The sequence below is a fragment of the Taudactylus pleione genome, unplaced genomic scaffold, assembly GCF_031769625.1.
Source record: "Taudactylus pleione unplaced genomic scaffold, aTauple2 ptg000837l, whole genome shotgun sequence".
NCBI classification, from domain to species: Eukaryota; Metazoa; Chordata; class Amphibia; order Anura; family Myobatrachidae; genus Taudactylus; species Taudactylus pleione.
In genome coordinates, this window is record NW_028285239.1 from 292,943 (window position 1) to 437,121 (window position 144,179).

Below are 144,179 nucleotides of genomic sequence, written 5' to 3' on the forward strand. Positions count from 1 at the left end.
GATGGTCAAGACCATCGCGGCCATCAAACTGCACGCTCGTATAGGCTGTGGGTGGTGACCCACAGCTATACGAGCGTCCAGGAGGACGCTCCATAATTATGGAGGGCGGCCCTCATTCAGAGCGTACGGCTCTGAATGAGGGCCTTAATTTGTACATGTAATCGAGAATGCGTGATATGTTATACTATGGAAACCAGAAGCCTAGATGCCAATAGCTAAATGAGACTGAAAGAACTTAGTAATGAAAAATTAGCTCCCAATGTGTATAACTAGGAAGGGTCCATGTTACATAAGACCGACGCGTTTCGAGAGGTACATGCCATGGAGCCTCAGGGCCTGATTCAGATCCGTTCGCTAGGCTGCGTTCGCACGTATCCAGCCGATGTTTGCAATGTGCGCATGGGTATAAGATGCAGTGCGTGTACGCGAACTAGTCCATGTGATCGGGAAGCTTCTTAACGCTGTTTCAGAGACATACATAATTAAGAGCTTCTTAACGCTGTTTCAGAGACATACATAATTAAGACGCAGCACCATTGTACATGTGACATGGCTGAATTACACACTCAAGCACTCGCAGTGCTTGAGGTAGGGTAAGGTCAGCCACAAGTGCTGCGTATGGATCCGATGTTACTGATTGTTGCATACACATCCTGGAGATGACGTGTATCACTAAGGGAAAGTGGGCGTCTTATGTCAGGCTGGTGGGCGTCCAGATACACACCGTAAAAATGCACGCCAAAACATAGTGGGCGTGCTAATGACTTGCCTTCCGATCGCGGGATTAGCATACTTTGGCTGCGTGCGAACACATCTAGCGAGCGGGTCTGAATCAGGCCCTTAGTGTCATGGCTATTCAGGTTCACTGTCTGGATACCCTCTGTGTGGGTACCTAGCCATAAATAAGACATGTACAGTCACATTCAGGTACCATGTAGACAGTGGCATCCAGGGGCGTATCTATACTGTAATGGGTGCAGGGTGTGCGGGGCCCACACCTCACACTCTGCATCCATAGTATACTTACCTTTCCGGAGTGGGGGGCCGGCGCTGTCAAAACTGCTAGAAAATGGCCGCCGCGGACATTTTTCCATCATTTGCGCATGCGCAGTACAGGTAAAATGGCGCCCATGGCCATTTACCCGGTGACTTGTGCATGCGCTACAGACACCGGGCACACTCTAGTGCCCAGAGTCTATAAGGGTGGCGCTGGCAAGTGGCCACGCACAGCTCAGTGCGCTGTCGGCCACCGGAGGGAGAGGAGGGGGCCCGTGTTGGAGACTGCACACGGGCCCCCTCCTCTGCAGTGACAGGAGGGGAATGGAGGTAACAGGATGCCACAGACTGAGCAATATTGATTGGAAGGAGTAGGGCCCACCAGAAATACAGAATGTACCGGACACACTGACACAGGAAGATTACAGCATGAAATGCACCCCTATATAAAATAAAGGGCCTGATTCAGAGCCGGACGCAATTAGCGCTCGCTCATCCTGAAAATAGGGGTGGCTATTCAAATGAACCGTTCGCTGTTTGCGGTCTGTTCACGCCTCTAGGTCTGAACGAGCGTACAAAACTTGCGGTCGTTTTTTGGGAAACTACGCCCCCTGGCCGCTCGCATCCTATGTCATGTCCGCTATTTATTAGATTAATCGAGTACATCGAACAGGGTATGAACTGCTCGCTATTCTTGTGGTTGGATTTTGCTAACACAATTTTGCGAGCAGTTCTGGCTTAAAAATAACCCAGTGACGTGGTCAATGACGCTGCTGTTTTAATTATGCACACCCATAAAACGCCCGTTTTGACCTTTAAGCACGCCTGCGATCGGATCTCCACTCCCCGTTTTCAAGCACCTTCCCCTGTTACCACCCACATACGCCTCGTTCTGTCACTCAAATTGTCAGGCATTCGCTATTTTGTGAGCACATGAATTTCGACCGCACTGACCGGTTCGCGCATGCGTATAACGATCCGTACGCATGCGCAGTTGGCCAAACATCGCTCGGAGCGAATGAGAGGCCGCTTACGAGCGGCTCTGAATCAGGCCCTATGTGTGCAATCGCAATTCCATCGCAGCCTAACATAAGGACGCCCAGATCCCCTTACACACATCCGTAATACTTAGCAGAATAGCGAAACCATCGGCAACATCGAGTATCATCGGATCCTCACTCAGAATTACATCAGACCTGACCTTGCTTAGAAATTGCTAACTTCATTGCACGCAGTGAAAGCCCAAGCTGCGTATGCCATCGCAATAGCTTATATATGCACGCCCATGGAACGCCATTCAAGCGCACTAACACGCCTTTGTTTCACTGACCACCAAACCCCAAGCGGTCACTTCCTGTCAATCACTCTGTGATGGGAACGCAACATTCGTCCGACTGCGTGCGCAATCGCAGATGCGATCGGTAATGAATCAGACCCTAAGTCATGCTTGCCGACATTTCGCTCCCTCCTTCCGGGAGGGAGCTGTCGGGCTTACAGGGCTGGGGGCGTGACGCGGCCAAAGGGGGCGGGGCCCGGCACATGACGCGGCATTGGGGGCTGAGCATGGGGGCGTTATAGCACGATCGCGTCATTGTGGCTCCGCCCCCTCTTCACAATGCCGTGATTAATGGCATTGTGCAGCCGGGGGCGGAGCCACGATGACGCGATTCAGCGTAAATTGCGTCACCGGCCCCCCTGCTGCCGGGGTTTGTATTTAAAAGTGCGGGGGGTGCGGGCACATCGCCGGGGGCCGGGAGGATTGCCTGCCTTCCCGGGAGGTCGGGAGTGGCACCCGATTTTCGGGAGGCTCCCGACCAAATCGGGAAGGTAGGCAAGTATGCCCTAATTGCATGTAAATACACTAATTATTTTGCTCCCGACGTCCAGATTGTTGCTTACCTTCAATTCTCAGCTCGGTGGGTCCAATAATACACAAGAGAAACTATTGAATTCTGTCACTCAAATTAGCAGGCATTCGCTAATTTGCGAGCACATGAATTTCGGCCGCACTGACTGGTTCGCGCATGCATATAACGATCCATACGCATGCGCAGTAGGGCAAACATCGCTCGGAGCGAACGAGCTACCGCTTACGAGTGGCTCTGAATCAGGCCCAAAGTTCATTATACGTATTGGTCTTCATTAGAGTTTTCCAAAACATGAATAAAGCTATTTTCTCTCCAAAGCAGATATTAGCACATCTCTAGCTCACAAAGGGTGAAGTTAAAGTTTAGATGATGAAAAAGTTAAATGCTTACAAGGAACTCATTGTGCTCAATGTAGGATTTGTAATGCCCTAAAATTGTCAGTTACGTCTCAGCTTGCTGACTGATGTTCTAGCTCCTGCTCCTGCCCTGTCCTGTCCCCATTGTGAAGTCAGGTAGCGACCAAGCGAGCAGGAGTAATAATGTCAGACAAGACTGCGATTACATAGCGTCTGGGTGTCACTGCCATCATCATTTGTTATAATGTGCTAAATAAAAACAGAATATTACAGAGGCTAATCGCAAAATGAATTACGTAAAATCATTTCTGCTAGTAACATGAAGATATAAATAGCATCTCCCAATTCAACATCTCTTAGTCTGCAGATTAAAGTCCCAGGTAGAGGGCACACACTGGGCCTGATTCAGACCCGGTCGCAAGCGCAGTGCGCTCGCAAGCGGGCCGATGTTTAGGCACTGCGCATGCACCGCCTCCGGCGTGCGCGAGCCCAGCCGAGCGACTGAAGTTTAGTCGCTACTGGGCTCGCAACAAGACGGGGCGGCTGTCGATGGTGAGTGACAGCTCGGCCCGTTTTGTGGGCGGGGAGGGGGGGGTGGCTGGACAAACGCAGGCGTTCCCTTAGGAAGGCCTGGCGTTTGTAGGGAGGTCTTACTGACATCACTCGTGAAGTCAGTAGTGGAGTTCCTGCTCTATTAGAGGAGGTGGTCCACTCGGCCTTGCGGCAGCCTAGACCCTACCGTAGGGTCTCATCGCTAGGTCGATGGTCGCGACTATCGCAATGGTCTCCTGGCCACTTGCACAAGCCGTGGGTGGTCTCCCACAGCTTTGCGAGCGGCCAGAGAACAAAAAAGCCCACAGTCCCAGCGTGCGGGCAGCGGCAGCGAGCGGCTCTGAATCAGGCCCACAGTGCGTTAGTTGACCATGAAATGCATGCATTAACATTTATCCGTGTATAGTATACTAGTAAAAGGACCTGGCATCTGCCAGGTCTCGTCGTCTGAGCCGTCCCCACTCGCCGCCGCTCCGCCCCCTCCAGGCCCGTTATACAGATACAAAAGAGGGGCTCAAGTGCTGCGCACAACTTATATCTTCTTAGGACTAGGAGGGCTAGGGATATACTAAATGTATTGTAGTGGATGTAGCAGAGAGCTCTACCTGAACAATCTAATAAACATATACAATGTGTGAGAAGTGATGCTGAACACAATGAATATAGATATAATAATTTACTTGAAAAATACATGCAGTAAAGTACAACAATGTATGTATATGTAAAAATACAATATGGTAAGTACAAAAACCACTGTGTACCCTGCTGTACACCTTGCGGTAGTCCGTGCAAACTCAATATGAGAGATCGCCCGTTGATCTATTGATACAGTACAATAGAAGGGGTTAAGTCATGTGTCAACCTGATGCCTGTATTACACCTCTAATTCGTGTGGATGTATATAATGTCTAAGAACTCAGAAAATGAGATAAAGGGGCGTCCCACTATTCTCATTAAGAGATACCTCAATGGAGTGTTCAAGCGTCCTGGTTGTTGATGGTGTACGTTGCCCGGGGTGATGCTGCGATGGTCCAGTGGTGGCTGGCTTTGACTGGCAACGGGGATCGCTCTGCACTGCGGTGCTCTGGACTACGCATACACGGACACTATCCCTGTTCCCAGAGTTAGGTCCGTGCACGTGTCTGAGTATACCAGCAGGTAGTGAGAGGGAGTGAGTGAACAGCAGTCCTAGCTCTGGGGAGCCGGGGCCCACGTACACTCCTCTCAAACAGAGGATACTTACCCGGATGTGCTCTCAGCTCTCTGCCTCGTTGATCTTCCTGCCGGCTGCGTGGGTGCGTTGGCGCGCTTGTTGGGGTTGCCAAGCAACGGCGTCCTCGCGATGAGGTGTTTAGTACACAGGTGGATACAGGTCTCGTGGCACTCAATGTGAAGGGATAGGTTCTGGATAAGTTCTGAATATTCTGTCTCCAACGCGTTTCGACCTGTTGGTCTTCCTCTGGGAGTATAGTATAGCACTGATATGTCACTGTTGGGTCTTTTATACAGTCCCGCTCCCTGTGATTGGCAGGTCTGGTGATGTCATCGTCTTACTTGATAGGTCTGTCGTCGTCATGGTGATTGTAACCATGGAGGTGTATACCACAGACAAACTCTGCTTTGTCCTAACTACATGAAGGGCATAGTGTACAACCATAACTAAATGTGAGAAACTTCTAAAATGATTATATTGGCTACCTTAATGTTTAATGGACATAGGGATCCCTGTTATAGATCGATGATATATAAAAAAAATTTAATTACATGATGCATATTATATGATAATTAATTGGTAATAAATTAATAATTGCATGATACATATTACATGATAGTAATAAAGTAATTCTGGTCAGATCCAGGAACTATTTGAATCTGTATAGCTATTGTTGGTGCAACTTTTAAAGGCTCATTGTGAAGAGCTATTGGCTAGGTCTCATCTGTATTCCTGGTAATTGATAACTGGGAAGGTGTTTCTTAGTGTCAGTTTCTCTCCTGTTTGTTGATATGGTAGTCAAAATCTCCCCCCTCCAATTAGGTTTCACGGTTTGGATTGCCATAAAACTCAGATCTTTGGGGTTGCTATTGTGATAATCACAGAAGTGTTTGGATAGGTTGTAGCTATCCAATTTCTTTCTAATATTTCTGATATGTTCCGCAATCCTCATTTTCAAAGGTCTCGTAGTTCTCCCCACATATTGTTTTTGGCAAGTACATTGTAGTAGATATATTACATTATTGTGGTTACATGTAAGTGTTTCTCTTATCTTGTATGTTTCCCCTGTAATACATGATCTAAATGTGATATTGGGTTTCGTGCTGGTAGTCCCAGTACCAGTGCAACTGGAACATGAATTGCAGTGGAAAAAACCTTTGGATAATAAACTCAATGTTGTTTGTTGTAGTGAATTGGGAGGAATATGATTTTTTACCAATTTAGACTTGATGTCTGGTGCTTTCCTATATATAATGCACAGAGTGATCCGCGCTCCAGGTCTTAGAGGGTATGTTTATAGGGATGTGTGGGGGAGGGGGAATGGGGAGCAGGGTGGGGGGAAAGGGGGGGTAGGCGGGTGGGCTGGGGCAGAAAGTGGGGTATGGTGGTGCTGCACGTGGAACAGGAGTACCAGATCCTGTTTGTTACAAGCTGGACGAGGGGGGGGTACACATGCGCTCCTAAGTGTGAATTTATGCTGGGAGGGGAAAAAAAAATTATATATTGGTTGGGTGGGGGGTGGGGGGTGGGAAGGAACGGGGGGGGAGGGAAAAGAGGGGTGGGGAAGCGAAATATGGGGGGTATGTAGTAACAAGGGTAGGCGTGTATAGGTGTGTGCCTTCAGTGTAGGTGGTGTTGGTGTGTAATGAAGAGCCAGACACTCGATATTGAATCCAACCTGTTTATTGGTGAGACACAGTGCTCCCCAGGTGGTTCCGTGAATGGGGTTGGGGTTGAGTGGCGGGTTAAGTGGTTTCCTGGTCAGGGAGTCGGTGGGCCCTTTTAGGGGGCTCCTTTCCGTGTGGCCTTTACTTCTGCACATCCCCTTTGCTGGACCTATGGTCTCAGTCTTGGAGGACCAGGATATTGATGATGACAATGAAACGTCCCGTATAGTGACAGTAGCGGCGTCCCACACTGATCTTGTAGTTACCTACTGGTAGGTTGCAGTTTCTGGTCCGTGCACAGTTGTCGTGTACTCCGGTTGGTCCGGTGGTTGCTGGCACCCTGCGAGCCCGCAGGGTGCACCGGACAGGCGCCCGTCTTGCTCCGAGACGGGGGATGATGCGGTGGTCCGCGTATATAACTCTCTATCACCTTGCCGTGGGGTTGATGATGGGCTACAAGGTGGGGTAGTGCAGTAGTCTGTGTGGGGATGTGTTGCCTCCAATGCTTTTCGGCCTTATGTCTTCTTCAAGGAGTTACTGATAGGTAGACTGAGAGCGTGTTATATAGGTGGAGGGTGGGTGTGTGGGCGTGGCCTGTGGGTTGGTTAGCCTATCGTAGCAGAGGTGTTTAACAGGTGTGGGCTGCATAGGGTAGGATGGGGCAGTGTGGGTGACTGACACTCATAATGGCTAATCAGTGGTGGTATTCGTTTTAACATGCGGGCGGGTGGTGTGTGTGTTTGTGCGCGCGTTCTGCTCCACGCGGTGATGGCCGGGCTGTAGGGCGGTGAGCGTTGCCGTGGGAGCGTCGGGTTGCCCTCTGACGTCACCTCCCACGTGCGCGTCACTGTCATGTGGTCCGGGTTATCCGGGGGTGTGGCAAGCCATGTGAAGCATAGACGCAGGCATCCCCCTACGTCGAGCGTCACATGGTGTCCATTAGCCTACAAGGGAGGGGATTCCCGGTGGCAGCGTCCTGGTCTCCATTTCGCTTCCCCACCCCCCTTTTCCCTCCCCCCCGTTCCTTCCCACCCCCCACCCAACCAATATATACATTTTTTTCCCCTCCCAGCACAAATTCACACTTAGGAGCGCACGTGCACCCCCCCTCGTCCAGCTTTCCTATATATCACTATTGGTTTGGTAGGTAGAGAATTGACCAGGGTGTCATCTTCCTGTAGTAGCTGCCAGTGTCTTCTCAAAATTTTTTCTAATTGTTTGCTTTGTTTGGAGTACTGTGTAATGAAAGCTACTTTGTCATTCATATTTGATTTAACCTCTTTGGTTACCAATATATCTTCTCTGTGGCAGGTGTGTACTGCTTTCAGTGATTGTTTAACCAATGCTGATGCATAGTTTTTCTCCATGAATTGTTTTGATAGTTCATCACTTTGTTTGAGGAAATCTATTGGTCTAGAACAATTCCTTTTGAGCCTTAGAAATTGTCCTTTAGGTATAGCTTTCAACCAATTGGGATGGTGCCAACTGGTCGAAAGGATAAAACTATTCACGTCTACTAATTTCTTGTGTGTATTGGTGTGTATTTGACCCTCATGTATGAATATATTTAAATCTAGAAACACAACATGGGTTCTACTGTAATTGGCTGTGAAGATTATATTATTTGGGTTATTATTGATGTGTTTGAGAAATGTTTTCAAGGTGTTTTCTTCCCCTTTCCATATAAAGAATACATCGTCTATGTATCTTCTCTAGAGCACGAGATTTGCCCCAACCTCTTCAGAGTTCCAGATGATATGCTCCTCCCACCAACTCATGAAGAGGTTGGCATAACTTGGGGCAAATCTCGTGCCCATTGCTGTGCCAATTGTCTGTAAGAAGTATTCATTATTATACCAAACATAATTATGTTTTAGGATGAATTATATACTATGTAGGATGAACTCAATCTGTTGTTGTGTCAGGTCAGGATCTTTGTCTAGGATGAAAACGGATACTCTCAATGCCCTGCTCATGATTAATGATAGAGTATAGTGAAGTTACATCTGTGGTAACTAACCAGTAATCCTTGTTCCATTGTACCTCTTGTAGAAGATTCAGAATTTGTGTGGTATCTCGTAAATATGCTTTTTGTTTTTGAACATATGGTTGCAGAATGTGGTCTAAATGCTCTGACAGATTGGCAGTGAGCGATCCTATCCCAGATATGATGGGTCTGCCTGGGGGTTTTATTGGGTCTTTATGGATCTTGGGTAAATAGTAAAAAACCGGAATGATCGGGTGGTTTGTTTCTATGAATTTATGTTCTGATTTTCTAAGAATTCCCTTCCTATAGCCTAGCTGTATGTGTTGGTCTAATTTTCTTTTGAATGATACTGTAGGGTTATGGTTCAGTTTCATATATGTGGTGGTGTCCCCTAATAGTCTGATGGCTTCAGTGTGATAGTCTTCTTTGTTAAGAATGACTATTCCTCCCCCCCTGTCGGCTGGTTTGATAATGATCGAGTTAGTCCTTTGTAAATTTTGTAGCGTGTCACGTTCCTTTCTGGAGAGATTGTTTAATTTGTTTTTGCATGTCTCTATTCTCTCAATATCTCTTTCTACCATATGCGTAAAAGTCTCTATTTGTGATCCTTTCAGATGACTTGGGTAAAAGTTGGATTGTGGTTTTAAGTTCGTATGTCTGAATGCATCTGTATTCGATCCTAATGTGTTCCTAATTTCTACTGGGGTAGTGGACATAAAGTGTTTTGACTACCATATCAACAAACATGAATTGGAATGGATGTACAAGTTGCAAACATTCCATCCTAAAGGTCTCAACAGAGATAATGAAATTAAATCCATTATCTGCAAAAAATGAAACCAGTACCGTATGTAGGTTAGTCAGTGTAGTAAAACTATATCACAATCGGATTGTGGCAAACCAACGATCCCATCAGCAGAGAAACTGAAACTAAGAAACACCTTCCCAGTTATCAATTACCAGGAATACAGATGAGATCTAGCCAATAGCTCTTCACAATGAGCCTTTAAAAGTTGCACCAACAATAGTTATACAGATTCAAATAGTTCCTGGATCTGACCAGAATTACTTTATTACTATCATGTAATATGTATCATGCAATTATTAATTTATTACCAATTAATTATCATATAATATGCATCATGTAATTAAAAATGTTTTATATATCATCGATCTATAACAGGGATCCCTATGTCCATTAAACATTAAGGTAGTCAATATAATCATTTTAGAAGTTTCTCACATTTAGCTAAGGTTGTACACTATGCCCTTCATGTAGTTAGGACAAAGCAGAGTTTGTCTGTGGTATACACCTCCATGGTTACAATCACCATGACGACGACAGACCTATCAAGTAAGACGATGACATCACCAGACCTGCCAATCACAGGGAGCGGGACTGTATAAAAGACCCAACAGTGACATATCAGTGCTATACTATACTCCCAGAGGAAGACCAACAGGTCGAAACGCGTTGGAGACAGAATATTCAGAACTTATCCAGAACCTATCCCTTCACATTGAGTGCCACGAGACCTGTATCCACCTGTGTACTAAACACCTCATCGCGAGGATGCCATTGCTTGGCAACCCCAACAAGCGCAGCAATGCACCCACGCAGCCGGCAGGAAGATCAACGAGGCAGAGAGCTGAGAGGACATCCAGGTAAGTATCCTCTGTTTGAGAGGAGTGTACGTGGCCCCCGGCTCCCCAGAGCTAGGACCGCTGTTCACTCACTCCCTCTCACTACCTGCTGGTATACTCAGACACGCGCATGGACGTAACTCTGGGAACAGGGATAGTGTCCGTGTATGCGTAGTCCAGAGCACCGCAGTGCAGAGCGATCCCCATTGCTAGCCAAAGCCAGCCACCACTGGACCATCGCAGCATCACCCCGGGCAACGTACACCATCAACAACCAGGACGCTTGAACACTCCATTGAGGTATCTCTTAATGAGAATAGTGGGACGCCCCTTTATCTCATTTTCTGAGTTCTTAGACATTATATACATCCACACGAATTAGAGGTGTAATACAGGCATCAGGTTGACACATGACTTAACCCCTTCTATTGTACTGTATCAATAGATCAACGGGCGATCTCTCATATTGAGTTTGCACGGACTACCGCAAGGTGTACAGCAGGGTACACAGTGGTTTTTGTACTTACCATATTGTATTTTTACATATACATACATTGTTGTACTTTACTGCATGTATTTTTCAAGTAAATTATTATATCTATATTCATTGTGTTCAGCATCACTTCTCACACATTGTATATGTTTATTAGATTGTTCAGGTAGAGCTCTCTGCTACATCCACTACAATACATTTAGTATATCCCTAGCCCTCCTAGTCCTAAGAAGATATAAGTTGTGCGCAGCACTTGAACCCCTCTTTTGAACCTTTAAACGGATGATGTCAGACATCCATTAGTGCAGCAGCACACAAATTTATTGTACCATTCACACTGAGTGCGCAGGTCCACTGCAAAACCGTTATACAGATACCCCCTCTTCGTCTCCAGTCCTCTTCTGCCCCATCACTGGGGCACATGCACATGTCACACTTAAAATGCGCTGCGTGCACAGTGGAGGTTGGGGCACGTGCTATCGTTGTTATTAGTCGCAATTAGATCCTAATGCAAACATGATTGAGGCAATCTATCTTAAAATCTCCTCCAAACTCCCCTCCACCACGCCTCCCTCCTCTTCCTCCTGACACATCTCTTTATGCTCCTTCTGCCCCCCCTACAGGCAATACAGCCCACACCCTCATGTCATCCTCTCCACCCCTCTACCTGCCACCTGGACCCCATCACGTCTCCCTCACGCCACTGCCTGCTTCCACCTTGCTCACCTCTTCAACCAATCACTCTTCCCTGGCATCTTCCCCTCGTCCTTCACCTTGACACATACTCACCCTCTAGTTACTTTCCCATTTCTTTTCTCCCCTTGTCATCCAAATGACTTAAGTGTCTCCTCTCCAACCGTCTCACCTGCTACCTCTCCAGCAACAATATCTTTCATCCTCTCCAATCTGGCTTCTGCTCCCTCTACTTCACTGAAACTGCCCAAGAGCCACTTCACCCTGCTCATGCTCCTGGGCCTATCAGCGGCCTACGAAACTGTGATTCACCCTCTCCTATGCTGAACCATTCTCTCCATTGTCCGCTCTGGCACTGTCCAGTCCTTGCCAAGTGCTCCTTCACTGTCTATGCCTCCGGTTTCACTTCCCCCATCCTGTGGGCGTCTGGCATCCCTGGTCCCCTGCTCTTCTCTCTGTACACCTTTTACCTTGGTGAACTTATCAGTTCCTACGGCCTCCAATATCACCTCTAAGCTGACAACACTCAACTCTACATCTCCCCTACTGACTTCTCCCCTTCCCTTCCTTTTTTGGGTGTCCAGATGCCTCTCTGCCATATCCTCCATGGATGTCCATGTGCTTTCTCAAGCTCTACATGACCAAAACAGAACTAATTGTCTTCCATCCATCCAGAGTCTTTTCCCCTCACCGATCTCTCTATCACTGTCAATAAAACTACTACAATATCTCCTCTGTTCCACAACTCCGCTGCCTGGGAGTAATTTTTGACTCTTTTCTCTCCTTTGCCCCCACATTCAATCTCATGCCCAATCCTGATGGTTCCAGCAACATCGCTCACATTAGACCTTTCCTCTCCTAGGATGTCACCAAGACTATCACCCACTCACTGATCATTTCTCGTCTCGACTAATGCATCTTTATCCTTACTGGGCTCCCTCATTCCCGTGCCTCTCCTAACTGTACTTAGCAATGCTATCTACCTCTCCCGCCGCTCCATATCCACCCCCTCATCTGCCAAGCCTTGCACTGGCTCCCACTCCCCTAGAGAACCTTCTTCAAACTCCTCACCCTCATGTACAAGGCCCTCTCCAGCTCCACTGCTCCTTACATCTCCAACCTCATCCCCTAACACCCTCCCTCCTGCCCTTTCCGATTGGCCAGTGACCATCTCCTCTTTTATACCCTGGTTACAAAAATACCCGCCCACCACATGACTGTGTCACCGCAGGGTTCTTTATGCTGGCTTACTCCCCCTACACTAGCTCACTCCTCTTGTCACCTGTTTGTCTTCTCCTTTACCTTATATTGTAAGCTCCGAAGATCAGGTCCTTGCTCCGTCCTATGCTCACAGCCTGCTTCTCTTGCACATCACCTGCAGCCTAATCCACTTCCATGGCCCTGTACCCCCGTACTTCACTCGCTCGTGGCCTTTACAACTCTCTCAGCAGCTCTAAACCTGTTGGTTCAGCCAAATCCAAGAGCGTTCAAGCTAATGGGTACAGGTTTCAGCCTACGCTAAATACTCCCCCTGCATCCATTGTATGGTGTACTGAGAATAATGGTTTTACTTGTTACCTGTTTACTGTTACGTACTATTTAATGTTCTTACTGTTTTACCCCGTACCATTCTTATTGTCTGTCCTATCTGTGGCGCCCTATAAATAAAGTATAATAATAATGACCTATTCTTTATCAGGAATACATACGATTTACCGGCGGTCATAAGACTGACAGCGGCATCCTGATATTCAGAATCCAGACAGGGGCCGGTAAGTAGCCTAACCCTCCCCCTCTCCCCCCCTTATCCCCTCCCCCCGACCCTCCATCGGTGGTGCCTAAAGCTAACCTCTCCCCTCCCGCACCCTAAACCTAACCCTCCCTGGCCGGTGCCTACACCTAACCCCCCTTCCCGCACCCTAAACCTAACCCTCCCCGGGTGGTACCCATCCCTAACCTCCACCGGTAGTGCCTAACTCTAAGCCCCCCTCCCCGCAGCCTAACACTAACCCTCCTCCATGTGGTGCCTAAGCCTAACCTCCCCCCCCCAGTGGTTCCCCCCAGGGAGGTACGCAAACCTAACCCCCCCCCATCCCTTGCCTAGCCCTAACTCTGACCCGCATACTTACCATCGGGGTGCCGACGTCGGTATCTTGATCTTTTTGGGATGGTGGCATTGGCATTCTGACGGGAGTCAGGATTTCGGTTTCGGTATACTGATGTCCGGCATCCTGACTGCATCCCCTTTATCAGGGAACAATTTTATAATAATAGATGAGAAATGTTTTATCCAGCATGCACTATCCGTCTCTTCTTTAATTAAAGCATGACGATATTAGTGAAACACTTTTGCAGGTTACGTAAATTAACCTGAACTTGTCTGATTAAAAACTGTCAGTTTAATAATAATCATCAGTTATTATATGACGCCTCTAAACTCCATGTGACGTTATGACGCACAAAACAAAAATATATTTTTTTCTTTCGATTTTTGATTTAATTTGTGCATTTAAGTATTTCAAAGTGAGGTATTTTTTTTCCTCGCCCATTGGCAAGGTAATGTTTATATGTATATTTCCAGTTCTCTACAACATATTTAGCATTTTGAAGCCTTTTTTTTACCTTTACTTAATAACACCCTTAACTCCTGTTTTCTATTTTGTACCATCAGAGGCCACGAGCGAAGTACTGACAGCTTGTTGCAATTAGTGTCGCCTCCTGTAAATTTGATTTACAGTATGTAAATTTATTCTTATGTCAGATAGCCCAATTTTTTTTTTACTTTTAGAGACCAAAGCTTCATTGATGCATAATCAGCTTTCCAATACATAGTGCAGGCTCCAGAGACATGAAACCAGAGAAGACACAATTAGGTGTAAAAACTAGGGGTGAGCGGGTTCGGATTTCTGAAATCCGAACCCCCCCGAGCCCCCCCGATCCGAGGCCGATCCGAGTCAGGCTCGACTTTTCCCGCCTAACTCGGATCTGAAATCGAGGCAAAACGTCATCATCCCGCCTTCCGGGTCTCGCGGGTTTTGGATCCTATATAAGGTACCCGCGTCGGCGCCATTTTCTCACTCGGCAGTGGACAGTGAAGAGGGAGGGTGGGAGTTAGGGCTGGCTGGGCTGTGTAGTGTAGTGTAGTGCAGAGTAGTGTTGTGCTGTGCTGCGCTGTGCTGCTGTTGTCCATATGGGCTGTGTCCACTACTTCAAAGTCCATAGGGCCTGGCTGTGTTGTGCTGTGCTGCTGTTAATAGGGGCTGTGTCCACTACTTCAAAGTCCATAGGGGCTGGCTGGACTGTGTTGTGCAGTCAGTTCTCCATAGGGGCTGTGTCCACTCCAAAGTCCTGTGCAGTGTCCCAGTCCTAAAGGGGTGCTGTAGTGTTGTCCAGGGGGTGCTCTGTCCATCAGGGGTGCTCCCCCCAAGTGCTAAAAAAATAATATTTTTTCTGTGTTTGTGAATTGTGTGCGCAGTAGCCACACGTGCATCAACAAAGTAGTGCCAAGCGTGCGCCTGTGTCATAAGTAAAGGGCCGGCTGGCTTGACCGTTAAAGGGTGCTGTAACCCCCAAAGTAAACTACAAACCAACTAACAAAATATTTTTTCTGTGTTTGTGAATTGCGTGCGCAGTAGCCGCACGTGCATCAACAAAGTAGTGCCAAGCGTGCGCCTGTGTCATAAGTAAAGGGCTGTGTCCACTACTTCAAAGTCCATAGGGGCTGGCTGGACTGTGTTGTGCAGTCAGTTCTCCATAGGGGCTGTGTCCACTCCAAAGTCCTGTGCAGTGTCCCAGTCCTAAAGGGGTGCTGTAGTGTTGTCCAGGGGGTGCTCTGTCCATCAGGGGTGCCCCCCCAAGTGCTAAAAAAATAATATTTTTTCTGTGTTGGTGAATTGTGTGCGCAGTAGCCGCACGTGCATCAACAAAGTAGTGCCAAGCGTGCGCCTGTGTCATAAGTAAAGGGCCGGCTGGCTTGACCGTTAAAGGGTTCTGTAACCCCCAAAGTACACTCCAAACCAAAACAAAATATATTTTCTGTGTTTGTGAATTGTGTGCGCAGTAGCCGCACGTGCATCAACAAAGTAGTGCCAAGCGTGCGCCTGTGTCATAAGTAAAGGGCCGGCTGGCTTGACCGTTAAAGGGTGCTGTAACCCCCAAAGTACACTCCAGTCCAAACCAAAAAAAAAATTATTTTCTGTGTTTGTGAATTGTGTGCGCAGTAGCCGCACGTGCATCAACAAAGTAGTGCCAAGCGTGCGCCTTTGTCATAAGTAAAGGGCCGGCTGGCTTGACCGTTAAAGGGTTCTGTAACCCCCAAAGTACACTCCAAACCAAAAAAATATATATTTTCTGTGTTTGTGACTTGTGTGCACTGTGGCTGCACGTGCATCAACAAAGGAGCAGCGCCAAGCGTGCGCTTGTGTCCCATAAGTAAAGAGCCGGCTGGCTCATTTCTTAAAGGGTGGTGTAACCCACAAAGTGCACTACTCTCCAGCAAAAATAAAAAAATATTTTCTGTGTTTGTGTACGCTTTAGCCGCACGTATATATCAATATAACATAAATGGAGGACTAAACTTTCTCCGATAAAAATAAAATAGGGAAAGATCAAGAACCACTTCCTCCTAGTGCTGTTGCTGCTGCTGGGAGTTGTTCATCATCCCAGTGCTGTAACCCCCAAAGTACACTACAAACCAACTAACAACTAAAGAGCCGGCTGGCTCATTTCTTAAAGGGTGGTGTAACCCACAAAGTGCACTACTCTCCAGCAAAAATAAAAAAATATTTTCTGTGTTTGTGTGCGCCTTAGCCGCACGTATATATCAAATCGATATAACATAAATGGAGGACCAAACTTTCTCCGATAAAAATAAAATAGAGAAAGATCAAGAACCACTTCCTCCTAGTGCTGAAGCTGCTCCCACTAGTCATGACATAGACGATAACATGCCATCAACGTCGTCTGCCAAGGCCGATGCCCAATGTCATAGTAGAAGCCACATACAATCCCAAATGACAAAGTTCAGGAAAATGACCTTAAAAAAAACATTAAAATCATCTGAAGAGAAACGTAAACTTGCCAATATGCCATTTATGACACGGAGTGGCAAGGAACGGCTAAGGTCTTTCCCTATGACTAGTGTGTGTCATACTAGTATGACTAGTATGTTCATGACTAGTGGTTCAGCTTCACATGACGATGGAAGCCCTCCTCCCGCTAAAAAAATTAAAACGAGTTAAGCTGGCAAAAGCACAGCAAAGAACTGTGCGTTCTAAGAAGATATCACAAATCCCCAAGGAGAGTCCAAGTGTGGTGGCGGTTGCGATGCCTGACCTTCCCAGCACTGGACGGGAAGAGGTGGCTCTTTCCACCATTTGCACGCCCCCTGCAAGTGCTGAAAGGAGCACCCACTGTCCACTTGCTGATATGCAAATTGAAGATGTCACTGTTGAAGTACAACAGGATGAGGATACTGGTGTAGCTGGTGCTGAGGAGGAAGTTGGCCGGGAGGATTCTGATGGTGATGTGGTTTGTTTAAATCAGGCTCCGGGGGAGACAGTTGTTGTCCGTGGGATGAAAAAGCCCATCACGGTCATGCCTGGGCAGAAGACCAAACATTCCACCTCTTTGGTCTGGCAATATTTCTATCCAAATCCGGACAACAACTGTCTTGCCATATGTACCATATGTAAAGGTGGAATAAGTAGGGGTAGGGACGTTAACCACCTTGGAACATCCTCCCTTATACGGCACCTGCAGCGCGTTCATAATAAGTTACTGTCAAGTTCAGAAACTTTGGCTAAGACCGTAAGCAGTCCAGGGACACCTAAATCCCGTTGTCCTGTTGAATCAAAGCGCCTGCAAACCACACCGTCAACTCCCTCATCGTCAATTTCCTCCTTAGTCAGGATCGGAAGTAGTCCTGCAGGCCATGTCACTGGCATGACTGACTCTCCTATCCGGGATTCCTCCGGAGGATCCTGCATTGCTACGCCTCCTGCTGCCGCTGCTGCTGTTGCTGCTGCTGGGAGTCGTTCATCATCCCAGAGAGGAAGTAGGAACACCACTACTTTTACTAAACAATTGACCCTCCAACAGTCCTTTAAGTACGACAGCAGTCATCCTGAAGCAAAACGTATAACTGAGGCCTTGACTGCTATGTTGGTGTTAGACGTGCGTCCGGTATCCGCCATTAGTGCAGTGGGATTTAGACAATTGATGGAGGTAGTGTATCCCCGGTTCCAAATCCCATCTAGATTCCACTTCACTAGGCAGGCGATACCGAGACTGTACAGAAATGTCAACAAAAGTGTCCTCAGTGTCCTGAAAAATGCCGTTGTACCCAATGTCCACTTAACCACGGACATGTGGACAAGTGGAACAGGGCAGACTAAGGACTATATGACTGTGACAGCCCACTGGGTAGATGTATCACCTTACGCAGCAACAGCAGCAGCGTCACCAGTAGCAGCATCTCAGAAACGCCAGCTCGTTACAAGGCAGGCTACGCTGTGTATCACCGGTTTCAGTAAGAGGCACACCACCGACAACCTCTTAGAGAAACTGAGGGAAATCATCGCCCAGTGGCTTACCCCACTTAGACTCTCCTGGGGATTTGTGATATCTGACAACGCCACCAATATTGTGCGGGCATTACATCTGGGCAAATTCCAGCACGTCCCATGTTTTGCTCACACAATAAACTTGGTGGTGCTGAATTTTCTGAAAAGCGACAGGGACGTGCAGGAGACGCTTTGGGTTGCCCGAAAAATTTCTGGCCACTTTCGCCATTCAGCGACTGCGTGCCGAAGACTGGAGCGCCAGCAAACACTCTTGAACCTGCCCCGCCATCATCTGCAGCAAGAGGTTGTGACGCGGTGGAACTCAACCCTCTATATGCTTCAGAGGATGGAGGAGCAGCAAAAGGCCATTCAAGCCTATACATCCACCTATGACATAGGCAAAGGAGGGGGTATCCACCTGACTCAAGCACAGTGGAGAATGATTTCCGTATTGTGCAAGGTTCTCCAGCCCTTCGAACTTGCCACACGTGAAGTCAGTTCAGACACTGCCAGCTTGAGTCAGGTCATTCCCCTCATCAGGCTTTTGCAGAAGCAGCTGGAGAAAGTGAAGGAGGAGCTAAGACAGAGCGATTCCGCTCGGCATGTGGGACTTGTGGATGAAGCCCTTCTTTCGCTTTGCCAGGATTCCAGGGTGGTCAATCTGTTGAAATCAGACCACTACATTTTGGCCACCGTGCTCAATCCTAGGTTTAAAGCCTATGTGGTGTCTCTCTTTCCGGCCGACACAAGCCTGCAGAGGTGCAAAGACCTGCTGGTGAAAACACTGTCAGCTGAAGCGGAACGTGACACGTCAACGGCTCCTTCTTGGTGGAGGATTACATCGGTGACAGCATCCAAGTAGGCATGTCAGACAGTCCGTACCTGTACTGGCAGGAAAAAGAGGCAATTTGGAGGCCCCTGTACAAACTGGCTCTATTTTACCTGAGTTGCCCCCCCCTCCAGTGTGTACTCCGAAAGAGTGTTTAGTGCAGCCGGGAACCTTGTCAGCGAAAGTCGTAGGAGGTTGCTTCCACAAAATGTGGAGAAGATGATGTTCATAAAAATGAATTATCAACTCTTCCAGGGAGACCAGCCTCCAGAACGTACAGAGGGACCTGTGGTGGTGACTTCCAGCGGGGACGAATTAATACTCTGTGAGGATGAGGATGTACACAACACTGAAGAGGGTGAGGAATCAGTGGATGAGGAGGATGAGGACGACATCTTGCCTCCGTAGAGCCAGTTTGTGCAGGGACAGATTAATTGTCAGCATGTTTTGTGGGGGCCCAAACAAACCAATCATTTCAGCCACAGACGTGTGGCAGACCCTGGCGCTGAAATGATTGGTTTGTTAAAGTGTGCATGTACTGTTTATACAACATAAGGGTGGGTGGGAGGGCCCAAAGACAATTCCATCTTGCACCTCTTTTTTTTTCTTTGCATTATGTACTGTTTGGGGCCTAGTTTTTCAAACTGCCATCCTGTCTGCCACTGCAGTGTCACTCCTAGATGGGTCACGTGTTTGTGCCGCCCACTCGTGTCGCTTAGCATAGTCATCCATCTACCTCAGTGCAACCTTTTGGACATAAAAACACTATTGTGAGGTGTGAGGTGTTCAGAATAGACTGGAAATGAGTGGAAATTAAGGTTATTGAGATTAATAATAGCATAGGAGCAGAAAAACCTACAAACTCTGTGATTTTAGCTGTTTTTATGCTTTTTTAAAAAAAAATACAGATCCAAAACACAAAACCCAGAACCCAAAACACCGACGGGTGGTTTTGGCAAAACCAATCCAGATCCAAAACACGAAGAAAGATCCATATCCAAAACCAAAACACAAAACACGAAAAGTGGCCGGTGCACACCGCTAGTAAAAACACACGAAACGTTAGATGAACGACCTTTATTCCCAACAGAGATTTCACTTCCTTGTTGTTTATTTTTTATTAATTGGAAAAGAGCAGGATGGCCCTTGTGTAATTGTAATAACCAGATTACGAAGCTGAAAGAATTTGTGCAAATTGTATTTTCCAGCGCAATGCGCCGTTTCACAGAGGTGCGACGTTCTGACGAGTAAACCGATAAAGTTCTGCTCTTGCTCCGCTGTTATGCAGAGTTCTCCATATTTCTAAATTTGCAGCTGGTAGAATGAACAGAGCTGAGATGTTTGTTAATTCCTTCTACTGGAAACACTAAAGGCCAAAGCTCCATACGTGTAAAATGCAACTAAGGGCCTGATTCAGACCCGGACGCTATGCTGCGCTCACTCGCATTGAGCGATTTTTTACAATCTGCGCATGCGTATGAGTCACATTGCGCGTGCGTGAACCAGTCATTGCGATGGGAAAGTGGTCGCCCATAGCCCGCAGTTGGGCCGCTATTTTGAGTGACAGATAGCGCCGTTTGTGGGTGGTAACAGCGGAAGGTGCTTGAAAACGGGGGAGTGGATGTGCGAACGCAGGCGTGCCCGACCGTCAGAACGGCGTTTAATGTGTGTGCATAATTAGCAATGTAGCGTCATTACACACGTGACTGGGTTGTATTTTAGCCAGAACTGCTCGCAATGTTGTGGTGGGAAAAGGCTACCACAAGCGCTGCGGGCAGCTCCGATGGCTCTCCATGTTCCCGATTAATCCTACAACTGCCGGAGATGACGTGTATTGCAAGTGGCAAAGGGGCGTCTTTATACAGTTGCGAGCGTATAGTGCGGCCGCTTGCTATTACTTAGTGGGCGGCTTTACGCAATGCAGTGCGAGCACATCATTTAAATAGCCGGCCCCTTTTAGCCAGCGAGCGGCAGAAAAGAGCGTCCGGGTCTGAATCAGGCCCTAATGTGAATAATCTGCGTAAAGAGTTTAATGAATTCTGCTCCAGGGCCGGTGCTAGCGTGTTAGGCGCCTCCCTGCAAACTATAAATCCGTGCCCTTCCTCCCATTTTCTATATAGGGACAACTAAAAAAGGGGCGTGGTATTGAAAGAAAGGGGCGTGGTCACACATCGTATCCCCAATTCAAATTATGCCACACAGTAGCGCAATCTTATTCACGTTACACACGCATATAGGACCTGATTCATCACGGATGGCAACTGCAACAGTGTACGCAGATCGGCTGATGGTACGTACTACACGTGTATGCATCGCAGTGTGCGGGTTAGCATTGCAATCCCCCAGCGATCACATATGCAGATACAAAGCCATCATAGAGTGAGTGGGGGTGGTGACGGGGGAGTGTTTGGAGAAATGCAGCCATGCCTATCCATTTGAATACCGTTTCCTGGGCGTGCATAAATTAGCCACTGCGGCGGCATACGCAGCTTGTGTACTCACTGCGTGCAACGAGACTTGCAATTTCTGGGTCAGGACAAAGCTGCTGTAATTCTACGTGAGGGGCTGATGTTACTTGAGGGTACCGATGTATATGCGGGATTGGGAGGTATTGGATGTGCAAAAGCGGTAGCGAGCGTCTCTATGTCGAGTGAGCAGATGCAGACGTTATCATATTTTAGCAGCAGAACAGCGTGCATAATCGCAGGTGTGATCGCAATAGTGATCCGTAGTGAATCAGGCCGATAGTGCCCCAATTCACATTACACCACATAATAGTGTCCCTTATTCATGTTACGACACACAGTAGTGCCTCTTATACACAATGCCCACAGTTGTGCCCCTTATACACAAAGCCCACAGTAGTGCCCCTTATACACAATGGCCACAGTAGTGGTGCCCCTTATACACATAATGCCCACAGTACTGCCTCTTATACACATAATGCCCACTGTAGTAGTGCCCCTTATACAATGCCCACAGTAGTAGTGTCCCTTATACAATGCCCACAGTAGTAGTATCCCTTGTGCCCCTTACACAATGCCCACAGTAGTAGTGTCCCTTGTGCCCCTTATACAATGCCCACAGTAGTAGTGTCCCTTATGCAATGCCTGCAGTAGTAGTGGCCCTTACACAATGCCCACAGTAGTAGTTCCCTCTATACACAATGCCCACAGTAGTAGTGCCCTTTACACAATGCCCCTAGGAGTAGTGTCCCTTAAGCAATGCCCACAGTAGTAGTGTCCTCTATACAATACCCATAGTAGAAGTGCCCCTAACACAATCCCCCTGGTAGTAGTACCCCTTATACAATGTCCACAGTAGTGCCCCTTACACAATGCCCACAGTAGTATTGCCCCTTGTGCCACTTATACAATGCCCACAGTAGTTGTGTTCCTTATGCAATTCCCACAATAGTAGTGGCCCTTACACAATACCCACAGTAGTATTGTCCCTTATGCAATGACCACAGTAGTAATGCCCCTTATAAAATGCCCACAGTAGTAGTGACTCTTACACAGTAGTAGTGAGCCCACAGTAGTAGTGACTCCCACAGTAGTAGTGTACCTTACACATAACAAGTCAAAGACACACACACACAACATTGTACTTACCTGAAGCCCCATTTCTGCACCTGCCGCTGTCCGACAGCTCCTCATGATCAGCACTATAGGAGAGACGTCATGACGCTGCAGGAGCCAGCGTTCAGGAGTGAGCTCCAGCCTCTGGCTGCAGGGAAGGAGCCATCGCGCCCACTGGTAACAAAATCTCAGGGGGAGAAGGCATTGTCTAAGCAGCACAGCCCCTTGTGACTTGTAAGTCTGGACACAACCTATACAGCAGAGTACAGCACAGCATACAGCAGCATGCAACCCTTATACACATTGACTAAGAAGCACAGCCCCTTGTGACTTGTGAGTCTGGACACAACCTATACAGCAGAGTACAGCACAGCATACAGCAGCATGCAACCCTTATACACATTGACTAAGCAGCACAGCCCCTTGTGACTTGTGCATCTGGACACAACCTATACAGCAGAGTACAGCACAGCACACAGCAGCGTGCAACCCTTATACACATTGACTAAGCAGCACAGCCCCTTGTGAGTCTGGACACAGCACAGCCTATACAACAGAGTAAAGCTCAGAATACATCAGCGTGCCTGACAAGGAAGTGGTGCCGAGTCCCGTCCTTATATAGAATCCAAAACCCGCGAGAATCAAACGCTGCGAGGATGACGTTTTGCCTCAAAGTGGAATCGGAGTCAGGCAGGAAGACCAGAGCCAAGGCTCTGATTGACTCAGAGTCCCAGTGTTCGGGCAGGTTCCAGTTACAAAGAGTCCGAACTGCTCATCTCTAGTCAGGATACCGACACCTGCAGGTTAAGTATCCTAGCCCCTAACCCTCCCTCCCAGCAGCCTAAACCTAAGCCCCCCCTGCAGCTTAACCCTCCCCCTAGTGCCTTACTCTAACCCCTAATCCTAACCCTCCCTCCCAGCAGCCTAAATCTAAGCCCAACAGTTTATCCCTAACCCCTAATCCTAACCGTCTCCCTAACCCCAATACTTACCATCGGGATGGCGATGTGGGGATTCTGACTGATGTCAGGATTCCGGCGCTGACATTCTAAATGCCGACATCCCAACAGCCGTTGTCGCAGCTGCATTCCCCCTTGACAAGTTTCAGTTATTGATACAGTATGTGTGCACTACATGTGGTGGAATGCAGGTTATTATAATAGTAGACAGTAGCGGAATCCGGATACAGCCTTAGTACTTAGCCAGGTGTTTGATTTATTGAAGTGTAGCAGAGGTGTTTGTACGGGTTGGGGTTGAAGTCCTGGTTCATATCTCGATGGCGGAAGCCTGTACAATGAAGATGCTGACAGGGGCGGTAAGTAGCCTATCCCTACCCCTCTCCCCCCTCTAACCCTCCATTAGTGGTGCCTATCCCTAACCCCCGATGGTGCCTAACACTAAGCTCCCCCCGTCTGTGCCTAACCCTATCCTCCCCTTCCCGCACCCGAAGCCTAACTCTCCCCGTAGGGGTTCCTAACCCTAACCCCCCCTCTCCATAGCCTAGCCCTCCCCGGGGGGATGCCTAACCCTAATCTCCCCATGGGGTCCCTAAAACTAACCCTATTCTCCGTGGCTAACACCTTACGGGGCCCCACTTCGTTCGGGATGCCAGCTGTCGGATTTCGGTATCGGGCTTAAGATAGGCATCGGGATTCCGACGCATATCTTTAGTCCCATGTCGGGCTTCTGACGTAAGAAATTAACTACATCCCATTTGTACAATCGTAATCATAGTTACACACTTAGTGGATTTGGATGGAGCGGAGCTTGAGTGGAACATACAGAAGACCAGCCGGTCATGTATGATGGTAGTGGTGCAGGTATATGCAGAATCTATGCAGGATATGAGCAAGGTCTCCCTGGAACATGTCCACGTTTCACAGTTGCGCTCTAACACAGTGATAAGATGAAGCAGCATGTACAGAAGACCAAACGGCAGCCATCTTGGCAAAGTGAAATGCTTTACTTATGGTGCCAATATGGAGGCAGCGCAGTAGCGCAGTCAACATTTCAACACACATGTGGTACAGCATAACCATTTCTTAGGTGTATTGAACCAGGTAGAACAACAAGTAGCATAAAACACAGGGATATGACAGGTATAACTGTAGCATATAGAAGCAGCCTGGAGCTTTAGGGTATCGCTGGGCATTGTAGTGCACCGGGCATTCTGAGCGATAATGCACCGGCGGATGTTAGCACTATGCCCACAGACTACAGAGGTGGTGATATACTTGCGGCGTTTGTAGAGGCTCTGCAAGGCTAATATGTTGGAATGTCTTGGGGCTCTATTTAGGAACATTATTTTTACTAAAATAATGTGAAAAGGGTGTAGTATCACCTACAGTTACTAAAGGGCAATTGGAGTAGAACTCATAAAATTCTACTCCAACCCCTAAGTATCACTTATTTTTAGTAATCAGATCGCATTTCCCATAATTGTAATTTAGAAATGTGATCTGACCAAAGTTACTAAAAATAAAATGTGCAAAAAATACCTAGGGAGGCCCTGTGATAATAACGCCACCCGGAGGTGGGCGTTATCCAGGGTCTCCCCCATTTACCGGACTCCTGCTCCGCTCTAACGGGGAGAGCAGAATCGGGAGCCGGCCCCAGTGACCAGCTGTGTGGTCTAAACACAGAGGCTTGGCAACAGGGGTGGGGCTTATCGCCAGGGTGGGGGTAGCAGCGGCGGCCAGTCAGCGCATGCACGGGGTACTTGTCACGGTATTTTTTTTTAGAAAATACAGTGACTAGTGTGCGGAGGGAAATCGCACGGACAAAGCTTTCTTGCAAGCTCCGTTCCTGCAAGGGATTTGTAGTAAATCCCTGTGATATTGCCTGAATTCGCAATGCGAATTCAGGCGGTAATATCACACTACAATCTGCATTACCAATGCGGATTGTAGTACATAGAGCCCGGTGTTACATCTATGTATACCAGGGTCCAGGGAGAAAGACCAGCGGTGAGAGTGTGTGAGAGGTTAGACCTCCCGCTGAGCTCTGGCAGGTGCCCGAGACCGCCTGCTCAGCTTACCTGTCAGCACTGAGGACGGAGGCAGCGCCACAGAGCTCCTCACCCAACAATTTACGCAAATTAGTAACGCAACACATTTTTGCCAGATGTGTGTGCCTGTGCGCATAAATAAATACTATTGTCGTAATAGCCTCTCAGCAAATAAATAAAATAATGCTATTTAATGTAGAGGTTCTGAAGCTCAAAAAGAAAAAAAAAATTATAATAATAATACCGGTCAGTAGAAATGGCAAAAAAACCTTCTATTTATATATCTTGAATATTTCATACAAAAGAAAAATAAACCTTCGCAAGCCTTACATCTTGAATGCAAAAATAAATTTGAGTAAAAAAAAAAATCTATATATACTGTACAGTATGTATATACATATATATATATATATATATATATACACTGTATATACATGGTGGAATCAGTCAGTCACAGAGCGACGTTTTATAGCTTCTTAAGATGCCGGGTAACAATAATTAGTCTGCGGTACGGGGGGGGAAGCTAAACATGGCCTGTGCATGACTTGGTAAAAGGTCTTTATTGTCAAAAATATACATATACATAAAATAACTCACATGGTAAGCTCTTGGGGGTAGAAAGGGCACGATAATGCACAAAGACCCATACATTAGGACGCAGGGGGGAGAATGCAGAAATCTGTAATGAGTTTGTGGGTTTTTTTCTGTGACAACTAACTTGGCTAAATTGCTTTATGGCTAAAACAAGCCTGATCATTTTAACTGTCTGGGTGGTCTCTGGGTTTGTCATTCCTCCTGCTAATTCAATATGCTTGATTATCCCACCAGTTATAAACATTAAATCCAAGTGCTATATTTCTTGGAAAGTATAGAAATTTGACCAGTCAAAAAATGGGCCAAACTGTGAATGATACGATGGAAAGAAATCATCCAACTTATCACATTGCATGCATTAGTCTCGTGGCCTGATCACCACTATGCGCAGTCCCTGGATATCATACGATGGTAAGGTGGGGGGATAGGTGATGTATTGCAGGGCGGCATACTGTATATGATTGCTGCAATGCGACGGGATGGACGTGGCCCTGCGACAGAGGGCAGGAGAACGTCTAAGAGGAGTTTTCTGCGTGATGGAAGGAGAGAGAAGTGGTTACAGTGATGTAATGTCTCTGCTTGGGTGAAATGTGCTCTTAAATCTCATTTATTAGGTAATGACATCAAGCTGATGAGGACATCACAAATGACTCTTCTTGTCTGTAGCAGTGTGAGTGTAATGGATGTGGTCACTTTGGTTTAACGGTCACTCTACTCTACAGGTTTCACTTTAACGCTGGCAATTGTGGTTAACTCATTTCTGGACAATCAATTTGACTTCTGAAGTAGCTGAGATATTCACGTCCTTAGGTGCTAACGGTTGTCACATGAGCTGTTTTGTTATCTGGTCATACAGTAGGCATACTGTACACATGTGGGTGGGTATTTCTCAAGCCTGATCGATTGAATGGAAATACTCTGAAGCTCCCATTCTCCAGAATTGGAAACGAAGTATTAATAGCATGATCAATATTTAATTGGTAATTATTCACAGCCTATCAGTGAGCTAGTAGGACGGCTTGCGTTACTAGGATATATTTCGCTACAAGGACGGCTGTGTTAGGGTATATTCATCTTCAAGGGCTGGTGTTAGGATATATTTAGCTACAAGCGCTGGTGTTAGGGTATATTTAGCTACAAGGGCTGGTGTTAGGGTATATTCATCTTCAAGTGCTGGCGTTAGGGTATATTTAGCTACAAGGGCTGGCGTTAGGGTAAATTTAGCTACAAGGACTGGCGTTAGGGTAAATTTAGCTACAAGGGCTGGTGTTACGATATATTTAGCTACAAGGACTGGCGTTAGGGTAAATTTAGCTACAAGGGCTGGCGTTAGGGTATATTTATCTACAAGGGCTGATGTTAGGGTATATTTATCTACAAGGGCTGGCGTCAGGGTAAATTTAGCTACAAGGGCTGGTGTTAGGGTATATTTATCTACAAGGGCTGGCGTTAGGGTAAATTTAGCTACAAGGGCTGGCGTTAGGGTAAATTTAGCTACAAGGGCTGTCATTACGATATATTTAGCTACAAGGACTAGCGTTAGGGTAAATTTAGCTACAAGGGCTGGCGTTAGGGTAAATTTAGCTGCAAGGGCTGGCGTTAGGGTAAATTTAGCTACAAGGGCTGGTGTTAGGGTAAATTTAGCTGCAAGGGCTGGCGTTAGGGTAAATTTAGCTGCAAGCGCTGGCATTACGGTATATTTGGCTACAAAGACTGGCGTTAGGATATATTTATCTACAAGGGCTGGCGTTAGGGTAAATTTAGCTGCAAGGGCTGGCGTTAGGGTAAATTCAGCTACAAGGGCTGGCGTTAGGGTAAATTTAGCTGCAAGCGCTGGCATTACGGTATATTTAGCTACAAGGACTGGCGTTAGGATATATTTATCTACAAGGGATGGCGTTAGGGTAAATTTAGCTACAAGCACTGGTGTTAGGGTATATTTAGCTACAAGCACTGGTGTTAGGGTATATTTAGTTACAAGGGCTGGCGTTGGGGTATATTTAGCTACAAGGGCTGACGTTAGGGTATATTTAGCTACAAGGGGTGGCGTTAGGGTATATTTAGCTACAAGCACTGGCGTTAGGGTATATTTAGCTACAAGGGCTGGCTTTGGGGTATATTTAGCTACAAGGGCTGGTGTTAGGGTATATTTAGCTACAAGGGCTGGCATTAGGGTATATTTAGCTACAAGGGCTGGTGTTAGGGTATATTTAGCTACAAGGGCTGGCGTTAGGGTATATTTAGCTACAAGGGCTGGCGTTAGGGTATATTTATCTACAACGGCTGGTGTTAGGGTATATTTAGCTACAAGGGCTGGCGTTAGGGTATATTTAGCTACAAGGGCTGGCGTTAGGGTATATGTAGCTACAAGGGCTGGCGTTAGGGTATATTTATCTACAACGGCTGGTGTTAGGGTATATTTAGCTACAAGGGCTGGCGTTAGGGTATATTTAGCTACAAGGGCTGGCGTTAGGGTATATTTAGCTATAAGCACTGGCGTTAGGGTATATTTAGCTACAAGGGCTGGCGTTAGGGTATATTTAGCTACAAGGGCTGGTGTTAGGGTATGTTTAGCTACAGTACAAGGGCTGGTGTTAGTGTATATTTAGCTACAAGGGCTGGCGTTAGGGTATATTTAGCTACAAGGGCTGGCGTTAGTGTAAATTTAGCTACAAGCACTGGTGTTAGAGTATATTTAGCTACAAGGGCTGGCGTTGGGGTATATTTAGCTACAAGGGCTGGCGTTAGGGTATATTTAGCTACAGGGGCTGGCGTTATATTTGGCGTCTTCTCGCCATTCTGTGTTTCCTGACTTGGGGGGTCTTCCCACAATTCGGAACTCGAATCAAAAACCCAAATCTCTTGTGTTTTGGATTGCATCGTCTAAGTCCCTCCCTCGTGATTTCAAGTGCTGTTAGGTGGCCAAAATTGACTGCAAATGACAGCAATTCAAAGTTAGTGATGTTAATAATACTAAAGGAGCAAAAACAGGGCCAAGTCACATGATTTCAGCTGCCTTTTATACATTTTTAAAGATATCTAACACCAAATCCAAACCAAAACACTTGTGGGTGGTTTTGGCAAACCCAACACCAAAACACAGGGGTCCGCACACATCTCTACTGTTAAGTGTTTATTTGGTTCACACTTTTGTTCTTTTGATGTAATTTCCTATATGCAACATGGTTGGTGTTATTGTTAGCATTACTACCTCACAGTACTGAGGTTGCGGGTTCGATTTCCCATCACAGCCCTAACTGTGTGGAGTTTGTATATTCTCCCCATGCTTTTGTGTGTTTCCTACGGGTGCTCCAACTTCCTCCCACAATCCAAAAATAAACTGGTAGGTTATTTGACTCCTAACAAAAAAATTAACCCTAGTGTGTAAGCCATACTTACCTACTCTCCCGAAAACTGGTTGGCACTCCAGGCAGCCCAGAGAAGTGGTCAAGTCTCACTCACCCCCCCTCTAGCCCGCCGTACCCCCCCCCCCTCAGCCACTCGCACAACCTCACTCCCCCCCGTCCACTTAATGCCTGTTTTCTAGGCACTGGATAGTAGTGGGCGGAGCCACAATGACGCAATCGTGCCACCACACCCCCTGCACAGCTACTAAACTTTGTGGCCGCCATGCCCCCTCTGTGACGACCCAGCTGCCCCCTCCCGTATGCAGTGAAAATAGGTCCGGTGTCTCAGTTCCTGCGGACATTCTGTGCAGCTATAGGGTTACTCAGAAGTCTGATTATTGACTGATCTGCAGCTGAGCTGAGACTTACATAGGGGTGCTAACTGAGCTTGTGGAATGGGCCAGCAGTTGTAGAGTGACAGCCATGCCTCCAACATTGTGTGACCGACCATACCCCCTTCAGCAGATGACCGCAATCTTTCCATGAAGAGCCAGTTCACTGTGCTCAGGTAATGTCACATGATCACCAACTGGCCTATGGCACGTGTGCCAAAAAATTCTAAGAGGTGAATATTTCTGTTCACCTATGAGGCTACATGAAGGTATACTGGCCAGTGCTCGGGACATGGGCTTTTCCAGATAAAGGGGTTTATCCCTACTTGGAACTTCCTTAAACACACCAAGGTACATTTTAAAATTCCTCCATTGTCACCCAACACTTTTAATTGATTACTAAATTGTTTGGCAGTGCTCCTTGTAGTGACCATGTGGTGCTGCATATGGTGTTAGTGTCCACGTGTGTGCGCTGCTCTTGGGGATTTATTATGTACACTTATGCCAAAATTTCAATGGCGAACATTGTGCTCAACAACTCTAAAAGTGTCACTCACTATTTCTACTAAGGAGCCCAGAGATGATGAACTGAATCCTGAATCTGTAGCAGAAACAATTCTAAAGCATTTATCACAGGCTTATTATCACTCGGAGCTGTGGACGCCATTTGATCAGCTGAGTGGAAATGGACGATAATCGCAACGTGCTACATTTGAAGCAGGATAACGCATAAACTCACTAACGTGTATCATCGTGTTACCATATAACAACCGTCTTAAATACAATGTAACTTAACTTCTAAGAATAAAGACACAGACAACAGTGTTGGCGTTTAAATTAGGGGTGTGCACCGGCCACTTTTCGTGTTTTGTGTTTTGGTTTTGGATCTGGATCTTTCTTCGTGTTTTGGATCTGGATTGGTTTTGCCAAAACCACCCTTCCGTGTTATGGGTTCTGGGTTTTGTGTTTTGGATCTGTATTTTTTTGAAAAAAAGCATAAAAACAGCTAAAATCACAGAATTTGTAGGTTTTCTGCTCCTATGCTATTATTAACCTCAATAACCTTAATTTCCACTCATTTCCAGTCTATTCTGAACACCTCACACCTCACAATAGTGTTTTTATGTCCAAAAGGTTGCACCGAGGTAGCTGGATGACTATGCTAAGCGACACGAGTGGGCGGCACAAACAAGTGACCCATCTAGGAGTGACACTGCAGTGGCAGACAGGATGGCAGTTTGAAAAACTAGGCCCCAAACTGTACATAATGCAAAGAAAAAAAAGAAGTGCAAGATGGAATTGTCCTTGGGCCCTCCCACCCACCCTTATGTTGTATAAACAGGACATGCACACTTTAACAAACCAATCATTTCAGCGCCAGGGTCTGCCACACAACTGTGGCTGAAATGATTGGTTCGTTTGGGCCCCCACAAAACAAGCTGGCAATTAATCTGTCCCTGCACAAACTGGCTCTACGGAGGCAAGATGTCATCCTCATCCTCCTCATCCACCGATTCCTCACCCTCTTCAGTGTGTACATCCTCATCCTCACAGAGTATTAATTCGTCCCTGCTGGAACCACAGGTCCCTCTGTACGTTCTGGAGGCTAGTCTCCCTGGAAGAGTTGATAATTCATTTTATGAACATCATCTTCTCCACATTTTGTGGAAGCAACCTCCTACGCCTTTCGCTGACAAGGTTCCCGGCTGCACTAAACACTCTTTCGGAGTACACACTGGAGTGGGGGCAACTCAGGTAAAATAGAGCCAGTTTGTACAGGGACCTCCAAATTGCTTCTTTTTCCTGCCAGTACAGGTACGGACTGTCTGACATGCCTACTTGGATGCTGTCACCGATGTAATCCTTTAACAGACAGACGCACGCTTGCCGCTGCTGCTTTGAGGATGCAAGTGCGGCTACAGCCCACACAATTCACAAAGACAGAAAAAAAAAAAGAATATTTTTATTGTTTGTGGAGCGCACTTTGAGGGTTACACCACCCTTTAACAGACAGACACACGCTTGTCGCTGCTGCTTTGAGGATGCAAGTGTGGCTACAGCCCACACAATTCACAAAGACAGAAAAAAGAAGAAGAATATTCTTATTGTTTGTGTAGCACACTTTGAGGGTGTCACCACCCTTTAACAGACAGATGCACGCTTGTCGCTGCTGCTTTAAGGATGCAGGTGCGGCTACAGCCCACACATTTCACAAAGACCGAAAAAAAAAGAACAATATTTTAATTGTTTGTGTAGCACACTTTGAGGGTGTCACCACCCTTTAACAGACAGACACACGCTTGTCGCTGCTGCTTTAAGGATGCAGGTGTGGCTACAGCCCACACAATTCACAAAGACAGAAAAAAGAAGAATATTTTTATTGTTTGTGTAGCACACTTTGAGGGTGTCACCACCCTTTAACAGACAGACGCACGCTTGTCGCTGCTGCTTTGAGGATGCAAGTGCGGCTACATCGCACACAAGTCACAAACACATTAAAAAAATAGTTTTTTCTTTTTTGGAGCACTTTGAGAGTTACACCACCCTTTAACAGACAGACGCACGCTTGTCGCTGCTGCTTTAAGGATGCAGGTGCGGCTACAGCCCACACATTTCACAAAGACCGAAAAAAAAAGAACAATATTTTAATTGTTTGTGTAGCACACTTTGAGGGTGTCACCACCCTTTAACAGACAGATGCACGCTTGTCGCTGCTGCTTTGAGGATGCAAGTGTGGCTACATCGCACGCAAGTCACAAACACATTAAAAAAATAGTTTTTTATTTTTTGGAGCACTTTGAGAGTTACACCACCCTTTAACAGACAGACGCACGCTTGTCGCTGCTGCTTTGAGGATGCAGGTGGAATCTAGATGGGATTTGGAACCGGGGACACACTACCTCCATCAATTGTCTAAATCCCACTGCACTAATGGTGGATACCGGACGCACGTCTAACACCAACATAGCAGTCAAGGCCTCAGTTATACGTTTTGCTTCAGGATGACTGCTGTCGTACTTCATCCTCATCGCTAGGGACTGTTGGAGGGTCAATTGTTTAGTAAAAGTAGTGATGTTCCTACTTCCTCTCTGGGATGATGAACAACTCCCAGCAGCAGCAACAGCACTAGGAGGAAGTGGTTCTTGATCTTTCCCTATTTTATTTTTATCGGAGAAAGTTTGGTCCTCCATTTATGTTATATTGATATATACGTGCGGCTAAAGCGCACACAAACACAGAAAATATTTTTTTATTTTTGCTGGAGAGTAGTGCACTTTGTGGGTTACACCAGCCTTTAAGAAATGAGCCAGCCGGCTCTTTACTTATGGGACACAGGCGCACGCTTGGCGCTGCTCCTTTGTTGATGCACGTGCAGCCACAGTGCACACAAGTCACAAACACAGAAAATATATATTTTTTTGGTTTGGAGTGTACTTTGGGGGTTACAGCACCCTTTAACGGTCAAGCCAGCCGGCCCTTTACTTATGACACAGGCGCACGCTTGGCACTACTTTGTTGATGCACGTGCGGCTACTGCGCACACAATTCACAAACACAGAAAATAATTTTTTTTTTGGTTTGGACTGGAGTGTACTTTCGGCGGTTACAGCACCCTTTAACGGTCAAGCCAGCCGGCCCTTTACTTATGACACAGGCGCACGCTTGGCACTACTTTGTTCATGCACGTGCGGCTACTGTGCACACAATTCACAAACACAGAAAATATATTATTTTTTTAGCACTTGGGGGGAGCACCCCTGATGGACAGAGCACCCCCTGGACAACACTACAGCACCCCTTTAGGACTGGGACACTGCACAGGACTTTGGAGTGGACACAGCCCCTATGGAGAACTGACTGCACAACACAGTCCAGCCAGCCCCTATGGACTTTGAAGTAGTGGACACAGCCCCTATTAACAACAGCAGCACAGCACAACACAGCCAGCCCCTATGGACTTTGAAGTAGTGGACAACAGCAGCACTACACTACACTACACTACACAGCCCTAACTCCCACCCTCCCTCTTCACTGTCCACAGCCGAGTGAGAAAATGGCGCCGACGCGGGTACCTTATATAGGATCCAAAACCCGCGAGACTCGGAAGGCGGGATGATGACGTTTTGCCTCGATTTCAGATCCGAGTCAGGCGGGAAAAGTCGAGCCTGACTCGGATCGGACTCGGATCGGGGGGGCTCGGGGGGGTTCGGATTTCAGAAATCCGAACCCGCTCACCCCTAGTTTAAATATTTTGTCAAATTTATTTTTGACAAGTCATTAAATTTTAGACTATAAGTTAATACAAATAATGGTGACGGCACAAAAAGAACTCACAGGACAATAGCAACCAAACAGCTCAAACAAACACACACACACAAGCCAAGCATTGGTGATCAACTCTCCTTTACCTTCAACCACCGGTCCAGGTGGTATAGCCATTTCCTGTCCAGGACAATTGGCTGTCGCCTTACTCCACTTTAATGAGAGCGCACCCACTAAGCCTAACTATTAACATAAAGTAACTCCAAGTGTCGTTCTTTTCCGCAACCACCAAAACCAACCATCATACATTCAACAAACGAAAAACAAAAAGAGGGAGGGAGGGAAAAACTGGAATAAGAGGCAGTTTTACATACAACACTCCATTATATACTCTTAGACCACTCCCCATGAAACATTCATTGGCTGCATAAGACCACCTAAACTTAAAAGGGCAATATCCAACACGTTATTAAGCTGGCAACACTCAAAACACTTGTGGTTTAATGTCCCTCATGCGTAAATGTCACCTGTCGGGCTTACTTATCCTGTCCACACAGCGCTCGCTCTGAATCAGGGCTGGGCTTTTTTTTTTTTCTTTCGAACGGCCTCCTGGCCGCTCGCATAGCTGTGGGTGACCACCCACAGCTATAGCGAGTGGCCAGGAAGATGGTCGCGATGGTCAAGACCATCACGACCATCGGGCTTGCGACGAGACCCTTGTGGTAGGGTCTTGTTGCCACAAACCCCAGAGATTTCGGCTCTAACAGAGCCGAAAGCACTCCCACTGACATCACTTGGGATGTCAGTGGGGCCGGCCCCAGATGGTAGGCGTTCACATGGGAACGCCTCCGTCTGGGCAGCCACTCTCCCGGCCCACCCACCAAAGGGGGCGTGCTGTCACTCAACATCGACAGCACGCCCCCTTTGATACGAGGCCCGGAGCGACGGATTGCCCGACGCTATCCGGGTATCGCGCATGCGCACGTCCTGTTTTCTTCTTCAGCTGTCTTCCATTTGTGAAGCCCCCTGTATATCCGTAAGCTGCATTGAGTATGGAAAATAGATACGGAAGTGGTTTAGTAGTATTATTAATGAGGGGGAGGCCAGAAAGGTACATCAATTTTTGTGCTAAGCTGGCTCTTTCCTATCGCCCAAGTCACGATAAGGAGGGAAAAAAACAAAAACAACAAAAAAATTGAATCAATTTACACTTTTCTTCTGTTCCATGTGGATACTCGTGTCCCAATCTACTATACTGTATCACTGAGTTCTAGACACCCTTCCATATACAGTAATGTATGACCTCTGGTGGAATGGTGTCAGTTCCACTGAAGCTATGAGGTGATGGCTTCCAGATGGGGCAAGACAAAGACTTATGAGTTCCCTATATTGTCAGAGTAAAGGTTGAACTTCCTAAACAATTGTTATTCCAGTCAGTCAGCCCATACGGGCTGAGCAAGACGGGCGTGAGGCAGACTGTGAGTGAGAGCGCTCGCATTGCGGTTACAGATAACAGTTCGTGGGCACTAAGCGACTGCACCTGTTCTGTATTTGTCTGGGGCGGATATGGGAAGTGTAGGGAGAGAACGCATCAATGCTGATGTCATTAAAAAGTAATAATGGAATGAAGAACAGCTGCCCCAGGTTACCGGCCTCCCGGCTACGTATTTATCAGACAGTCTTGAGTTTTATTAAATCATTTATCAAACAAAGGCCCTCATTCAGAGCCGTACGCTCTGAGCAGAGCGCACGCTCTGAATGAGGGCCGCCCTCCATAATTCTGGAGCGTCCTCCTGCCTATACGAGCGTGCTGTTTGATGGCCACGATGGTCGTGACCATCGCGACCATCGAAACTGCGAGCCGGAGCCTGCGGTTGAGGTTTTCAACCGCAAGGCCCGGAGTGATTTTGGCTCTATCAGAGCCAAAATCACTCCCACTGACATCACTAGTGATGTCAGTGGGCCGGCTTCTGACGGTAGGCGTTCCCTTGGGAACGCCCCCGTCAGGGAGGCACGCCCCCGGCACGCCCACCAAAGTGGGCGTGCTGTCAATCAACATCGACAGCACGCCCCCTTTGATCAGACACAACGAGCGAAGGACTTTCCTTCGCTCGTCGCGTCTGGCGCATGCGCACGACGGAGCTCCTGCCGTCGTGCGCATGCGCAGTGCACATCGACCCACTTGCGAGCGGACAGCCGCTTGCGAGTGGGTCTGAATCAGGCCCAAAGTTCCTAAGGTGTCACATACAGAGGAATATTGTCAGTTCACTTGGTGCTTATTGAATAAAGTATGTAAATATGGGTATGTGTGCGCAGTCATCGCACCAACCTCAATAATGGGTTCCCGACTATAGACAGACAGTAATGAGTTAGACAATGTCTAGATAGACACCAGATGTTAGACAGTCAATAGTTAGACAAGGATAAAAGTTCAACACGGAAAAAAGTCAGACCCACTAAAGTTAGACATGTAAAAAGTTCGAGAGGTACAAAAGGTCGACAGGGTCGAAAGTTCGACATGAAAATTATCGACACAAAAATGGTCGACACATTTTGTTTTATTTTTATTTTTTTAGGATTAGTGTTAGGCACTTACTGGATGGTTAGGGTTAGGCACTTACCCCCACGGTTAGGGTTAGGCACTTACCCAGACGTTTAGGGTTAGGCACCAGGAGGGAGGGTTAGGATTAGGGTGAAGATTAGCCCTAAAAAACAGAACAAAAAAAATGTCGACCATTTTTGTGTTGATCATTTTCATGTCGAACTTTTGACCCTGTCGACCTTTTGTACCTGTCGAACTTTTTACATGTATAACTTTAGGGTGTCTGACTTTTTTCCATGTCGAACTTTTTTCCCTGTCTAACTATTAACTGTCTAACATCTGGTGTCTATCTAGACATTGTCTAACTAATTACTGCCTATCTCTTATACCACACCCTTCAATAATAAGGCCCATTAGGATAGTGCTGTTGAGTGCACCAGCCAACAGGATTTGGCCACTAGTATGTGTGGTCTAACTGGGACATGGAGTTACACAATGTCGTTGCTACTGCACAGGAATGGGAGGAACTAGGCCTATGGTCGCCTTCCTTTAATTCTTTGTTGTATTTAATTATTTTTACAGTACATAAGTGGCGGTATGACTGTACCCGATACCTTGTTTGTGATTCTTCTCTGGCAAACATGCATGCTAACCCATCATCGCATGGCACTGGGGATAAGGAGTACCTAGCAGAGGCAGCGTGCCACCCTGGAATTCCTCATTAGGCATCATATTATTTATATGCCCCTGCCCCCCACCATCACCAGGGAGGCGGTGACTAACCCCAACCCAGCAGTTTATCTTGGACATCCAGTCTGTGACCCTGCTCCAGGAGGGCACAGAGGGCCTGATTCAGAGCCGCTCAATGGGGCATATTGAAGGAGACAGTCCAGTACCTGAGGTTGGAACTTGTGTGGCTGTTGGCAGGCGGGCTAACAGTGCTGTCCACATATGGAGACGGAGATCCCTGTGGAGCCGGTGCCGGCCCTGGAGGTGCGGGTGCTGCCAGGCGGACCAGTAGGCATCGCGGCCCCATGTGTGCGTGGCCGAAATGGATGCCGAGCGGTGGAGGGAGGTGCTGCCTGGAGACCCAGCATGGTGGAGACAGGTGGTGGTTGCCGGAGGTCGTGGGCAGCCTCTGGTCAGCTGGTGCACCCAGGGGCCAGATGTATGGAGAGGTGGAGAAACTAAGGGGCTGGAAGCCTGGGATTGCCATTGGAGCTTATGGCTATGTCTGTTGGTGGAGCAGGGGCCCGAGATGTAGAGGCTGTGTCCGGGTCTCAATCAACCAGGTACTGGAGGTCTGCCTTACCTGGCGGGAAGCGCAGGAGGGGGAGACGAGCAGGTGCCTTGGTGAGATGGAGACGGAGGGGGCCCAGGTCAGCTTTCCCAACGGTGTTACTATCTAAGGTATACATTCGGGAAGCCGGCTGCCGGTTTCCCGACAGCCGGCTTCTCGACTGCTTTATCCCGCTGTGGGATAAATGACCGGCGTCTATATCTAGCCGCCTGTCATTTCCCTGACGCCGGGAGACTGTCGCCCAGCATCCCGATGGAAGGGATGCTGGGCGCCGCCAGCGGACAGCTGTGGGGGGGGAGGGTTAGGTTTAGGGCACCCGGGGGGGGACTTAGGGTTAGGCACCCCCCCGGGAGGGTTAGTCAAGGGGGATGGAGGGTTAGGCACCCCCGGGGGGGACTTAGGGTTAGGCACTGGGGAAAGGGGGGGTTAGGGTTAGGCACTTAGAGGGGGGATTAGGGTTAGGCACTTGGGGGGGAGGTTAGGGATAGGCACCACTAAGGGGGGTTAGGGGGGTTAGGTTAGGTTAGATTAGTTGATACTTACCTTACCACGATCAGGATTTCCAGCGCTGTCGGGCTTCCGCTGCCGGGCTCTGCTGTTTTGTCAGCTGCCGCAGCCGGGATTCGAACTCCTGGCCATGCGGCAGCCGGAATATTATACCGATTCCCTATCTAGTGTCTGCTCCCTGGCGAATAAAATGGATGAGCTCCCATTATTACTGAGGAGAACTAGCTCTGGTATCTCTGGTTCATCCGTTATGTGCTTTACCGAGACTTGGCTCTCTAACTCTATCCCTGATGCTTCGGTATTTTTGCTAGGGTTCTGTTTATTAAGAGCCGATCGTATCCTGGAACGTCCAGGGAAATCAAAGGGTTGGGGGTGTTTGCTTTTATATCAGTGAAGGCTGGTGTAAGGATGTTACTGTTCTGCAGCTTGGACTTGGATTTGTTTATTATTAATTGTAAGCCGTTTTATTTCCCACCTGAGTTTGTATCATTTGTCTTTGTTGGGCTATACATCCTTCCCCAAGTCTGTGTTAGTGAAGCTTTGCATCATCTGGCTTCTCAGATATATGATTTGGGGGCCTATTCATTAACACTAATATAACGTTTTTAAGGACATTTTCCTTAATTAACGTTATTTTAGTATTCATGAACACACTTAGCACAGGAGATACCACTGTATCACTGATATCTCCTTGCTAAGTGCCCCTGCGTTAATTTCCACACTCCCCATACATTAGTACATTAGTACATTAGTACATTAGTATGGGTACATTAGTACATTAGTGCAAAACTCAGACAGCTTCGCCGTGCCAAGGAGGTGGCATATAAAAGTGGTGATAGGGTGCGGTACAATCAGGCAAGGAACTTGTTAGCCAGAAAAATCAGAGCTGCAAAAAAATTTTTTTCAGGTAAACTGACAAGGGAATTCTCGCCAATGATTCTGCGTCAGTGTGGAGGGGTATGCAGGCTATCACCAACTATAAGTCAGTGTCTATTTTCTCTGTCGCAGCTCAGAATTTGGTCGAGGGCCTGAATGTTTTTTACTGTCTGTTTGAGGGGCCAGGTCCTGCTCTGAACTCAGGTACAGACACGTCCCTGAGCTCCGTGGAACCTTTTTTTCCTGTCTCACGGGTCAGCGAGGATGAGGTGGTCAGGTTGTTCAAAAGGTTGAGGTCCATCAAGGCTCCTGGTCTGGACAGTGTGTCACCTTCTGTTTTAAAGACCTGTGCTAGTCAACTGGCCCCTGTCTTTACTGGTATTTTTTAATAGGTCCCTAGAGTGTGTAGTCCCATCCTGCTTTAAAAAAAAATCAAAAATTGTGCCTGTCCCACAGAAGTCCTCCATAATGGGTTTAAATGACTATAGACCGATAGCTTTAATGTCTGTAGTGATGAAATCCCTTGAACGGTTGGTGCTGAACTATTTAAAGATCCCTGCTGGACCCTATGCAGTTTGCCTGTAAAGCGAATAGGTCAATCGAGGATGCTGTAAATATGGGCCTACATTACATTTTACAGCACCTTGATCTACCAAGCATGTTAGGGTGCTGTTTGTGGATTTTAGTTCCGCTTTCAACACCATTATTCCGGAGATTCTGTCTTCCAAAATGGTCAATTTGGGGGTTCCTACATATATGTATCGCTTGATTGTTGAATTTCTAGTGGGCAGGACCCAGTATGTCGAAGCGGGGAAGTTTATTTAAAGTACACGGAAGACTAGTATTGGGGCTCCCCAGGGCTGTGTCCTTTCCCCCCTATTGTTTTCCTTGTACACGAATTATTGTACTTCTGGAGACCCATCGGTTAAACTTTTAAAGTTTGCCGATTCTACCACAGTCATAGGCCTGATTAGGGGGGGATGAGTCCTCCTATAGGAGAGAGGTGGATTGGCTTGTAAAATGGTGTAGCAGGAATAACTTGGAACTAAATCCTATTAAGACGGCAGAGATGATCATCGACTTTAGGAAACATCCTCCTATTGCTTCGCCTTTGACCATAGCCGATGTTGCTGTATCGGTGGTAGACTCATTAAAATTTTTGGGCACTACAATCTCCCGTGATTTGAAGTGGGAGAAGAACATCAGTGCTATTGTCAGGAGGGCTCATCAAAGGTTACATTTCCTTAGACTACTGAGGAAATTGGATGTCCCTAGGGAACTGATGCTGCTCTTTAATTCCGCGATAATTGAGTCTGTTTGTGTTCCTCGATTATCGTGTGGTATGGGGCGGCTAACGCACGTGATAGAGCGAGGTTACAGAGAAGTAGCCAGATGTACGGAAAAGATTATTGCCGTTACCCTACCTTCTATCCTTGAACTTTATACGGCAAGGGTGGGGAAACGATCAGTAAATATTGTGGCGGATGTGGGCCCTCATTCAGAGCCACTCGCTATTTGCGGTCGTTCGTTCTAAAACAAGGGGTGGCTATTCAAATGAACCGTTCGCTGTTTGCTGTCTGTTCAAGCCTCTATGTCTGAACGAGCGAACAAAACTTGCGTTCGTTTTTTGAAAAAATACGCCCCCTGGCCGCTCGAATCCTACGTCATGTCCGCTATTTATTAGATTAATCGAGTACATCGACCAGGGTATGAACTGCTCGCTATTCTTGGGGCTGGTGTTTGCTACCACAATTTTGCGAGCAGTTCTGGCTCTAAAATAACCCAGTGACGTGGTCCATGACGCTGCTGTTTTAAATATGCACACCCATAAAACGCCCGTTTTGACCTTTAAGCACGCCTGCGTTCTGATCTCCACTCCCCGTTTTCAAGCACCTTCCCCTGTTACCACCCACAAACGCCTCATTCTGTCACTCAAAATAGCAGACATTCACTATTTTGCGAGCACATGAATTTCGGCCGCACTGAGTTGTTCGCGCATGCGTATAACGATCCGTACGCATGCGCAGTTGGGCAAACATCGCTCGGAGCGAACGAGCAGCGACTTGCGTCCGGCTCTGAATCAGGGCCGTGGTCCATCTTGGCCTTGATCTGTTCCAATTACTTCCGTCTGGTAGACGATATAGATCATGCCCGGTTTGGACCTCGAGGCATGCTAATAGGTTTTTTTCCCACAGGCAATCATGCAGTTAAATCATAAATTAATAATTGCTTACTTAGGAGGTTTTATGTATTTCTTTTTAAATTTAGTTATATTGTCCATGTATGGTGTTTTGTTACTGGTGTGTAAACCGAGTACATGGTCAGTGGTTCCGGAGTCAAATTCCATATGTTTTACTTGGCGTAATTGATTCTGACTAGGCAGAAGAGCCAGGTTGTTTTTGCCTTACACTAATACCCCTTTTACACCGGAGCTAAAACCAGGGTTATTGCAGGGTTAACCCGGGCAGCTCCCTGGTGTAAAAGGGGAGAGGGTTGAATCGCCGGGTCGAGTGACATGGCAATCCAACCCAGGTAACTAGCAGGGTTTAATATGGGCGTAGCCCGTGAAACCCTGCTGTTAGAACAGCGCACTCTGGGTCACGATGACCTGGAGTGAGCTGCAAGCCGGCCGATTGGTCCGGCTTCAGTGGCGATTGGAGATGACGTCATCTCCAAGCGTCCACTTTCACGCCGGGAAAGCCGGGTCTATGCAGACCTGACTCCGGTGTGAGCGGCGCCAACTCGGGAATATCCCGAGTCGGCGCCGGCTAAATCCGGGTCTGATCCGGATAGGAACTGTGGACCTGATTCAGACCCGGTCGCAAGCGCTGAGTGCTCGCAAATGGGTGGATGGTGGACTAGAGCGCATGCGCACGACGGAGCCGGCTCCGTCGTGTGCATGCGCGAGACCCGGATAGCAACTGGCAATCCGTCGCTTCGGTTCTCACACCAAAGGGGGCGTGCTGTCGATTTTGAGTGACAGCACGCCCCCTTTGGTGGGCGGGCCGGGGGGGTGGCTGCCCAGATGGCCTACCATCAGCTCTGTTTGACCCGAAAGCTCTCTGGGGCTTGCGGCCATGAGACCCTACCACAAGGGTCTCGTCGCAGCCCGAAGGTCTTGACCATCGCGACCATCATCCTAGCCGCTCGCATTAGCTGTGGGTGGCAACCTACAGCAATGCGAGCGGCCAGGAGGCCGCTCCATAAAAAAAATAGCCATACTTGAACACAGGTGTCTTAATTAGTACCTGAGTTATTTTGATTTAACCATCTGTGCTCAAGCATGAATATCACTAAAACCTGGACTGTGAGTGTGCCTTGAGGACCGAGGTTGGGAATCACTGCTGTACACTAATACCACTTTCATTATTCAGACAGGCAGCAGTTCTGTACAATACATTAACACAGCTTTCATTATTAAGACAGGCAGTGATGCTGTACAGTACACTAACACAGCTTTCATTATTTAGGCAGGCAGCAATGCTGTACATTAATACCACTTTCACTATTCAGGCAGCCAGTAGTGCTGTACATTAATACCACTTTCATTATTCAGGCAAGCAGCAATGCTCTACACTAATACCACTTTCATTATTCAGACAGGCAGTAGTGCTGTACATTAATACCACTTTCATTATTCAGGAAAGCAGCAGTGCTGTACACTAATACCACTTCAATTATTCAGGCAGCAATGCTGTATGCTAATATAACTTACTGTACATTATTCAGACAGGCAGCAGTTCTGTACAATACATTAACACAGCTTTCATTATTCAGACAGGCAGTGATGTACCTTAGTGCAACTTTTATTGTTCAGGCAGGCATCAATGCTGTACACTAATACTACTTTAATTTTTCAGACAGACAGCAATACTGTACACTAATACTGCTTTCATTATTCAGACAGACAGCAATACTGTACACTAATACTGCTTTCATTATTCAGACAGACAGCAATACTGTTGGGAATGTGAATTCCCTAACTTAAACAAGTGGGTAATTCACAGGAAATCGGTATGAAATACCAGTGGTTCGATTCCCGGCATCGCCTGACTGACAAAAGTTCCCGGCAGCGGAAGCCCAACAGCGCTGGAAATCCCGATCGTCGCTAAGGTAAGTATAAACTAACCTAACCCTCTATCCCTCCTTAGGGGTGCCTAACCTTATCCTCCCCCCCAAGTGCCTACCCCTAGTCCCCCCTTCCCCGCTGCCTAAACCTAAGTCCCCCGGGGGGGTGCCTAACCCTAAGTCCCCCCCGGGGGTGCCTAACCCTAACCCTCCCTCCCCCTAGCCTAACCCTCCCGGGGGGGAGCCTAACCCTAAGTCCCCCCTGGGTGCCCTAAACCTAACTCTCCCCCCCGCGGCTGTCCGCTCGCGGCACCCGGCATCCCTTTCGATCGGGATGCCGGGCGCCGGTCTCCCGGTCTTCGGGGAAATGTGAGGCGTCTACATCTAGATGCCCGGCATTTCACCCTCGCCGGGATATGACAGTCGGGAAGCCGGCTGTCGGTATTAAGGCAGCCGGTTTCCCCATTGTATACCATTCACAGAAGATAAACGAAATGACTGTATAGGAGTGGAGAGGGTTAAACCTCCTAGGCTGGGGGCGCACCAGTGTGGGGAATCATGTGATAATTAGGGCCTATGGGTTCTTAGGATTGCAGGTTTTAGTATGGATATTAGAGTTTGTCGGAGGCAGAGTCAGCCTCTTTTGTTCCGGTCTTCTCACCCTCCCTCCCTAAATTTTACGTTATGTGCTGTCTTTGATTTGGGTTTGGTGATTTCTTCGTTGGCTATTTTTGGCGGGTAAGAACGGCAGGTTACCTATTAGCACTGTGAATATTAGTTTACTCTTTGTTTCGCTCACCTTCGTTGACTGTTAAAGTCTGCTGGACCACCCCGCCGGGGGCAGCATCATCACCTTTCCGGGTGGGTAGTAAAGGTAGAAGGCTTGAGTGTATGTGTTGTGGTTAGAGTGTTTATAGTGTTAGCTGTTTTTTCTTTGCTACCATATTTAAATTAATTTAATTCATTTTAGTAATTAATTCATTATCTGTTATTTAAATAAAATAGCTAACAATTTTGCCAAATACAATGATTCACGCGCTGGTCAATCCTCAGACGATGAGAGGTTTAAAGTAGAGATGAGCGGTTCGGATTCTGTGGAATCTGAACTGCTCCGAACATAGGGGATCCGAGTCCACCCGAACCCTGTTCGGGTGTTCCCCGCCTGACTCGGATCCCCGTTTGGGGCCGAACGGCGGCCGCCTGATGTCGGATTCTCGCTAGAGAATCCGACATCAGGGCTCCTCTAGTGTAGGGCAGAGTGCTGTGATAGCGCTCTGCCCTACACAGACACAAACACACAGCCGCCAGCGGCAGCTGTGTGGTTGTTGCAGCAGCCAATGAGAGTCACACAGACTCTCATTGGCTGCTGCACGGAGGGAGCCGGCTGGAGCTCACTCATGAGCTCCGTCTTCCGGGTCCCTCCTCGTCACGTGGCAGCAGAGCGGACGGCGGCTGGAGCGGGGATATAGGTAAGTTTTTTGGGGGGATTTTTTATGTGTGTATGGGGGCCTACTACAGGGGGCCTGCTACTGGGGGGCCTACTCCTGGGGGGACCTGCTACTGGGGGGGCCTGCTAATGGGGGGCCTTAAACTGGGGGGCCTTAAACTGGGGGGCATACTACTGGGGGCCTGCTTATGGGGGCATACTACTGGGTGGGCATACTACTGGGGGCCAGCTAATGGGGGGCATACTATTGGGGGCCTGCTTATGAGGGCATGCTACTGGGGGCCTGCTTATGGGGGCATACTACTGGGGGCCTGCTTATGGGGGCATACTACTGGGGGGCATACTACTACTGGTGGCACTGTATAGGGGGCCCTACTACTAAGGGGACTGCATAGGGGGCACCACTACTGGGGGCATTGTGTAAGGGACACTATTGCTGTGGGCATTGTATAAGTTGCACTACTACTGTGGGCATTGTATAAGGGGCATTACTACTGTGGGCTTTGTGCATAAGGGTCACTACTGTGGGCCTTGTGTAAAAGGGTCACTACTGTGGGCATTGTGTAAAAGGGGCACTACTGTAGGCATTGTGTAAAAGGGGCACTACTGTGGGCATTGTGTAAAAGGGGCACTACTGTGGGCATTGTGTAAAAGGGGCACTACTGTGGGCATTGTGTAAAAGGGGCACTACTGTGGGCATTGTGTAAAAGGGTCACTACTGTGGGCATTGTGTAAAAGGGTCACTACTGTGGGCATTGTGTAAAAGGGGCACTACTGTGGGCATTGTGTAAAAGGGTCACTACTGTGGGCATTGTGTAAAAGGGGCACTACTGTGGGTATTGTGTAAAAGGGGCACTACTGTGGGCCTTGTGATTTTAGCTTTATTTGTCAATTTTTGTAAAAAAGTCAAAATCCAAATCCGGACAACGAATTAGAACCAAATCCAAATCAGGCAAAAATGTTCCGGCGCACATCCCTAGTTTAAAGGGACACTGACAGCACCACAACCTAACCTAATGCAAGCTAGGGTACAGGAGCCCACTGAACGCTTCGGAAGCGCAGCAGGTCAGCCTAACAGAAAATTTTGAAGACTTACAGATATTTAAAGGTTTGGGGACACCTCTAATTTAATGTTTTGCTGAAAGTACATTGGAACTGGCAGTGGGGAAGGCAACCCATACAGACATGGGAGTAACTACCATAGGTATAAGGGGTGCAGCTTCTATGGGGCCCAGAGCTGAGGGGGGCCCATCTTCCTTGTCAAAGTTACATGTGTTATATACAGATACAAACTTACTAACTTTTACTATGGGGCCTTCAAATACCTAGTTACCCCACTGCCTACAGTGCTGGATCCACTGTGATTTCATCATCCATAACAAGGGGATTTGGGGCGATGCACAGTTGGAGTAATATATTAATGTCCGGCTATGTCACACAGCGCACGTGCGGCTTATGTCCTGCTGTGTCACACAGCGCACGTGCGGCTTATGTCCTGCTGTGCCACACCGCACACGTGCGTCTTATGTCCCGCTGTGTCACACTGCGCACGTGCAGCTTATGTTCCGCTGTGTCACACAGCGCACGTGGGGCTGATGTCCCGCCATGTCTCACTGCGCACGTGCGGCTCAGTGGCAAACGCATGATTTCTAGAGGGGGGTTTCCAAATGCTTGATTTTAGAGTGAGTGTGGCCAGTCCATGAAGAGGGCAGAATTAGCACTTATCCAGCTTTAATATATTGTGTTGCATAATTCCAGCATATACAGGACCAGCGATCACAGTAAGCCATTAGAGGCGGCAGTAGGGCCATCCTGTCTGAGATAAATGTATTTATGTCAGATGTGGGCACCATTGCAGAGCATGGGAGCAAGTCCGGGAGTCTGAGGGAGCAGCAGAAGAACCCAGCACTGCCCTATACATATATGTACATATTTGTCTCCTTATGTACTGCATAGTGTATTATTATACAGTATTTTATAATTAAGCCTATTGATGGTCTATAGCAGTGCACCCCTAACAGTGCATGTTTTCCACATGTCCTAGTTGGTGCACAGATGTATTTATTACTGGCTGACACATTTTAAAAGATCCACAGGTGGCGCTAATCATTTCATTTGTGATACTGAGAAGAACATGCAGCACTAGAAACCTTCTATTATATTACTATTTCTATTGTGGTCAAGGTGTGTGCTGGGAAGGGGGGTTTCCAGGCAGACGGAAACCCCCCCTGCGTTTGCCTATGGTGCGGCTGATGTCCCGCCATGTCACACTGCCCACGGCTGATGTCCCGCTATGTCACACTGCGCACGTGCGGCTTATGTCCTGCTGTGTCACACTGCGCACGTGCGGCTTATGTCCTGCTGTGTCACAATACGCATGTGCGGCTTATGTCCTGCTATGTCACACTGCGCACGTGCGGCTTATGTCCTGCTGTGTCACACTGCACACGTGCGGCTTATGTCCTGCTGTGTCACACTGCGCACGTGCGGCTTATGTCCTGCTGTGTCACACTGCGCACGTGCAGCTTATGTCCTGCTGTGTCACACAGCGCACGTGCGGCTTATGTCCTGCTGTGTCACACTGCGCACGTGCGGCTTATGTCCTGCTGTGTCACACAGCGCACGTGCGGCTTATGTCCTGCTGTGTCACACTGCGCACGTGCGGCTTATGTCCTGCTGTGTCACACAGCGCACGTGCGGCTTATGTCCTGCTGTGTCACACAGCGCACGTGCGGCTTATGTCCTGCTGTGTCACACTGCGCACGTGCGGCTTATGTCCTGCTGTGTCACACAGCGCACGTGCGGCTTATGTCCTGCTGTGTCACACTGCGCACGTGCGGCTTATGTCCTGCTGTGTCACACTGCGCACGTGCGGCTTATGTCCTGCTGTGTCACACAGCGCACGTGCGCCCTATGTCCTGCTGTGTCACACTGCGCACGTGCGGCTTATGTCCTGCTGTGTCACACTGCGCACGTTCGGCTTATGTCCTGCTGTGTCACACAGCGCACGTGCGGCTTATGTCCTGCTGTGTCACACAGCGCACGTGCGGCTTATGTCCTGCTGTGTCACACTGCGCACGTGCGGCTTATGTCCTGCTGTGTCACACTGCGCACGTGCGGCTTATGTCCTGCTGTGTCACACAGCGCACGTGCGCCCTATGTCCTGCTGTGTCACACTGCGCACGTGCGGCTTATGTCCTGCTGTGTCACACTGCGCACGTTCGGCTTATGTCCTGCTGTGTCACACAGCGCACGTGCGGCTTATGTCCTGCTGTGTCACACAGCGCACGTGTGGCTTATGTCCTGCTGTGTCACACTGCGCACGTGCGGCTTATGTCCTGCTGTGTCAGACAGCGCACGTACGGCTTATGTCCTGCTCTGTCACACAGCGCACGTACGGCTTATGTCCTGCTCTGTCACACAGCGCACGTGCGGCTTATGTCCTGCTGTGTCACACAGCGCACGTGCGGCTTATGTCCTGCTATGTCACATGATTGACATGCTGCCGGTGTTTTCGGACAATGACGGGCAGCGATCCAGAAAACAGGGGGCATGGAGGCATGCAGAAGCCAGAGGGTGCATCCTCCGATGCAGCTTCACTGGCCCCGGCAGTGTGATTTCATCGGAGACTCAGATGTTCGATGTTCACACAATCGGTCCGATAGCTGCGCCTGTGCTATTTGCGTACATCCCTCCTAAATAAGGCCCTTTGTTATTATACTGTGTGAGCTGTTAGTGGAAGCAGACTCCTGGATGAACTGAGGCGGCCGCGTCCTTCCAATACTCCCTATTGCAGAACCTCAGTCTTAAATACAAAACAAATGTACTTCTGGCGCTGTGCTAAGTACCCGTTCCATCTTCTATTGTTTTTCTGGTAAAAGTACATAAGGAATCCAAAAGTTAATTTGGCCTCTTCCTGAAGAGAAGTTTACAATTGTCTGTAATTGCTGTTATTATATAATGACAGAGCTTCTTGTTAGCTTAGGCCACTGTCTCAGCGCTGGGGAAACTAGAGGTGAACACGCAGAGGACGTCTCTTGTGGGTATGTACACCTCTTAGCACACCGTACATTCATAGCACAGGCTCCGCCCTCCTGCTGCGCACGCTCTGCTACTGGCAAGCTTCCTGCGGGCAGGGACTGTCCTGTGGGCAGTAGCCTCAGGGTAACCTCATGTGACCATTAGCAGGTAATCTGGGGCCGTGGCTCTATCATGGCGGACGTCCTGCAGTGCGATAATGTCGCAGGATTTTTAATTGGATTATACCTTTTTCCACTGCCTAAAAAACCTGAGTAATTGTGGTGTCTACCCGGGACACAGCTCTGTGGAAAACGCTCCAAGGAAAAAATCCCGGGTCGATTTCTTCCCGGGTATCGAGCAGGGATTTTAGCGGGTAAAACAGCTCTTACTCTGGCTTTTGGACACAGGTAATTGCAAAAGCCTCTGATTGGTCCTTCCGGGGTGCTGGTTGCTGATGTAATCATTCAGAGACCAGAGGAGATGCCTGAATAAAGGATGTCATTAAATATTTCATTAAATTGAATAAATAATAAATAAAATAAAATATAATACAAAAAAAAATTATAATAATGATAAATAATAAAGGCCATTTTTAATGACATACGCAAGTTTTGCATAGCCTTAACCGGGTCCAGTGGAAATGGAGGTGACCCGGACGAGGGTGCAGTGGAAACTGGGTCTAAGCCAGGTACGGACTGGAAAAATTGCGGGTAAAAAAACTTGTGACAGACCCGGGATTTTGGTGGAAAAGGGGAATTAGCAGGAGTAGACCCTAGACTACTGCAAATGTCGATGTTGTGCCAGGCTTGCCTACCCTCTCGATTTGGTCCGGAGCCTCCCGAATATCGGGTGCCGCTCCCGACACCCCGGAAAGGCAGGCAAGCCTTCCGGCTGCCGCCTACCTCCCTAGACTACTAGTAAAAACCCCCGCTGCCGGGGGGCCCGATGACGCGATTCGCGCTGAATCGCGTCATCGAGGCTCCGCCCCCTGCTTTACAATGCTTTTTTCCGGCATTGTAAAGCCCCCAAAACGGCATCACAATCCGGCCACGCCCCCCACAGAATGCAGGCATTCAGCTCCCTCCCGGAAGGAGGGAGCAGAATGTCGGCAAGTATGTGTTGTGCCGATGTTGGTGTGTTATCAATCTCCATCAAAAATGCACAGACCACGCAGCCTGAAAGTGGGCGTCTCACCGCTCGCACACCCCATCTCACCGTGCCGCACACCCCATCTCACCGATCGTACGCTCCATCTCACCATGCCGCACACCCCATCACATCGCTCGCACACCCCATCTCACTGCTCACACCCCATCTAACCGCTCACACACCCCATCACACCGCTCACACACCCCATCTCACCACTCACACCCCATCTCACCATGCCACACACCCCATCTCACCTCTCACACCCCATCTAACCTCTCACACACCCCATCACACCGCTCACACACCCCATCTCACCACTCACACCCCATCTCACCATGCCGCACACCCCATCTCACCTCTCACACCCCATCTAACCTCTCACACACCCCATCACACCGCTCACACACCCCATCTCACCACTCACACCCCATCTCACCATGCCACACACCCCATCTCACCGATCGTACGCTCCATCTCACCGCTCACAAACCCCATCTCACCGCTCGCACACCCCATCTCACCGCGCCGCACACCCCATCTCACTGTGCCGCACACCCCATCTCACCGCTCGTACACCTCATCTCACCACTCGCACACTCCATCTCACCGCTCACACACCCCATCTCACTGTGCCGCACACCCCATCTCACCGCTCGCACACCCCATCTCACCGCTCACACACGTCATCTCACCGCTCACACACCCCATCTCACCGATCGTACGCTCCATCTCACCGCTCACAAACCCCATCTCACCGCTCGCACACCCCATCTCACTGTGCCGCACACCCCATCTCACTGTGCCGCACACCCCATCTCACTGTGCCGCACACCCCATCTCAACGCTCGTACACCCCATCTCACCGCTCACACACCCCATCTCACTGTGCCGCACACCCCATCTCACCGCTCGCACACCCCATCTCACCGCTCACACACGTCATCTCACCGCTCGTACAAAGGGAAGGCTGAGATTAGCATGTACATATTCCCGCAAGCGCTACTCTGAGAGCGGCTGCCGGCGTGGCTGCGTTACCCACCACCACTGAATCAGGCGCTCAGTCATTATCCCATTACACATATCTCCGCATGTTCCCGGGGGGATGCAGTTAAGATGCCAGCGCGGTGCCGGAATCCCAACCCGCAACCCGCAGCCTGAACACCTGCATGGGAAACCTGACATGACCTGAGATACTGACACCAGAATCCTGACAGCCGCCATCCCGAACGTAAGTATAGCGAGGTGGGTTAGGTTTAGGCCGCGGATGGGGGGGGGTTAGCCCCTGTTGGGATTCTGAGCATCGGCATCCCGACTGCCAGGCTCCCGTATGTATTCCGTTCCAGGGTCTTCTTTATTATTATAAATGCTTATACCTCCCCCTGTGGTAGGTGTCACCGCTATGATGCACGGTCGCACCCTTTTATCATGCTGGAAATACCACAAGACCAAGTGTATTGTATATGAGGGGTTGGGTACCGGTAAGTAGGCTAACCCTGCCCCTAATCCTTCCTCCCCACAGCCTAAACGTAACCCTCGCCTCTGCGGCCTAACCCTACTCTCTAACCCTAACCCCAATACTTAGCCAGGGGAGGGGGGGGGCAGGTACTTATCACGTGGGCTTGCTGAAGGGGCCCAGATCTTGCACCCACCTCCCGCTTACCTCACAGTAGCCACAGTGGGAGACTGCTCACAGCCACTGAACAGCAGCCGCAGCGGTCTCCTATGCCTGTGGGGGATCGCACCCCCCCCCCCCAGCATGCTGCAAAAATTATTATCTCTATTTAAAATGTTATCCTACGGGAGCATGGCCACACCTCCCACTGTTAGGCCACGCCCCCTTCCCCAGCCTGGCTCAGCTCTCAACGCCCCTGTTCTTACGTCGGGAAGTCGGCGGTCGGGATGCTGGTGCCAGGATTCTGAGCGCTGGCGTCCCAAAAGCCGGGATCATTATTACATCCTATGTATTGCTAGGTGCCAAATGTCAGACTATAGGGGCCTCATTTATCAAGGAGTTTTATCATTCACAACAAGTGATAAAACTCGCTGTGTATGATAAATGATGCTCCAGCCAATCAGCTTGGTGCTGTCCTTTTTCAAACAGATGACAGCAGGGAGCTGATTGGCTGGAGCACCATTTATCATACATGTGAATGATAAAACTCCTTGATAAATGAGGCCCATGACATTTCCTATAATACGAGGTGGAAGTAGAGGAATTGGTCTTATTTTCCTTTTAGCAGCCTGTATAATGGAACTCCGTCAAATGGGAATTTTCAGTTCTGCAGACCAGTAAATGACCTTATTTAATTTGTTGCAATAACTGAATGCTGTAGACTGTCAGCATTTGTGAAAGAGTCTTAGAAGCTAATAATAATACGGAATTCCACCTAACGGGACTCTTTCACCCCTCCATATAAATCAGGGGAATGAAAGCAGGGAGCGATCAGGAAAGGGTTTATGACAAAAGGCAGCTTGGCTGAGACTCGGCCGAGCTGTAATTACAAGGCAGTTTGATGGCTGACATGCTCATAGCAGGGAAAGGTCACCCGCTCAGACACTGAGATCCTTGTAATGCTTAATAAGAGCTTTGAACCTGACCAGAAGCCGTCAGCTTGATTTATGTAAGAGCAGCGTGGGCCCTTAACATGGGACATATTGTCTAATTGTATGCAGAAGACCTCATTTACAAAGCGCACTGGAGGCGAATGCCTTCATTTTACACCAGGGCCTATAAATGGTGCCTACTGCCTAGTCTTACAGAATACTAAGAGGGAGAATCGCCCAGGAAATAGCAATGCGGCTGTGTGTTTTCAATCTGACACCTATCGCCCAGGAAATAGCAATGCGGCTGTGTGTTTTCATTCTGACACCTATCGCCCAGGAAATAGCAATGCGGCTGTGTGCTTTCATTCTGACACCTATCGCCCAGGAAATAGCAATGCGGCTGTGTGTTTTCATTCTGACACCTATCGCCCAGGAAATAGCAATGCGGCTGTGTGTTTTCATTCTGACACCTATCGCCCAGGAAATAGCAATGCGGCTGTGTGTTTTCATTCTGACACCTATCGCCCAGGAAATAGCAATGCGGCTGTGTGCTTTCATTCTGACACCTATCGCCCAGGAAATAGCAATGCGGCTGTGTGTTTTCATTCTGACACCTATCGCCCAGGAAATAGCAATGCGGCTGTGTGTTTTCATTCTGACACCTATCGCCCAGGAAATAGCAATGCGGCTGTGTGCTTTCATTCTGACACCTATCGCCCAGGAAATAGCAATGCGGCTGTGTGCTTTCATTCTGACACCTATCGCCCAGGAAATAGCAATGCGGCTGTGTGTTTTCATTCTGACACCTATCGCCCAGGAAATAGCAATGCGGCTGTGTGTTTTCATTCTGACACCTATCGCCCAGGAAATAGCAATGCGGCTGTGTGCTTTCATTCTGACACCTATCGCCCAGGAAATAGCAATGCGGCTGTGTGTTTTCATTCTGACACCTATCGCCCAGGAAATAGCAATGCGGCTGTGTGCTTTCATTCTGACACCTATCGCCCAGGAAATAGCAATGCGGCTGTGTGTTTTCATTCTGACACCTATCGCCCAGGAAATAGCAATGCGGCTGTGTGTTTTCATTCTGACACCTATCGCCCAGGAAATAGCAATGCGGCTGTGTGCTTTCATTCTGACACCTATCGCCCAGGAAATAGCATTGCGGCTGTGTGCTTTCATTCTGACACCTATCGCCCAGGAAATAGCAATGCGGCTGTGTGTTTTCATTCTGACACCTATCTCCCAGGAAATAGCAATGCGGCTGTGTGTTTTCATTCTGACACCTATCGCCCAGGAAATAGCAATGCGGCTGTGTGTTTTCATTCTGACACCTATCGCCCAGGAAATAGCAATGCGGCTGTGTGTTTTCATTCTGACACCTATCGCCCAGGAAATAGCAATGCGGCTGTGTGCTTTCATTCTGACACCTATCGCCCAGGAAATAGCAATGCGGCTGTGTGTTTTCATTCTGACACCTATCTCCCAGGAAATAGCAATGCGGCTGTGTGTTTTCATTCTGACACCAATCGCCCAGGAAATAGCAATGCGGCTGTGTGTTTTCATTCTGACACCTATCGCCCAGGAAATAGCAATGCGGCTGTGTGTTTTCATTCTGACACCTATCGCCCAGGAAATAGCAATGCGGCTGTGTGTTTTCATTCTGACACCTATCGCCCAGGAAATAGCAATGCGGCTGTGTGCTTTCATTCTGACACCTATCGCCCAGGAAATAGCAATGCGGCTGTGTGTTTTCATTCTGACACCTATCGCCCAGGAAATAGCAATGCGGCTGTGTGTTTTCATTCTGACACCTATCGCCCAGGAAATAGCAATGCGGCTGTGTGCTTTCATTCTGACACCTATCGCCCAGGAAATAGCAATGCGGCTGTGTGTTTTCATTCTGACACCTATCGCCCAGGAAATAGCAATGCGGCTGTGTGCTTTCATTCTGACACCTATCGCCCAGGAAATAGCAATGCGGCTGTGTGTTTTCATTCTGACACCTATCGCCCAGGAAATAGCAATGCGGCTGTGTGTTTTCATTCTGACACCTATCGCCCAGGAAATAGCAATGCGGCTGTGTGCTTTCATTCTGACACCTATCGCCCAGGAAATAGCAATGCGGCTGTGTGCTTTCATTCTGACACCTATCGCCCAGGAAATAGCAATGCGGCTGTGTGTTTTCATTCTGACACCTATCTCCCAGGAAATAGCAATGCGGCTGTGTGTTTTCATTCTGACACCTATCGCCCAGGAAATAGCAATGCGGCTGTGTGTTTTCATTCTGACACCTATCGCCCAGGAAATAGCAATGCGGCTGTGTGTTTTCATTCTGACACCTATCGCCCAGGAAATAGCAATGCGGCTGTGTGCTTTCATTCTGACACCTATCGTCCAGGAAATAGCAATGCGGCTGTGTGTTTTCATTCTGACACCTATCGCCCAGGAAATAGCAATGCGGCTGTGTGCTTTCATTCTGACACCTATCGCCCAGGAAATAGCAATGCGGCTGTGTGCTTTCATTCTGACACCTATCGCCCAGGAAATAGCAATGCGGCTGTGTGTTTTCATTCTGACACCTATCTCCCAGGAAATAGCAATGCGGCTGTGTGTTTTCATTCTGACACCTATCGCCCAGGAAATAGCAATGCGGCTGTGTGTTTTCATTCTGACACCTATCGCCCAGGAAATAGCAATGCGGCTGTGTGTTTTCATTCTGACACCTATCGCCCAGGAAATAGCAATGCGGCTGTGTGCTTTCATTCTGACACCTATCGCCCAGGAAATAGCAATGCGGCTGTGTGTTTTCATTCTGACACCTATCTCCCAGGAAATAGCAATGCGGCTGTGTGTTTTCATTCTGACACCAATCGCCCAGGAAATAGCAATGCGGCTGTGTGTTTTCATTCTGACACCTATCGCCCAGGAAATAGCAATGCGGCTGTGTGTTTTCATTCTGACACCTATCGCCCAGGAAATAGCAATGCGGCTGTGTGTTTTCATTCTGACACCTATCGCCCAGGAAATAGCAATGCGGCTGTGTGCTTTCATTCTGACACCTATCGCCCAGGAAATAGCAATGCGGCTGTGTGTTTTCATTCTGACACCTATCGCCCAGGAAATAGCAATGCGGCTGTGTGTTTTCATTCTGACACCTATCGCCCAGGAAATAGCAATGCGACTGTGTGCTTTCATTCTGACACCTATCGCCCAGGAAATAGCAATGCGGCTGTGTGTTTTCATTCTGACACCTATCGCCCAGGAAATAGCAATGCGGCTGTGTGCTTTCATTCTGACACCTATCGCCCAGGAAATAGCAATGCGGCTGTGTGTTTTCATTCTGACACCTATCGCCCAGGAAATAGCAATGCGGCTGTGTGTTTTCATTCTGACACCTATCGCCCAGGAAATAGCAATGCGGCTGTGTGCTTTCATTCTGACACCTATCGCCCAGGAAATAGCAATGCGGCTGTGTGCTTTCATTCTGACACCTATCGCCCAGGAAATAGCAATGCGGCTGTGTGTTTTCATTCTGACACCTATCTCCCAGGAAATAGCAATGCGGCTGTGTGTTTTCATTCTGACACCTATCGCCCAGGAAATAGCAATGCGGCTGTGTGTTTTCATTCTGACACCTATCGCCCAGGAAATAGCAATGCGGCTGTGTGTTTTCATTCTGACACCTATCGCCCAGGAAATAGCAATGCGGCTGTGTGCTTTCATTCTGACACCTATCGCCCAGGAAATAGCAATGCGGCTGTGTGTTTTCATTCTGACACCTATCGCCCAGGAAATAGCAATGCGGCTGTGTGTTTTCATTCTGACACCTATCGCCCAGGAAATAGCAATGCGGCTGTGTGCTTTCATTCTGACACCTATCGCCCAGGAAATAGCAATGCGGCTGTATGCTTTCATTCTGACACCTATCGCCCAGGAAATAGCAATGCGGCTGTGTGTTTTCATTCTGACACCTATCGCCCAGGAAATAGCAATGCGGCTGTGTGTTTTCATTCTGACACCTATCGCCCAGGAAATAGCAATGCGGCTGTGTGTTTTCATTCTGACACCTATCGCCCAGGAAATAGCAATGCGGCTGTGTGCTTTCATTCTGACACCTATCGCCCAGGAAATAGCAATGCGGCTGTGTGTTTTCATTCTGACACCTATCGCCCAGGAAATAGCAATGCGGCTGTGTGTTTTCATTCTGACACCTATCGCCCAGGAAATAGCAATGCGGCTGTGTGTTTTCATTCTGACACCTATCGCCCAGGAAATAGCAATGCGGCTGTGTGTTTTCATTCTGACACCAATCGCCCAGGAAATAGCAATGCGGCTGTGTGCTTTCATTCTGACACCTATCGCCCAGGAAATAGCAATGCGGCTGTGTGTTTTCATTCTGACTCCTATCGCCCAGGAAATAGCAATGCGGCTGTGTGTTTTCATTCTGACACCTATCGCCCAGGAAATAGCAATGCGGCTGTGTGTTTTCATTCTGACACCTATCGCCCAGGAAATAGCAAGGCGACTGTGTGCTTTCATTCTGACACCTATCGCCCAGGAAATAGCAATGCGGATGTGTGCTTTCATTCTGACACGTATCGCCCAGGAAATAGCAATGCGGCTGTGTGTTTTCATTCTGACGCCTATCGCCAAGGAAATAGCAATGCGGCTGTGTGTTTTCATTCTGACGCCTATCGCCCAGGAAATAGCAATGCGGCTGTGTGTTTTCATTCTGACGCCTATCGCCCAGGAAATAGCAATGCGGCTGTGTGTTTTCATTCTGACGCCTATCTCCCAGGAAATAGCAATGCGGCTGTGTGTTTTCATTCTGACGCCTATCGCCCAGGAAATAGCAATGCGGCTGTGTGTTTTCATTCTGACACCTATCGCCCAGGAAATAGCAACGCGGCTGTGTGTTTTCATTCTGACACCTATCGCCCAGGAAATAGCAATGCGGCTGTGTGCTTTCATTCTGACACCTATCGCCCAGGAAATAGCAATGCGGCTGTGTGCTTTCATTCTGACACCTATCGCCCAGGAAATAGCAATGCGGCTGTGTGTTTTCATTCTGACACCTATCGCCCAGGAAATAGCAATGCGGCTGTGTGCTTTCATTCTGACACCTATCGCCCAGGAAATAGCAATGCGGCTGTGTGTTTTCATTCTGACACCTATCGCCCAGGAAATAGCAATGCGGCTGTGTGCTTTCATTCTGACACCTATCGCCCAGGAAATAGCAATGCGGCTGTGTGTTTTCATTCTGACACCTATCGCCCAGGAAATAGCAATGCGGCTGTGTGCTTTCATTCTGACACCTATCGCCCAGGAAATAGCAATGCGGCTGTGTGTTTTCATTCTGACACCTATCGCCCAGGAAATAGCAATGCGGCTGTGTGCTTTCATTCTGACACCTATCGCCCAGGAAATAGCAATGCGGCTGTGTGCTTTCATTCTGACACCTATCGCCCAGGAAATAGCAATGCGGCTGTGTGTTTTCATTCTGACACCTATCGCCCAGGAAATAGCAATGCGGCTGTGTGCTTTCATTCTGACACCTATCGCCCAGGAAATAGCAATGTGGCTGTGTGCTTTCATTCTGACACCTATCGCCCAGGAAATAGCAATGCGGCTGTGTGTTTTCATTCTGACACCTATCGCCCAGGAAATAGCAATGCGGCTGTGTGTTTTCATTCTGCCACCTATCGCCCAGGAAATAGCAAGGCGACTGTGTGCTTTCATTCTGACACCTATCGCCCAGGAAATAGCAATGCGGCTGTGTGCTTTCATTCTGACACCTATCGCCCATGGAATAGCAATGCGGCTGTGTGCTTTCATTCTGACACCTATCGCCCAGGAAATAGCAATGCGGCTGTGTGTTTTCATTCTGACACCTATCGCCCAGGAAATAGCAATGCGGCTGTGTGCTTTCATTCTGACACCTATCGCCCAGGAAATAGCAATGCGGCTGTGTGTTTTCATTCTGACACCTATCGCCCAGGAAATAGCAATGCGGCTGTGTGTTTTCATTCTGACACCTATCGCCCAGGAAATAGCAATGCGGCTGTGTGCTTTCATTCTGACACCTATCGCCCAGGAAATAGCAATGCGGCTGTGTGTTTTCATTCTGACACCTATCGCCCAGGAAATAGCAATGCGGCTGTGTGTTTTCATTCTGACACCTATCGCCCAGGAAATAGCAATGCGGCTGTGTGTTTTCATTCTGACACCTATCGCCCAGGAAATAGCAATGCGGCTGTGTGTTTTCATTCTGACACCAATCGCCCAGGAAATAGCAATGCGGCTGTGTGCTTTCATTCTGACACCTATCGCCCAGGAAATAGCAATGCGGCTGTGTGTTTTCATTCTGACACCTATCGCCCAGGAAATAGCAATGCGGCTGTGTGTTTTCATTCTGACACCTATCGCCCAGGAAATAGCAATGCGGCTGTGTGTTTTCATTCTGACACCTATCGCCCAGGAAATAGCAAGGCGACTGTGTGCTTTCATTCTGACACCTATCGCCCAGGAAATAGCAATGCGGCTGTGTGCTTTCATTCTGACGCCTATCGCCCAGGAAATAGCAATGCGGCTGTGTGTTTTCATTCTGACGCCTATCGCCCAGGAAATAGCAATGCGGCTGTGTGTTTTCATTCTGACGCCTATCTCCCAGGAAATAGCAATGCGGCTGTGTGTTTTCATTCTGACGCCTATCGCCCAGGAAATAGCAATGCGGCTGTGTGTTTTCATTCTGACGCCTATCGCCCAGGAAATAGCAATGCGGCTGTGTGTTTTCATTCTGACACCTATCGCCCAGGAAATAGCAATGCGGCTGTGTGTTTTCATTCTGACACCTATCGCCCAGGAAATAGCAATGCGGCTGTGTGTTTTCATTCTGACACCTATCGCCCAGGAAATAGCAATGCGGCTGTGTGCTTTCATTCTGACACCTATCGCCCAGGAAATAGCAATGCGGCTGTGTGTTTTCATTCTGACACCTATCGCCCAGGAAATAGCAATGCGGCTGTGTGCTTTCATTCTGACACCTATCGCCCAGGAAATAGCAATGCGGCTGTGTGCTTTCATTCTGACACCTATCGCCCAGGAAATAGCAATGCGGCTGTGTGTTTTCATTCTGACACCTATCGCCCAGGAAATAGCAATGCGACTGTGTGTTTTCATTCTGACACCTATCGCCCAGGAAATAGCAATGCGGCTGTGTGCTTTCATTCTGACACCTATCGCCCAGGAAATAGCAATGCGGCTGTGTGCTTTCATTCTGACACCTATCGCCCAGGAAATAGCAATGCGGCTGTGTGTTTTCATTCTGACACCTATCGCCCAGGAAATAGCAATGCGGCTGTGTGCTTTCATTCTGACACCTATCGCCCAGGAAATAGCAATGCGGCTGTGTGTTTTCATTCTGACACCTATCGCCCAGGAAATAGCAATGCGGCTGTGTGTTTTCATTCTGACACCTATCGCCCAGGAAATAGCAATGCGGCTGTGTGTTTTCATTCTGACACCTATCGCCCAGGAAATAGCAATGCGGCTGTGTGTTTTAATTCTGACACCTATCGCCCAGGAAATAGCAATGCGGCTGTGTGTTTTCATTCTAACACCTATCGCCCAGGAAATAGCAAGGCGACTGTGTGCTTTCATTCTGACACCTATCGCCCAGGAAATAGCAATGCGGATGTGTGCTTTCATTCTGACACCTATCGCCCAGGAAATAGCAATGCGGCTGTGTGTTTTCATTCTGACGCCTATCGCCCAGGAAATAGCAATGCGGCTGTGTGTTTTCATTCTGACGCCTATCTGCCAGGAAATAGCAATGCGGCTGTGTGTTTTCATTCTGACACCTATCGCCCAGGAAATAGCAATGCGGCTGTGTGTTTTCATTCTGACACCTATCGCCCAGGAAATAGCAATGCGGCTGTGTGTTTTCATTCTGACACCTATCGCCCAGGAAATAGCAAGGCGACTGTGTGCTTTCATTCTGACACCTATCGCCCAGGAAATAGCAATGCGGCTGTGTGCTTTCATTCTGACACCTATCGCCCAGGAAATAGCAATGCGGCTGTGTGTTTTCATTCTGACACCTATCGCCCAGGAAATAGCGAATGCGGCTGTGTGTTTTCATTCTGACACCTATCGCCCAGGAAATAGCAATACGGCTGTGTGTTTTCATTCTGACACCTATCGCCCAGGAAATAGCAATGCGGCTGTGTGTTTTCATTCTGACACCTATCGCCCAGGAAATAGCAATGCGGCTGTGTGCTTTCATTCTGACACCTATCGCCCAGGAAATAGCAATGCGGCTGTGTGCTTTCATTCTGACACCTATCGCCCAGGAAATAGCAATGCGGCTGTGTGTTTTCATTCTGACACCTATCGCCCAGGGAATAGCAATGCGACTGTGTGTTTTCATTCTGACACCTATCGCCCAGGAAATAGCAATGCGGCTGTGTGCTTTCATTCTGACACCTATCGCCCAGGAAATAGCAATGCGGCTGTGTGCTTTCATTCTGACACCTATCGCCCAGGAAATAGTAATGCGGCTGTGTGTTTTCATTCTGACACCTATCGCCCAGGAAATAGCAATGCGGCTGTGTGTTTTCATTCTGACACCTATCGCCCAGGAAATAGCAATGCGGCTGTGTGTTTTCATTCTGACACCAATCGCCCAGGAAATAGCAATGCGGCTGTGTGCTTTCATTCTGACACCTATCGCCCAGGAAATAGCAATGCGGCTGTGTGTTTTCATTCTGACTCCTATCGCCCAGGAAATAGCAATGCGGCTGTGTGTTTTCATTCTGACACCTATTGCCCAGGAAATAGCAATGCGGCTGTGTGTTTTCATTCTGACACCTATCGCCCAGGAAATAGCAAGGCGACTGTGTGCTTTCATTCTGACACCTATCGCCCAGGAAATAGCAATGCGGATGTGTGCTTTCATTCTGACGCCTATCGCCCAGGAAATAGCAATGCGGCTGTGTGTTTTCATTCTGACGCCTATCGCCCAGGAAATAGCAATGCGGCTGTGTGTTTTCATTCTGACGCCTATCTCCCAGGAAATAGCAATGCGGCTGTGTGTTTTCATTCTGACGCCTATCGCCCAGGAAATAGCAATGCGGCTGTGTGTTTTCATTCTGACGCCTATCGCCCAGGAAATAGCAATGCGGCTGTGTGTTTTCATTCTGACGCCTATCTCCCAGGAAATAGCAATGCGGCTGTGTGTTTTCATTCTGACGCCTATCGCCCAGGAAATAGCAATGCGGCTGTGTGTTTTCATTCTGACACCTATCGCCCAGGAAATAGCAATGCGGCTGTGTGTTTTCATTCTGACACCTATCGCCCAGGAAATAGCAATGCGGCTGTGTGCTTTCATTCTGACACCTATCGCCCAGGAAATAGCAATGCGGCTGTGTGCTTTCATTCTGACACCTATCGCCCAGGAAATAGCAATGCGGCTGTGTGTTTTCATTCTGACACCTATCGCCCAGGAAATAGCAATGCGGCTGTGTGCTTTCATTCTGACACCTATCGCCCAGGAAATAGCAATGCGGCTGTGTGTTTTCATTCTGACACCTATCGCCCAGGAAATAGCAATGCGGCTGTGTGCTTTCATTCTGACACCTATCGCCCAGGAAATAGCAATGCGGCTGTGTGTTTTCATTCTGACACCTATCGCCCAGGAAATAGCAATGCGGCTGTGTGTTTTCATTCTGACACCTATCGCCCAGGAAATAGCAATGCGGCTGTGTGCTTTCATTCTGACACCTATCGCCCAGGAAATAGCAATGCGGCTGTGTGCTTTCATTCTGACACCTATCGCCCAGGAAATAGCAATGCGGCTGTGTGTTTTCATTCTGACACCTATCGCCCAGGAAATAGCAATGCGGCTGTGTGCTTTCATTCTGACACCTATCGCCCAGGAAATAGCAATGCGGCTGTGTGCTTTCATTCTGACACCTATCGCCCAGGAAATAGCAATGCGGCTGTGTGTTTTCATTCTGACACCTATCGCCCAGGAAATAGCAATGCGGCTGTGTGTTTTCATTCTGACACCTATCGCCCAGGAAATAGCAATGCGGCTGTGTGTTTTCATTCTGACACCTATCGCCCAGGAAATAGCAAGGCGACTGTGTGCTTTCATTCTGACACCTATCGCCCAGGAAATAGCAATGCGGCTGTGTGCTTTCATTCTGACGCCTATCGCCCAGGAAATAGCAATGCGGCTGTGTGTTTTCATTCTGACGCCTATCGCCCAGGAAATAGCAATGCGGCTGTGTGTTTTCATTCTGACGCCTATCTCCCAGGAAATAGCAATGCGGCTGTGTGTTTTCATTCTGACGCCTATCGCCCAGGAAATAGCAATGCGGCTGTGTGTTTTCATTCTGACGCCTATCGCCCAGGAAATAGCAATGCGGCTGTGTGTTTTCATCTGACACCTATCGCCCAGGAAATAGCAATGCGGCTGTGTGTTTTCATTCTGACACCTATCGCCCAGGAAATAGCAATGCGGCTGTGTGTTTTCATTCTGACACCTATCGCCCAGGAAATAGCAATGCGGCTGTGTGCTTTCATTCTGACACCTATCGCCCAGGAAATAGCAATGCGGCTGTGTGTTTTCATTCTGACACCTATCGCCCAGGAAATAGCAATGCGGCTGTGTGTTTTCATTCTGACACCTATCGCCCAGGAAATAGCAATGCGGCTGTGTGTTTTCATTCTGACACCTATCGCCCAGGAAATAGCAATGCGGCTGTGTGCTTTCATTCTGACACCTATCGCCCAGGAAATAGCAATGCGGCTGTGTGTTTTCATTCTGACACCTATCGCCCAGGAAATAGCAATGCGGCTGTGTGTTTTCATTCTGACACCTATCGCCCAGGATATAGCAATGCGGCTGTGTGCTTTCATTCTGACACCTATCGCCCAGGAAATAGCAATGCGGCTGTGTGCTTTCATTCTGACACCTATCGCCCAGGAAATAGCAATGCGGCTGTGTGTTTTCATTCTGACACCTATCGCCCAGGAAATAGCAATGCGGCTGTGTGTTTTCATTCTGACACCTATCGCCCAGGAAATAGCAATGCGGCTGTGTGCTTTCATTCTGACACCTATCGCCCAGGAAATAGCAATGCGGCTGTGTGCTTTCATTCTGACACCTATCGCCCAGGAAATAGCAATGCGGCTGTGTGTTTTCATTCTGACACCTATCGCCCAGGAAATAGCAATACGGCTGTGTGCTTTCATTCTGACACCTATCGCCCAGGAAATAGCAATGCGGCTGTGTGTTTTCATTCTGACACCTATCGCCCAGGAAATAGCAATGCGGCTGTGTGTTTTCATTCTGACACCTATCGCCCAGGAAATAGCAATGCGGCTGTGTGTTTTCATTCTGACACCTATCGCCCAGGAAATAGCAATGCGGCTGTGTGTTTTCATTCTGACACCTATCGCCCAGGAAATAGCAAGGCGACTGTGTGCTTTCATTCTGACGCCTATCGCCCAGGAAATAGCAATGCGGCTGTGTGTTTTCATTCTGACGCCTATCGCCCAGGAAATAGCAATGCGGCTGTGTGTTTTCATTCTGACGCCTATCTCCCAGGAAATAGCAATGCGGCTGTGTGTTTTCATTCTGACACCTATCGCCCAGGAAATAGCAATGCGGCTGTGTGTTTTCATTCTGACACCTATCGCCCAGGAAATAGCAATGCGGCTGTGTGTTTTCATTCTGACGCCTATCGCCCAGGAAATAGCAAGGCGACTGTGTGCTTTCATTCTGACACCTATCGCCCAGGAAATAGCAATGCGGCTGTGTGCTTTCATTCTGACACCTATCGCCCAGGAAATAGCAATGCGGCTGTGTGTTTTCATTCTGACACCTATCGCCCAGGAAATAGCAATGCGGCTGTGTGTTTTCATTCTGACACCTATCGCCCAGGAAATAGCAATGCGGCTGTGTGTTTTCATTCTGACACCTATCGCCCAGGAAATAGCAATGCGGCTGTGTGTTTTCATTCTGACACCAATCGCCCAGGAAATAGCAATGCGGCTGTGTGTTTTCATTCTGACACCTATCGCCCTGGAAATAGCAATGCGGCTGTGTGCTTTCATTCTGACACCTATCGCCCAGGAAATAGCAATGCGGCTGTGTGTTTTCATTCTGACACCTATCGCCCAGGAAATAGCAATGCGGCTGTGTATTTTCATTCTGACACCTATCGCCCAGGAAATAGCAATGCGGCTGTGTGTTTTCATTCTGACACCTATCGCCCAGGAAATAGCAAGGCGACTGTGTGCTTTCATTCTGACACCTATCGCCCAGGAAATAGCAATGCGGCTGTGTGCTTTCATTCTGACACCTATCGCCCAGGAAATAGCAATGCGGCTGTGTGTTTTCATTCTGACGCCTATCGCCCAGGAAATAGCAATGCGGCTGTGTGTTTTCATTCTGACGCCTATCTCCCAGGAAATAGCAATGCGGCTGTGTGTTTTCATTCTGACGCCTATCGCCCAGGAAATAGCAATGCGGCTGTGTGTTTTCATTCTGACGCCTATCGCCCAGGAAATAGCAATGCGGCTGTGTGTTTTCATTCTGACGCCTATCTCCCAGGAAATAGCAATGCGGCTGTGTGTTTTCATTCTGACGCCTATCGCCCAGGAAATAGCAATGCGGCTGTGTGTTTTCATTCTGCCGCCTATCGCCCAGGAAATAGCAATGCGGCTGTGTGTTTTCATTCTGACACCTATCGCCCAGGAAATAGCAGTGCGGCTGTGTGTTTTCATTCTGACACCTATCGCCCAGGAAATAGCAATGCGGCTGTGTGTTTTCATTCTGACACCTATCGCCCAGGAAATAGCCATGCGGCTGTGTGTTTTCATTCTGACACCTATCGCCCAGGAAATAGCAATGCGGCTGTGTGTTTTCATTCTGACACCTATCGCCCAGGAAATAGCAATGCGGCTGTGTGTTTTCATTCTGACACCTATCGCCCAGGAAATAGCAATGCGGCTGTGTGTTTTCATTCTGACACCTATCGCCCAGGAAATAGCAATGCGGCTGTGTGTTTTCATTCTGACGCCTATCGCCCAGGAAATAGCAATGCGGCTGTGTGTTTTCATTCTGACGCCTATCGCCCAGGAAATAGCAATGCGGCTGTGTGTTTTCATTCTGACGCCTATCTCCCAGGAAATAGCAATGCGGCTGTGTGTTTTCATTCTGACACCTATCGCCCAGGAAATAGCAATGCGGCTGTGTGTTTTCATTCTGACACCTATCGCCCAGGAAATAGCAATGCGGCTGTGTGTTTTCATTCTGACACCTATCGCCCAGGAAATAGCAATGCGGCTGTGTGTTTTCATTCTGACACCTATCGCCCAGGAAATAGCAATGCGGCTGTGTGTTTTCATTCTGACACCTATCTCCCAGGAAATAGCAATGCGGCTGTGTGTTTTCATTCTGACACCTATCGCCCAGGAAATAGCAATGCGGCTGTGTGTTTTCATTCTGACGCCTATCGCCCAGGAAATAGCAATGCGGCTGTGTGTTTTCATTCTGACGCCTATCTCCCAGGAAATAGCAATGCGGCTGTGTGTTTTCATTCTGACGCCTATCGCCCAGGAAATAGCAATGCGGCTGTGTGTTTTCATTCTGACGCCTATCGCCCAGGAAATAGCAATGCGGCTGTGTGTTTTCATTCTGACACCTATCGCCCAGGAAATAGCAATGCGGCTGTGTGCTTTCATTCTGACACCTATCGCCCAGGAAATAGCAATGCGGATGTGTGTTTTCATTCTGACACCTATCGCCCAGAAAATAGCAATGCGGCTGTGTGTTTTCATTCTGACACCTATCGCCCAGGAAATAGCAATGCGGCTGTGTGTTTTCATTCTGACACCTATCGCCCAGGAAATAGCAATGCGGCTGTGTGTTTTCATTCTGACACCTATCTCCCAGGAAATAGCAAGGCGGCTGTGTGTTTTCATTCTGAAATCCATGGCAATGACTATTCTTCATTAATATAGGCAGGACTGGCTCGAGGAGGAGCCGCGCCCTGTGCAGAGAGAGACTCCGACGCCCCATTAACCTGCACGCAGCCGGAAAGGGTGTGTGGCCTAATTACAATAGGCCACTCCCCCTAAAAGGTCGCTAATTGGGGGGTGCCCGTATGGCATGCCTCCCATTTAACGTCAGCCCTCTCAATGCACTGAATGGATTGCAGCATCCGTTCCTCTTCTCCGGGGTCGGCACAGCTCCGACCACTGGCGGGACACTTCGGCCTGCGGGTGGAACAACGGAGCAGTGCCCAGAAAAACCGGACTGACCCGCTGAAATCGGGATGGTTGGGAGGGGTGCGCCCTCTGTGGCCCCTGTTCGACCGCACTGGTCGAACATGCGTCGAGCCGGCCCTGAATATATGTGAATATAGGGCCTGATTCACTACGGATCACAACTGCATATGCAGTTCAACTACGATTGTATGCTAATCCAAGGCAGTCGCTATGCCGTCGCAGCACTACGCAAGGGCGCCCACTTAACACACTGTTTAGCAAGACTGTGAAACCATCGGCACAATGGAGTACCGTCGCAGGCTCACGCCCACTTGCACAAGCTCTGACGTTACTCAGGAATTGCTAACAACATCGCACGCAGTGAATCCCAGGTTGCGTATGGCATCACATTGGCTAATTTATGCACGCCCCTGTAACGGCATGCAAACACACTGGCACGCCTGCGTTTCGCCGACCACCCGCTGTCATCACCCCGAAACGGTACATCCTGTCAATCACTCTGCGATGGGTCTGTGTAGTCACTGGAGTCTTCGCGTATGCATGCGTAGAATGCAACAATTGCCCGTTTGCGTGCCTAATCGCAGTTGCGATCGGTAGCGAATCAGGTCCTGTGTTTTATAAACATACCTATTATAATGCGAGTTTTATACGTACACGTTTTAATAATTTTCTCTCATTTTTATTTTTGGCACGTACTCCTTCCCTTTATTGTGACATAAGATGTAATTTTATGCGTTGCGTTATCCACGTAGCTCAGATTTCTGCAACACGTTCCATTCCTCTCCGGAATTATACGCAGACACTTTCTACCCCGTGTAGGTTCCGTGTCTCTGTCACTCGCTGTAAGATTTTCACATCTCCAGACCGACATGTGCTTCCATTACATCTGCGTACAGATGGGGAACGCCATTATTAAAGGGTAACATGGAACAGTAAAAACGATTTAAGCTCATACTCGTAAATGTCTCATTGTCCCTTTTTAATCCGACCCAGCTCATAAAGCCCGAAAAGAGGGATTAATACATCCAGGGGGGCCCTAGTGCTACGGGCTTTGGTGCATGATCTTTTTCTGGTGTTCAGTCTGAGGTGTGACAGCCCAGGGGAGAGATAACTGAGCCCGAATTGTAAAAAATCAATGATAAAACTCATGTTAGTGGCAATTACATTACAGGCTCGCAACTCGAGCAGCCACTTGCAGTTGGGTATAATTTGTAGCGTCCGTGCTGACCCGGTAACAGCACAAATAACGCAGCATAAAGTGGTGGGACTGTCCTGTCTGGTCTGCGGAAGGACTGAGGTGTCTGCTAATGTTACTCTCTGAAGCCCCCCTGGACGTAGGACTTTCCATGTACTTGTATCCCACATGCGTGGCCTCTTGGGGTGCAGCAGGTACTCGGCGACTCCTGCTTCCAGAAGCAGAGCCGTTTTATGATCTGAGAGATTAATGAGGGAGTGAATCACACACACACACACACTCTCATTTTTATTTTATTGTCCTCTGAGAACTTTCCAGGAAAAAATGGAGCCGAGTAGTTTTGCTTTTTCCACGTGATAAGTTCTGGTGGCTCATTTCTGATCAATGAGCAGGGAAACTTATAACTCTCCAAATTCTGACAGGAAAGTCAGAAACCTCCGAGCACTATGATACTGTGACCTGTCCTGTCTCCATAACTGATGGTCAGTATCCTTCATTGATCATAGAGGGACATAGAGATGTGCGCCGACCTCCGTGTTTTGGTTTTGGATCTGGATCTCCCCTGGTTTTGGATCTGGATCTGGTTTTGGATCTTTTTCCTTGGTGTTTTGTTTTTCGGTTTTGGATCTAGATTTTTTTTCTTAAAATGTCATAAAAACAGCTAAAATCACATAAAATGGGCCTGTTTTTGTTCCTACAGTATTATTAACCTCAATAACATTTATTTCCAGTCATTTCACATCAATTTTGGCCACCTCACAATATAATTTTTTTCATCTAGTAAAGGCCAAAAGGTTGCATCCAGCTAGCTGGCTGACTAAGCAGTTCAGCTTCCAATTTCCAGCAGTGTCGGCAGTGTGGGGTGCTGGCGGTGTCCTTAATGCGAGAGTGCCAGTGGTGTCCTCAATGTGGAAGTGCCGGCAGTGTCGTCAGCGTGGGGTTGCTGATGGTGTCCTCAGTGTGGGAGTGCCGGCAGTGTCGTCAGCGTGGGGTTGCTGATGGTGTCCTCAGTACATGGAATGGCAGAGCTGCGGTGCTATACAAATAGTGTAGTTCTGATCATGCGCAATAGACGCCGCAGACACTGGTATCTAAAGAGACTCCCTACCAGTCTCTAAAACAGTAAATATGCAAGAAAATGTTATAGAATCCCAGTCCAGCGCAGTCGACTCTTAATCAATAAAGGAAAGATTCTTACATCAAAAACCAATGTCCAATTTGAAGTACTTTTCAGAGCTCAATGAGGTTCAACCTTTGTTCATCAATGGTGCATATCTTTAAATCAGGAACTCTCAAAAAAGAGAAAAAATATAGGGCCTGATTCAGAGCCGGACGCTATTTGCGGACGCTCGTTCAGAAAAAGGGGCCGGCTATTTAAATTAAGCGCTCGCTCTTTGCGGTCTGTTGACGCCTCTATGTCTGAAAGAGCGAACGAAACATGCGCTCGCTATTTTGGAAAAAACGCCCCCTGGCCGCTCGCATCCTACGTCATCTCCGCTATTTATTTGATTAATCGAGTACATCGAAAGGCGTCTGAACTGCTCGCAGTGCTTGTGGTAGCATTTTCCTATCGCAATCATGCGAGCAGTTCAGGCTAAAAGACAACCAAGTGACGTGGTCGATGATGCTGCTTTGTTGATTATGCACACCCTTAAAACGCCCGTTTTGACCGTTTGGCACGCCTGCGTTCTGATCTCCACTTCCCGTTTTCAAGCACCTTCCCCTGTTACCACCCACAAACGCCTCATCCTGTCACTCAAATTAGCAGGCATTCGCTATTTTGCGAGCACACGATTTTCGACCGCACTGACTGGTTCACGCATGCGTATACGATCCGTATGCATGCGCAGTTGGGCAAACATCGCTCGGAACGAACGAGCGGCCGCTTACGAGCAGCTCTGAATCAGGCCCATAGTGCAATATGTTCCACAGATAAGAAAATTTGTTTAACAACAGGCTCCAAAAGGATTAAATGGGGATTTTGAGCTAAAATGGTTTTTATAAACATTTTTATGTGTTCCTACTTTTAAATATAAGATGGTATTTTAATATGTATTTATTGTTTGTTTATTCCTTTATATGTGAACCATGAGCATTGCACTTTATGGATATTTCCTGGTGGGAGGACTGTTGCATCACCAGCACAGTACTGTATGGATATTCCCTTTTTCAATATGGCGAAATGAACACTTCCAGTGATCCATAGTGATGGAACGCAAAAAGAGATCACCCTCACATCCGGCAATGGAGGAAGTTTCTTGAAGTCCTCTTCCGCCGGAGGTTGCAGGTCGGATGGTCATGTGACTTCCGGCGGGGACGAATTGCGGAGGACCGTCATATCCGGCAATGGAGGAAGTCTTCTGAAGTCCTTTTCTGCCAGAGGTTGCAGGTCAGATGGCCATGTGACTTCCGGCGGGGACGAATTGCGGAGGACTTCCGGCGGGGGTGAACCCCGGAAATTGGAAAACTTACAAGTGGGAAGTATTTGGCAATTAGTGATGGTATATTAGTTAGATTAGGCAGGTTTCCAATTATGCTTCTGACGAAGGATAAAGAACATTCGAAACGCGTTAAGCTAGTGGGACGGACACTCCGGAGACGTTGGGATCGGGTGAGCGGTGAACCTTGCTTGGTGGTAACGGGTATCCGGAACCTTTTACCCCGCAGGGTTTATGACAACGAGTTACCAGTATTCCCTGAACAACTGACCCAGAGAGTGCATCCATTTTGTGATGCGATATAAATGCTGCGGTGCTGGCAGTGTCCTCGGTGAAGGGTACTGGTGGTGTCAGCAGAGCAGGAGTGCCAGTGGTGTCTTCAGTGCAGGTTTGCTGGCAGTGTCGGCAGTGCGGGGGTTACTGACAGTGTCCTCAGTGCATGGAATAGCAGTGCTGCGGTGCTGGCAGTGTCCTCAGTGAAGGGTACCAGCGGTGTTGGCAGTGGGGGGTGCCAGCTGTGTCTTTAGTGCAGGTTTGCTGGCTGTGTTGGCAGTGCGGGGGTTGCTGACGGTGTCCTCAGTACATGGAATGGCAGTGCTGCGGTGTTAGCAGTGTCCTCAATGTAGGGTACCAGTGGTGTCTGCAGTGCGGGGGTGCCAGCGGTGTCTTTAGTGCAGGTTTGCTGGCTGTGTCGGCAGTGCAGGGGTTGCTGATGGTGTCCTTAGTACATGGAATGGCAGTGTGGGAGTGCTGGCAGTGTCCTCAGTGCAGGGTACTGGCGGTGTCAGCAGAGCGGGGGTGCCAGCAGTGACCTCAGTGCAGGTTTGCTGACTGTGTAGGCAGTGCAGGGGTGTTCTCAATGCAGGGTGCCGGCGGTGTCGGCAGCATGGGGGAGCTAGTGGTGTCAGCAGCGGGACTGCCGGCAGAGTAAGCAGAGGGAACCAGCGCCGTCTTCTTTTTTCCCTGCTTAACGCTGATTGGATGAGAGCCACGACAGATGGCTCTGTCAGCCAATCAGCGCTTTGCCCATTGAAGGCAAAGGGATTTTTAAAAATGGCCGCTCGAGGCAAAACCTCGAGATCCGACAGAGGATCGCGAGGTTTTGCCTCGATTAGGGATCCGGGCAGGAGGAGAGCTCTGAGGGGCGCCTCGGATTTCCCCGGATCCCCAAAGTTCGGGTGGGTCTGGTTCTCAGGGAACCGGACCCGCTCATCTCTACCAAAAACAAGTTTTTATACCAACAATCCCAGCTGAGCGACACAAGAAAATAATCAATAACTTTTCAACTGCTGAGGAGGACAACAATTACTTTAATGAAGAGCAATGGGAGCAACGGTCAGTATATATATATATGAATATTGGAACTGGAATAGAGCGCCTCATGTGCTTATATATCCTTATATATGTATATTAAAAATAGTAACTATATGCTATAAAGTGCTTATTGCATAAATACAATTCATGTGGAAAAATCTCTTAATTATAACTAATATTCGCAAAGTGATAGAGTATGATTAGCAGCAGTATATGGACCAAAATTTTCATAAATGTGTACAACAGTGCATTAATATTCGGATTATAAATGTGCAAAAATACTCATACAATTTATAAAAAAATTATATAAAAAACATTTTGAATCAAAGACAAGAATAATATCCTTCCACATGTAGGATAATATGCATAAAATCCACAAATAAATATACATATTAAAAAAATATTTTTCATAAAAAATGCTGTAAGAATATCAGAATAAAATAGGAATAAAAAATGGCTTATCTGATCATAACAATGGCAAGTTCATGAATGGGTAGAGAATGGGACCCACCAACGCGTTTCGTCCGTGTATTGGACTTCCCTTGAAGAAGTGGGACGCCACCCTCTAACAGCACTTATTGTTTCATTGCAATTATCTTATGATCAGGACTGTTCATCTGAGAAGAAAAGACATTTGTGTGTCTTGAGGTTTCTCATACACACTCATATTTACAGAACAAGCATGTATACATATATATAAGGATATATCGTTCATTCTCTCTCTATTTTATTTATTATATTTTATTTATTAATTTTTCTTCTTCTGCCAGTTTGGCAGTATAAATTCCCTTTTTTAAGTTAAAGCATTCACATGACAGTATTGTGAATAAGAATATTAGTAAAGTTATTTTCAAGTTTAACACAATCATTTTTGTCGTTATTGAGATCAAGACACTTTTAGGCCCAATATACAATCTATATGTTTTCTACATCCTCCCCCCTCCCTCCCTCCCTTTCTATTTCATTAAGATAACACCATCCACACCACATATATCCAGGCGCAATTTGTCATTTCTTGTAGAACCTATAGATATATGATGTATGCACTCAGGCTATAGATATATGATGTATGCACTCAGGCTATAGATATATGATGTATGCACTCAGTCTATTGATATATGATGTATACACGCAGGCTATAGATATATGATGTATGCTCGCAGGCTATAGATATATGATGTATGCACTCAGGCTATAGATATGATGTATGCATGCAGGCTATAGATATATGATGTATACACGCCGGTTATAGATATATGTTGTATGCAAGCAGGCTATAGATATATGATGTATGCACGCAGGCTACAGATATATGATGTATGCACGTAGGCTATAGATATGATGTATGCACGCAGGCTATAGATATATGATGTATATACACAGGCTATAGATATATGATGTATGCACTCAGGCTATAGATATGATGTATGCACGCAGGCTATAGATATATGATGTATACATGCAGGTTATAGATATATGATGTATGCAAACAGGCTATAGATATATGATGTATGCACGCAGGCTATAGATATGATGTATGCACGCAGGCTATAGATATATGATGTATACACAATTACACACAGGTTATAGATATGATGTATGCACGCAGGCTATAGATATGATGTATGCATGCAGGCTATAGATATGATGTATGCACGCAGGCAGCTTTGCAATTGCAATCCTTGCAGATATGTGCATTACTTAACCGAGCTGCGTTCAACACAGCATTGGTTAATCTGCGTACCTTCGGCCGGCTGCAGTGACCCATAGAGTCCCGCAGCTGGCCGCCGCAGTTTAGAGGAAGAGGACAGGAAATCTCTGTCACCCAACGGAGATCCTGGCCTCTTCCCTCCCCCCCAACGGCGGTGACACGCCTCCGTTTCGAGTATCGGAGGCTGTCGCCGCCCCCCAAATGGCAGCAGACTGTCAATCACTGACAGTCTTCTGACAGTTTGCAATCGGATTTGCAGACCCGTTCTACACATACGCAGAACAGGTCTGGCACCTGCGCAGATTCACAAACATCGTGCACTGCTGAATCAGGCCCTCGGCACTCACATTTCTGGTATGGGGGCTATTTCTGTTCCTCATATTATAATCCAAATTTTCTAGCAGAGAAATGTATATTTTATACCCAGAGCCGCAAGTATTGCAGTAATTTTAGTACCTGGGGCAAGTAAAGAGTACTGACACCCCCTGCCCTAAACTGTAACCAGATTATCATTCACTGTTCATCTACCTGCACCCCCTGTCCTGGGTGGTTGCTCCTGTCGCACAGCCCTACAGACACATAAGAAATACTTGTAAATAATGGAGTAAAGTGACCCCTAATAACTTTCTGACCTATTTCTCAGTTCCTGTAAAAAAAAAAAAAAAAATTTCCCTGCAACACCAACAAAGTTTGACACCAAACAAGGGATTGAGTAAAATCAACAGAGAATAAATGCACCGGGATCAGCTTGGATACAGCTCGGCACCAGCCGGGAACAGATCAGCTGTACAGTACAATATGTGGCAGGAATCTAAGGTCAGAAGCTATAGAGAAAGTAAGTAATATCTGCATGGCAGTCATTTCATGTAAATGTGTAAGCAGAAATCAGCAGGCCAGCAGGACTGCTAGCTGATGTTTATAAAGTAGCCAACACATAGATTTTCCAGACTCTTAGGTGATTTAAGGACCCCCTCACTGCCTGCTTCTCCAGCCTCATGCCCCCCCATGTCTCTCCAGCCTCATGTCCTCTGTGTCTATTTAGCCTTATATCCTGCGCCTCTCCAGCCTCATGTTCTCTCTGTGTCTCTCCACCCTCATGCGCTTCCCCTGTGTCTCTCCATTCTCATGTCCCTCCTGTCTCTCCAGCCTCTTGCCCCATGTCGCTCCAGTCTTATGTTCCTCCTGTGTCTCTCCAGTCTCTTGCCCCCTGTGTCACTCCAGCTTCGTGTCCCCCTGTCTCTCCAACCTCATGCCTCCCGGGGTCTCTCCACCTTCATGTCCCCTGTGTCTCTCCAGCCTCATGCCCCTCCCTGTGCCAATCTAGCCTCATACCCCCATGTCGTTCTAGCTTCCTGATTCTCCCATGTGTCTCCCCATTCTCATGCTGTCTCTGCATATCTTCATCTTAAAGTCTCCCCTGTGTTTCACCAGCCTCATATCCCCCATGTGTCTCTTCCCTTGGGTCTTTCCAGCTTCATGCCTTCAACTGTGTCTTTTCAGCCTCGTGTTCCTATATATCTCTTGCGCCCTGTGTCTCTTCAGTCCCACACCTCCTCTGTGTCTCTCCAGCTTTGTGTCCCCTGTGTCTCTCCAGCCTCAACTAGATGCCCCATTTCTTTCATTTCATCTCCTCCCCCTGTCTGTATCTTTCATCTGGGGTGAACTTATTTAATTTTGGGTGCGCTCACTTTCGATGACTCTTAGTTGGCTGTACCACCCACATGAAGGCAGCGTCATCACCCTCATGGGTGGGTAGTCTAGTTAGAAGGTTGAGTTGGATACCCACTTTGTGTGGTATTGTTTGTGTTGTTCAGCAATCTTGGTGGTGTTGCTGGATGAGGTGCATTGATTGGTTGTATTGATCTTGTCCATCCTTTTCTTTGCCAACATACAGTTCTTCCCCCTCTTTTAGTTTTAATGTAACCTAAGCTGACATTTTTCTGCCAATATTATATGTCTCTGCAGGGGCAGAACTATGGGAGACAATGGAGGCGCCTGCCGCCGGGCTCCAGCTCTGAAGGGGCACCTCCTCCATTGTCCACAACATATTCACCCCACTTAGGGCTGTAACTATGTACCCGGAGTGTACGGTCATGGCCACCCAATACATGGCACCCCTTCCCGGCACCTGAGAAGCCACCATACACTAGTGGAGAGCTCTGTGTCAGACCATCAGCTGCTGCCTTTGTCTATAGCCTGTCTGCATGCGAATTGCTACATTACAGTGTCAACGGCTGTGATGGGGGGGACTAAATTATAACTTGCCTCCGGGCGTCTGGGAGGAACTTACGCCACTGTGTCTCTGTGTCTTTATTTTAGACTAGCATTTACCTGCAGCTTCGCCTGCGTGGATGGCTGTTATTGCTCAGCGCAACTAATTTTACAAAGACAGTAGTGGCATCTAGTATTGTGATGTATATTTTATATTGTGTAGACATTGATCACAAAATATCTTTGTAAACAATATTTGCAGTTTTTCCTTCAGGAATTAACATAAAAAGATACTTGGGGCTCCTAACTCCTGAGCAAGACACGTAAAGCTGCCCATGGGAGAAGCAGCTGGTGCTGAGATCTACACCTGCATCTACCCCTTATTCACTAACATTGTTATCCTGTTAAATGTAAATTCATTAAAAATGATTAAAATTAAAAAGCCTATTCTGAACTATTTTCTCCTCCTATTATGTATCTGTGTCACCCTGCCTCCTATCCACGTAGAACTATTCTGTCAACTCCATTTTATAAGATATGTATACCACTAGCGGGTGTGCAGTTGCGCTGTAATTTACAAACGCTTTTGATGGTTGAACGCACTCGGCCTTTTACCTCGTGCATCAAAACGCACACCAAACGTGTGTATATCAGAGCGCGATCACACACCCAAGAGTGGTATATTTATGACATATATATATATATATATATACATATATATATAAATATATATATATATATATGCTTATATAAGTGAAATACATAAAAATAGAACCATTTGTGTTCAGTTCCATGTGTGCCTCCACCTCTGCCCCTCCCATCATGGCTGCTGATATGTATAATTTGTTGTAGATGGATGAGAAGATCCACTTAGGGCTATATTTTTTATGATGTGGCTGCCATCTTTGTTTTGGGACCATCCTAATGGTTGCCATCTTGGATTTTGCTTTAGGCTATCAAATAACTATGGATATTGTCTGGGCAAGGCTTCAAAGTGAGACTTAATAGACCTCTGTGTGATATTCTCTGTGATCACCGGTGTATGACCCATTGCTGTACTGCACTGATATCTCTGTACAGTGTCTCTGTGATCACCGGTGTATGACCCGTTGCTGTACTGCACTGATATCTCTGTACAGTGTCTCTGTGATCACCAGTGTATGACCCGTTGCTGAACTGCACTGATATCTCTGTACAGGGTCTCTGTGATCATCGGTGTATGACCCGTTACTGTACTGCACTGATATCTCTGTACAGTGTCTCTGTGATCACCGGTGTATGACCCGTTACTGTACTGCACTGATATCTCTGTACAGTGTCTCTGTGATCACCAGTGTATGATTGTTGCTGTACTGCACAGATATCTCTGTACAGTGTCTCTGTGATCACCGGTGTATGACCCGTTACTATACTGCACTGATATCTCTGTACAGTGTCTCTGTGATCACCGGTGTATGACCCGTTACTGTACTGCACTGATATCTCTGTACAGTGTCTCTGTGATCACCGGTGTATGACTCGTTACTGTACTGCACTGATATCTCTGTACAGTGTCTCTGCGATCACCAGTGTATGACCCGTTGCTGTACTGCACTGATATCTCTGTACAGTGTCTCTGCGATCACCAATGTATGACCCGTTGCTGTACTGCACTGATATCTCTGTGCAGTGTCTCTGCGATCACCGGTGTATGACCCGTTACTGTACTGCACTGATATCTCTGTGCAGTGTCTCTGCGATCACCGGTGTATGACCCGTTACTGTACTGCACTGATATCTCTGTACAGGGTCTCTGCGATCACCGGTGTATGACCCGTTGCTGTACTGCACTGATATCTCTGTACAGGGTCTCTGTGATCACCGGTGTATGACCCGTTGCTGTACTGCACTGATATCTCTGTACAGGGTCTCTGCGATCACCAGTGTATGACCCGTTACTGTACTGCACTGATATCTCTGTACAGTGTCTCTGTGATCACCAGTGTATGACCCATTGCTGTACTGCACTGACATCTCTGTACAGTGTCTCTGTGATCACCAGTGTATGACCCGTTACTGTACTGCACTGATATCTCTGTACAGTGTCTCTGTGATCACCAGTGTATGACCCGTTACTGTACTGCACTGATATCTCTGTACAGTGTCTCTGCGATCACCAGTGTATGACCCATTGCTGTACTGCACTGATATCTCTGTACAGTGTCTCTGCGATCACCAATGTATGACCCGTTACTGTACTGCACTGATATCTCTGTACAGTGTCTCTGTGATCACCAGTGTATGACCCGTTACTGTACTGCACTCATATCTCTGTACAGTATCTCTGTGATCACCGGTGTATGACCTGTTGCTGTACTGCACTGATATCTCTGTACAGTGTCTCTGTGATCACCAGTGTATGACCCGTTACTGTACTGCACTCATATCTCTGTACAGTGTCTCTGCGATCACCGGTGTATGACCCATTACTGTACTGCACTCACATCTCTGTACAGTGTCTCTGCGATTACTGGTGTATGACCCGTTGCTGTATTGCACTGATAGCTCTGTATAGTGTCTCTGTGATCACCAGTGTGTGACCTGTTACTGTACTGCACTGATATCTCTGTACAGTTTCTCTGTGATCACCAGTGTATGACCCGTTGCTGTACTGCACTGATATCTCGGTACAGTGTCTCTGTGATCACCAGGGTATGACCCGTTGCTGTACTGCACTGATATCTCTGTACAGTGTCTCTGTGATCACCAGGGTATGACCCGTTGCTGTACTGCACTGATATCTCTGTACAGTGTCTCTGTGATCAACAGTGTATTATTGTTGCTGTACTGCACTTATATCTCTGTACAGTGTCTCTGTGATCAACAGTGTATGACCCGTTGCTGTACTGCACTGATATCTCTGTACAGTGTCTTTGTGATCACCAGTGTATGACTCGTTACTGTACTGCACTCATATCTCTGTACAGTGTCTCTGCGATTACCGGAGTATGACCCGTTGCTGTACTGCACTGATATCTCTGTACAGTGTCTCTGCGATCACCAGTGTATGACCCGTTGCTGTACTGCACTGATATCTCTTTGCAGTGTCTCTGCGATCACCAGTGTATGACCCGTTGCTGTACTGCACTGATATCTCTGTACAGTGTCTCTGTGATCACCAGGGTATGACCCGTTACTGTACTGCACTGATATCTCTGTACATTGTCTCTGTGATCACCAGTGTATGACCCGTTACTGTACTGCACTGATATCTCTGTACACTGTCTCTGCGATCACCAGTGTATGACCCTTTACTGTACTGCACTGATATCTCTGTACAGTGTCTCTGTGATCACCAGGGTATGACCCATTGCTGTACTGCACTGATATCTCTGTACAGTGTCTCTGCGATCACCAGTGTATGACCCGTTGCTGTACTGCACTGATATCTCTGTACAGTGTCTCTGTGATCACCGGTGTATGATTGTTGCTGTACTGCACTGATATCTCTGTATAGTGTCTCTGTGATCACCGGTGTATGATTGTTGCTGTACTGCACTGATATCTCTGTACAGTGTCACTGTGATCACCGGTGTATGATTGTTGCTGTACTGCACTGATATCTCTGTACAGTGTCTCTGTGATCACCGGTGTATGACCTGTTAATATACTGCACTGATATCTCTGTACAGTGTCTCTGTGATCACCAGGGTATGACCCGTTACTGTACTGCACTGATATCTCTGTACAGTGTCTCTGTGATCACCAGTGTATGACCCGTTACTGTACTGCACTGATATCTCTGTACAGTGTCTCTGCGATCACCAGTGTATGACCCGTTGCTGTACTGCACTGATATCTCTGTACAGTGTCTCTGCGATCACCGGTGTATGACCCGTTACTGTACTGCACTGATATCACTGTACAGGGTCTCTGTGATCACCGGTGTATGACCCGTTGCTGTACTGCACTGATATCTCTGTACAGGGTCTCTGTGATCACCGGTGTATGACCTGTTACTGTACTGCACTGATATCTCTGTACAGTGTCTCTGTGATCACCGGTGTATGACCCGTTGCTGTACTGCACTGATATCTCTGTACAGTGTCTCTGTGATCACCAGTGTATGTCACTTTGCTGTACTGCACTGATATCTCTGTACAGTGTCTCTGTGATCACCAGTGTATGACCCGTTACTGTACTGCTCTGATATCTCTGTACAGTGTCTCTGTGATCACCAGTGTATGACCCGTTGCTGTACTGCACTGATATCTCTGTACAGTGTCTCTGTGATCACCAGTGTATGACCCGTTGCTGTACTACACTGATATCTCGGTACAGTGTCTCTGTGATCACCAGTGTATGACTCATTGCTGTACTGCACTGATATCTCTGTACAGTGTCTCTGTGATCACCAGTGTATGACCCGTTGCTGTACTGCACTGATATCTCTGTACAGTGTCTCTGTGATCACCAGTGTATGATTGTTGCTGTACTGCACTGATATCTCTGTACAGTGTATCTGTGATCACCTGTGTATGACCGGTTGCTCTACTGCACTGATATCTCTGTACAGTGTCTCTGTGATCACCGGTGTATGACTCGTTACTGTACTGCACTGATATCTCTGTATGGTGTCTCTGCGATCACCAGTGTATGACCCGTTGCTGTACTGCACTGATATATCTGTACAGTGTCTCTGCGATCACCATTGTATGAACCGTTGCTGTACTGCACTGATATCTCTGTACAGTGTCTCTGCGATCACCGGTGTTTGACCCGTTACTGTACTGCACTGATATCACTGTACAGGGTCTCTGTGATCACCGGTGTATGATCTGTTACTGTACTGCACTGATAACTCTGTACAGGGTCTCTGTGATCACCAGTGTATGACCCGTTACTGTACTGCACTGATATCTCTGTACAGTGTCTCTGTGATCACCAGTGTATGTCACGTTGCTGTACTGCACTGATATCTCTGTTCATGCACTGATATCTCTGTACAGTGTCTCTGTGATCACAAGTGTATGACCCGTTACTCTACTGCACTGATATCTCTGTACAGTGTCTCTGTGATCACCAATGTATGACCCGTTACTGTACTGCACTGATATCTCTGTACAGTGTCTCTGTGATCACCAGTGTATGACCCGTTACTGTACTGCACTGATATCTCTGTACAGTGTCTCTGTGATCACCAGTGTATGACCCGTTACTGTACTGCACTGATATCTCTGTACAGTGTCTCTGTGATCACCGGTGTATGACCCGTTGCTGTACTGCACTGATATCTCTGTACAGTGTCTCTGTGATCACCAGTGTATGTCACTTTGCTGTACTGCACTGATATCTCTGTACATGCACTGATATCTCTGTACAGTGTCTCTGTGATCACCAGTGTATGACCCGTTACTGTACTGCTCTGATATCTCTGTACAGTGTCTCTGTGATCACCAGTGTATGACTCGTTACTGTACTGCACTGATATCTCTGTACATTGTCTCTGTGATCACCAGTGTATGACCCATTACTGTACTGCACTGAAATCTCTGTACAGTGTCTCTGTGATCACCAGTGTATGACTCGTTACTGTACTGCACTGATATCTCTGTACATTGTCTCTGTGATCACCAGTGTATGACCCATTACTGTACTGCACTGATATCTCTGTACAGTGTCTCTGTGATCACCAGTGTATGACCTGTTACTGTACTGCACTGATATCTCTGTTCAGTGTCTCTGTGATCACCAGTGTTTGACCCGTTACTGTACTGCACTCATTTCTCTGTACAGTGTCTCTGCGATCACCGGTGTATGACCCATTACTGTACTGCACTCACATCTCTGTACAGTGTCTCTGCGATTACTGGTGTATGACCCGTTGCTGTATTGCACTGATATCTCTGTATAGTGTCTCTGTGATCACCAGTGTGTGACCTGTTACTGTACTGCACTGATATCTCTGTGCAGTGTCCCTGTTATCACCAGTGTATGACCCGTTACTGTACTGCACTGATATCTCTGTACAGTGTCTCTGTGATCACAAGGGTGTGAACCTTTGCTGTACTGCACTTATATCTCTGTACAGTGTCTCTGTGATCACCGGTGTATGACTCGTTACTGTACTGCACTGATATCTCTGTACAGTGTCTCTGTGATCACCAGTGTATGACCCGTTACTGTACTGCTCTGATATCTCTGTACAGTGTCTCTGTGATCACCAGTGTATGACCCGTTGCTGTACTGCACTGATATCTCTGTACAGTGTCTCTGTGATCACCAGGGTATGACCCGTTACTGTACTGCACTGATATCTCTGTACAGTGTCTCTGTGATCACCGGTGTATGACCCGTTACTGTACTGCTCTGATATCTCTGTACAGTGTCTCTGTGATCACCAGTGTATGACCCGTTGCTGTACTGCACTGATATCTCTGTACATTGTCTCTGTGATCACCAGTGTATGACCCATTACTGTACTGCACTGATATCTCTGTTCAGTGTCTCTGTGATCACCAGTGTTTGACCCGTTACTGTACTGCACTCATTTCTCTGTACAGTGTCTCTGCGATCACCGGTGTATGACCCATTACTGTACTGCACTCACATCTCTGTACAGTGTCTCTGCGATTACTGGTGTATGACCCGTTGCTGTATTGCACTGATATCTCTGTATAGTGTCTCTGTGATCACCAGTGTGTGACCTGTTACTGTACTGCACTGATATCTCTGTGCAGTGTCTCTGCGATCACCAGTGTATGACCCGTTGCTGTACTGCACTGATATCTCTGTGCAGTGTCTCTGCGATCACCAGTGTATGACCCGTTGCTGTACTGCACTGATATCTCTGTACAGTGTATCTGTGATCACCGGTGTATGACCCGTTGCTGTACTGCACTGATATCTCTGTACAGTGTCTCTGTGATCACCGGTGTATGACCCATTACTGTACTGCACTCATATCTCTGTACAGTGTCGCTGCGATTACCGGTGTATGACCCGTTGCTGTATTGCACTGATATCTCTGTATAGTGTCTCTGTGATCACCAGTGTGTGACCTGTTACTGTACTGCACTGATATCTCTGTACAGTGTCTCTGCGATCACCAGTGTATGACCCGTTACTGTACTGCACTGATATCTCTGTACAATGTCTCTGCGATCACCAGTGTATGACCCGTTGCTGTACTGCACTGATATCTCTGTACATTGTCCCTGTGATCACCAGTGTATGACCCGTTACTGTACTGCACTGATATCTCTGTACAGTGTCTCTGTGATCACAAGGGTGTGACCCGTTGCTGTACTGCACTTATATCTCTGTACAGTGTCTCTGTGATCACCGGTGTATGACTCGTTACTGTACTGCACTGATATCTCTGTACAGTGTCTCTGTGATCACCAGGGTATGACCCGTTACTGTACTGCACTGATATCTCTGTACAGTGTCTCTGTGATCACCAGTGTATGACCCATTACTGTACTGCACTGATATCTCTGTACATTGTCTCTGTGATCACCAGTGTATGACCCGTTACTGTACTGCACTCATATCTCTGTACAGTGTCTCTGAGATCACCGGTGTATGACCCGTTACTGTACTGCACTGATATCTCTGTACATTGTCTCTGTGATCACCAGTGTATGACCCGTTGCTGTTGTGCACTGATATCTCTGTACAGTGTCTCTGTGATCACCGGTGTATGACCCGTTACTGTACTGCTCTGATATCTCTGTACATTGTCTCTGTGATCACCAGTGTATGACCCGTTACTGTACTGCACTCATATCTCTGTACAGTGTCTCTGAGATCACCGGTGTATGACCCGTTACTGTACTGCACTGATATCTCTGTACAGTGTCTCTGTGATTACAGGTATATGACCCGTTTCTGTACTGCACTGATATCTCTGTGCAGTGTCTCTGCGATCACCAGTGTATGACCCGTTGCTGTACTGCACTGATATCTCTGTACATTGTCTCTGTGATCACCAGTGTATGACCCGTTACTGTACTGCACTGATATCTCTGTACAGTGTCTCTGCGATCACTAGTGTATGACCCGTTACTGTACTGCACTGATATCTCTGTACATTGTCTCTGTGATCACCAGTGTATGACCCGTTACTGTACTGCACTGATATCTCTGTACAGTGTCTCTGTGATCACCGGTGTATGACCCGTTGCTGTACTGCACTGATATCTCTGTACAGTGTCCCTGTGATCACCAGGGTATGACCCGTTACTGTACTGCACTGATATCTCTGTACAGCGTCTCTTCGATCACCAGTGTATGACAAGTTGCTGTATTGCACTGATATCTCTGTACAGTGTCTCTGAGATCACCAGTGTATGACCCGTTGCTGTACTGCACTGATATCTCTGTACAGTGTCTCTGCGATCACCAGTGTATGAACTGTTGCTGTACTGCACTGATATCTCTGTACAGTGTCTCTGTGATCACCAGTGTATGACCCGTTGCTGTACTGCACTGATATCTCTGTACTCTGTCTCTGTGATCACCAGTGTATGACCCGTTACTGTACTGCACTGATATCTCTGTACAGTGTCTCTGTGATCACCAGTGTATGACCCGTTGCTGTACTGCACTGATATCTCTGTACAGTGTCTCTGTGATCACCAGTGTATGACCCGTTGCTGTACTGCACTGATATCTCTGTACAGTGTCTCTGCGATCACCAGTGTATGACCCATTGCTGTACTGCACTGATATCTCTGTACAGTGTCTCTGCGATCACCAGTGTATGACCCGTTATTGTACTGCACTGATATCTCTGTACAGTGTCTCTGCGATCACCAGTGTATGACCCATTGCTGTACTGCACTGATATCTCTGTACAGTGTCTCTGCAATCACCAATGTATGACTCGTTACTGTACTGCACTGATATCTCTGTACAGTGTCTCTGTGATCACCGGTGTATGACCCATTGCTGTACTGCACTGATATCTCTGTACTGTGTCTCTGTGATCACCAGTGTATGACCCGTTACTGTACTGCACTGATATCTCTGTACAGCGTCTCTTCGATCACCAGTGTATGACAAGTTGCTGTATTGCACTGATATCTCTGTACAGTTTCTCTGCGATCACCAGTGTATGACCCGTTGCTGTACTGCACTGATATCTCTGTACTCTGTCTCTGTGATCACCAGTGTATGACCCGTTACTGTACTGCACAGATATCTCTGTACAGTGTCTCTGTGATCACCAATGTATGACCCGTTACTGTACTGCACTGATATCTCTGTACAGTGTCTCTGTGATCACCAGTGTATGACCCGTTACTGTACTGCACAGATATCTCTGTACAGTGTCTCTGTGATCACCAATGTATGACCCGTTACTGTACTGCACTGATATCTCTGTACAGTGTCTCTGTGATCACCAGTGTATGACCCGTTACTGTACTGCACTCATATCTCTCTTCAGTGTCTCTGCGATCACCGGTGTATGACCCATTACTGTACTGCACTCACATCTCTGTACAGTGTCTCTGCAATTACTGGTGTACGACCAGTTGCTGTATTGCACTGATATCTCTGTATAGTGTCTCTGTGATCACCAGTGTGTGACCTGTTACTCTACTGCACTGATATCTCTGAACAGTGTCTCTGCGATCACCAGTGTATGACCCCTTGCTGTACTGCACTGATATCTCTGTGCAGTGTCTCTGCGATCACCAGGGTATGACCCGTTGCTTTACTGCACTGATATCTCTGTACAGTGTATCTGTGATCACCAGTGTATGACCCGTTGCTGTACTGCACTGATATCTCTGTACAGTGTCTCTGTGATCACCAGTGTATGACCCGTTACTGTACTGCACTCATATCTCTCTTCAGTGTCTCTGCGATCACCGGTGTATGACTCATTACTGTACTGCACTCACATCTCTGTACAGTGTCTCTGCAATTACTGGTGTACGACCAGATGCTGTATTGCACTGATATCTCTGTATAGTGTCTCTGTGATCACCAGTGTGTGACCTGTTACTCTACTGCACTGATATCTCTGAACAGTGTCTCTGCGATCACCAGTGTATGACCCGTTGCTGTACTGCACTGATATCTCTGTGCAGTGTCTCTGCGATCACCAGGGTATGACCCGTTGCTGTACTGCTCTGATATCTCTGTACAGTGTATCTGTGATCACCAGTGTATGACCCGTTGCTGTACTGCACTGATATCTCTGTACAGTGTCTCTGTGATCACCAGTGTATGACTCGTTACTGTACTGCACTGATATCTCTGTACAGTGTCTCTGTGATCACCGGTGTATGACCCATTACTGTACTGCACTGATATCTCTGTACAGTGTCTCTGCGATTACCGGTGTATGACCCGTTGCTGTATTGCACTGATATCTCTGTATAGTGTCTCTACGATCACCAGTGTATGACCCGTTGCTGTACTGCACTGATATCTCTTTGCAGTGTCTCTGCGATCACCAGTGTGTGACCCGTTACTGTACTGCACTGATATCTCTGTACAGTGTCTCTACGATCACCAGTGTATGACCCGTTGCTGTACTGCACTGATATATCTTTGCAGTGTCTCTGCGATCACCAGTGTATGACCCATTGCTGTACTGCACTGATATCTCTGTACAGTGTTTCTGCGATCACCAGTGTATGACCCGTTGCTGTACTGCACTGATATCTCTGTACATTGTCTCTGAGATCACCAGTGTATGACCCGTTACTGTACTGCACTGATATCTCTGTACAGTGTCTCTGTGATCACAAGGGTATGACCCGTTGCTGTACTGCACTGATATCTCTGTACAGTGTCTCTGTGATCACCAGGGTATGACCCGTTACTGTACTGCACTGATATCTCTGTACAGTGTCTCTGTGATCACCAGGGTATGACCCGTTGCTGTACTGCACTGATATCTCTGTACAGTGTCTCTGTGATCACCAGCGTATGACCCGTTACTGTACTGCACTGATATCTCTGTACAGTGTCTCTGTGATCACCGGTGTATGATTGTTGCTGTACTGCACTGATATCTCTGTACAGTGTCTCTGTGTGCACTGATATCTCTGTACAGTGTCTCTGTGATCACCGGTGTATGACCCGTTACTGTACTGCACTGATATCTCTGTACAGTGTCTCTGTGATCACCAGTGTATGTCCCGTTACTGTACTGCACTGATATCTCTGTACAGTGCCTCTGCGATCACCAGTGTATGACCAGTTGCTGTATTGCACTGATATCTCTGTACAGTGTATCTGTGATCACCAGTGTATGACCCATTGCTGTACTGCACTGATATCTCTGTACAGTGTCTCTGTGATCACCGGTGTATGACCCGTTACTGTACTGCACTGATATCTCTGTACAGTGTCTCTGTGATCACCAGTGTATGACCCGTTGCTGTACTGCACTGATATCTCTGTACAGTGTCTCTGTGATCACCAGTGTATGACCCGTTGCTGTACTGCACTGATATCTCTGTACAGTGTCTCTGTGATCACCAGGGTATGACCCGTTACTGTACTGCACTGATATCTCTGTACAGTGTCTCTGTGATCACCGGTGTATGACCCATTGCTGTACTGCACTGATATCTCTGTACTGTGTCTCTGTGATCACCAGTGTATGACCCGTTACTGTACTGCACTGATATCTCTGTACAGCGTCTCTTCGATCACCAGTGTATGACAAGTTGCTGTATTGCACTGATATCTCTGTACAGTGTCTCTGTGATCACCAGTGTATGACCCATTACTGTACTGCACTGATATCTCTGTACAGCGTCTCTTCGATCACCAGTGTATGACAAGTTGCTGTATTGCACTGATATCTCTGTACAGTGTCTCTGCGATCACCAGTGTATGACCCGTTGCTGTACTGCACAGAAATCTCTGTACAGTTTCTCTGTGATCACCAGTGTATGACAAGTTGCTGTACTGCACTGATATCTCTGTACTGTGTCTCTGTGATCACCAGTGTATGACCCGTTACTGTACTGCACTGATATCTCTGTACAGCGTCTCTTCGATCACCAGTATTTGACAAGTTGCTGTATTGCACTGATATCTCTGTACAGTGTCTCTGTGATCACCAGGGTATGACCCATTGCTGTACTGCACTGACATCTCTGTACAGTGTCTCTGTGATCACCAGGGTATGACCCGTTGCTGTACTGCACTGATATCTCTGTACAGTGTCTCTGTGATCACCAGTGTATGACCCGTTACTGTACTGCACTGATATCTCTGTACAGTGTCTCTGCGATCACCAGTGTATGACCCATTGCTGTACTGCACTGATATCTCTGTACAGTGTCTCTGCGATCACCAATGTATGACCCGTTACTGTACTGCACTGATATCTCTGTATAGTGTCTCTGCGATCACCAGTGTATGACCCGTTACTGTACTGCACAGATATCTCTGTACAGTGTCTCTGTGATCACCAATGTATGACCCGTTACTGTACTGCACTGATATCTCTGTACAGTGTCTCTGTGATCACCAGTGTATGACCCGTTGCTGTACTGCACTGATATCTCTGTACATTGTCTCTGTGATCACCAGTGTATGACCCTTTACTGTACTGGACAGATATCTCTGTACAGTGTCTCTGTGATCACCAGTGTATGACCTGTTACTGTACTGCACTGATATCTCTGTACAGTGTCTCTGTGATCACCAGTGTATGACCCGTTACTGTACTGCACTCATATCTCTGTACAGTGTCTCTGCGATCACCGGTGTATGACCCATTACTGTACTGCACTCACATCTCTGTACAGTGTCTCTGCGATTACTGGTGTACGACCCGTTGCTGTATTGCACTGATATCTCTGTATAGTGTCTCTGTGATCACCAGTGTGTGACCTGTTACTCTACTGCACTGATATCTCTGAACAGTGTCTCTGCGATCACCAGTGTATGACCCGTTGCTGTACTGCACTGATACCTCTGTGCAGTGTCTCTGCGATCACCAGGGTATGACCCGTTGCTGTACTGCACTGATATCTCTGTACAGTGTATCTGTGATCACCAGTGTATGACCCGTTGCTGTACTGCACTGATATCTCTGTACAGTGTCTCTGTGATCACCAGTGTATGACTCGTTACTGTACTGCACTGATATCTCTGTACAGTGTCTCTGTGATCACCGGTGTATGACCCATTACTGTACTGAACTCATATCTCTGTACAGTGTCTCTGCGATTACCGGTGTATGACCCATTGCTGTATTGCACTGATATCTCTGTATAGTGTCTCTGTGATCACCAGTGTGTGACCTGTTACTGTACTGCACTGATATCTCTGTACAGTGTCTCTACGATCACCAGTGTATGACCCGTTGCTGTACTGCACTGATATCCCTTTGCAGTGTCTCTGCGATCACCAGTGTATGACCCGTTGCTGTACTGCACTGATATCTCTGTACAGTGTCTCTGCGATCACCAGTGTATGACCCGTTGCTGTACTGCACTGATATCTCTGTACATTGTCTCTGTGATCACCAGTGTATGACCCGTTACTCTACTGCACTGATATCTCTGTACAGTGTCTCTGTGATCACAAGGGTATGACCCGTTACTGTACTGCACTGATATCTCTGTACAGTGTCTCTGTGATCACCGGTGTATGTCCCGTTACTGTACTGCACGGATATCTCTGTACAGTGTCTCTGCGATTACCAATGTATGACCCGTTGCTGTACTGCACTGATATCTCTGTACAGTGTCTCTGTGATCACCAGTGTATGACCCGTAACTGTACTGCACTGATATCTCTGTACAGTGTCTCTGTGATCACCGGTGTATGACCCATTGCTGTACTGCACTGATATCTCTGTACTGTGTCTCTGTGATCACCAGTGTATGACCCGTTACTGTACTGCACTGCACTGATATCTCTGTACAGTGTCTCTGTGATCACCGGTGTATGACCCGTTGCTGTACTGCACTGATATCTCTGTACAGTGTCTCTGTGATCACCAGTGTATGACCCGTTACTGTACTGCACTGATATCTCTGTACAGTGTCTCTGCGATCACCAGTGTATGACAAGTTGCTGTATTGCACTGATATCTCTGTACAGTGTCTCTGAGATCACCAGTGTATGACCCGTTGCTGTACTGCACTGATATCTCTGTACAGCGTCTCTTCGATCACCAGTGTATGACAAGTTGCTGTATTGCACTGATATCTCTGTACAGTGTCTCTGAGATCACCAGTGTATGACCCGTTGCTGTACTGCACTGATATCTCTGTACAGTGTCTCTGCGATCACCAGTGTATGAACTGTTGCTGTACTGCACAGAAATCTCTGTACAGTTTCTCTGTGATCACCAGTGTATGACCCGTTGCTGTACTGCACTGATATCTCTGTACTCTGTCTCTGTGATCACCAGTGTGTGACCCGTTACTGTACTGCACTGATATCTCTGTACAGTGTCTCTGTGATCACCAGTGTATGACCCGTTGCTGTACTGCACTGATATCTCTGTACAGTGTCTCTGCGATCACCAGTGTATGACCCATTGCTGTACTGCACTGATATCTCTGTACAGTGTCTCTGCGATCACCAGTGTATGACCCGTTATTGTACTGCACTGATATCTCTGTACAGTGTCTCTGCGATCACCAGTGTATGACCCATTGCTGTACTGCACTGATATCTCTGTACAGTGTCTCTGCGATCACCAATGTATGACCCGTTACTGTACTGCACTGATATCTCTGTACAGTGTCTCTGCGATCACCAGTGTATGACCCGTTACTGTACTGCACAGATATCTCTGTACAGTGTCTCTGTGATCACCAATGTATGACCCGTTACTGTACTGCACTGATATCTCTGTACAGTGTCTCTGTGATCACCAGTGTATGACCCGTTACTGTACTGCTCTGATATCTCTGTACAGTGTCTCTGTGATCACCAGTGTATGACCCGTTGCTGTACTGCACTGATATCTCTGTACAGTGTCTCTGTGATCACCAGGGTATGACCCGTTACTGTACTGCACTGATATCTCTGTACAGTGTCTCTGTGATCACCGGTGTATGACCCATTGCTGTACTGCACTGATATCTCTGTACTGTGTCTCTGTGATCACCAGTGTATGACCCGTTACTGTACTGCACTGATATCTCTGTACAGCGTCTCTTCGATCACCAGTGTATGACAAGTTGCTGTATTGCACTGATATCTCTGTACAGTGTCTCTGCGATCACCAGTGTATGACCCGTTGCTGTACTGCACTGATATCTCTGTACAGTGTCTCTGCGATCATCAGTGTATGACCCATTGCTGTACTGCACTGATATCTCTGTACAGTTTCTCTGCGATCACCAGTGTATGACCCGTTGCTGTACTGCACTGATATCTCTGTACTCTGTCTCTGTGATCACCAGTGTATGACCCGTTACTGTACTGCACAGATATCTCTGTACAGTGTCTCTGTGATCACCAATGTATGACCCGTTACTGTACTGCACTGATATCTCTGTACAGTGTCTCTGTGATCACCAGTGTATGATTGTTGCTGTACTGCACTGATATCTCTGTACAGTGTCTCTGTGATCACCGGTGTATGACCCGTTACTGTACTGCACTGATATCTCTGTACAGTGTCTCTGTGATCACCAGGGTATGACCTGTTACTGTACTGCACTGATATCTCTGAACAGTGTCTCTGTGATCACCAGTGTATGACCCGTTACTGTACTGCACTCATATCTCTCTTCAGTGTCTCTGCGATCACCGGTGTATGACCCATTACTGTACTGCACTCACATCTCTGTACAGTGTCTCTGCGATTACTGGTGTACGACCAGTTGCTGTATTGCACTGATATCTCTGTATAGTGTCTCTGTGATCACCAGTGTGTGACCTGTTACTCTACTGCACTGATATCTCTGTACAGTGTCTCTGTGATCACCAGTGTATGACCCGTTGCTGTACTGCACTGATAGCTCTGTATAGTGTCTCTGTGATCACCAGTGTATGACCCGTTGCTGTACTGCACTGATATCTCGGTACAGTGTCTCTGTGATCACCAGGGTATGACCCGTTGCTGTACTGCACTGATATCTCTGTACAGTGTCTCTGTGATCACCAGGGTATGACCCGTTGCTGTACTGCACTGATATCTCTGTACAGTGTCTCTGTGATCAACAGTGTATTATTGTTGCTGTACTGCACTTATATCTCTGTACAGTGTCTCTGTGATCAACAGTGTATGACCCGTTGCTGTACTGCACTGATATCTCTGTACAGTGTCTTTGTGATCACCAGTGTATGACTCGTTACTGTACTGCACTGATATCTCTGTACAGTGTCTCTGTGATCACCGGTGTATGACCCATTACTGTACTGCACTCATATCTCTGTACAGTGTCTCTGCGATTACCGGAGTATGACCCATTACTGTACTGCACTCACATCTCTGTACAGTGTCTCTGCGATTACTGGTGTACGACCAGTTGCTGTATTGCACTGATATCTCTGTATAGTGTCTCTGTGATCACCAGTGTGTGACCTGTTTCTCTACTGCACTGATATCTCTGAACAGTGTCTCTGCGATCACCAGTGTATGACCCGTTGCTGTACTGCACTGATATCTCTGTACAGTGTCTCTGTGATCACCAGTGTATGACCCGTTGCTGTACTGCACTGATATCTCTGTACAGTGTCTCTGTGATCACCAATGTATGACCCGTTACTGTACTGCACTGATTAAACCTTCTATCGGATGAGGTGTTGTCATGTGTGCAAACCACTTATCATACTAACATAAAATAAAGACACTGAGACGTGGATTTGGCAGATAACTTGATGGCGATTTATTGGAGAAATTAATATTATTTATTAATTCTTAAATTAATTAAGGATGTATGGTGGCAAAGAAAGGACGGCCAGAAATCAGCCAGATCTGCTATGCCCACACACAAACAACAAAAGACATAGCAGGCGTAGATCGCCCAGAGTGCATACACATAACCATGTAAACCATGTCAAACACAAAAGGTAACGCTCACCCTCTAACTTGACTACCCACCTGTTTAGGTAATGATACTGCCCCCCGTTAGGTTAGTACAGCCAACTACCAGTCAACGAAGGGAGCGCCCTTAAATCATAATTGCACCTGGACTGGTGAACTGCCGTTCTTTCCCGCCACTACATAATTAACTACAACAACCTGCCAATAATTGCAAAGGGAAGGGAGGGTGGGCAATCTGGAACCAAGAGGCTTTGGCCCTCACTTCTAGCCCCTTATATAATGTCTCTATTGAAAACCCGCCCCTGCTAACGATAGGCTAACTCTAAACAGTAATTTGCATACATGCCGGCCCCCATCCTAGAGGTTTAACACACCTCTTTTCTTATGCAATCTTTCGGTTTCACTAAACCTTCTATCGGATGAGGTGTTGTCATGTGTGCAAACCACTTATCATACTAACATAAAATAAAGACACTGAGACGTGGATTTGGCAGATAACTTGATGGCGATTTATTGGAGAAATTAATATTATTTATTAATTCTTAAATTAATTAAGGATGTATGGTGGCAAAGAAAGGACGGCCAGAAATCACCCAGATCTGCTATGCCCACACACAAACAACAAAAGACATAGCAGGCGTAGATCGCCCAGAGTGCATACACATAACCATGTAAACCATGTCAAACACAAAAGGTAACGCTCACCCTCTAACTTGACTACCCACCCGTTTAGGTGATGATACTGCCCCCCGTTAGGTTGGTACAGCCAACTACCAGTCAACGAAGGGAGCGCCCTTAAATCATAATTGCACCTGGACTGGTGAACTGCCGTTCTTTCCCGCCACAGCAAGGTTCAGCTTATAGAACCGCCGCACCGCCACCATACCAAGTACTACCCCAATAACGCCAACTCCTCAAAAAGATCCCCAATAAACAATGACACACCCTCCTCTGTTAAATGAACTCCATCAGGTCTATACATATAACTAAATCGAAATTGAATGTTATTATGGTAAATGAAACGGCCATAATTGGCCATCACAAATTTGGCAACTGCGAAATTAAGTTTCTTCCTAGCTTCGTCATTAGCAGGAAAACTCCTAACCCCACGCCAGACCTGTCGAGGTACAATGCAAGACCAAATTAATTTACACAAGGGCCAGGCCGATAGCACCCTCGCCAAATCGTTGACAATATCAACTCGTAATTCTACAGTGGACCTCTGCCCTAAGTCGTTGCCTCCTAAATAAGCCACCAAAATACGTGGCCTACCAAAAAGCCTTGCATACTCTAACAGTTTAGGACAAAAGGAATGCCATCTCATACCTCTGGAACCTATCCAACGGACCCTAGCTGAATATTCAAAAATTGGAGCTTGATCTGAACTCAAACCTAGCAGCCCAGAAAATATATGAGTGGCCTATAACCCAAATGTCCTGCGTGTCAAAGAGCAATCCTAAAGGTGGAGGAAAGCAGTAAATAAAAAATTAGTAATTGTCATAAAACAATAAAATTTTATGGTGTATTAGTGGGATCTGATAGAACATAAGTGAGTATCTGCCAAAAAGAAAAATTTTCTATTGGTCGCCGACTTTACTATTTGAAGTGGCTGAGACAAACAGAAGACACAAAGGGGAAGAATGGGTGGGGGGGAATTGGGAAAAAACAGGTGAACTCGGCAAGAGGTAAAATAAAAACCTGCTGAGGGATGGACTATGGCCTAATTAAATGATTGAGAATAGCCGAATTTAATCCGTCAGTTCAGGTAAAAATTGTAAAATCCCTCAAGACTCCCATTGCCAGCAATGGCGAGTAGCTAATCCCGAGTAGGACGGACAGGGGTAACAGACAAGACAGGACAGTACATGAGACAAGACAAAAACCAGGCAAGCATAAAATATAAACGTAACCGGAACAGACTGTGAAATGACTTTAAACAAAGGGCCTTCATGCCTAGGTCGAATGTAACCTTTATAACTATCCGATTTCCAATGTCCTAGGGCCTTAATTTCTGATGCCGAGAAACCCGCAGCTGCCGCCGAAGTTGCGGCTCCGATCAGAAACGAGTGTGTACCAAAATCTTGAGGCGGGAGGCCTAAAACTGATACACACCTCTTCAAAAACCAACCAAACTGGTATTTGGTAAGCGGAGTCCTGTCCATATGCATGAGTCATGAACCAGGAACATCCGGCCGCAATAACTCATACCGCATAGCTAGTGCCACGGGGCAGATCTGTTCGTCCCTAGATGGACCCAACGAGATCCACCTACCCCTACCAGTCTGGTCGGTCTTCGACTGCCGAATCCTACAGAGAACAGACCTCTCACTGACCAGGATATCCGAGAGGAGCATGGCGGCATCAACCCATTTGGATGATGCCACCAGCTCCGATACCCTCAAGGTGCCGTGAAAAGCCTCCGAAAACACCACTTGAATCAGGACCGCCTCATACGCAGTAAGAGCCACTCCGAGAACCGCCCCTAATACTGCCGGAAGCAGATGAGCGTCCACAGGTCTCCTACGGTCAGCTACTGGCCGGGAGACCCGTGCCCAACCCTTTAAAGCCTTCACTATCAGAAAACTTTTAGTAAAGTCAGGTTGGCCCTTCAATTTACAATAAAATGCAATGCCCCCCAAAGAGCGCGCAACAGAAGCCCTGGATCTGCCAGCCAAACGGAGACTCCAAATAAAAGAAAGCATCGAACAATGCTGACTCTTACCTGCCTGTTTGCTGCTACGGGAATAATCTTCCCATTCATTCCATGCCTGCCGATATGCTCGCAACGTGGAGGGGGCTAAAGACTGTTCTGCTTAGCCCTCCATGCCGGCTCGATCACCTGCCAAACATAAGAGGGGCAAAGCACAACGTCAGCACCAGGGCCACAGATCGGGACCTAGCCCACTGGAAACGTGATAACGCATCGTCTATCTCATTCTCCACCCCAGGAACGTGTCTTGCCTTAAACATGATGTTACAGCGCAAACATGTGAGCACAGCTGCGCTAGCAAGCGCAAAACCAGCAGGGAAGCCGCATGTTGCTGATTGTATCGCATGGACCATGCCCAGGTTGTCCCACCTGATAATGATGCTGCGATTGCGTAACCATTCCCCCCAGATTTCCAAGGAAACCATTATGGGAAAGAGTTTGAGAAGGAGTAAGTCCTTAGTCAAACCCTTTCCCACCCATTCTTCCAGCCAACGGCCAACGCACCAGGAGCCATCAAGGTAACATCCGAACCCCGTGGTGCCTGCTGCGTCGGTGAACAGCTGCAGCTGCAAATTGTCAGCGGCTGGAGACATCCACAACCGAACGCCATTAAAATCCCGAAGAAACGAGACCCAGACAGAGAGGTCCTGCTTAATCTCTGAGGATAAACGTAGCAAATGTCTCGGTTAGTGACACCAGCCGTGGCCCTTTCCAATTTACGTGAAAAAGCTCTGCCCATTGGAATTACTTTACAGGCCCAGGAGGGATTGCGCCTGCCGCAGGGTAATTCTACTGGAAGCCGTGCATTCCGCTATGGCATTACTTGACAGGCTTATCGAGAGGAATGCGACAAGAACCCACCGAGGTACAGATCTCGATACCCAGGAATGACAAGGGGAAGGGCCCTCCGTTTTGTCCACAGCAACGGGAACTCCAAATGAAAAAACAGCGCTCGTAAAGAAAACAAAAGATAACTGCATCTGCCTGAACCGGAAGGGCCGACACACAGAAAGTCATCGAGATAGTGGGCTATTCCATGACTACCGCAAAAATTAAATAAATAAATTCCGCGCACCAGTGTAGGAAGGTGCTAAAATGCTCGAAAAACGCACAGGACACAGAACACCCCATAGGCAAGCATTTGTCTATGCAATATCCGTTGTCCAAGCTAAAAACCCATAAACTGGAATGACTCTGGGTGCAAAGGAAGTAGACGAAAAGCTGACTCAACATCTATCTTAGCCATCAGTGCGCCCGGACCATAACACCTAATGACGTCCAAAGCATCGTCAAAAGACTGGTACACCACCGAGGAAACCTCAACTGGTATGGCATAATTTACTGACGAGCCTGGCGGATAAGACAGATGTTGCATGAGCCCTTATTTTCCTGGAATTTTCTTGGGAACCACTCCCACCGGGGAATTCACAAGATCCCTAATGGGGGTTCTGCAAAAGGCCCAGCAATGCGCCTGCGCTAACCTCGCCAGCCACTTTTTCCCTAAGAATGTGAGGCAATTCAAAGGCAGACTTCAAATTTCTAGGCGAATATGTGTCGACATCCCTGCAAATAGGTAAACGAAAACCAAAACTGAAGCCTTTTAACGAAAATTCTGCGTCCTGCAGAACCGGGTACCAACTCAACCATTTTGCTATCGCTGTGACACGGACAGGGGATGGAACTTTACTTAGCACTTGTGCCTTTTGCTGGCTGTGCAGGCTGCTGCTGGGCACCCCCCTTGAAACACTTGGCAACTGGGTGATTGCCACCACATCGCAAGCAGAGGTGACGAAAACGACATTTTAATGTGGAATTATTAAAGGCGAAGCATTTTCCCCAGACGCCTGCTGTTAGCCCTGACGAACTGAACTAGCTGCTTTGCACGCGTTGTACCCCTCATAGGCAGGACGCGAAGGCTGCGTGACCTCCAGCAATGTATATTTGTGGAAGTAGGAGCATAGCTGAGAATGGAGCTTCCCGGTGATAGCTGCTTGGGGCAGTGATTGCAATAATAAGCTGTGCACCCTGTAGAAATTCACTGTAGCACATGTATTCTGTCTATTTTGTAAGTTAAATGCTCAGAATACAGTATATAATACAATCTCCTCTATTGGCTGATAATAATGATTCAAAGGAGATAAAAGCTAGATCTTAGGTGCTATAGATAAATAAAGCAGTGTCAAAGCCATTACCCCTTACTGTCATATAACGCATCACTAAAGCATTCTATTCCCCCAATGATACCTCAATGCCCAGCATAATACTGACACTGTTTGCTGCAACTGTTTTCTACCATTAAGAGGGCATAATCAGCACTTAGACCATCTATAAAATACATCATACGAATGTACTGAATGATATAATTCTGGCATATACAGGACCAGCAAACACAGTAAGTAATTATATGTAGAAGTAGAGCCATCCTGTCTGAGCTGAATCTTTTTATTTCATGTGCCGGCTCCTTTACAGATCATATGAGCAAGTTGGGGAATCTGGGAGAGGGCAGAAAAAGAAACCATACACTGTCCTGGACATAGATGCACAGATTGGTCCCCTTATGTACTGGATGGTGTATTATCCAGTATTAATAACTGATCCAATAGGTGATCCATATCAGTGCACCCCGTACAGTGCATGTTTTCCAGATCTAGTTGGTGCACAACAATATTCATTACTGGCTTTTTAACTTTTTCTACTGGCTGACACATTTAAAAGATCAACAGGGACTGTAGTGCTAGTTATTTCATTTGTGACACTGAGGGGATCCTAAAAAACATGCAACTTTAGTATTATATGCTATTTCTATTGTAGTCATCATGGTGTGGGCTGAGGGGGGGTTCAGGCAAGGCACTCATAAACCCCTCCTGCATTTGCCTATGGTGCTGGCCACTGCAGCCACAAAGATGATATTGACCAGGGGCATTAAGGACTGAAGGGAAGCACCCCTCCCCCACACTGGCACACCTTCCACAAAGCTGCTGCAGCCTGAGGGGGGATAGAACTATCAATAGGGGAACCACACCTGCAGCTCCTAATAACATGGGGACACTGTGGAGCCAGGGACCAGGGTCTGGGGAGGCTCATTACTAGGCAGGACATAGCTACACCCACCCCCAGCAGAACAAGAAATCAGAAAAGACACTGATTGAGGACAGAAAGGAAAAGTAAAAGCAATGATATGAAGTAAATGAAAAGAGACTAAATACAATAAGGAAAAGGAGGAGAGAAGAAGAGAAGAAGGAGAAGCACTAAGAGAGTTTTATTAAGGAAAATGACAACTGACAAAATGCACTTCCCTGTCCTGGAGGAATCTGGAACAAATAGGCTTTGGCCCACACTTTTATCCCACTATATAATGTTCCTGTTACAAACCCGCCCCTGCTTGCCATAGGCTAACTCCCACAAGTAATTTGCATACATGCCTGCCCCCATCCTAGAGGTTTAAAACACCTCTTTTCTTATGCAATCTTTCGGTTTCTCATCTCTGTACAGTGTCTCTGTGATCACCGGTGTATGACCCATTACTGTACTGCACTGATATCTCTGTACAGTGTCTCTGTGATCACCGGTGTATGACCCGTTACTGTACTGCACTGATATCTCTGTACAGTGTCTCTGTGATCACCGGTGTATGACCTGTTGCTGTACTGCACTGATATCTCTGTACAGTGTCTCTGTGATCACCAGTGTATGTCACTTTGCTGTACTGCACTGATATCTCTGTACAGTGTCTCTGTGATCACCGGTGTATGACCCATTACTGTACTGCACTGATATCTCTGTACAGTGTCTCTGTGATCACCGGTGTATGACCCATTACTGTACTGCACTGATATCTCTGTACAGTGTCTCTGTGATCACCGGTGTATGACCCATTACTGTACTGCACTGATATCTCTGTACAGTGTCTCTGTGATCACCAGTGTATGTCACTTTGCTGTACTGCACTGATATCTCTGTACATGCACTGATATCTCTGTACAGTGTCTCTGTGATCACCGGTGTATGACCCATTACTGTACTGCACTGATATCTCTGTACAGTGTCTCTGTGATCACCGGTGTATGACCTGTTGCTGTACTGCACTGATATCTCTGTACAGTGTCTCTGTGATCACCAGTGTATGTCACTTTGCTGTACTGCACTGATATCTCTGTACATGCACTGATATCTCTGTACAGTGTCTCTGTGATCACCGGTGTATGACCCATTACTGTACTGCACTGATATCTCTGTACAGTGTCTCTGTGATCACCGGTGTATGACCCATTACTGTACTGCACTGATATCTCTGTACAGTGTCTCTGTGATCACCAGTGTATGACCCGTTACTGTACTGCTCTGATATCTCTGTACAGTGTCTCTGTGATCACCAGTGTATGACCCTTTACTGTACTGCACTGATATCTCTGTACAGTGTCTCTGTGATCACCAGTGTATGACCCGTTGCTGTACTGCACTGATATCTCTGTACAGTGTCTCTGTGATCACCAGTGTATGACCCGTTACTGTACTGCACTGATATCTCTGTACAGTGTCTCTGTGATCACCAGTGTATGTCACTTTGCTGTACTGCACTGATATCTCTGTACATGCACTGATATCTCTGTACAGTGTCTCTGTGATCACTGGTGTATGACCCATTACTGTACTGCACTGATATCTCTGTACAGTGTCTCTGTGATCACCGGTGTATGACCTGTTGCTGTACTGCACTGATATCTCTGTACAGTGTCTCTGTGATCACCAGTGTATGTCACTTTGCTGTACTGCACTGATATCTCTGTACATGCACTGATATCTCTGTACAGTGTCTCTGTGATCACCAGTGTATGACCCGTTGCTGTACTGCACTGATATCTCTGTACAGTGTCTCTGTGATCACCAGTGTATGACCCGTTACTGTACTGCTCTGATATCTCTGTACAGTGTCTCTGTGATCACCAGTGTATGACCCTTTACTGTACTGCACTGATATCTCTGTACAGTGTCTCTGTGATCACCAGTGTATGACCCGTTGCTGTACTGCACTGATATCTCTGTACAGTGTCTCTGTGATCACCAGTGTATGACCCGTTACTGTACTGCTCTGATATCTCTGTACAGTGTCTCTGTGATCACCAGTGTATGACCCTTTACTGTACTGCACTGATATCTCTGTACAGTTTCTCTGTGATCACCAGTGTATGGCCTGTTACTGTACTGCACTGATATCTCTGTACAGTGTCTCTGTGATCACCAGTGTATGACCCGTTACTGTACTGCACTCATATCTCTGTACTGTGTCTCTGCGATCACCGGTGTATGACCCATTACTGTACTGCACTCACATCTCTGTACAGTGTCTCTGCGATTACTGGTGTACGACCCATTGCTGTATTGCACTGATATCTCTGTATAGTGTCTCTGTGATCACCAGTGTGTGACCTGTTACTGTACTGCACTGATATCTCTGAACAGTGTCTCTGTGATCACCGGTGTATGACCCATTACTGTACTGCACTGATATCTCTGTACAGTGTCTCTGTGATCACCGGTGTATGACCTGTTGCTGTACTGCACTGATATCTCTGTACAGTGTCTCTGTGATCACCGGTGTATGACCCATTACTGTACTGCACTGATATCTCTGTACAGTGTCTCTGTGATCACCAGTGTATGTCACTTTGCTGTACTGCACTGATATCTCTGTACATGCACTGATATCTCTGTACAGTGTCTCTGTGATCACCAGTGTATGACCCGTTGCTGTACTGCACTGATATCTCTGTACAGTGTCTCTGTGATCACCAGTGTATGACCCGTTACTGTACTGCTCTGATATCTCTGTACAGTGTCTCTGTGATCACCAGTGTATGACCCTTTACTGTACTGCACTGATATCTCTGTACAGTTTCTCTGTGATCACCAGTGTATGTCACTTTGCTGTACTGCACTGATATCTCTGTACATGCACTGATATCTCTGTACAGTGTCTCTGTGATCACCAGTGTATGACCCGTTGCTGTACTGCACTGATATCTCTGTACAGTGTCTCTGTGATCACCAGTGTATGACCCATTACTGTACTGCTCTGATATCTCTGTACAGTGTCTCTGTGATCACCAGTGTATGACCCTTTACTGTACTGCACTGATATCTCTGTACAGTTTCTCTGTGATCACCAGTGTATGGCCTGTTACTGTACTGCACTGATATCTCTGTACAGTGTCTCTGTGATCACCAGTGTATGACCCGTTACTGTACTGCACTCATATCTCTGTACTGTGTCTCTGCGATCACCGGTGTATGACCCATTACTGTACTGCACTCACATCTCTGTACAGTGTCTCTGCGATTACTGGTGTACGACCCATTGCTGTATTGCACTGATATCTCTGTATAGTGTCTCTGTGATCACCAGTGTGTGACCTGTTACTGTACTGCACTGATATCTCTGAACAGTGTCTCTGCGATCACCAGTGTATGACCCGTTGCTGTACTGCACTGATATCTCTGTGCAGTGTCTCTGCGATCACCAGTGTATGACCCGTTGCTGTACTGCACTGATATCTCTGTACAGTGTATCTGTGATCACCGGTGTATGACCCGTTGCTGTACTGCACTGATATCTCTGTACAGTGTCTCTGTGATCACCAGTGTATGACTCGTTACTGTACTGCACTGATATCTCTGTACAGTGTCTCTGTGATCACCGGTGTATGACCCATTACTGTACTGCACTCATATCTCTGTACAGTGTCTCTGCGATTACCGGTGTATGACCCGTTGCTGTATTGCACTGATATCTCTGTATAGTGTCTCTGTGGTCACCAGTGTGTGACCTGTTACTGTACTGCACTGATATCTCTGTACAGTGTCTCTGCGATCACCAGTGTATGACCCGTTGCTGTACTGCACTGATATCTCTTTGCAGTGTCTCTGCGATCACCAGTGTATGACCCGTTGCTGTACTACACTGATATCTCTGTACAGTGTCTCTGCGATCACCAGTGTATGACCCGTTGCTGTACTGCACTGATATCTCTGTACATTGTCTCTGTGATCACCAGTGTATGACCCGTTACTGTACTGCACTGATATCTCTGTACAGTGTCTCTGTGATCACAAGGGTATGACCCGTTGCTGTACTGCACTGATATCTCTGTACAGTGTCTCTGTGATCACCAGGGTATGACCCGTTGCTGTACTGCACTGATATCTCTGTACAGTGTCTCTGCGATCACCAGGGTATGACCCGTTACTGTACTGCACTGATATCTCTGTACAGTGTCTCTGTGATCACCAGGGTATGACCCGTTGCTGTACTGCACTGATATCTCTGTACAGTGTCTTTGTGATCACCGGTGTATTACCCGTTGCTGTACTGCACTGATATCTCTGTACAGTGTCTCTGTGATCACCAGTGTATGATTGTTGCTGTACTGCACTGATATCTCTGTACAGTGTATCTGTGATCACCTGTGTATGAACCGTTGCTGTACTGCACTGATATCTCTGTACAGTGTCTCTGTGATCACCAGTGTATGACTCGTTACTGTACTGCACTGATATCTCTGTACAGTGTCTCTGTGATCACCGGTGTATGACCTGTTACTATACTGCACTGATATCTCTGTACAGTGTCTCTGTGATCACCGTTGTATGACTCGTTACTGTACTGCACTGATATCTCTGTACGGTGTCTCTGCGATCACCAGTGTATGACCCGTTGCTGTACAGCACTGATATCTCTGTACAGTGTCTCTGCGATCACCAGTGTATGACCCGTTGCTGTACTGCACTGATATCTCTGTACAGTGTCTCTGTGATCACCAGTGTATGTCACTTTGCTGTACTGCACTGATATCTCTGTACATGCACTGACATCTCTGTACAGTGTCTCTGTGATAACCAGTGTATGACCCGTTGCTGTACTGCACTGATATCTCTGTACAGTGTCTCTGTGATCACCAGTGTATGACCTGTTACTGTACTGCACTCATATCTCTGTACAGTGTCTCTGCGATTACTGGTGTATGACCCATTGCTGTACTGCACTGATATCTCTGTATAGTGTCTCTGTGATCACCAGGGTATGACCCGTTGCTGTACTGCACTGATATCTCTGTACAGTGTCTCTGTGATCACCAGTGTATGACCTGTTACTGTACTGCACTCATATCTCTGTACAGTGTCTCTGCGATTACTGGTGTATGACCCATTACTGTACTGCACTCATATCTCTGTACAGTGTCTCTGCGATTACCGGTGTATGACCCGTTGCTGTATTGCACTGATATCTCTGTATAGTGTCTCTGTGATCACCAGTGTATGATTGTTGCTGTACTGCACTGATATCTCTGTACAGTGTATCTGTGATCACCAGGGTATGACCCGTTGCTGTACTGCACTGATATCTCTGTACAGTGTCTCTGTGATCACCAGGGTATGACCCGTTGCTGTACAGCACTGATATCTCTGTACAGTGTCTCTGCGATCACCAGGGTATGATCCGTTACTGTACTGCACTGATATCTCTGTACAGTGTCTCTGTGATCTCCAGGGTATGACCCGTTGCTGTACTGCACTGATATCTCTGTACAGTGTCTCTGTGATCACCAGTGTATGATTGTTGCTGTACTGCACTGATATCTCTGTACAGTGTATCTGTGATCACCTGTGTATGACCCGTTGCTGTACTGCACTGATATCTCTGTACAGTGTCTCTGTGATCACCAGTGTATGACCCGTTACTGTACTGCACTGATATCTCTGTACAGTGTCTCTGTGATCACCGGTGTATGACCTGTTACTATACTGCACTGATATCTCTGTACAATGTCTCTGTGTGCACTAATATCTCTGTACAGTGTCTCTGTGTTCACCGGTGTATGACTCGTTACTGTACTGCACTGATATCTCTGTACGGTGTCTCTGCGATCACCAGTGTATGACCCGTTGTTGTACTGCACTGATATCTCTGTACAGTGTCTCTGCGATCACCATTGTATGACCTGTTGCTGTACTGCACTGATATCTCTGTACAGTGTCTCTGCGATCACTGGTGTATGACCCATTACTGTACTGCACTGATATCACTGTACAGGGTCTCTGTGATCACCGGTGTATGACCCGTTGCTGTACTGCACTGATATCTCTGTACAGGGTCTCTGTGATCACCGGTGTATGACCCGTTACTGTACTGCACTGATATCTCTGTACAGTGTCTCTGTGATCACCAGTGTATGACCCGTTACTGTACTGCTCTGATATCTCTGTACAGTGTCTCTGCGATCACCAGTGTATGACCCATTGCTGTACTGCACTGATATCTCTGTACAGTGTCTCTGTGATCACCAGTGTATGACCCGTTGCTGTACTGCACTGACATCTCTGTACAGTGTCTCTGTGATCACCGGTGTATGACCTGTTGCTGTACTGCACTGATATCTCTGTACAGTGTCTCTGTGATCACCAGTGTATGACCCGTTGCTCTACTGCACTGATATCTCTGTACATTGTCTCTGTGATCACCAGTGTATGACCCATTACTGTACTGCACTGATATCTCTGTACAGTGTCTCTGTGATCACCAGTGTATGACCCATTACTGTACTGCACTCATATCTCTGTACAGTGTCTCTGCGATCACCGGTGTATGAGCCGTTACTGTACTGCACTGATATCTCTGTACAGTGTCTCTGCGATTACCGGTGTATGACCCGTTTCTGTACTGCACTGATATCTCTGTGCAGTGTCTCTGTGATCACCAGTGTATGACCCGTTACTGTACTGCACTCATATCTCTGTACAGTGTCTCTGCGATCACCGGTGTATGACCCGTTACTGAACTGCACTGATATCTCTGTACAGTGTCTCTGTGATCACCGGTGTATGACCCGTTACTGTACTGCTCTGATATCTTTGTACTCTGTCTCTGTGATCACCGGTGTATGACCCGTTGCTGTACTGCATTGATATCTCTGTACATTGTCTCTGTGATCACCAGTGTATGACCCGTTACTGTACTGCATTGATATCTCTGTACATTGTCTCTGTGATCACCGGTGTATGACCCGTTACTGTACTGCACTGATATCTCTGTACAGTGTCTCTGTGATCACCAGGGTATGACCCGTTACTGTACTGCACTGATATCTCTGTACAGTGTCTCTGTGATCACCAGTGTATGACTCGTTACTGTACTGCACTGATATCTCTGTACAGTGTCTCTGTGATCACCGGTGTATGACCCGTTACTGTACTGCACTGATATCTCTGTACAGTGTCTCTGCGATCATCAGGGTATGACCCGTTACTGTACTGCACTGATATCTCTGTACAGTGTCTCTGTGATCACCAGTGTATGACTCGTTACTGTACTGCACTGATATCTCTGTACAGTGTCTCTGTGATCACCGGTGTATGACCCGTTACTGTACTGCACTGATATCTCTGTACAGTGTCTCTGTGATCACCAGGGTATGACCCGTTGCTGTACTGCACTGATATCTCTGTACAGTGTCTCTGTGATCACCAGTGTATGACCCATTACTGTACTGCACTGACATCTCTGTACAGTGTCTCTATGATCACCAGTGTATGACCCGTTACTGTACTGCACTCATATCTCTGTACAGTGTCTCTGCGATCACCGGTGTATGACCCGTTACTGTACTGCACTGATATCTCTGTACAGTATCTCTGCGATCACCAGTGTATGACCCGTTGCTGTACTGCACTGATATCTCTGTACATTGTCTCTGTGATCACCAGTGTATGACCCGTTACTGTACTGCACTGATATCTCTGTACAGTGTCTCTGCGATCACCAGTGTATGACCCGTTGCTGTACTGCACTGATATCTCTGTACATTGTCTCTGTGATCACCAGTGTATGACCCGTTACTGTACTGCACTGATATCTCTGTACAGTGTCTCTGTGATCACCGGTGTATGACCCGTTACTGTACTGCTCTGATATCTTTGTACTCTGTCTCTGTGATCACCGGTGTATGACCCGTTGCTGTACTGCATTGATATCTCTGTACATTGTCTCTGTGATCACCGGTGTATGATCCGTTACTGTACTGCACTGATATCTCTGTACAGTGTCTCTGTGATCACCGGTGTATGACCCGTTGCTGTACTGCACTGATATCTCTGTACAGTGTCTCTGTGATCACCGGTGTATGTCCTGTTGCTGTACTGCACTGATATCTCTGTACAGTGTCTCTGTGATCACCAGTGTATGACCCGTTACTGTACTGCACTGATATCTCTGTACAGCGTCTCTTCGATCACCAGTGTATGACAAGTTGCTGTATTGCACTGATATCTCTGTACAGTGTCTCTGCGATCACCAGTGTATGACCCGTTGCTGTACTGCACTGATATCTCTGTACAGTGTCTCTGCGATCACCAGTGTATGAACTGTTGCTGTACTGCACTGAAATCTCTGTACAGTGTCTCTGTGATCACCGGTGTATGACCCGTTGCTGTACTGCACTGATATCTCTGTACAGTGTCTCTGTGATCACCGGTGTATGACCCGTTGCTGTACTGCACTGATATCTCTGTACATTGTCTCTGTGATCACCAGGGTATGACCCATTACTGTACTGCACTGATATCTCTGTACATTGTCTCTGTGATCACCAGTGTATGACCCGTTACTGTACTGCACTGATATCTCTGTACAGTGTCTCTGTGATCACCGGTGTATGACCCGTTGCTGTACTGCACTGATATCTCTGTACAGTGTCTCTGTGATCACCGGTGTATGACCCGTTGCTGTACTGCACTGATATCTCTGTACAGTGTATCTGTGATCACCAGTGTATGACCCGTTACTGTACTGCACTGATATCTCTGTACAGTGTCTCTGTGATCACCGGTGTATGACCCATTACTGTACTGCACTGATATCTCTGTACAGTGTCTCTGTGATCACCGGTGTATGACCCGTTACTGTACTGCACTGATATCTCTGTACAGTGTCTCTGTGATCACCGGTGTATGACCCGTTGCTGTACTGCACTGATATCTCTGTACAGTGTCTCTGTGGTGTTTGTTGGCTCCAGTTTTATATTCTCAAGAATGTTTTTAATCTAAGGCATCAAAGTCACCTGTAGCCGGTAAATAACATGTTGCATCTGTAGGACACAGCAGGGTTCATTTATTGCTTGTAAAATGCAAATGTGAAGCGGTTTTATTTGGGACATATGTGCCTATTTTTACACTCTATCTGTAATGTACAGCACACCTCCATCTGCCGTCTTCAGCTCTATCAGCACAAAATGATTATGCAACATTTAAAGAATTAGAGATGAGCGGGTCCGATTCTCAGAGAACCAAAACCACCCGTGATCTGAGTCCGGCTCAGGTTTTTATTTTTTTATTGAGGCACTGCTAGTCAGACCGCAGTTTAATATTCATACACATATTGTGACACTGTAAGTGGTAGCGCTTTGTGATATTCATAGTATTTCATACATGTTTTGTGACACTATAAGTGGAACTGCAGTGTAATATTCATACACATATTGTGAAACTGTAAGTGGTAGCACATTGTAATATTCATAGTATTTCACACGGAATCGGTATGAAATACCACTGGCCGCATGGTTCCCGGCAGTGGAAGCCCGACAGCGCTGGAAATCCCGATCGTCGATAGATAAGTACTTACTGACCTAACCTAACCCCCTAACCCTCCTTAAGGGTGCCTAACTCTAACCTCCCCCTCAAGTGCCTAACCCTAATCCCACCTCTAAGTGCCTAACCCTAACACCCCACTTCCCCGCTGCCTAACCCTAAGTCCCCCCCGGGGGTGAGTAACCCTAACCCTCCCTCCCCCTAGCCTAACCCTAACCCTACCCGGGGGCATGCCTAACCCTAAGTTTGTCCCAGGTGCCCTAAACCTAGCACTTTATTAAGGCAGCCGGCTTCCCGATTGTATACCTTTCATATACATTTGAGACACTGTAAGTGGTAGTGCATTGTAATATTTATAGTATTTCATACTATGGGTGAGTGGGTTCGGATTTCTGAAATCCGAACCCCCACGAGCCCCCCCGATCCGAGGCCGATCCGAGTCAGGCTCGACTTTTCCCGCCTGACTCGGATCTGAAATCGAGGCAAAACGTCATCATCCCGCCTTACGGGTCTCGCGGGTTTTGGATTCTATATAAGGTACCCGCGTCGACGCCATTTTCTCACTTGGCTGTGGACAGTGAAGAGGGAGGTGGGAGTTAGGGCTGGCTGGGCTGTGTAGTGTAGTGCAGTGTAGTGTTGTGCTGTGCTGCGCTGTGCTGCTGTTGTCCATAGGGGCTGTGTCCACTCCTCCAAAGTCCATAGGGGCTGGCTGTGTTGTGCTGTGCTGCTGTTGTCCATATGGGCTGTGTCCACTCCTCCAAAGTCCATAGGGGGTGGTTGTCTTGTGCTGTGCTGCTGTTGTCCACAGGGGCTGTGTCCACTCCTCCAAAGTCCATAGGGGCTGGCTGTGTTGTGCTGTGCTGCTGTTGTCCATAGGGGCTGTGTCCACTCCTCCAAAGTCCATAGGGGCTAGCTGTGTTGTGCTGTGCTGCTGTTGTCCCTAGGGGCTGTGTCCACTCCTCCAAAGTCCATAGGGGCTGGGTGGACTGTGTTGTGCAGTAAGTTGTCCATAGGGGCTGTGTCCACTCCAAAGTCCTGTGCAGTGTCCCAGTCCTAAAGGGGTGCTGTAGTGTTGTCCAGGGGGTGCTCTGTCCATCAAGGGTGCTCCCCCCACGTGCAAAAAAAATAAATATTTTTTCTGTGTTAGTGAATTGTGTGCGCAGTAGCCGCATGTGCATCAACAAAGTAGCGCCAAGCGTGCGCCTGTGTCATAAGTAAAGGGCCGGCTGGCTTGACCGTTAAAAGATGCTGTAACCCCCAAAGTGCACTCCAAACCAAATAAAAAAATATTTTCTGTGTTTGTGAATTGTGTGCACTGAGGTTGCACGTGCAACAACAAAGTAGCGCCTAGCGTGCACCTGTGTCCCATAAGTAAAAGGCCGGCTGGCTTGTCCGTTAAAGGGTGCTGTAACCCCCAAAGTGCACTCCAAAAAAAATAAAAATATATATATTTTTGTGTTTGTGAATTGTATGCGCAGTAGCCGCACGTGCATCAACAAGCAGCGCCAAGCATTCGCCTGTGTCATAAGTAAAGGGCCGGCTGGCTCGTCTGTTAAAGGGTGGTGTAACCCCCAAAGTGCACTCCAAACAAAATAAAAAATTATTTTCTCTGTTTGTGAATTGTGTGCACTGTGGTTGCATGTGCATCAACAAAGGAGCAGCGCCAAGGGTGCGCCTGTGTCCCATAAGTAAAGAGCCGGCTGGCTCATTTCTTAAAGGGTGGTGTAACCCACAAAGTGCACTACTCTCCAACAAAAATAAAAAATTATTTTCTGTGTTTGTGTGCGCCTTAGCGGCACGTATATATCAATATAACATAAATGGAGGACCAAACTTTCTCCGATAAAATTAAAATAGGGAAAGATCAAGAACCACTTTCTCCTAGTGCTGAAGCTGCTGCCACTAGTCATGACATAGACGATAACAAGCCATCAACGTCGTCTGCCAAGGCCGATGCCCAATATCATAGTAGAGGGCACATACAATCCCAAATGACAAAGTTCAGGAAAATGACCTTAAAAAAAACATTTAAATCATCTGAGGAGAAACATAAACTTGCCAATATGCCATTTACAACACGGAGTGGCAAGGAACGGCTAAGGTCTTTCCCTATGTTCATGACTAGTGCTTCAGCTTCACATGACGATGGAAGCCCTCCTCCCGCTAAAAAAATCAAACGAGTTAAGTTGGCAAAAGCACAGTGAAGAACTATGCGTTCTAAGAAGATATTACAAATCCCCAAGGAGAGTCCAAGTGTGGTGGCGGTTGCGATGCCTGACCTTCAAAGCACTGGACGGGAAGAGGTGGCTCTTTCCACCATTTGCACGCCCCCTGCAAGTGCTGAAAGGAGCACCCACAGTCCACTTGCTGATATGCAAATTGAAGATGTCACTGTTGATGTACAACAGGATGAGGATACTGGTGTAGCTGGCACTGAGGAGGAAGTTGGCGAGGAGGATTCTGATGGTGATGTGGTTTGTTTAAATCATTCTCCGGGGGAGACAGTTGTTGTCCGTGGGATGAAAAAGCCCATCACGGTCATGCCTGGGCAGAAGACCAAACATTCCACCTCTTTGGTCTGGCATTATTTCTATCCAAATCCGGACAACAACTGTCTTGCCATATGTACCATATGTAAAGGTGAAATAAGTAGGGGTAGGGACGTTAACCACCTAGGAACATCCTCCCTTATACGGCACCTGCAGCGCATTCGTAAAAAGTTACTGTCAAATTCAGAAACTTTGGCTAAGACCGTAAGCAGTCCAGGGACACCTAAAATCCTGTTGTCCTGTTGTATCCAAGCGCCTGCAAACCACACCGTCAACTCCCTCCTCAATTTCCATCCTTAGTCTGGATCAGTAGTCCTGCAAGCCATGTCACTGGCATGACTGACTCTTCTATCCGGGATTCCTCCGGAGGATCCTGCATTGCTACGCCTACTGCTGCTGCTGTTGCTGCTGCTGGGAGTTGTTCATCATCCCAGAGAGGAAGTAGGAATACCACTACTTTTACTAAACAATTGACCCTCCAACAGTCCTTAGCGAGGAGGATGAAGTACGATAGCAGTCATCCTGAAGCAAAACGTATAACTGAGGCCTTGACTGCTATGTTAGTGTTAGACATGCATCCGGTATCCGCCATTAGTGCAGTGGGATTTAGACAATTGATGGAGGTACACTACCCGGTTCCAAATCCCGTCTAGATTCCACTTCACGAGGCAGGCGATACAGAGACTGTACAGAAACGTCAGAAAAAGTGTCCTCAGTGTCCTGAAAAATGCGGTTGTACCCAATGTCCACTTAACCACGGACATGTGGACAAGTGGAACAGGGCAGACTAAGGACTATATGACTGTGACAGCCCACTGGGTAAATGTATCACCTTACGCGGCAACAATAGCAGCGTCACCAGTAGCAGCATCTCAGAAACGCCAGCTCGTTCCAAGGCAGGCTACGCTGTGTATCACCGGTTTCAGTAAGAGGCACATCGCCAACTACCTCTTAGAGAAACTGAGGGAAATCATCGCCCAGTGGCTTACCCCACTTAGACTCTCCTGGGGATTTGTGATATCTGACAACGCCACCAATATTGTGCGGGCATTACATCTGGGCAATTTCCAGCACTTCCCATGTTTTGCTCACACAATAAACTTGGTGGTGCAGAATTTTCTGAAAATCGACAGGGGCGTGCAGGAGACGCTTTGGGTGGCCCGAAAAATTTCTGTCCACTTTCGCCATTCAGCGACTGCGTGCGCCTTTGTCATAATTAAAGGGCCGGCTGGCTTGTCAGTTAAAGGGTGCTATAACCCCCAAAGTGCACTCCAAATAAAATAAAAAATTCTTTTTTTTTCTGTCTTTGTGAATTGTGTGGGCTGTAGCCGCACCTGCATCCTCAAAGCAGCAGCGACAAGCGTGCATCTGTCTGTTAAGGGTGGTGTAACCCTCAAAGTGCGCTCCACAAACAATAAAAAAATTCTTCTTTTTTTTTCTTTCTTTGTGAATTGTATGGGCTGTATCTGCACCTGCATCCTCAAAGCAGCAGCGACAAGCATGCGTCTGTCTGTTAAAGGGTGGTGTAACCCTCAAAGTGCGCTCCACAAAAAAGAAATTTTTTTTTTTTCTGTCTTTGTGAATTATGTGGGCTGTAGCCGCACCTGTATCCTCAAAGCAGCAGCGACAAGCGTGTGTCTGTCTGTTAAAGGGTGGTGTAACCCTCAAAGTGCGCTCCACAAAAATTAACAAATTCTTCTTTTTTTTTCTGTCTTTGTGAATTGTGAGGGCTGTAGCCGCACCTGCATCCTCAAAGTAGCAGCGACAAGCGTGCGTCTGTCTGTTAAAGGGTGGTGTAACCCTCAAGGTGCGCTCCACAAAAAAGAAAAAATTCTTTTTTTTCTGTCTTTGTGAATTGTGTGGGCTGTAGCCGCACCTGCATCCTCAATGCAGCAGCGACAAGCGTGCGTCTGTCTGTTAAAGGATTACATCGGTGACAGCATCCAAGTAGGCATGTCAGACAGTCCGTACCTGTACTGGCAGGAAAAAGAGGCAATTTGAAGGCCCCTGTTCAAACTGGCTCTATTTTACCTGAGTTGCCCCCCTCCAGTGTGTACTCCGAAAGAGTGTTTAGTGAAGCCTGGAACCTTGTCAGCGAAAGGCGGTTGGAGGTTGCTTCCACAAAATGTGGAGAAGATGATGTTCATAAAAATGAAATATCAACTCTTCCAGGGAGACCAGCCTCCAGAATGTACAGAGGGTCCTGTGGTGGTAGATTCCAGTGGGGACGAGTTAATACTCTGTGAGGATGAGGATGTACACAACACTGAAGAGGGTGAGGAATCGGTGGATGAGGAGGATGAGGACGACATCTTGCCTCCGTAGAGCCAGTTTGTGCAGGGACAGATTAATTGCCAGCTTGTTTTGTGGGGACCCGAATGAACCAATCATTTCAGCCACAGTTGTGTGGCAGACCCTGGCGCTGAAATGATTGGTTTGTTACAGTGTGCATGTCCTGTTTATACAACATAAGGGTGGGTGGGAGGGCCCAAGGACAATTCCATCTTGCACCTCTTTTTTTTCTTTGCATTATGTACTGTTTGCGCCTAGTTTTTCAAACTGCCATCCTGTCTGCCACTCTAGTGTCACTCCTAGTTGGGCCACGTGTTTGTGCCGCCCACTCGTGTCGCTTAGCATAGTCATCCATCTACCTCGGTGCAACCTTTTGGACATAAAAACACTATTGTGAGGTGTGAGGTGTTCAGAATAGACTGGAAATGAGCGGAAATTAAGGTTATTGAGGTTAATAATAGCATAGGAGCAGAATAATCAACACATTATGTGATTTTAGCTGTTTTTATGCTTTTTAAAAAAAATTACAGATCCAAAACACAAAACCCAGAACCCAAAACACCGAAGGGTGGTTTTGGCAAAACCAATCCAGATCCAAAACACGAAGAAAGATCCAGATCCAAAACCAAAACACCAAACACGAAAAGTGGGTGGTGCACACCCCTATTTCATACACGTATTGTGGCACTGTAAGTGGAATCACAGTGTAATATTCATATAAAATATTGTGACACTGTAAGTGGTAGCACTGTGTATTATTCATAAAACATTTTGTGACACTGTAAGCGGAATCGCAGTGTATTTTTCATAAAAAATATTGTGACACTAAGTGGAACCAGTGTATTCAGAAACTTTTTTGTGACACTGTAAGTGGTAGTGCAGTGTATTTATAAAAACTTTTGTGACAATGTAAGTGGTAGCACAGTGTATTTTTCATAACAAATATTGTTACATTGTATGTGGTAGCGCAGTGTATTATTCATAAAAAATATTGTGAAACTGTAAGTGGAAGAGCAGTGTATTATTCATAAAAAATATTGTGACACTAAGTGGAAACACAGTGTAATATTCAACACGCATTGTGACACTATTTGGTAGCACAGTGTAATATTCATACACATATTGTGACACTAAGTGGTAGCACAGTGTAATATTCATACACGTATTGTGACACTGTAAGTGGAACCACAGTATATTATTCATAAAAAATATTGTGACACTGTTAATGGAAACGCAGCATAATATTCATACATGTATTGTGACACTGAAAGTGGTAATGCAGTGTAAATTCATACATGTATTGTGACATTGTAAGTGGTAGCGCAGTGTAATATTCATAAAAAATCTTGTGACACTGTAGGTCATTGATACCATAGTGTAATATTTAAAATTGGTACAAATTGATGTGTGTGCTGTACCCCACTTTGTTCGTATTTGTTGATATGGAGAATGAACAGTTGAGAGGAGAGCAGGAACCACATTCTAGTACTGGAGCTCCTGCCAGTGCCACCAGTCATGACGTTACTAGTCCATCTACGTCATCTACTAAAGCCGATGACCAAGGGCATACAGGGCTTAAGTCAGGGCATCTAAAATCAATGAAGCAATATTTTACATTGGTAAAGAAAAAAACACCAAAGAGAAAGTTACCTGCAGAAAAACAGTGTGGTGAAAGGCAATATGCCTTTCACCACACAAAGTGGCAAGGAAAGGCTATTTATGACTGGTGGTTCTGCCTCTTATGATGATGTAAGCACACGTGAACATGCTGATATAGAAATCGAGGATGCTTCTGTGGAAGTGCACCAGGATGAGGTTATTTGTGTAACTGACGCTAATAAGGATGTTAATGATGAGGATTTTGATGATGATGATGTTGTTGATGAGGATGTTGTTTATGTAAATCAGGCACCAGTGGAAGAAACAGTTGTTGCCCATGATAAGGAAAAGGCCATTGTCATGCCTGGGCACAAGACAAAAAAATTCACTTCTTATGTGTGGAATTATTTCTACCCAAATCCGGACAACAATTGTCAAGCCATCTGTACCCTTTGTAAAGCCAGAGTAAGTAGTGGTAGGGACCCTAACCATCTAGGAACCTCCTCCCTGTTGCGTCATCTGCAGTGCATCCATCAAAGAAGTTTTTGCTAAATTTAGCAACAAAGTATCAATAAGCAGTCCAGTGTCAGCTAGCTCCCTTCTCTCTGCTAGATCCAAGCACCTGCCATCTTCCCCACCAACACCTTCATTAACAATATCATCAATCATGAAGTGATTGGTTTGCTTTGGCGCTCACAAAACAAGCTACCAATGTGCAGCTGACAGCGCTGGCAATGATCTCTATGTGCACAAACTGGATTTACAGAGGCAAAATGTTGTCGCCATCATCATCCGATTCCTCACCCTCATCAGTGTGTACATCTTCACACGATATTAATTTGTCCCCGCTGGAATCCACCATTACAGGTGCCTCTGTAATTTTTGGATGTACTTGGCGGTAATGGTCTTCCTCATGGAATTTGTCATTCATTTTGATGGACATCATCTTTTCCACATTATGTGGAATTAGCCTCCTGCGCCGATTGCAGACAAGGTTCCCGTCTGTGCTGAAAACTCTTTCTGAGCACACACTGGAGGGTGGGCAGCTCAAGTAAAGCAAAGCCAGTTTGTGCAAGGGCCTCTAAATTGCCTTTTATTCTTGACAGTAGTCAAACAGACTGTCTGACATGCCTATTTGGACACAATCATTAAAACATTTAAAATAGTTCTTGATCATTCTTTGAATGGTGACCCTATCAGAAGGCGTCACGGTAGAGGTCTCATTAATTGTAGGCAATTCTTTTAGACCTGATCAGATGTCAAAACTTGGTTGTATTGACTCATCTGCACCACCAAGTTGATTGCGTGTGAAAAACATGGGACGTGTTGGAATTCACCTAGCTGTAATGCTCTCACAATATTGGTGGCGTGGCCAGAAATCACAAATCCTGATGAGAGTCCATTTTACAATTGCTTCCCTGAGTTTTTCTAAAAGGTTGTCAGTGGTATGCCTCTTAGTGAAACCGGTGATACACAGAGTAGCCTGCCTCTGAATGAGCTGCTGTTTCTTAGATGCTGCTGATGCTGTTGGTGCTGCTGAAGGCAATACACCCACCCAGTGGGCTACTACAGTCATGTAATCTTGCGTTTGCTCTGTTCCAATTGTCCACATATCTGTGGTTAAGTGGCAGCAGGTACAATGGCATTTTTGAGAACACTAATTAAGTTTTTTTAATGTCCCTGTACAGGCTGGGAATTGCTTTCCTACTGAAGTGGAATCTAGATGAGATTTGGTAGCAGGGACACAGGACCTCAATTAACTGTCTAAAACTCACTGTATTATTGGTGGATATTGGACGCACAGCTAATACCAGCATAGAAGCTATGGCGTCAGTGATCCCCTGTGCAAATGGGTGACTGCTGTCATACTTGCTCCCCCTTGCAAAGGATTGTTTAATAGTCAATTATTTTTTAAAACTACTAGTAGTAGTCTTCCTGGTCACCTTTTGGGATGAAGATCCACTACCAGCAGCAGCAGGCATGGCACTCAAGGATTCTTCTGGGGCAAGGACTGATGTCAATGATTTAAATATTTTTTGTATTTTTTGTAAATGCCTCCCCTCCTCCCTCATAAATTTGCTTCTGAAATAAAAAATGTAATTAAATTTACTACTAATCAATCTGTCCTTTCCCTGCCTTCAACAACATACATATTCCACCTCCCTCAGGCCTCTTGAATAATAAAAACATTTGTTTCCAGATGTGCCATGTTGGAAGTTGAATTGGCACTGCTGCTGCAATCTTTGACATGTGGTTGCTGAATGCCGAAAAAGTCCAGAAATATTTATGGCCAAAGACAGAATCTCCTGCATGCCCCTTTAATTTAAAAAAATATTCTGAATCACCAAGTTGATTTTGTGGGTAAAACATGGGACATATTTTTCACCCATGCTCTCCCCTCCTCCCTCATAAATTTGCTTTGGAATCAAAAAATGAAATGAAATTTACTACTAATCAACCCATCTTTTTCCTGTCTTCAACTACATGCATACCCCAACTCTTTCAGGCCAAAGAAGTGGAAGTTGAACTGCCACAGCTGCTGAAATCTTCTACATGAGGTTATTGAATGCCAAAAATGTCCAGAATTTTTTATGGCCACAGACAGCATCCCCGGTATGCCCCTTACATTTTTTCATTGCTCCCAACCCGCATTGGTTGCCCCAGGACCCTGGTGAATTGATAGACTGTTATAAATAACAGTTCAGCTTAATAAATGCCTCCCTCCTTTGTATGTAGGTGACTCTAAGCGAAATAACAGGATAATTTAGATCGTACATGGTGGCTGTCATGAGAGAGACCAGAAATATGAGTAACAGCACAGAGAATCTTCCTGCCAAAATGTGTACAATTAAGTGCAAAGACGTTGAATAAAAAAATTAGTTGTGTATATTGGTCACGTTATATACATATTTACATGTTACATACAGTGTGTTAAGCAGGCTGAGGTAACCTGAGGCATGCCACCCATTGTTGACAAACAACTTCCAGTAGGCCCGGGAAACAGCACAGGTGCTGGGAGTTGTAGTTCAGCCCGGAGAGCTACAGGCTGCTTTCCTCTGATGTAAACAGCAAGTCTTGGTCCCATTATCACTAACAAAGCTCCCTGAGCACAAAGTAAACATCTGATTACAGTGTATACTATTTAGCAGCACCTCCACAAGCAAGGCCACCGCATTTCTATTAGATGTATAAAAAACCTCCTCCAGATCAAAGATCTGAAGAACTTGATCCTACATTAATCCTCCCTGATAATTTTTTTAGGAATCAAAACATTAAAATAAATAGATTAAAAACGAATCAATCCTTCCATCCTTTTCCTGTCTTCAGTCCATAAACATATTCCAACTCCCACGGGCGTCTGGTCTAGTTCTTGATTAATGAAAACATTCTTGGTTTTAAAACTTCCTATGGGTCGTATAGTTTATTAAACCTCTATTGTCACGGGGTGGCGTGGAGCTGGACCCGGAGTGGAGTAGGATGGAGAAGGAGGTGGAGTTGTCTGATACTGGAAGGCAGCCAATCATAGCGGGGTATGACTCATGAATAGGATGAGGCATCAGGAAGCACGTAGGGTGAGATATGGCCGAGGTAAGCCAGAGAAAAACTCAGCGGACCGGGGTCAGCCGGGCGACCAGCAGGTGGCGGGTCTCTGGAGGTGAGTAGATGCTCAGGAGCTGGACTGATATAGGTTATGCAGAGAATGCACTAGAACTGCACTGGAACTGCGGCACAAAGGAGCAAGGGAGCACAGGGAACTAGCTCACAGCATACGCTGTGATAGACGTTGCACTGGCAAGCAAAGGACCTCTGGACAGCCCTTTAGTACCCTTAGGTAGTGCAGGATTGGTTACTAGCCCTCCCTGACCATGCTGTAAGCTGATTGGCCCAAGCAGACACCTGACCAAAATCCAACATGGCCGCGCCCAGCAGTCTACAGCGCAGTAGCGCTGTCAGTGTCACCCCCTCTCACCTGCCTCCAGCTGGAGGTTCCCAGTCTGCGATGACTCACGGTGCCCAGGGCCGCTCCCCAAGACCCCGCACCGCAGCTGGAAGCCCCGCGCCACAGCACCCTGAGAGGTGAGCACCGCGATCCAGGTAGCCTCTCAGCCCTGGTCGTGACATCTATCCTGTCTACCAATGTATTGCCACTCTGTGCCATGTTAGAAGCTGAACTGCTACATGTTAGTGCCGCCCACTGCTGTCGCTTAGCTAAGTCAGCCAGCTGGCTCGAATCAACCTTTTAGCCGAAACTGGATTAATATCATATTGTGAGCTATGAGTTGGTTAAAATTGACTGGAAATGAATGGAAATAAATGTTATTGAGGTTAATAATACTGTAGGAACAAAAACAAGCCCAAATTTTGTGATGTCAGCTGTTTTTATGAATTTTTATTAGAAAAAATACAGATCCAAAACCAAAACACTCAAGGGTGGTTTTGTAACACCAAATCCAGATCCAAAACCTTGAAGGAGCTACAGATCCAAACCAAAACCAAAACACTGGGGTCGGCGAACATCCCTATAAAGAATGTTTGGCCCACGACTTGTATCCTTGGCCATATATATATATATATATATATATATATTTATTTATATAAATATATATATATATATATATATATATATAAGAGCAGACAATGTAATTGACCACAAGCGCCTACTAGTGCTTATATAAAGTGAACAAATTAGCTTGTGCAAAATATGCTGGTCCCTAATTGGGACAGTAAATAAAGTGACTATAGTGCAATAAATTCATTTATAAGAACCTGGGTATATAAGTAAATATATATATATATTTATATATATATATATATATATAAAAATATATATATATATATATTAGGGGTGAGCGGGTTCGGATTTCTGAAATCCGAACCCCCCCGAGCCGCCCCGTTCCGAGGCCGATCCGAGTCAGGCTCGACTTTTCCCGCCTGACTCGGATCTGAAATCGAGGCAAAACGTCATCATCCCGCCTTCCGGGTCTCGCGGGTTTTGGATTCTATATAAGGTACCCGCGTCGGTGCCATTTTCTCACTCGGCTGTGGACAGTGAAGAGGGAGGGTGGGAATTAGGGCTGGCTGGGCTGTGTAGTGTAGTGTAGTGCAGTGTTGTGCTGTGCTGTGCTGCGCTGCTGTTGTCCATAGGGGCTGTGTCCACGCTTCCAAAGTCCATAGGGGCTGGCTGCGTTGTGCTGTGCTGCTGTTGTCCATAGGGGCTGTGTCCACTCCTCCAAAGTCCATAGGTGCTGGCTGTGTTGTGCTGTGCTGCTGATGTCCATAGGGGCTGTGTCCACTCCTCCAAAGTCCATAGGGGCTGGCTGGACTGTGTTGTGCAGTCAGTTGTCCATAGGGGCTGTGTCTGCTCCAAAGTCCTGTGCAGTGTCCCAGTCCTAAAGGGGTGCTGTAGTGTTGTCCAGGGGGTGCTCTGTCCATCAGGGTTGCTCCCCCCAAGTGCAAGAAAAATATATATTTTTTCTGTGTTTGTGAATTGTGTGCGCAGTAGCCGCATGTGCATCAACAAAGTAGAGCCAAGCGTGCTCCTGTGTCATAAGTAAAGGGCCAGCTGGCTTGACCGTTAAAGGGTGCTGTAACCCCCAAAGTGCACTCCAAACCAAATAAAAAAATATTTGCTGTGTTTGTGAATTGTGTGCACTGTGGCTGCACGTGCATCAACAAAGGAGCAGCGCCATGCGTGCGCCTGTGTCCCGTAAGTAAAGGGCTGGCTGGCTTGTCCGTTAAAGGGTGCTGTAATCCCCAAAGTGCACTCCAAAAAAAAAAATATATATATATTTTTTTGTGTTTGTGAATTGTGTGCGCAGTAGCCGCACGTGCATCAACAAAGTAGTGCCAAGCGTGCACCTGTGTCATAGGTAAAGGGCCAGTTGGCTTGACCGTTAAAGGGTGCTGTAACCCCCAAAGTGCACTCCAAACCAAATAAAAAAATATTTTCTGTGTTTGTGAATTGTGTGTACTGTGGCTGCACGTGCATCAACAAAGGAGCAGCGCCAATCGTGCGCCTGTGTCATAAGTAAAGGGCCGGCTGGCTTGACATTTAAAGGGTGCTGTAACCCTCAAACTGCACTCCAAACCAAATAAAAAAATATTTTCTGTGTTTGTGAATTGTGTGCACTGTGGCTGCACGTGCATCAACAAAGGAGCTGCGCCAAGCATGCGCCTGTGCCCCATAAGAAAAGGGCTGGCTGGCTTGTCCGTTAAAAGGTGCTGTAATCCCCAAAGTGCACTCCAAAAAAAAATAAAAAAATATATTTTTTTGTGTTTGTGAATTGTGTGCGCAGTAGCCGCACGTGCATCAACAAAGTAGTGCCAAGCGTGCACCTGTGTCATAGGTAAAGGGCCAGTTGGCTTGACCGTTAAAGGGTGCTGTAACCCCCAAAGTGCACTCCAAACCAAATAAAAAAATATTTTCTGTGTTTGTGAATTGTGTGTACTGTGGCTGCACGTGCATCAACAAAGGAGCAGCGCCATGCGTGCGCCTGTGTCCCGTAAGTAAAGGGCTGGCTGGCTTGTCCATTAAAGGGTGCTGTAATCCCCAAAGTGCACTCCAAAAAAAAATAAAAAAATATATTTTTTTGTGTTTGTGAATTGTGTGCGCAGTAGCCGCACGTGCATCAACAAAGTAGTGCCAAGCGTGCACCTGTGTCATAGGTAAAGGGCCAGTTGGCTTGACCGTTAAAGGGTGCTGTAACCCCCAAAGTGCACTCCAAACCAAATAAAAAAATATTTTCTGTGTTTGTGAATTGTGTGTACTGTGGCTGCACGTGCATCAACAAAGGAGCAGCGCCAATCGTGCGCCTGTGTCATAAGTAAAGGGCCGGCTGGCTTGACATTTAAAGGGTGCTGTAACCCTCAAACTGCACTCCAAACCAAATAAAAAAATATTTTCTGTGTTTGTGAATTGTGTGCACTGTGGCTGCACGTGCATCAACAAAGGAGCTGCGCCAAGCATGCGCCTGTGCCCCATAAGAAAAGGGCTGGCTGGCTTGTCCGTTAAAAGGTGCTGTAATCCCCAAAGTGCACTCCAAAAAAAAATAAAAAAATATATTTTTTTGTGTTTGTGAATTGTGTGCGCAGTAGCCGCACGTGCATCAACAAAGTAGTGCCAAGCGTGCACCTGTGTCATAGGTAAAGGGCCAGTTGGCTTGACCGTTAAAGGGTGCTGTAACCCCCAAAGTGCACTCCAAACCAAATAAAAATATATTTTCTGTGTTTGTGAATTGTGTGTACTGTGGCTGCACGTGCATCAACAAAGGAGCAGCGCCAATCGTGCGCCTGTGTCATAAGTAAAGGGCCGGCTGGCTTGACATTTAAAGGGTGCTGTAACCCTCAAACTGCACTCCAAACCAAATAAAAAAATATTTTCTGTGTTTGTGAATTGTGTGCACTGTGGCTGCACGTGCATCAACAAAGGAGCTGCGCCAAGCATGCGCCTGTGCCCCATAAGAAAAGGGCTGGCTGGCTTGTCCGTTAAAAGGTGCTGTAATCCCCAAAGTGCACTCCAAAAAAAATAAAAATATATATTTTTTTGTGTTTGTGAATTGTGTGCGCAGTAGCCGCAAGTGCATCAACAAAGGAGCAGCGCCAAGCGTGCGCCTGTGTCCCATAAGTAAAGGGCCGGCTGGCTTGTCCATTAAAGGGTGGTGTAACCCAGGGCCGGATTAACAATGGGGCGGGTGGAGCTACAGCTCCAGGCCACCCCATGAAAATAGGCCCACAGGACCAACTGCAGTGCAGGTAGTGGTGACAGGAAAAAAAACTATTTCCTGTCACCACCCCAGCATTCCGAAGCCCTGTCCTTCCTATCTAACCTAACGGCCACCGGAATCATTGCTCATTATACCCTGTCTCCTGCCGCCTGAAGCCCCGCCTACTGAGTCAACTCTGCTCAAAACTCCTCCCCCAGACTGTTCAAGACTCTGCCTTCAGACTGTCCTGATTAGCGCTAAGCCCCGCCTCCAATTTGCGCTAGGCTCCACCCCCAAAGCGCTATTGCTGGGATAACTGAAACTGAGCACCCGGGTCTTCTAAAGTTCCACCCACTCACCCCTCCATCAGTACTGCAGCCGGGCACTAACCAGAGGTGGGTGTAATGCTGGCATCTGTATATGTGTGTGTGAGTGTTGCCACAACCCAAGCATGACCCCTGCTGACAGCTCCCTCCTTACACTCCCCCATACAGTAGAATGTCCTGCAAAGAGTCCTGTGAGAAACAAACAAAAAGAAAAACAATTTAAATCATTGAGACAGGTAACCCCAAACACACAAGCTTTTCCATCACACTTATGTACAGTGCAGGAAAGTAAACATATTTTTTATTCTCATTTTGTTTTGTTTGTGCACCAATATGTATTTTATTTCACTGATTTTAGATATTAAAGATAATAGAATATTGTTCCTAATTGGAGGCGCACCATAATTTTTCTTTGCCTTGTGCTCCATTAACTGTTGATAGGCCTCTGTATGTGACGTCACATAGGTACCACCACTCTCTGAAGCAGCTGTGCCCGACCAGTGAGCACAGCCACTGATCTGTGAAGGTGGCCCGGTTGATACTCTCTTGCTGGCTGCCTGGCTTCTGCTGATTGAACAGGCCCACAGTGTTGTTACCTGCTGGCTGCTGCTAACAATGGGCCTGATTCAGAGCCGGATGCAATTACCGCTCGCTCGTCCAGAAAATAGCGGTGGCTATTCAAATGAACCGTTCGCTCTTTGCGGTCTGTTCACGCCTCTAGGTCTGAACGAGCAAACCAAACTTGCGGTCGTTTTTTGGAAAAATACGCCCCCTGGCCACTCGCTTCCTACGTCATGTCCGCTATTTATTAGATTAATCGAGTACATCGCCCAGCGTATGAACTGCTCGCTATTCTTGTGGTTGGTTTTTGCTACCACAAATTTGCGAGCAGTTCTGGCTATAAAATAACCCAGTGACGTGGTCAGTGATGCTGCTGTATTAATTATACACACCCATAAAACGCCTGTTTTGACCTTTAAGCACGCCTGCGTTCTGATCTCCACTCCCCGTTTTCAAGCACCTTCCCCTGTTACCACCCACATACGCCTCCTCATGTCATTCAAAATAGCAGGCATTCGCTATATAGCGAACAAATGATTTTCGGCCGCACTGACTGGTTTGCGCATGCGTATTAAAAACTGTACGCATGCGCAGATGGGCGAACATCGCTCGGAACGAGCGTACTGCCGCTTACGAGCGGCTCTGAATCAGGCCCAATGATCACTGCACTGGTATGCAGGCACTGACAAGATTTTAATTTTATATATATATCAAACAAAGGACCTGATTCAGACCCGATCGCTAAGCTGCGGACGCTCGCAAAAGGGGCCGGGTATGCAAATCAAGTGATCGCTCTTTGCGGTGTAAGGATGCCTCTGTATCTTAGTGAGTGATGGCAGTTAGCGTACGCAGGACTATAAAACCTCCCACCTGTCACTTGCTGCACACGTCATCTCCAGGAAGTGTGTGTTTAATTGGGAACATCGAGGGCTATCGGAGCTGCTCACAGCGCTTGAGGTAGACCATACCCTCCCGCAAACACTGCGAGCAGTTCAGGATAAAAAACAACCAAGTGACTTGTTCGATGACGCTACTTTGCTAATTATACACACCCATTAAACTCCGTTTTGGCACCCAGACACGCCTGCGTTCGCACATCCACACCCCTGTTCACAAGCGCCTTCCCCTGTTACCACCCACAAATGGCGCAATCTGTCACTGAAATTAGCGGCCAGGCTGTGTAGAATGAGCGCTCGTTTCCCGATCGCTAAGACTGGCTTGCGCACGCGCATTGCAAACCATACGCATGCGCATATGTGCGATTATCGGCAAGAACGAGCGAGCGCAGCTTATCGATCGGTTCTGAATGACCTCCAAAGAACGAAGCCGCAGGCACTTAAAAATAACAATACCAGTGAAATAAATAACTCAAAGGGCCTGATTCAGAGCCGCTCGTAAGCGGCCGCTCGTTCGTTCCGAGCGATGTTCGCACAACTGCGCATGCATATGGGTCGTAATGCGCATGCACCAACCAATCAGTGTGGTCGGAAATCAAGCACTCACAAAATAGCGAGTGCCTGCTAATTTGAGTGACAGGATGAGGCGTTTGTGGGTGGTAACAGGGGAAGGTGCTTGAAAACGGGGAGTGGTGATCCGAACGCAGGCGTGCCAAACGGTCAAAACGGGCGTTTTAAGGGTGTGCATAATTAACAAAGCAGCGTCATATGCCACGTCACTTGGTTGTCTCTTGGCCTGAACTGTTCGCATGATTGCGGTAGGAAAATCCTACCACAAGCACTGCGAGCAGTTCAGACGCCTTTCGATGTACTCGATTAATCTAATAAATAGTGTAGATGACGTAGGATGCGAGCGGCCAGGGGGCGTCTTTACAAAATAGCGAGCGCATGTTTCGCTCGCTCGCTCAGACATAGAGGCGTCAACAGACCGCAAAGAGCGAGCGCTCAATTTAAATATCCGGCCCCTTTTTCTGAACGAGCGAGCGCAAATAGCGTCCGGCTCTGAATCAGGCCCAAAATTCAAAGATAGCGTTGCACAGGACTGAGGCTCTACTTGTCCGGAGTGTTAAAAAAACCAACAAGACGCACCCCAATGGTGCAGTATTTTCTGATTCCACCTGTGTGCTCAAAATTAATAATATCATGTAAGGCATAAGCCCATTTATTTTATCTCTGGTATGACGCCTTATTGTACATCATATTATTAAGTTTGAGCACACAGAAGTGGAATCAGAAAATATTACACCATTTGGGCTCATCGTGTTGGTTTTGATATATATCTGTGTATTTTAGAGTCTTTTGACGCAGCTGCATCCTTATGCTAATGCTGCGGCCAATTTCATTAATAGTGAGACGCCCACTTGCAGCGTCTTGCGGCGTTGCAGTGCGATCTCTGTGCGTCTTTAGACCATCTGTGCACCAATGGATGCATCCGATACTGTTCTGCATCTCTAAGCGCTAACAATGGGAGCGCACGCACTGTGCCACTGGGACTCATGCACAGAATTAAAAACATTGGCCAACTGCATGCGGTATCAGACCCTATGTGACTGTTTTGGATCTCACTATGGTGTCTAGATCTAACAACTTCTCAGTATAACTATTAATAGGATAAGGTATTTTTATAGAGAAAGATGTCACATTCATTACATCACTAAGTGACCCGTGTGCTCTTTAATAGAGACATTTTCAGATTTACAGTATGTCATCACTATGTGCCATTTTAACAAGGAGTGTTCTTCTTTGTAGACTCACGCATTACACTACTAATGTAAGAAAAAACGGAAGAGAGATTCTGGGTCTAGTTACTAAGCAGTATTAGTAGACAGAGTGAAAAGTGATAAGGTCCCAGCCAATCAGCTCCCAACTGTCATCTGTGTTTGAAAAATGACAGTTGGGAGCTGATTGGCTGGCACTTTATCACATACTTATCACTTTTCACTCTGTCTCATAACACTGCTTAGTAAATAGACCCCTTAGGCTTTTAAAGGTAGGGACTAGTCACATCACACAGCACAGGCCACAACTGCTGTGCAGACGGGATGTAGTCAGGATACCTGCTGGCGCTATCCCGCCCGCCAATATCCCGACACGACATCCCGAAATGGGACTAAAGATATCTTTAGCCTATCTTTAGCCCCACTACAGAATCCCAACACCCGGCTTACCGATAGTAGGTAAGCCGGGCGTCGGCAGCGGATAGCCGTGGGTGGGGGGAGATTTAGGTTTAGGGCTCCCGGGGGGACTTAATGTTAGGCACCTCCCCGGGAGGGTTAGGGTAGGGGAAGGGGGTCAAGGTTAGGCACCATTAGTGGGGGATAGGGTTAGGCACCCTTCCTGGTGGGTAAGGATTAGGGGCAGGGGGTTAGCTTTAGGCACTAATGGGGGGAGGTTAGGCACCCCTAAGGGAGTTTTAGGGGGGAAGGGTTTACTTCCCTGGCGATGTTGGGATCTCCTCCGTCGGGCTGATGCCGCTGGCATTTCAATCCAATTCCGTGCAGACAACACCCCCACATCACTAGTCAACAACCCAAGCACTGGACACACCACTTACGGTGCACACAATAGGCCCTTTATAAATTTCAGCTCCAGGCCCATGTGGGCCTTAATCTGGCACTGGTGTAACCGTCAAAGTGCACTCCACAAAAAATAAAAAATTCTCCTTTTTTTTCTGTCTTTATGATTTGTGTGGGCTGTAGCTGCACCTGCATCCTCAAAGCAGCAGCGCCAAGCGTGCGTCTGTCTGTTAAAAGGGTGCTGTAACCCGCAAAGTGCACTCCAACAAAAATAAAATGTTTTCTTCTGTGTTTGTGAATTGTCTGCACTGTACGTGCATCCTCAAAGCAGCAGCGCCAAGCGTGCGTCTGTCTGTTAAAGGGTGGAGTAACCCCCAAAGTGCACTCCAACAAAAATAAAACATTTTCTTCTGTGTTTGTGAATTGTCTCCACTGTACATGTATCCTCAAAGCAGCAGCGCCAAGAGTGCATCTGTCTGTTAAAGGGTGGTGTAACCCTCGAAGTGCGCTCCTCAAAGAATAAAAAATTCTTTTTTTTTCTTTCTTTGTGAATTGTGTGCACTGTAGCTGCACGTGCATCAACAAAGGAGCAGCGCCAAGCGTGTGCCTGTGTCCCATAAGTAAAGAGACGGCTGGCTCATTTCTTAAAGGGTGGTGTAACCCACAAAGTGCACTAGTCTCCAACAAAAATAAAAAATTATATTCTGTGTTTGTGTGCGCCTTAGCCGCACGTATATATTAATACACCATAAATGGAGGACCAAACTTTCTCCGAAAAAATAAAATAGGGAAAGATCAAGAACCACTTCCTCCTAGTGCTGAAGCTGCTGCCACTAGCCATGACATAGACGATAACATGCCATCAACGTCGTCTGCCAAGGCCGATGCCCAATGTCATAGTAGAGGGCACATACAATCCCAAATGATAAAGTTCAGGAAAATGACCTTAAAAAAAACATTTAAATCATCTGAGGAGAAACGTAAACTTGGCAATATGCCATTTACGACACGGAGTGGCAAGGAACAGCTAAGGTCTTTCCCTATGTTCATGACTAGTGCTTCAGCTTCACATGACGATGGAAGCCCTCCTCCCGCTAAAAAAATCAAATGAGTTAAGCTGGCAAAAGCACAGCGAAGAACTGTGCGTTCTAAGAAGATATCACAAATCCCCAAGGAGATTCCAAGTGTGGTGCCGGTTGCGATGCCTGACCTTCCCAGCACTGGACGGGAAGAGGTGACTCTTTCCACCATTTGCACGCCCCCTGCAAGTGCTGAAAGGAGCACCCACAGTCCACTTGCTGATATGCAAATTGAAGATGTCACTGTTGAAGTACAACAGGATGAGGATACTGGTGTAGCTGGCGCTGAGGAGGAAGTTGGCGAGGAGGATTCTGATGGTGATGTGGTTTGTTTAAATTAGGCTCCGGGGGAGACAGTTGTTGTCCGTGGGATGAAAAAGCCCATCACGGTCATGCCTGGGCAGAAGACCAAACATTCCACCTCTTTGGTCTGGCATTATTTCTATCCAAATCCGGACAACAACTGTCTTGCCATATGTACCATATGTAAAGGTGAAATAAGTAGGGGTAGGGACATTAACCACCTAGGAAAATCCTCCCTTATACGGCACCTGCAGCGCGTTCATAAAAAGTTATTGTCAAGTTCAGAAACTTTGGCTAAGACCGTAAGCAGTCCAGGGACACCTAAATCCCGTTGTCCTGTTGTATCCAAGCACCTGCAAATCACACTATCAACTCCCTCCTCGTCAATTTCCTCCTTAGTCAGGATCAGAAGTAGTCCTGCAGGCCATGTCACTGGCATGACTGACTCTCCTATCCGGGATTCCTCTGGAGGATCCTGCATTGCTACGCCTACTGCTGCCGCTGCTGCTGTTGCTGCTGGGAGTCGTTCATCATCCCAGGGAGGAAGTAGGAATACCACTACTTTTACTAAACAATTGACCCTCCAACAGTCCTTAGCGATGAGGATGAAGTACGACAGCAGTCATCCTGAAGCAAAACGTGTAACTGAGGCCTTGACTGCTATGTTGGTGTTAGACGTGCATCCAGTATCCGCCATTAGTGCAGTGGGATTTAGACAATTGATGGAGGTAGTGTGTCCCCGGTTCCAAATCCCCTCTAGATTCCACTTCACTAGGCAGGCGATACCGAGACTGTACAGAAACGTCAGAAAAAGTGTCCTCAGTGTCCTGAAAAATGCGGTTGTACCCAATGTTCACTTAATGTGGACAAGTGGAACAGGGCAGACTAAGGACTATATGACTGTAACAGCCCACTGGGTAGATGTATCACCTTACGAAGCAACAGCAGCAGCGTCACCAGTAGCAGCATCTCAGAAATGCCAGCTTGTTCCAAGGCAGGCTACGCTGTGTATCACCGGTTTCAGTAAGAGGCACACCGCCGACAACCTCTTAGAGAAACTGAGGGAAATCATCGCCCAGTGGCTTACCCCACTTAGACTCTCCTGGGGATTTGTGATATCTGACAACGCCACCAATATTGTGCGGGTATTACACCTGGGCAAATTCCAGCACGTCCCATGTTTTGCTCACACAATAAACTTGGTGGTGCAGAATTTTCTGAAAAGCGACAAAGGGAGAGCAGGAGACGCTTTGGGTAGCCCGAAAAATTTCTGGCCACTTTCGCCATTCAGCGACTGTGTGCCGAAGACTGGAGCACCAGCAAACACTCTTGAACCTGCCCCGCCATCACCTGAAGCAAGAGGTTGTGACACAGTGGAACTCAACCCTCTATATGCTTCAGAGGATGGAGGAGCAGCAAAAGGCCATTCAAGCCTATACATCCACCTATGACATAGGCAAAGGAGGGGGTATGCACCTGACTCAAGCGCAGAGGAGAATGATTTCCGTGTTATGCAAGGTTCTCCAGACAGTCCGTACCTGTACTGGCAGGAAAAAGAGGCAATTTGAAGGCCCCTGTTCAAACTGGCTCTATTTTACCTGAGTTGCCCCCCCCCCCTCCAGTGTGTACTCCGAAAGAGTGTTTAGTGCAGCCAGGAACATTGTCAGCGAACACAAACACATAAAAAAAATTGTTTTTTAATTTTTTGGAGCACTTTGAGGGTTACACCACCCTTTAACAGACAGACGCATGCTTGTCGCTGCTGCTTTGAGGATGCAGGTGCGGCTACAGCCCACACAGTTCACAAAGACAGAAAAAAATGTTTTTTTTTTATTGTTTGTGGAGCGCACTTTGAGGGTTACACCAACCTTTAACAGACAGACGCACGCTTGTCGCTGCTGCTATGAGGATGCAGGTGCGGCTACAGCCCACACAATTCACAAAGGTACAAAAGAAAAGAAGAATTTTTTTATTGTTTGTGGAGCGCACTTTGAGGGTTACACCACCCTTTAACAGACAGATGCATGCTTGTCGCTGCTGCTTTGAGGATGCAGGTGGAATCTAGAGGGGATTTGGAACCGGGGACACACTACCTCCATCAATTGTCTAAATCCCACTGCACTAATGGCGGATACCGGACGCACGTCTAACACCAACATAGCAGTCAAGGCCTCAGTTATATGTTTTGCTTCAGGATGACTGCTGTCGTACTTCATCCTCCTCGCTAGGGACTGTTGGAGGATCAATTTTTTAGTAAAAGTAGTGGTGTTCCTACTTCCTCTCTGGGATGATGAAGTACTCCCAGCAGCAGCAACAGCACTAGGAGGAAGTGGTTCTTGATCTTTCCCTATTTTATTTATATCGGAGAAAGTTGGGTCCTCCATTTATGTTATATTGATATATACGTGCGGCTAAGGCGCTCACAAACAGAAAATATTTTTTATTTTTGTTGGACACTAGTGCACTTTGAGGGTTACACCACCCATTAAGAAATGAGCCAGCCGGCCCTTTACTTATGGGACACAGGCGCACGCTTGGCGCTGCTCCTTTGTTGATGCACGTGCAGCCACAGTGCACACAATTCACAAACACAGAAAATATTTTTTTATTTTGTTTGGAGTGCACTTTGGGGGTTACAGCACCCTTTAACGGTCAAGCCAGCCGGCCCTTTACTTATGACACAGGCGCACGCTTGGCACTACTTTGTTGATGCACGTGCTGCTACTACGCACACAATTCACAAACACAAAAAAATATATATTTTTTCTTTTTTGGAGTGCACTTTGGGGGTTACAGTACCCTTTAATGGTCAAGCCAGCCGGCCCTTTACTTATGACACAGGCGCACGCTTGGCACTACTTTGTTGATGCACGTGCGGCTACTGTGCACACAATTCACAAACACAGAAAAAATATTTATTTTTTTTGCACTTGGGGGGAGCACCCCTGATGGACAGAGCACCCCCTTGACAACACTACAGCACCCCTTTAGGACTGGGACACTGCACAGGAGTTTGGAGTGGACACAGACCCTATGGACAACTGACTGCACAACACAGTCCAGCCAGCCCCTATGAACTTTGGAGGAGTGGACACATCCCCTATGGACAACAGCAGCACAACACTACACTACACTACACAGCACAGCCAGCCCTAACTCCCACCCTCCCTCTTCACTGTCCACAGCCGAGTGAGAAAATGGCGCCGACGTGGGTACTTTATATAGAATCCAAAACCCGCGAGACCCGGAAGGCGGGATGATGACGTTTTGCCTTGATTTCAGATCCGAGTCAGATGGGAAAAGTCGAGCCTGACTCGGATCGGCCTCGGATCGGGGGGGCTCGTGGGGGTTCGGATTTCAGAAATCCGAACCCGCTCACCCCTAGTTTAATGTAATTCTTTAACATACAGATGAAAGAGGACTAACTGAGTGATGGTAAATAAAGTCCTTGGTGCAGAGATGCACAACTGCAGAAACCTAATACAAACACAAAAAGTCTCTGAGGTTCAGGGGGTACTCTGGAGGAGAATTGCAGGGTTAAATACTGTAGAACTTGTAGATGAGTTGAATACTGAGTTGAATACTGTAGCAGAGTAGAATATATCTCCTGGATGGAGTATGCAGCATTAGGGAAGCACTTTGAATTAGGGATGTGCAGGCTCGGATAGGTTCGAGTTTGCACGTGGAGTTCGGATTTTTCCCTCCAAAAAAACGGAACTCAGAAAGAGGCAAAACGTCATCTTGCACGGACGAACATCATCATTCCTGGACTTTTGTCCAGGAATGATGATGTTCGTCCGTGCAAGATGACGTTTTGCCTCTTTCTGAGTTCCGTTTTTTTGGAGGGAAAAATCCGAACTCCACGTGCAAACTCGAACCTATCCGAGCCTGCACATCCCTACTTTGAATAGAACTCCGTGATGGAGTGTGCTGGATTGGGTGAGCACTTGGAATAGAACTCCGGGATGGAGTGTGCTGGATTGGGTGAGCACTTGGAATAGAACTCCAGGATGGAGTGTGCTGGATTGGGTGAGCACTTGGAATAGAACTCCGGGATGGAGTGTGCTGGATTGGGTAAGCATTTGGAATAGAACTCTGGGATGGAGTGTGCTGGATTGGGTAAGCATTTGGAATAGAACTCTGGGATGGAGTGTGCTGGATTGGGTGAGCACTTGGAATAGAACTCCGGGATGGAGTGTTCTGGATTGGGTGAGCACTTGGAATAGAACTCCGGGATGGAGTGTGCTGGATTGGGTGAGCACTTGGAATAAAACTCCGGGATGGAGTGTGCTGGATTGGGTGAGCACTTGGAATAGAACTCTGGGATGGAGTATGCTGGATTGGGTAAGCACTTGGAATAGAACTCTGGGATGGAGTGTGCTGGATTGGGAGAGCAGTTGAATAGAACTCTGGGATGGAGTGTGCTGGATTGGGTGAGCAGTTGGAATAGAACTCCGGGATGGAGTGTGCTGGATTGTGTGAGCACTTGGAATAGAACTCCGGGATGGAGTGTGCTGGATTGGGTGAGCACTTGGAATAGAACTTTGGGATGGAGTGTGCTGGATTGGGTGAGCACTTGTAATAGAACTCCGGGATGGAGTGTGCTGGATTGGGTGAGCACTTGGAATAGAACTCTGGGATGGAGTGTGCTGGATTTGGTGTGCACTTTGAATAGAACTCCTGGATGGAGTGTGCTGGATTTGGTGTGCACTTTGAATAGAACTCCGGGATGGAGTGTGCTGAATTGGGTGAGCACTTGGAATAGAACTCCGGGATGGAGTATGTTGGATTGGGCAGGAGTACTCCCAGCTGGAGTACACAGGAACAGAGTCACAGGTGAACTGGTACTGGAAACAGCAGGGCTCAGAAGCATAGGTCTGGCTAGAGCAAGAGCACTATTGTACTGGCAATGAGACAGAGTCAGGGAAGGGCTTTTATACCCCCGACCGGATGGTGATTGGCTGGAGTCACTGGAGAGCACTGCTGACTGGATGGGGTTGGATCACCTGACCTGATCCAAGATGGCCGCGCCCATGATCCGGATGGCTGGCATACAGCTAGACAACAGCGGGCATGCAAGGAACGCATTCGGTATGGGATCCCGGCTGCCGCATGACCGGCAGTTCGATTCCCGGCTGCGGCAGCCCGATAAAACAGCAGAGCCAGGCAGCGGAAGCCCGACAGAGCTGGAAATCCCGATCGTCCCTAAGGTAAGTATAAACTAACCTAACCAACCCCCCTAACCCTAACCCTCCTTAGGGGTGCCTAACCCTAACTTCCCCCCTCTAAGTGCCTAGCTCTAACCCCCCCTTCCCCGCTGCCTAAACCTGAGTCCCGCGGGGGCTGCCTAACCCTAAGTCCCCTACGGAGGTGCCTAACCCTAACCCTCCCTCCACCTAGCCTAAACCTAACCCTCCCCCCCGCGGCTGTCTGCTCACGGCGCCCGGCATCCCTTCGATCGGGATGCCGGGCGCCTGTCTCCCGGCGTCGGGAAAATGACAGGCGTCTGGATTTTAGACGCCTGCCATTTAACCCTAGGTGGGATAGAGTATTCAGGAAGCCGGCGGTCGGGATTGTGGCCGCCGGCTTCTTAAACATATCCCACAAGGAACCACCTTCTGGCATAGGCCCCACTCTGGATTCCCCTGAAAGCAGCGGCCGGCGACTCAGCAAGCCGCGATGACACCAGCGCATGGGAAGATGCAGGGGTCTCTGACCGAGGTCTCTAGCACGGTTTGTGATACTAAGGCTGCATTTTATGATGGGTGGGAATTTCCGAGCCACGCTGCTGACATTTCATACAGTGGCCGATGACACTCATGCACCATTTTTCTCAGTCTGTCTTTCTAAGGTTCAGATAAAATTGGAAATTGAATTTTCCTTCTATGTGGCAGTTAGAGTGGCCTGACCTGGGGCAGCAGAGAGAACACTAATGGCTACCGGTGACCTTCTGTGACATTGATATTAAACCAAATCTAGGGTGGCCGCCCCCGCCATTCTGCCTGGGACAGCTCGTAAAGCCTGCTGATTTGCAGGACCACCCCAGTTACCCAAAGTTTGGCTGTTTCCAACTTTTCGTGGCCTCCTGGGACAGCGTTTGTAAATTCCTTCATCTGAGAAGACATGCCAGGATGCTCCGACGGCCAAGGGAACTGTGAAAAGCAGGAGCACAGCCAAAATATTTCCAAAAGTTCATATGTTTGACTTAAGGTCACATTCGTATCTGCAAAAATTGTCAGAGGCCTGAGAAAAACACAGCCGCCCGGTCTTTCATTTCACTGGAGTATTATAAAACAGATATGTCTCATACAAAGCAGCTTGTTGTTTAGCATAAACACGCAAAGACCTATAAAGCTATAGGGGCCCATTAGTGCATTGCAAAATCATTCTGGGTACTGTCCTCATGCCTGCAAATTATTGCTAAACTGGGACCTCGAGACTTGTGTTGCGTTTTGTGAGCTCTTATAAGTCAGAAAAGCTCCAGTTTTATTAAATGTAACCTCCGTCTAATTTCTGTCCAGTTTTTCTTTCTGTTATTGTAAATGCAGCCATTTTTCTTTTCCAAAGCGCTTCGTTTCGCCAAACTGACTAGTTATACCCCAGTTCGGAGCCAAAATTATACTTTGCATTTTATCCATTGCTTTTTTGGCCAGCAACTCCCGTTCCTGGTCCAGTCAACTAGGAGAAAATGTGCGAACGTCCAGAAGTGCTTGCGTGGTCGTATTTATTCTCTTTACAAGTAGCAGAAACGTTTTCTGATGGTCTCCCCGCCGCTAGCCTAACGGGCCAAGAAACCGCAATAATAATGTCAGCTCGAAATTATTTATTAGCTGATATATTTGAAAAGTGTTCAGTGTTTTAACGCTTCATGGCAATGTTCTTATATATTGACGGTGAGTATTAATAATTTTAGGAAATTAGCAACTACTAGACCAGGGTAATTTATGGCACCTTTTTATCTTGAAGACCATCGGTTGCCCTGTGGGTGCCGCCTGCGTTCTTAGACAATGGGCTGCGTGCCAAAGGGTCTTCAGCATCATTTCTACACCCACAGTTCAACTGTATTTGGGCTTATAAGGCTGGCTGCCTGGCTGGGGAAACTGATTATAAATACAAGTGGCCACCACCTCTGTAATTGTAAAAACACAACATCACAGCTAATCATGAGAAGGCTTTTACTGTATAATGATAGAACTGGCAGTGATACAGTAACCAGATGTAGCCTTTCCAGAGTGCGCACATGTAATGTGCCTGGGGTTTACACTAACACAATAAAGGAGCAGCGAGCTCTACTGTAATCGTAACTGGGAAACTGAACCACCAAGAAACAACATGACTTTCTCTATTATTGCTAAAGAATTATCAGTAGTTATGAGTGTATATAATATATATATATATATATATATATTGTGATAGGATCACTGGTAAAGTGGTCTGTGGCGGTTACATTTGTCCCATACTCCTGTCTTTTGTGTTTTAAACCCCCAGGAGAAAGTCTGCAGTGTAGCAGGCTTGAGTTTCGGCTTTTTGAAAAGCCGGTTTGGGACCTGGGGGCTGTGGGTGAGAGGAGAGGGAGGGCTCCACCCACGGCCACTCCAGGTTTTGGTTCTCGCAGCCTGGTAACAGGCTTGTTAGTTTTCCACCTGAGAGTGGCCAATATAAGCCTAGTGTGTTTAGGGCTGATTGTCTCACCTGGGAGAGCAGGCAGGGAGTTTGCTCAGAGACACTTGAAAAACCTTTTTGTGAGTACTGTGCTGTGCTTTTGTTGCTGGTGAGGGCATTAGGCCCTGCCAGGTTCTGGTAGTGAGGGAACCACCTGTGAAGTTAGTGCCCCGACAGGGCTAGGATTTATATTTATGTTTTCTTTATATTTCTGTCATTGTACAATAAAGACTGGCGCCGACCAGCTTGTACTTGCATCCAGACTGGTGTGCTGCTTCCCTGCTGCTGTGTGTGTGTGTACGGAAGGAGTCCTCTACCCAGGAGACGGACCCCCTAACCTAACTGTGTCACAATATATATATATATTAGGGGTGAGCGGTTCGGATTTCTGAAATCCGAACCCCCCCGAGCCCCCCCGATCCGAGTCCGATCCGAGTCAGGCTCGACTTTTCCCGCCTGACTCGGATCTGAAATCGAGGCAAAACGTCATCATCCCGCCTTCCGAGTCTCGCGGGTTTTGGATCCTATATAAGGTACCCGCGTCGGCGCCATTTTCTCACTCGGCTGTGGACAGTGAAGAGGGAGGGTGGGAGTTAGGGCTGTGTAGTGTAGTGTAGTGTAGTGCTGCTGTTGTCCACTACTTCAAAGTCCATAGGGGCTGGCTGTGTTGTGCTGTGCTGCTGTTGTTAATAGGGGCTGTGTCCACTACTTCAAAGTCCATAGGGGCTGGCTGGACTGTGTTGTGCAGTCAGTTCTCCATAGGGGCTGTGTCCACTCCAAAGTCCTGTGCAGTGTCCCAGTCCTAAAGGGGTGCTGTAGTGTTGTCCAGGGGGTGCTCTGTCCATCAGGGGTGCTCCCCCCAAGTGCTAAAAAAATTATATATTTTCTGTGTTTGTGAATTGTGTGCGCAGTAGCCGCACGTGCATCAACAAAGTAGTGCGCCTGTGTCATAAGTAAAGGGCCGGCTGGCTTGACCGTTAAGGGTGCTGTAACCCCCGAAAGTACACTCCAGTCCAAACCAAAAAAAAAATTATTTTCTGTGTTTGTGAATTGTGTGCGCAGTAGCCGCACGTGCATCAACAAAGTAGTGCCAAGCGTGCGCCTGTGTCATAAGTAAAGGGCCGGCTGGCTTGACCGTTAAAGGGTGCTGTAACCCCCGAAAGTACACTCCAGTCCAAACCAAAAAAAAAATTATTTTCTGTGTTTGTGAATTGTGTGCGCAGTAGCCGCACGTACATCAACAAAGTAGTGCCAAGCGAGCGCCTGTGTCATAAGTAATGGGCCGGCTGGCTTGACCGTTAAGGGTGCTGTAACCCCCGAAAGTACACTCCAGTCCAAACCAAAAAAAAAATTATTTTCTGTGTTTGTGAATTGTGTGCGCAGTAGCCGCACGTGCATCAACAAAGTAGTGCCAAGCGTGCGCCTGTGTCATAAGTAAAGGGCCGGCTGGCTTGACCGTTAAAGGGTGCTGTAACCCCCAAAGTACACTCCAGTCCAAACCAAAAAAAATATTATTTTCTGTGTTTGTGAATTGTGTGCGCAGTAGCCGCACGTGCATCAACAAAGTAGTGCCAAGCGTGCGCCTGTGTCATAGGTAAAGGGCCGGCTGGCTTGACCGTTAAAGGGTGCTGTAACCCCCAAAGTACACTCCAGTCCAAACCAAAAAAAAAATAATTTTCTGTGTTTAGCCGCACGTATATATCAAATCGATATAACATATATGGAGGACCAAACTTTCTCCGATAAAAATAAAATAGAGAAAGATCAAGAACCACTTCCTCCTAGTGCTGAAGCTGCTGCCACTAGTCATGACATAGACGATAACATGCCATCAACGTCGTCTGCCACGGCCGATGCCCAATGTCATAGTAGAGGGCACATACAATCCCAAATGGCAAAGTTCAGGAAAATGACCTTGAAAAAGACATTTAAATCAGCTGAAGAGAAACGTAAACTTGCCAATATGCCATTTACGACACGGAGTGGCAAGGAACGGCTAAGGTCGATCCCTAGTATGTTCATGACTAGTGGTTCAGCTTCACATGACGATGGAAGCCCTCCTCCCACTAAATAAATCAAAAGAGTTAAGCTGGCAAAAGCACAGCGAAGAACTGTGCTTTCTAAGAAGATATCACAAATCCCCAAGGAGAGTCCAAGTGTGGTGGTGGTTGCGATGCCTGACCTTCCCAGCACTGGACGGGAAGAGGTGGCTCTTTCCACCATTTGCACGCCCCCTGCAAGTGCTGAAAGGAGCACCCACAGTCCACTTGCTGATATGCAAATTGAAGATGTCACTGTTGAAGTACAACAGGATGAGGATACTGGTGTAGCTGGCGCTGAGGAGGAAGTTGGCGAGGAGGATTCTGATGGTGATGTGGTTTGTTTAAATCAGGCTCCGGGGGAGACAGTTGTTGTCCGTGGGATGAAAAAGCCCATCACGGTCATGCCTGGGCAGAAGACCAAACATTCCACCTCTTTGGTCTGGCAATATTTCTATCCAAATCCGGACAACACTGTCTTGTCATATGTTCCATATGTAAAGGTGAAATAAGTAGGGGTAGGGACGTCAACCACCTAGGAACATCCTCCCTTATACGGCACCTGCAGCGCGTTCATAAAAAGTTACTGTCAAGTTCAGAAACTTTGGCTAAGACCGTAAGCAGTCCAGGGACACCTAAATCCCGTTGTCCTGTTGAATCCAAGCGCCTGCAAACCACACCGTCAACTCCCTCCTCGTCAGGATCGGAAGTAGTCCTGCAGGCCATGTCACTGGCATGACTGACTCTCCTATCCGGGATTCCTCCGGAGGATCCTGCATTGCTACGCCTACTGCTGCCGCTGCTGCTGTTGCTGCTGCTGGGAGTTGTTCATCATCCCAGAGAGGAAGTAGGAACACCACTACTTTTACTAAACAATTGACCCTCCAACAGTCCTTAGCGAGGAGGATGAAGTACGACAGCAGTCATCCTGAAGCAAAACGTATAACTGAGGCCTTGACTGCTATGTTGGTGTTAGACGTGCGTCCGGTATCCGCCATTAGTGCAGTGGGATTTATACAATTGATGGAGGTAGTGTGTGTCCGGTTCCAAATCCCGTCTAGATTCCACTTCACTAGGCAGGCGATACAGAGACTGTACAGAAACGTCAGAAAAAGTGTCCTCAGTGTCCTGAAAAATGCCGTTGTACACAATGTCCACTTAACCACGGACATGTGGACAAGTGGAACAGGGTAGACTAAGAACTATATGACTGTGACAGCCCACTGGGTAGATGTATCACCTTACGCAGCAACAGCAGCAGCATCACCAGTAGCAGCATCTCAGAAACGCCAGCTCGTTACAAAGCAGGCTACGCTGTGTATCACCGGTTTCAGTAAGAGGCACACCGCCGACAACCTCTTAGAGAAACTGAGGGAAATCATCGCCCAGTGGCTTACCCCACTTAGACTCTCCTGGGGATTTGTGATATCTGACAACGCCACCAATATTGTGCGGGCATTACATCTGGGCAAATTCCAGCACGTCCCATGTTTTGCTCACACAAAAAACTTGGTGGTGCAGAATTTTCTGAAAAGCGACAGGGGCGTGCAGGAGACGCTTTAGGTGGCCCGAAAAATTTCTGCCCACTTTCGCCATTCAGCGACTGCGTGCCGAAGACTGGAGCGCCAGCAAACACTCTTGAACCTGCCCCGCCATCACCTGAAGCAAGAGGTTGTGACGCGGTGGAACTCAACCCTCTATATGCTTCAGAGGATGGAGGAGCAGCAAAAGGCCATACAAGCCTATACATCCACCTATGACATAGGCAAAGGAGGGGGTATGCACCTGACTCAAGCACAGTGGAGAATGATTTCCGTGTTGTGCAAGGTTCTCCAGCCCTTCGAACTTGCCACACGTGAAGTCAGTTCAGACACTGCCAGCTTAAGTCAGGTCATTCCCCTCATCAGGCTTTTGCAGAAGCAGCTGGAGAAAGTGAAGGAGGAGCTAAGACGGAGCGATTCCGCTCGGCATGTGGGACTTGTGGATGAAGCCCTTCATTCGCTTTGCCAGGATTCCAGGGTGGTCAATCTGTTGAAATCAGACCACTACATTTTGGCCACCGTGCTCGATCCTAGGTTTAAAGCCTATGTGGTGTCTCTCTTTCCGGTCGACACAAGCCTGCAGAGGTGCAAAGACCTGTTGGTGAACACACTGTCAGCTGAAGCGGAACGTGACACGTCAACGGCTCCTTCTTCATTTTCTCCCGCAACTGGGGCTGCCAGGAAAAAACTTAGGTATCCTAAGCAGCCCGCTGGCGGTGATGCAGGGCAGGCAGGACCAAGTTTGGACATCAGGTCCGGACTGAAGGACCTGGCAACAATTTCTGACATGTCTACTGTCACTGCATATGATACTGTCACCATTGACAGAATGGTGGAGGATTACATCGGTGACAGCATCCAAGTAGGCATGTCAGACAGTCCATACCTGTACTGGCAGCAAAAAGAGGCAATTTGGAGGCCCCTGTACAAACTGGCTCTATTTTACCTGAGTTGCCCCCCCTCCAGTGTGTACTCCGAAAGAGTGTTTAGTGCAGCCGGGAACCTTGTCAGCGAAAGGCGTAGGAGGTTGCTTCCACAGAATGTGGAGAAGATGATGTTCATCAAAATGAATTATCAGCTCTTCCAGGGAGACCAGCCTCCAGAAGGTACAGAGGGACCTGTGGTGGTGGATTCAAGTGGGGACGAGTTAATACTTTGTGAGGATGAGGATGTACACACTGAAGAGGGTGAGGAATCGGTGGATGAGGAGGATGAGGATGACATCTTGCCTCCGTAGAGCCAGTTTGTGCAGGGACACATTAATTGCCAGCTTGTTTTGTGGGGGCCCAAACGAACCAATCATTTCAGCCACAGTTGTGTGGCAGACCCTGGCGCTGAAATGATTGATTTGTTAAAGTGTGCATGTCCTGTTTATACAACATAAGGGTGGGTGGGAGGGCCCAAGGACAATTCCATCTTGCACCTCTTTTTTTTCTTTGCATTATGTACAGTTTGGGGCCTAGTTTTTCAAACTGCCATCCTGTCTGCCACTGCAGTGTCACTCCTAGATGGGTCACGTGTTTGTGCCGCCCACTCGTGTCGCTTAGCATAGTCATCCAGCTACCTCGGTGCAACCTTTTGGACATAAAAACACTATTGTGAGGTGTGAGGTGTTCAGAATAGACTGGAAATGAGTGGAAATTAAGGTTATTGAGGTTAATAATAGCATAGGAGCAGAGAAACCAACAAATTCTGTGATTTTAGCTGTTTTTATGCTTTTTTTAAAAAAAATACAGATCCAAAACACAAAACCCAGAACCCAAAACACGGAAGGGTGGTTTTGGCAAAACCAATCCAGATCCAAAACACGAAGAAAGATCCAGATCCAAAACCAAAACACAAAACACGAAAAGTGGCCGGTGCACACCCCTAATATATATAGACAGTATATAATATACATACAACTAGAAATGACCAGTACTGTATAGGGTAATTTTCATGTATACCAACTGGTTGCAAATTTCCAACAGTTACAGCTAAAATGTTCCCTTAACAACCATTTCTGTGGAGCGTTGTCAGAGTCCCTCCCCCTCTTTTTTTTTTTTTAACTATAGTGCCAGCCAAAGTATCAATGACTACTAATCACAACATAGTAAAGAGGGGTACACAAAAAAGATTAAAAAAAATTATCCCCAAGACTATTAGGGAGCACTCTTATAGTATCATTCAATATTAATTATAAATGATAAATATATAGTAATTGTTTACGTACTTTGTAAGGCGCTGTGGAACACTTGTGGTGCCATATAAATAATTGATGATGATAATAATAATAATAATAATAAAACATAACTTTTAATATATCAAACAAAGAATAAAATGGACTTACAAAACAGATATAATAGAAAAGACTGTAAAGTATAAAGGTAAGGGTGTGAGGGGCTCAACCCTCTGGGGGTGGCGAAATATGAAATTGAGAAAAATTAATTTAACATAGATGACAATCACAGATGCAAAAACATATAATACAAAAACAATATAAAATACATCCAGGGACAAAAATGTCATAAAGATAATGTCAGTGCTTTTCATGCACAGAGATGGAGAGACTGGATTATTATAATCCAATTGTACCAATTGTTGTAGTAAATCACATCCAAAAGCACAAAATTGGTGCCGTTTGAAAGACAGGTGTAAACGTCAGGGTGTGAGAGGCCTGTATTACACAGTTCTACTTCTTCCCATCATACCTGTATTACACAGTTCTACTTCTTCCCATCATACCTGTATTACACAGTTCTACTTCTTCCCATCATACCTGTATTACACAGTTCTACTTCTTCCCATCATACCTGTAGCATAGGGTGGAAAGTGAGAGACATGTGTTCCACAGTAACCCTTGGAAACAACAGTCAGTTACTCTTCCCTGTTACCGCCGTTCGTCTCTACTGTTCAGTGTCTTGCGCCAAAGTGCATTGGACGATGTGAATGAGAAGTACTACAAGGCTATAGGCGGGAAACTAAAGGAGTATGATAGGTAACTGGTAAATCAATCTCCTATTATTGGTATCAATTCATTATTCCTTGGTGCAGATATTTTTAATAATCACAAGATTTGTCTTTATCATCTACTACACAGTTGTATTTGTTTAAAGTTTATGCTGAAGTAGCCAACTCTTCATAATAACGTGCACACTCGCAGATAATCGGGAATCTGTGATCAGCAGTGGACTTATGTTTACATGCTGAATCAGGCCCCATGTTGGAAGTGTCGACCTAAATCAGATTAAGTGAGAGGAACGGCGTACACATCTTAGTGTATACAGAGGGGTATTCCATATGGAATGGGATTGAAATACCGGCGGCTCAAGAGTCCCGACAGTGACAGGCCGACAGGTGAAAATCCCGCTGGCTGATGGTAAGTATGCTAACCCTCCCCTCTGCCCCCCTAACCCTCCCCTCTGCCCCCCTAACCCATCCCTTTAGGGTGCCTAACCCTAACCTCCCCTCCATGGGTGCCTAAACCTAACCCCCCTTCCCCACACCCTAAACCTAACCCTCCCGGGGGGTGCCTCACCATAACCTCCCCCCCTAGTCCCTGAACCTAACCACCTATCCCCGGGCTAAGGGGGTCATTCAGACCCGCTCGCTAGCGCAGGACGCTCGCAAGCGGGTCGATGTTCCCCCACTGCGCATGCGCACGACGGAGGGAGCTCCGTCGTGCGCATGCGCGAGACCCAGCGAACAACGGGCTCTCCATCGCTCCGGGTCTCGCACCAAAGGGGGCGTGCTGTCGATGTTGATTGAAAGCACGCCCCCTTTGGTGGGCGTGCCGGGGGCGTGCCTGCCAGAGGGAGGCATTCCCATGGGAATGCCTACCGTCTGAAGCCGGCCCGACTGACATCACTAGTGATGTCAGTGGGAGTGATTTTGGCTCTGATAGAGCCAAAATCACTCCTGGGCTTGCGGCAGCGAGACTCTACCGCAGGGTCTCCGTCGCAAGCCCGATGGTCGCGATGGTCAAGGCCATCGCGACCATCATCATGGACGCTCGCATATGCTGTGGGTGGTCACCCACAGCTATGCGAATGGCCAGGAGGCCGCTCCATTTTCATGGAGGAGGACCCTGATTCAGAGCAAGCACTCTGTTCAGTGTATACTTACCCGGCAGAGAGGATGATCGGTTTGGCGTTCCGGTGTCGGTATTAACATAGGTGCCGGTATTTTGACGCCTATGTTAAATCCCTTGCCGGCATTACGCTGTTGGAATTCGGTGGGGGGTTACCAGCAAACATTAAGCATCCCCGGGATGTATCTAGGGAGGACTACAGCAGCTATTGGAAATAGGATTCTATAGGGAGGCTGCTCAGATGTCCAATTTATCAATCTCTGGAATGCAAAGCATTCTGGTGCTTGGCACTGGTAGCTGACATCGAGGGAGATGCACGAAAGCCTTAGAGAGAGAAGAAGGGAAGAGAGATAAAGTACCTACCAATCAGCTCCTGTCTCTTTAAAGGCTGTATTTGAAAAATGCAAGTATGAGACTGGAACTGCTGTTATCTCTCCTATGGAAGGTACATTTGAGCCATACAAGTATTACAAGTGAGATATTCTTAGACCCTGCTCCCTGATTTCAGGTAGTCCGTCTCTTTGTCCTACGGTCAGCCCCCTAAAGCTACTGTATGATGTATTTTAAGAAGGGAATGTGGCTTTTTGTCGTGCAAACCGATCCGCTTGCCCTGGCCAGATTCAGAATAATTTTATCCTCAAATTACTCGTGGAGTTTATCTTAAAATTCCATCATCCAACTGTGAATCATAATCCTGAGGCTCTGTGGACATTCCTGCAACTCAATTCAGTGTTGAACGTAAACTGTCGTCCTGTGATCAATGAACCACATCTCTCTGCATTTAATATAAACACACCCTGTAGCATATGGCAAAACGGCAAACAGAACGCCACAAGGAATAAAACGTCAGTGGATAAATATTACATTTTATGTACGACTTACGAGCTGCAAAAATCTCATTTGGTTTGCATGATGGACGTTTTTTCTCCTTCTTAGGAACCTTCTTTGTTGGGAGGCTTAGTAATATGATGGTTTTACCTCTTACTATATGG